This window comes from Callorhinchus milii, unplaced genomic scaffold (assembly GCF_018977255.1).
Source record: "Callorhinchus milii isolate IMCB2004 unplaced genomic scaffold, IMCB_Cmil_1.0 Scaffold2, whole genome shotgun sequence".
Classification (NCBI taxonomy): Eukaryota; Metazoa; Chordata; class Chondrichthyes; order Chimaeriformes; family Callorhinchidae; genus Callorhinchus; species Callorhinchus milii.
Window position 1 is genome coordinate 108686872 of NW_024704743.1, and position 144179 is coordinate 108831050.

The following is a 144179-nucleotide window of genomic DNA, read 5'->3' on the forward strand; positions in this document are numbered from 1 at the left end:
TTTGTATTGTATTGCACTGTGCTCAGCTCTGTCTCACATAGTGGAAAATTAACTACATGCAACTTTTGTTAACCAGTGGGGATCCCCTGCACATCAGATACTTGAGGTCCCACTGTATTGTTCTATACATCTTTTAGTCAATGTCGTACTGTATTGCTCTATACATCTTTAACTCAGATTTTCTTTGGTAATGAAATCATGTTTTTGTATGCTGATGAATAAATGTCCAGATGACCTTAAAATCTGTTATAGCAAGTTTACTGAATCAACTGATTCTTCCTTCCTCTAAATGAAGGACACAAAGGGTGTTTCAAATTTACTGACCTTCAGTGCATCACCCTTCGCGTCACCCCTCAGCTGTTGTTGTTTCACCTCCACCTTCATCAGGCATTACCAAGTGAAGATGTTACCTACGTCTTTCATGTTCAATATAAAGGTTTCATTTGTTTCCCCTGCACAGCTTCAAAATCCATCAACTGTGCACCCTAGTACATAGAAGAATTGTCATTTCTGGTTGCATTTATATTCTACTGGGAAAGGCATCACACCAGGTCTACTAGGCATTATATCTTTAAGGCATTATGTAGTTCTTACCCAGTTTAATTGGTCACTAAAGGTAGCCCTGCATGTAGTGGTAGAGAGCATTGGGCCATCAAACAGAACAGATTGTGCCAGATGTAACTCAATGGCTTGATAATAATGCTCAGCATACTGGGAATATAGAGCTTGGGATGTCAACAAGCAGCTGAAAGTGCCAGCAAACCCGCAACCAAGAGTGTCCACAAGGAAGACAAAGACAACTAAAAAGCAGGTTGCAAGAGAATGAAAAACGATTTGCTGCTTGGTCAGTTGAAAATACCAAGAAGGTCATTTTAAAAATAGGAACAGACCAAAAGGCAAAGGGGGAATCTTTACCGATTTCTCTGAGTGGGATTGGCAATAGTCAACAGTAAATCTGCTGCAATTAGAGAAAAGCCTGATCTGATGGCTGAGAATGGAGAATATAAAGTCACATTGGGAAGAAAATTGAATCGCTTTCAGGAGCTGGTAATAGCTCAAATCACAGATAATAGAGGGGAGTGAAAATAGTTACAAGAGACTCCAGAAAGGGAACAGAAAGCTGATACAACAGAAACAGGAATTGAGGAGCTTTGTGAGGCAGTGTTCACAAGCAGTTGTAATCAAGTGAGTCTGGATATACCTGGGGAGTTAAAAGATATAATTTAGTCATTGGGACATTGATGTGCGCAAGATGGCTGCCACGTTAGCTCATAATATACACAGACGTTGCACTTTACAGTATATCCTACTAAGTGCTTTGAGACATCCTCTGCATTATATTAAATGTAAGAATTATTATTATTATTTTATTTATTAAGGGTTACAGTGGGAAGGTGGGACAAGGAAAGGGTTGTGGTACATGAGCTATGGAACAGTCTGTGGCAGAGTGGGCATGATGGGCTGAAGGTAATTCCTTCCTATGTAGGTCCATGGAAGATGGTGTGAACAATAGTGGAGAATAAAATGGTAGAATATGGTACACAATGTGTGACAGTGAACCTCTCAATGCTAGATAGCAATTCGTGTTGTTAGTTGGTTAGTAAAGGAATATGAACCTCCAGCACATATTTGGGACCATTTAAAGTAAATTCTGGTTATATTGAAAAATGCAGGATTAAAGTAATCTTTCAATAAAATGGTTGATTTAAAATGCATTTGTGGAATGAATGAATTTGTAGCTGATTTATATTGATCTTATACTAAAAATGATATAGAAAATTAGGTTGATTGATTTGTACTTGTAGCTGGACAAGTCCAGGCATAGTTTGTGGACTGATTATTTGTTGTCAGATCCACAGAATCTCCTCTGATAGGAAGGGCTAGACATGAGAAAAGACATGTTTCTGTTGTTTGGGTGAACCATAATGTTACTTCCATCTTGGTTTTGTTTTACGCATATGTTTGCAGAGGAAGTTGTTCAGTCATTTTCTCCAAGTCTTCACTATTGCAATTCTATTTTTTTGAACAGTGTCGTTCAGTCAGGAGATGCCAGACTAAAGATTTTATTTGTAGCATCATTTAACACAATGCAGCATTTGATATATTTTAAACTGACGACTCCCTTATATGACCATTATTGTTAAGCTAATCATTACTGTCCTGGTAACCACAGCATGCTTAAGAATTTCACGGTGCTGTCAAGTTCTGTGCATATGCATCAGGGATTAGGTTAACATGAGCATAGATCAGTTAGCTGTCCGTAGGCAGCAAAATGCCATCGGAATACAGAAGAACTTCAAATGGATACAATAACTAGCTTAAATTCATGGTGGTTTGACAATTCACTTAATATCTATTACAGTATAGGTTTTTCAATGAGATGGTTTGAAGTTAGTCAAGTCTCTATTAATACGCAGCAAGGCCAATGGAAACAAAGACAGACAGGCAGGAATACTAAGAGTGAGAGCAATAGCACAGCAGCAGTCATGGTGGAAAGGAGAGGAGTTATTTGCATGAAGTGACTAAATGGAGCCAAATTCAGGACGACACGTCTTGGGGTTCAGATGACAACGGCAACTTCTGTTATTTTAGCAATTAGATTGAAGAATTTAATACCTTCACCCTGTCATTACAATTGCTCTAAAAATGCAGCAGTAATAGAATAATTTCCCTGGGTTCATATGATGTTCATTATTCTGTAACTTAGCAGAAATTTGATGATATATTTTCTGACCGAATGCACATTAGATATAGTAATTCCACAATTAGTTGTGGGCAAAAGAAACATGCAGTTAATGTTAGATTTTATCACATCGGAAAATAAACTAATGTTAATAGTTTCATTTAAGTAGCCAAAGAATTAAGTGAATTGTCAGTGAGTATCATTCCTAAACATTATGCAAAAATTGCAGTAGTGATAATAGAAGTCAAGAGAACCAGCAAAAAATTGACAAGAGAAGGGAGTTTCTCCCAATGTCTTGGCCAACAATCCCTCAGATAAAATTACTCATTCACATAATTACTGTTTGTAGGATATTGTTGTGAGTAGATTGGCTGCTATGATTACTGATAAATACAACAACAACTTGCTCTTATATAGCCCAATCGTCTTTCCCAGTAACCCAGTCCAGTGTTTAATTACTCTGTGTAAAGAATTGCTTCTTGGTGTCTGTCCATAAATTACTCTTTACAACCCCCCCCCCCATCTTGTCCTGCTGCTATGCAAGCGGGAACAATGGCTGATTTTCCTCTCCCTAACCTAGGGCACTGGGACAATTCAATTGCTGCCCTTGTGATGTTTGCTTTGAGATGGTCCTCAGCTAACCTGACGCAGCCTGCAATTCACATCTGTACACCCCACTTGGACTACCATTGCACCAGGTTTTACCCACTAGCTACGTCCACAAACATAATAGAATTTTTGTCAGCAGGTTAATTCCCCCTTTAATTTCCAACTCCTCCGTCCATCCAGATCATCCAGAACTCTGCAGCCCATGTCCTCTCCTGTTCCAGGCTCCGTGACCCTGTTATCCCCAACCTCGCTCGACTCCACTGGCTTTCCATCACACAGATATAGTTCAAGAGCTTCAAAGCCCTCCATGGCCTTGCTCCCCCCTACCTCTGCAACCTACTAACCCCCTACCAACCTGTCTGCTCTCTCTACTCAGCGGGCTCCAGCTTGCTTCACGTCCCCAGCCTATTCAGCCCCACCAGCAGGCGGGCCTTCAGTCACTCTGCCCCACCCCCTGGAACTCAGCCTCACCCCCTCCCTTGCCTCCTTCAAGACCCATACAAAGACCCTCCTCTTCAACCATGCCTTCAGTCACCCTCCTTGCCCTCATGCCCTCCACCATCCCTGATCTTGACTCTCAGCTCGGGTCCAAAACACTGATTGTCCAGCGACTTGGGACGTCCTTCTGACCCGAAACATGCTATACAAATGTGATTTTGTTGTTTTTGTTGTTTTAAAAGTGATTTGAAATTCAAATGATAATCTGATAATCATCCCTCTACCTTGCGTATTTTGTCAACCCTAAATGTAGTGTAAATGTTTTTTTTGTCTACGTTAAGCATAGTATTTTGTTAACGCAAACGTTTCAAATTTTTCTTCCCTGGCGAAGTCTATAGCGGAAACAGACTTCAGAGTTTGGGTGTAAAATGCCAAGGCCTGCACGGTTAATATCCTGTTTGATTAGCTTTTCTTCTTTGACAATTTCTATGTCAAAGATACCCAGGATTAAAGTGATAAATATTTTTATCTCATTGATTGCAAAATATCTCCCGGGACACATGCTGGATCCAGAACCAAAGGGCATCAAATAATAACGAAGCTTCTTGTCTCCTTTGTAAAAAGTGGTCTTCTCTTTCCCATTCTCCATAAACCGGTCAAATTTATACACCTAGAAACAAGTAAAATAGAAATGCAATCAGTTATACAGCAAGAAATTCATGGCCAGAGAGTGAATTATAATTACAAATGAAGATAAAAAATTTGCATTTATATAGCACCCTTCACATAGGGCAACATCTCAAAGCACTATACAAGGACAGAGTTAGACACCAAGCAAGGGTCAGGAGCAAATGGGGGAGAGGGGAGGAGGCCATCTCTGAGATAAGGTACCTGAGGAATCTAGATATTGTCTTGTATTTGTTGGTAACAAAAAAGATTTGAACATGTATTCATCCACTGCACTCTTTTTCATGGATAGAATTAATTATTTATCTTTATTGGTGCTGCAAATAACTCTTTATTTACATCAAATGGGAAGGTACAAATCATGTTGTAATAATAATAATCCTTGCATTGGACACCTTTCACGTCAGAAAAAGTTCTCAAAGTACTTCACAGGATTTACTGTTAAATGTAGTAACTTTTGTATGTTGCTATTGAATGTATATAGTGCAGATAACAGATGGTAGGCAGTTAACAAGCAGTGCCCACTGTACTCCACTAATATTGTATCGTACCAGAGACACCAATTACTCTCTGCTGTGAAAAAACGATGCACAGCATTGAATGAAAAAATAGGTTATTGTTCCCATTGATAATGGAAAGATGGCAACATTACTATAGAGCAATGAAGGCATTATTTCTCCATTGATTGCCTGAAATGGAATATTACTGTATCCAATAATTTCTAAACCTGATGCCAATATTCATCCTTTGATACCTGGCCCAGGCATCCAATCCTTCTATGAAAGGAATACTGACAGCACTTCAGATTCCTGAAAGACAGTCCATTTTCATATTGTGTTGACTCACATCAGGCTTGACTTCTGCGTGTTCCGGTGCTAATGCTACTTTTGATGTTTAAAAGCAGCCATTGCAACATGCGAATCAGCTTGCTGAACTAAAGCCCAGCTGGGAGTATTCTGGTTGCCAGGTGGTAGTTAGTGCTGGTGGGAGGTTTGTGAAGAAGAGAAATAGAATCTCTAACTAAATAAATGCACTTGATTTAAATAGAAATACTCAACTCTTTCCCCTGATCCTTTTTTTATTACAGTAAAAACAGGAGGAGCAATTATATTCAGGAAATAATGTTTATGCGGGTAGAGATTTTAGACTTTATTCTGCCTCAGCTCTGGGTCCCACTGAGTCATACATTGGAAAGTGATCTGTAGACAAACTACTGCTAGTGCCACTGAGCAAACTGACTGATGGGATGTGCAGTGGAGTCGCCAAGGATGGCCTGCCTGCAGATTCTCACTCCCTTCCTACACAGGGACCCTAGCCTCGATTTTCTGCCTCCCTTTGATGAGCTGAAATTGGGAACTTACCCTGCATTCCTGCACTCATTGCTAGTGGATATTGGTATGCCAGAATGGGACACTATCTCTGGTGTGACAGAGGGCTTCTCCAATGACTCTGAGGCCTGGTGAGCCATACAGACCTGCCTGCTTTCAGATTTCTTCTCTGCTCTGAGTTAACCTGATCTCATGCACAGCAGCAATAATGGCACTATTGACCTCAATGTCCCTCCACCTATTCACCATCCAATGACACTAGTTGTAACATGCACGTGTGGAGATATGGAGATATCAGATAAATAAAATATTGGGCCTGACAGTGCCACTCCACGATAGAATAGCTTGTCGAGACTCATTTAGAATAATTACCAATTGTGTAAGGTACCCAAAATGACAAAGAGATGGAAAATGGAAGAGTTTTTATTATTATTATTAGCAGTTGATAATTCTCTCAGCTTTGAGTCAGGTTGTGGGTTGTAGGTTTAAATGATGCATTATTTTTGTGTGTATGTATATATATAGTCAGTCTATAATATGTTCCACAAACAGCAATGAAATGAATGACCAATTTTATCTGGAAAATTATTGGCCAGGACATCAGGAGAAACTGTCTTCTCTTTAAATCGTGCCAAGCGATCTTTAACATTCACCTGAACAGGCAGATAGGACCTTGTTTTAACATCTCATTCAGTGTATTCTGTGAAGCGCTTTGGGATGTCCTCCTGACATGAAAAGCGCTATATCAAATGCAAGGATTATTATTATTATTATAATGGACAGAACCTCCAACGATACCGCGCATTCCCAGTACTTCATCAGGGTGTCCTCTTAAGACTACAAGTTCAGAGTCGTAACGTGGAGTTTAAATCTACAATCCACAACCCGACTCAAACATGAGAGTATTATCAACTGACACTTAACTATTTCCTGTCCCCCACCTTTTGAATAACACTGTACTGTAAAAGAATGAACAAGTAATGGGAAAAAGCCCTTATTTATTGCTCAGTTTACACATCAATCTGACAAGCTTCACAGAAACATCTTCACAAATTCACTCATTGATGATATCTGTCAAAAATAATATTCTATTAATAAATAATAATCCTCGCATTTGATATAGTGCTTTACACGTTGGGAGGATGTTTTAAACATTACTGTGCACAAATTGGATTACACTTTATAGGATTTGCATATTTTGCAGGTAAATGCAGTAGCCAATTTGTGCAAAACAACATCGCACAAACTACAAGAAGCGAATGATCAATTTTATTTGAGGAATTGCTGGCCAGTGCACTGAAATAAACACTCATTTGGCCAGGAATCTAATTATTTTTTGTAACCATTTCAGAAATCCAATCCTATTAAATAGCATGTCTGCAGACTCTAATTATGGAGGACAAAGTGGTGATGTATGACTTGTGTAACAATTCAGCAATCAACGTGTTAATGCCTCTTCCATGACCCCAGAATACAATATGAACACAGGCCTTGGTTTGTTCTGAAATTAAATGTACTATAACAGTGTACACGAGGTCCTTGAGAAAGTTTTGAATAAAATTGCTTCACAAGTAAAATGAGTATATGAGTTTGAATATCTATGTTTTCAACAATAATTTTCTTCCCGCCATTACCACTGTCCTAGAACAGTGTCAAAATTAGCTTCAGTAGCTGGGGTAATGTTATTTCAATCCTTAGTCATTTTTAAGCCATTAATATGTACGATATGCATTATTACAATTCTATAAATTGATGGGAAAAAATTAGCAAGACTACATTGCAGCACTTGATGATTGGTGGCAGTATTCTCCAGTTGAAATATCATAATGATATTACAGTATGACCTACTGCTGCCATTTCACGAGGACTCGATGATATCAGCATCAGATCAAGTAGATTACACAATTAGTATTTACTGTTGCCAGACACTTTTTTTTGAAAAAACATAATACAGGAGACTTTTGGAAGGTGAATAAGGATTTGTTTAGACACCAGAGCATGGTTTCGGCCTAGCTAAGTTGGTAGCACTTTAATTTCTGAGTCAGAAGTTGTGGTTCAAGCCTCACTTGGGGGCTTTGAACTCATGTAGTCTGGGCTGACACTCCAGTACAGCAATGCGAGAAGTGCTGTATTGTTGGAGGTGCCGTACTATGGATGAGACGTTAAACCCAGATCCCATCTGCCTGTTCAGGTGGATGTTAAAGATTCCATGACACTTTTCATAGAGCAAAGGGAGGTTGTCTTGATATCACAGTGAATGCCCTGATGTGCTTTGAGACATCTCGATGACATGATGAGGTGCTATATAATAATAATGATAATCCCTTCATTTGATATAGCGCTTTATCACGTCTTCTAGACTCACAGAATATACTGTAAAGGGAATTGACTATATGTTTTGTGGGCGAAACGCGACAGCCAATTGTGCACATCAGTGTCTCACAAACAGTTGTGCAAGGATCAAATGCAAGGATTATAATAATAATATCATGTAATCCCATCAGGTTTCCTATCTGCCATACATGGAGTATGGAACTTATTCCTTGTATGTGAAATAATAATCTGACTGGAATGATTGGCAGCTTGAAAACCAACTAAATAGTTGTGCACTCACCCTCAGTTGTGGGGCAGTGTCTACTGTAACCATAACAACCTTCTCATCAGTACCAACCCCAAGGAGCTCTGTGCAACAACAATACAAACGAACGCTAGTAACAAACAACTGAGACACCAAACAGTTATAGAAAGAAGAACAAGTCTGCACAAAAGTTGCTTCAGTAAAGGAGAACCAAAGTATCTTCCCCAGCAAGACCTTGTTCTACTTATTGGAATGTACAATAAGCTTAGTCATCAAAACTAAGCAGTAGCACAAAGCACCACAAGTCTGCCTCATTATTTCAGGCCAAGTGGAGTCCTGTAGCTCAGTGGTTAGAGCACTCGCTTTGCAAGCGAGACACCTGGGTTCAATTCCAGGCAGGGCGAAACCTTGGGCAAGTTTCCTTACTCCACACACCTAATAATAATCCCTCCAAAACAAAACAATTAATAAATTGGTCATTTTCAATCCACAACTGTTTGTGGGACACTGCTGTGCGCAATTGGCTGCCGCGTTTCGCCCACAAATATACGGTCAATTCACTTTACAGTCTATTCTGTGAAGCGCTTTGAGACGTCGAGAAGACATGAAAGCGCTATATCAAATGAAAGGATTATTATTATTATAAAACAACTGGCATTTGGTTTTAAGTAAAAGTTAAGCACACTGATCATACATATTTATAGATGTGATGTTACATATTCAGTTTATTGGCTGCCGCGTTCGCCCACAAATGTACAGTCAATTCACTTTACAGTGTGTTCTGTGAAGCGCTTTGGGACGTCCTCCCGACGTGAAAAGCGCTATATCAAATGCAAGGATTATTATTATTATTATTATTATTTCTTTTGTGAAATAGATATTTTAATTTGCTCCTTACTTTCCCAATCCTGAGATTCCTCGTTATCTTCACAGGTGTAATAAAGAAGGTGGTCAACAAGCCCTTATTGGAATCCTGCACATAATTCACCCTAGCATTCGAATGATATTCATAACCTGAGAGTGTTAGCAGCTCCATCACAATCTCCTCAAATAAACAGGCTTACATTCCGCGGTTTTGATTTTCTAGCTATATAATTGCAAATTGTTGTGCTCCCCATCACACCCCGGCCCCTACCCATCCCTCCCTCCACACCTTCAAACCTGTCTCCCAAAAATCTCTCATCACCACCATAACCTACATGAAACCGACCACCTGCTGCCTTGACCCCATCGCTATCCCTTTCTTCACCTTCTAGCTCCACCTCCTTGCCCCCTACGCACCGATATCATAAACCTCTCCCTGTCCACTGGCTCCATTCCCACCCCTCTAAAAATATCCGTCATCACTACTATCCTTAAAAAACCCTCCCTGGGCCCATCCGTGCTCTCAAACTACCGTCCCATCTCCAACCTCCCTTTCCTTTCCAAGGACCTGGAATGAGTTGTTACTTTGTTGCGTCCTTCCTCTCCCCCCACTCCCTTCACGAACCACTCCAATCGGATTTCTGTGTCACTCACAGCACAGAAACAGCTTTGGTCAAAGTGAGAAATTATATTTTGTCCATCTGCGACCAGGGCTCCCTCTGCCTCCTCGTCCTCTTTGACCTCTCTGCTGCCTTCGACACCGTTGACCACTCTATTCTCATTCACCGCCTCTCCTCTCACCTCAACCTTCATAGCTCTGTCCATGAATGGTTTAGACCCTACCTCTCACACCGTCTCCACTTTATGCCTACAAATGGCTTCTCCTCTAGCCCCCACACCGTCTCGTGCGGAGTTCCTCAGGGCTTTGTCCTTGATCCAATCCTTTTCAATAGCTATATGCTCCCTTTCGGTGACATCATCCACAGACATGGGGTCAACTTCCACATGTATGTGGATGATACCCAACTCTATCTCTCTGCCTCCACCCTTGACTTCAGGACCACTGCTGTCCTGACAGAATGTCTGTCAGACATCAAGTCCTGGATGAGAGCTAACTTTCTACAGTTGAATGTCAACAGGACTGAGGATCTCCTGATTGGCTCCCGTCAGCGCCTCCACACCTCAGGCACTGACGGCATCATCACCCAAGGATGCACACTCCACCTTACTAAGCCAGTCTGGAACTTGACGTCTTGTTTGACCCTCAACTATCCTTTCTGCCCCATGTCTGTGCCATGTCCCACTCTGCCTTCCCCCACCTCTGTAACATCGCCTGGGTCTGCCACTGTCTCACACCGCAGGCCACCAAGCCCCTCATACACGCATTCATAACAGCCAGGCTTGTCTACGCAAACTCCCTGCTTGTCAGCCTCCCCAACTCCTCCCTCCATAGGCTGCAGATAATCCAGAACTCTGTAGCCCGCATCCTCTCCCGCACCAGGCTCCACGACCCTATCACCCCCATCCTCCCCCAACTCCACTGGCTTCCCATCACACAGAGGATCCAGTTCAAGATCCTTGTCCTCATCTTCAAAGCCCTCCACGGCCTTGCTCCCCACTACCTCTGCGACCTTCTAACCATATACCAACCTGCCCGCTCCCTCCGCTCAGCAGCCTCTGGCCTGCTTCACTTTCCCCACCTTGCCCTCCCCACCATTGGCAGATGGGCCTTCTGCCACTTTGCCCCCACCCTCTGGAACTCCTTCCCGTAGTCCTTCCACCTCGCCCCCTCCCTAGTCTCCTTCAAGATTCGTCTCAACACGCTCCTCTTTGACCATGCCTTCGATCACCCTCATTCCCCCCCTGCTCTCCACCCTCCCCAATCCTGACCCCCTGCTCAGGTACGAAACATTGATTGTCCAGCATCTTGGGACGTCATGCCGACATGAAAGGTGCTATACAAATGTAATTTTGTTGTTGTACTGACTTCCCTTGTACCTGGATTGAGTTTTAAGACCGTTGTCTTAAAATATATGGAGCCTTTCAAGTAGCAAGAATGTCTCAAAAGCTTTACAATTTGAGAGCTCAATCTAGGAGGAAGAGGTAGAACGGAGCCTAGGAAAAGATACGGCTGTACAACCTGGATAATGTGGAGCTTGTGGAGGGTGGAGTTGTGGAGGTGGGCAAGCAGAGTGTTGGAGAATTCAAGTTTGGAGATGGAAGATGCCAGACTTGGTGACCGAGCCCATAAGAAAGGATTGAAGGAGGGATCTCACTTCAGCTTCCAAATTAAGACTTGATTTAAGAATCTTCCAAAATTCTGTACGATCTTAAATTTTAAGGTAAAGAGTCATCAACGCCAAGAGGCATTTTGAGCCTTAATACTGAGGCTGATTTGATTTGGCTCCGAAGCAATCATACTTCAAGTCTTCAGCTACTGAGTGAGTTTCCAGAGTGATGTCATTTTTGGGTAAAGATGATGTCATGAACAGCTAGCGCAAAACTAGAGTGTTAACAGCCACTGGGCAGGCCCAGAGATTGGATTCAAACCCTTATCTCAGACTCGGTTGTCTTTGTTCTTATACATCTGTGTGATTTGGGTTGTTTTTCACTGAGAGTGAAATGGAGAACTTTGAGTTCAATTCAGGGTTTCTTCTATATGCTCATTGTCTACACAGAACACCTCAGTCAACACACACACATGCACACCTGGCAACAGAATCCGGGTTCTTGAGGCATTACAAGATTCACCAAATCGTATTAATGCCTCGTGACATCAACTAAAGCTTATTAACTAGCTGTATCGGGTAGTAGTTGACCAAGATTTAGCGTGCTCAGTACATGATGTAGCAAATTGAATGCTAACCAGATGTGTCACAAAGCACATTTTGTGGAGGCGAGATCAAAACTTTTGTCCTGAAGAAATATATAGACTGTCAATTAATACAACTGACTGAATTTAAGGTATTCATATATATGTGTACATGGGGAAGGTCATGAGCAGAGAGAGAAAAAAAGGCAGCGGTCGTAGCTGCTGCTAAAATGCTCATTCCCCCCTTTCCAACTTCAGCTCATAATTTAGTGTTAATGCTGGTGCCAGCAACAATTCACTAAATGCAGTGCAGAATCTGATTGCATTTCATTTGCATGCAGGTGGCGAACCTCTGAAGCCGCATTAAGGCTGAGCCAGGGTGGATTAATTTGCAGTCTTTGATATTCATTAACTCTGGCTTCAGAAAAAATACAACGAGATGACACAATTACCCTCAGAGCGTCAGTGCAGAGTAACAGCTTCACAATCTCAAGTTCACACCACTGTATCAATTGATCAAGAAAGGGGAGAATCCCTATGAAGTGATGTGAAGCAACATACGTCTGAAGCAGGGCAGAGCTATTACAAGAATTTTTGGAGTCAATGATGCCTTGGCAACATTACCTAAATGGTGCACCTTATTTGTTACTGAGGCAGTGCTTTATTCTTTTGGTTATCAAGTGATCCATTACCAGACAAAGCCTGGCTTCCTTGACTTCAAGCCAATCAATTCACAGTTTAATGTTAATCGTTTTCAAAGGAGCATCACTTAATCTCATTTCCATCTCCTCTATTGAGACACCACATTCAATGACCTGTAGACCCTTAGCCACACTCTATACAAAAAGCAGATTTTTTTGTGTGTGTGTGTGTGTGTACACGCACAGGAAAGTGCAACAGCAGCACTGGCACAAAAGGTCTGCTTGTAACCGAATCCCTGCAGGATTGAGCAAGTAGCGAATGCAACACAATACATACCTCAGGATGATTGTAAATCTCTGGGTCCATGTGTACTAATGGGGGATAAATGGCTACACAATCCCCTTTTCTCAATTGGATTCTCCTGTCCTCTTGAAACTTCAAAGTGAAATCCTCTTGACTTACTCGGATGTTCATAGAGGCACTGCAGAAGCGAAAGGTCTCATTTATGGCACTTCCTACAGGCATGCAGTAATAGGAATGGACAAAGAAAAAGAAGGTAGAGAGAGAGAGAGAAAACAAAAAGTTACAATGAAATTAAAAATGATCCTCTTTCAGACTGTCATTCGGTGTAAACATCTGTATAAATTATTCTAGAAACCCAAATTCCTGAAAAAGAAAACAAGTCTGATTCTGATCACATCATGATAATAAGAATAATCCTTGCATATTGAGAGGAGGGTTCAAAGCACTTTACAGGATTTAAGATGAAGTACAGTGACTGTATTTTGTAGACAAATGCGGTAGCCAATTTTCGTACAATAATGGCCACAAATAACCATGAAGTAAATGACCAACTGTATCTCTTTTTGAATAGTGCCAGGGTTGCATTGGAGCTCCACAAACTGTGTGAATTTGAAGTCTTGATGTGGATACTTGAATCCACAATTTTCTGATTCAGAGGAGAGCATGCTACCAACTGATCCAGGCTGATTCAGGACTGCAATTTTATGATTTCAACAGACAAAAAAAAGAGAGAATTGGTTCACAGATTTTCATATTCAGTTAAGAAACCTTTGCAACTGAAGGCGACACCCTATTCAAGAGGCTCCAGAAGCCCAACGTCCTTGCTATCCCAATGGCCTTCACCTTTTGTTCCCTGCTCGACAGATTTTATGGCTAATTTCCGGCAATTTATCCTGGCAGTTTGAGGAAGAATTCCTATGGGAATAATGTGCATAATTTGCATAAATCATTCTGATAGAATGCATATCAGCATGTAGCTCCTGTCTAGGGTTGCAGCGTTCACATTGTAATCAAAACTGACTTCTTTCCAGCATATCTGGACGCTGCATTTAGCAACTTGATTCTTTCTGATCATCAAAGTTGAAGCCAGAAAATAGGGATTTCTCCCACCAGATGATATGGAATTATGGTGCTCATCTGCATTAAGGGGAGTTGGGTGCTGGGATGGCAATAAGCGAGGCCCACTCGCTAACCGAGTGGCACCATCATATTGCTAAAACAAAAAAGCTGAAAAAATTGAAAGTGCTAATCCGAAGTAAACAGCAACTGTTCTTTCAGTAAACATTAAATCTGCTGCAGTGTGCATAGAAAATAAAGTGGCATAGGATGCATTCTCGCAGGAGGTTTTTCCTTAAGCGTGCATTTGTCTAAAGAAATGAGGCTATGGTCAGCTTTGTGTGGTCAGCGCTGTGATTCAATGTGACGTACAGTGAGTCTGTGCATATTCTTTTGGACTGCCTTCGTTACTATAATCAGGGAGAGTCAAATCGGTTTGTTGGTGACGAAGCCAGAAAGAACTGCGGTTCCAGAATCCAGCCTGGATTGCGGATTGCCACAAGGCACCTGACACGATAGATTCTAACTGGCAGTGAAACTTTGCAGCGTACGAAAAAATGTCTACACCCTATCCTCATGCTGTGTGCAGCCACGAGAAAGACACTGCGTATAAACCATTTTATATATGTGGTTTTGAAATGATAGATGACATGTGAAACATTACTGTTTGCCCAAGAAATCAGACGAAACAAATAAAGATCTCGGGACTGCAGGACACCACTGTGAAATGGTAGTGTTGTAGTTATACTAGGAGCAACATGGTCACATGCCATTGGTTGACATTCTCCCTGGCAGCATGGCAGTCAGTGCCTGATGCAGTATCACAAATGACAATTGGGCAAGCATATCTGAGGCAGGAGTTAATCACGATAATGGAGCACAAAGTGTGCCTTGGTGGTCAGATCTTAAATGACAAATCTGTTTTACCTTACAGTACCAGCTACATGTGGGAGGTGAGAGGCTGGCTTCGGCTTTGAGCAATCATGATGATAATTATGAAATGACAAAAGTAATGAGTCAGATTACGATCAGCTTGGGAGATGCTGGGGCCTATGGGGTTTTAACTGACAAAAATAACACATACACACACTTCTATACAATACTGAAAGCCTGTTACAGAGTCGCAAAAAAATGTAAAATAATCTCATCAACCTAAACAATTTGCTTACAATTTCTTGCACGCACTTAACATACGTCAAACACAGTCATCCAATGCCACAGACAGATCAGCTGGGTGGCTTGGGAGGTCTTCCATTCTGGACTAAGAGGTACGGTAAATTATCCAGTGTAGTAGAGCAACATCTGTTTGTGCGCTAGTACAGAACAAACAAGGCAATTTAAAGCCTATCATGGAAACACAAACCTTAGTTTCCTCTTTCTCACACATGTTGAGGGTTAACTGAGGCTTCATTTTGTGGTTGGAAGAGGTGTTTCCATTCCCCCTAATATGACACTCTATTTCCAAAGACAGTAAAAGGCTGCCTATTGTTCCCCATATATTAGGTTTCCCAAGCAACCACATGCCTCCAAATTTACCAATGTACACTACTGATGCAAGCAATTCATAACAATGACTTGATGCATTCGCTTAATTCTATATTTTTTTCCTTTATTTTATAAAACCACTCTTCAGTGCAAGTCTGCTTCGATAAGCACTTTGATATGTTCTCCTAACGCGAAAGGCGCTGTATAAATGTAAATTGTACATGTAACTTGCTCTGTTCACCATACAGCTAAAGTAGGAGTCAACTGTAATTAAACATTTGTTTTCCTTCTATGACAGTAGAATTTGCGGTAAACAAGTCTTTAAAGATTTGTCATCTAATGATCATGTAATACATTCCTTTCCTGAAATGCTGAGAAGTGGAACAAGGCTGCTGAGGTGAAGCTGTCTGATGCGACTGTCGTCCCAACAGCCTTTTGATTGGCAGGCAAACAGAGTTAAAACGAAGTTCCCTGCTGAAAAACAATGTGGGGAGGGAGGGTGGGGGGGATGGAGTGGTGGGAGGAGGAGGAAGAAACTCAATCTGGGTCTACATTTGATCTCTTGACTTAGTATTTCAGAGCATCCAAAATTTGGCACATTGATTAATTCAGTCTCAGCTGAGAAGCCAATTTTGTATGGTATCTTAATACAAATTTACAGAAAGATGGCTTCAAAATTACACAGTATTTAGAATTTATCAAATTCTGCACAGTCTGAGATGCTGGCATTAGAACAAATCCAAGAGCAGTGGAATTTCTAATGCACAATGATGAGATATCAAGCTGTCAATCAAATATCACAATCAAAACCTCAAGGTCAGTTTTGACTGTTTGTATATTTTACCTAATCCCAAAAGTTCTAGAAAGGACAGCTGGAATGGCCAATGTAACTCAAGAATAAATGATCAATAGCCAATTTAGAAATCAATGTTTTCTCTTTGTGACTACTTTCAATCTACCAATCAACAGAAGCGCAATGAAAAATAAGTGACAATAACTAGGGGACAGGGAAGACAAAGATATTATCTAAGATAATAATAATTATTATTATAATAAATTATTCCTGAGAGAAAAAATTCAAAAGCAATCTGTTGCGCAATAAACCACAATCGACAGACGTCCATCAGTATCCTCGGTGTAAAAACTGCGCAGAGATTTTGATTTTGCTACTCATTCAGACAATGCTGGTGGACTGGCTCCCTGAAAGGGCTCAGGATTGTCAGGTAAAATGGGGGCGTTTAAAAACTTTGTCAGGGCTTAAATATATCTAGGCTGCATGAGGTGGCAAATATCGGGAACTAATCACGAGAACGCTTGGGAATCATTCACTTGGACACTTGGGAAATTTCCCAAATTCCCATGTAGCCAGTCTGCCCCTGGCTGGTACTAACTGTGGCTAAGACATTTAAAGGAGCCGAATATTACATTATACTGGGTTTGATAACTTTGCATTAAAGGATTAACATTCCACAACAATACTGATACATTATCAAGTAACTAATCCTGAACACTGAAAAGAATTGACCTTTTATTTAAAAAAAGGTGTCAGTGAAACAGGGGAGTGAGGGAAATCTATTGCAGGAGTATTTCAATGGAAGGTCTGCCTTTACACTGATGCATTTCATGCTTAGAAAATGCCACAAATAGCAGCAAAGTATGAAGTAGCCAGCTACCAAAGTGATGATAGAACATCTAAGGAAATGTGCCTTTTATGCAGGTCTTCCATTTCAGCCTTATGTTTAAGAAATACCCAAATACCTTAGACTAGTGATATTGTACTTGCTTTGAAATGCAAACAAACCATGGTAATGTGGGTATTTTTGTATTGGTTCTCGATTCATAAGTAATCATAAGTGAATATCTTATATCAGAGGCAGTGGAAGGGTGTAAAGGGTTCAATGGCTGACTGCAATAATCATACCCCGACCCCAACATTATCTTCCCCCTGACTTACCTTGCTCCCAACTCTATCCAAGGTAGTAGAAGTAATAATAATACTTACATTTGATTTGGCATATTTTATATTGGGAGGACGTCTCAAAACGCTTCACAGGATACACTGTAAAGTGCAGCGATTGTGTACAACAACAACAAAATTACGTGTGTATAGCACCTTTCGCATTGGGAGGAGGTCCAAAGGCACTGTGCAGTCAGTGTTTCGGACCCATGTATTTTGTAGGCAAACAAAGGAGCTAGTTGTGCATAGCAATGTCTCACGACCATCCAAAAAGTGAATGATCAATTTTATTTGGGGCTGATTGGCCAGATTCCAGTTTCCTCTCTTAAGTGGCCATTTCTTCATGAGCAAGTCTGGTCGGTGAGTGTCATTAGGCAAAATTGATCAAGAGCCTCAGCTCAGGCCCAGCCAAGCCTCATCATGTCCTCATCCTTTGTTCACATGTGCAGGTCTCATTTGACACATCAGGAGGAGAATCAACATGCAAGGTTTCCTCTTCTCTGTGCAGCATCTTGCTGGCCCCGTACCTCAATAGCTGAGATCATCTAATTAAGCTGAGACTGGAATACAAACCTGGGACATTTCCGATTTTTACAGCTCTGTTTGGCACTGGGCAGCAGCTGTATCTATTTAGCCATTCTCAGTACTTTATCTTCGCTTTAAGTGCCAAACTCCTCTGCAAAAGTTTAATCTCCTCGGATTAATTATTCTAAAGCACCAGCATTTGAGGAACACCAAAGTATTTGTAAATAGTGGGTCGCTTGTCAATCACAGTGATTTCAAACGATGCACTGATGTCACTGTGGAGAATGTTAATACAGCAGCTCCCTAAATGGTGGCTGACAGATTGGCACTGTGATTGACAGGAGATACCCAGTACTTACAAATGTTTTTTGGCGTCTGTCAAAAAATCCGACCGCTGTTACTTTGGTTAAAAATTTCTAAATGATGGGGTTTTAAAAGGCACAGTTGTTTTCATGGAGAAACATTCTTGTGGGTGTGTAAATCGGGCATTAAAAATGTTTTAGGACGCTGCTGCTTTTTCAGAAGGGAATCAGTGCTCATTACAGTAGCTGATCCAGAACAGTGTCTCCAGGGGCCATACAGAGAGGTTTCTTTGCATTAAACAACATTTTACAGAGGCCGTTTCACATAGTCTCCGAGTTACTGACAGAGCCTTTGCCAACATGTTAATATCAGAGGCGGAGGTACATCAGAGAGTGTTATATTGATAGGTTACTGCACTTACTGAACTCTGCTATGCCATCATTTTTAGTAGCCAGCCTCTCATCTCCTATCATGGGCCGTTGAGCTTCCCAATCCTGAAATGTTGGGACGTGTGGGAATATATTGAGTTCAGAAGAAAGTCAAGAGGGAATTTCAGTTGAGATGTGACTGCTGATTGTAAACGGGACTGTGCATTTTCTCAGAGGATTTTCTTCCTCCTTTTTTTTGCTGACTCTCAAGATTAAAGCAATCGTATGTCTTCATTTCTGATTCTAAATGGTGTCAAATCCAATATACACATATTTTAATACAATGTGCACCTTTTAGTTGAGGCCGAATCACGGCACATGGACTCAAAACTTTCATTCAAGGAATCACAATCACCTATCTCTTAAAGGTGAGCAATTTTCCAAAAGTTAGCAGAGACATTCTTTAAATAATAAAAATGGTCTTTGCATTCAATATATAGCGCCGTTCACGTCAGGAGGACGTTTCAAAGTGCTTCACAGGAATTACTGTAAAGTTTATAGATTGTATATTTTTGTAGGTGAATACAGCAGCCAATTTGCACACAGCAATGTCCTACAATCAACCATGAACAATTGAAGGATCAATTTGTCGAGGAGGTGGGGGGGGGGGACAATTTTGTCCTGGTTGGCCAGCATACTGGGAGGAACTCCATCCTCTTTCTGAATAGTGCCATGGAATCTTTCACATCTACCTGACCAGGCAAGCAGGACCTTGGTTTAACATCTCATCCGAAGTACGGGACTTCCAATAAAGCTACTCACCGCCAGCATTTGTATTGGAGTGTCAACCTAGACTATGAGTTCAAAGTCCTGACTTGGGACTTGAACCCATAACCTTCTAACACAGAGATAAGACACCCAAATCTGTTTCTGTTGAAACATTTGTAATAATAATAATAATAATAATAATCCTTGCATTTGATATAGCGCTTTTCACGTCAGGAGGACGTCCCAAAGCGCTTCACAGAACACACTGTAAAGTGAATTGACTGTATATTTGTGGGCGAACGCGGCAGCCAATTGCGCACAGCAATGTCCCACAAACAGTCATGCATTGAAAATGATCAATTTATTATTGTTTGGGGTTTTGGAGGGATTATTATTAGGCGTGTGGAGTAAGGAAACTTGCCCAAGGTTTCGCCCTGCCTGGAATTGAACTCAGGTCTCTCACTTGCAAAGCGAGTGCTCTAACCACTGAGCTACAGAACTCCACGATGTAGTGAGACTATTCTTTAAGTCCATTTGTCTGTTTCACGAATGACATGAACTTATTTTCACTATAAATTTAGTTATGAGTTTTAAGCTTAAAATCACAATTTTATCAAACATCATAGAGCAGTGGGTAGAGAGCGTATTTAGTTCCTAAATAATTTTACCCAATAAACACAGAAACTGGAATATACCACAGCAGTATTAACATCAACAAGAGCAGCCAGTTTATTGCGTGTCTGGCATACTGAGACCCTCTGTTTACAAATACTTTTTATGTTCATCAGGTGCTGGTTCTTTAATAGTTTCTTTAGAATAAGTAAGATATTTAATAACAAATTAAGCAATAATAATAAAGCATTAACGAATTTAAGAGGAAACTTGATGCCTACATTAGGGAAGAAGGGAATAGAGTGGCATGAGAGAGGGGTGAGGAAGACCGGTGGTCGGTGTGGAATATAGATACAAGTATATATTAGTTGAGCAGAATGGCCTGTTTCTGTGTTGTTCAATGTAATTAATCCAAGGAGATTTAGATTGCTGATGTGCTCTTTCAGACTATCTATAAAGTAAGGAATATTTTTTTAAAAAGCACACAAAAGTTCTTATTCACGAGCTAGTTTTGGTTACTTCGCCCAGTTTTTGCTTCCCTTTGAAAAAATGTAGCCAAAAGTAACACAGAAACGTGAATCATCTATTATTGATGAAACTGCAGCAATTGAACAGATGTGATCCGCACATCTACCTCCCAGAAAACGGAACGACTCGCTGAATGCTGACGACCATACATTCCCCTCCCCAACTGTCTAAGTAAAATAGATTACCTAGGTTGATCAAGCTGTCTAAATCTTCTTTGCTGAGCCTGATGTTGAATACAGGTGCCAGCCCCTGATCCTTCGACTGCAGCACATGGTCAATTTCGTCACGCACGGCTGTAAAGGCTTCTGGGTGCTTCATCAGATAATACATAGCCCAGAATGTAGCCGGAACCGTGTTTCCGACAGCAGCCCAAAATAAGGCAAAATGATGGGCTGTGAAAAATAAGTGAAAAGGAAGATTAATAGCATTTATTACACTGATTAGATTTGCAGAGCGCTAATTAAAAGATGTTAGGACACAGACCCAGCCAAGGATCAGTGAATGCTAATGAGAACCAATAGGCTTCTGAAGTCTAATTTTCTGCTTAATGAGGACGATTTCAAAGTAATGTTACATGGGGAGGGGAATAAATGCAGCTCTGTTAAATCTGTCTCATTATCAGCAATAAGTGCCTTGTTTTACCACATCAGCAAAAAAACTTGAATTCGATTAACTGAAAGGGCTTCAGCAGGGGCAAAAATATTGCTTTATCTGTTACTGCCGAAGATTATGAAACCTTCAAGGTCACTCTTCACTCTGTCGCCTTCTCTTAATCTCGACAGAGGCTTCAGGTCTACCCATGATGAATTTTAACAAAAAAATACTGTTGACCAGAATAAGTAGCCAACTCTGCAAATTTCTTGTTTCTCCCAGTGTCCGGGCCGAAAATCACCCTAAATAAAAATTGATCACTTTTTGTGATCAATTGCTGTGCACAAATTAGCTGCTGCTTCGACTAACAAAATACATAGTCACACCACTTTACAACATATTCTGTGAAATACTATGAGACATTTTGATTACGTGAGAAGGCGCTTTAACAAATGCAAGGATTAGTATTATTATACAAGGGGAAATTCAAAACTGAAATAAGTTAAAAGTTGCAGAAAACTGCATTACTGATAAAAAAATCACATTGTTACATTTTTTAGATTTTTAAAAAAACCTTTCTGTTAGACACTGCCTAAAAACCATTTGGGATTGCTGAAGGGGTGAATGTTACAGCAATCAGGTTGCAATTAGTTTGCAAGATAATAATAATAAAAAATAATAATAATAAACCTTGCATTCGATTTAGAGAACAGCTCCTTTACATTATCCCAGCAATTAGGGCAAAAATTCCACTTGGCTCTAGTTTTAATTTTGGCATATTGCTGAATTCAGGTTTAATTATGAAACACTTTTTCTGTAGCTTCTCAAAAAACACTTACAGAAAACCCACTTCGAGTTCAAGGCTGTTTTAAGAATTTGCCAAATACAGGATGCTCCAAAATTCTAAGTCAATAGAATAAATCTAGATCCAGGTGGAATTTCTCCCCAAATGTGCTTTAACCCCAACTGCAACCTCAACCTCCGGCTCCTGCTGGTTTCTATTCTCAGGAGGACACCCCCTACTGCATGAGTGGCATTTTGATTTCCCACACCAGCTCTACTTATTGTCTCTCTGAGCAAGATTGTCAATTAGTGCTGAATTATGGGATGTTTTGTGCTGTGCTGTGTAGTGCATGAGGGACTCATTTCAATCAGAAACAGTAATATCCATTAGAGAGGTGACGTTCATCCCATTAGTCTGTAAGGGATTCAAAGCCAAGTCCCAAAGCTGAAAGGGTAGTTTTCAAACTCACTGCAACACCCAATATAACACAATGTGGACCTTTCAATCTTACCATGTGGGTAAGATAGCCCACTAGTGGATCCAAAAGGGAGCTTAGAGGAACGTCTTAAGTAGAGGATGGTGAGAATGTAGAACTCCTTTCCAGGTACTGGAGAGGTGAATAGGAGGGGTGGGGGTCATGTAGAATACAAACACTGGCACGACTAGTTTGGTTGAATGGCCTGTTTTTATGCTATAACAGATTGTGTATTTTTATGTAACAATATTTCAATGTAGGCTGAGTTGTCTGGCTGAATTAGTTGCATTTCTTTTGCATTTGCTCCTAACGTAGTGACGGTCTTGTTGTGATCACTTCCACATGCACTGGCTTTCATTCTTACCTGCTATATCGTGGTCCTGAAGGTATTTGTGCTGCTCCAGAAATTCCTTCCTTTTTTCGATAACAAACGCCATGTTCAATCTCCCATCAAGTTCCCTGGATATGAAATAATTAATCAGATCTTCACGGATCCTTTTGGTGTTCCAGAGAAGTTTGATTGGGATCTTTGCAACCAAATAGGGAAACATTTTGTCAAACTTCCTAAATTTCTGCATCAGCTCAGATATTTGTTTCTGCTCATCACAGGGAGACGTTCCATAAAGAGATGCAAAACTGACTTCAATCATTGTGCGATAACAGAAATCCAATAGTTTGTCTGTTTTCCATTCTGTTGACTTTAACTGTTCCAAATTCAATCTATGGTTCAAGTTCCTCATCACACTTTCAATCAGATTGTTCAGCTCTTTACCCTGAAGGTAGTTGTACAACTTGTGCAACTGCTCATTAGACACTGGTATTTTGGGGTCGTTCAAATGCGGATGGCCAAAGACTTTTGATGACAAGTCCATGGCAAATTCTTGGAAGTCCAACTGCTTGTTCTTCTGAATCACAAACTGGTACAGGAAAGGATCTAGGATAAAGGTAACGTATTTGCCTACAGAAAAAACAAAACAAAAAGGAGAGACGGATATATATATAGATAGATAGATAGATAGATAGATAGATAGATAGATAGATAGATAGATAGATAGATAGATAGATAGATAGATAGATAGATAGATAGATAGATAGATAGATAGATAGATAGATAGATAGATAGATAGATAGATAGATAGATAGATAGATAGATAGATAGATAGATAGATAGATAGATAGATAGATAGATAGATAGATAGATAGATAGATAGATAGATAGATAGATAAACTTTGGTAAATTTCAGGGTTATTCGGGAGCTGGGGAGGGGAGGAATATACCACAACAACAACAACAAAATTACATTTGTATAGCACCTTTCACGTCGTGAGGATGTCCCAAGGCATTGGACAGTCAGAGCTTCAGGCCCGAGCTGGGGGTCGGGACTGGGGAGGGTGGAGGGCAGGGGTGGAAGCAAGGTGATCGATAGCACTGTCAAAGAGGAGGATCTTGAGATGGGTCTTGAAGGAGACAAGGGAGGAGTGAGGCGAAGGGACTGTGGGATGGAGTTCCAGAGGGTGGGGGCAGAGTGACAGAGGGTCCACCCGCCAATGGTTGGGTGGGCGAGGTGGAGGACGTGAAGCAGGTCGGAGCCCGCCGAGCGGAGGGAGCGAGCAGGATGGTAGGGGGTTAGGAGGTTTCAGAGGGAGGGGGAGCAAGACCATGGAGGGCTTTGAAGGTGAGGACCAGGATCTTGAACTGTTGGGCGAGGATGGGGGTAATAGGGTCACAGAGCCTAGTGCAGGAGAGGACACGGCCTGCAGAGTTCTGGATGATCTACAGCCTACGGAGGGAGGAGTTGGGGAGGCCGACAAGCAAGGTGTTTGCATAGTCAAGCTTTGACCTACAAGGCCATTCACGGCCTTGCTCCCTCCTACCTCTCTTACCTACTATCCCCCTACCTACCTGCCCGTACCCTCCATTTCTCTGGTTCCGGTCTGCTCCACATCCCCCGCCCCAACCGCCCTACCATCGGTGGCCGGGCCTTCAGCCTCTCAGCCCCTAGGCTCTGGAATTCCATGCCCCAGTGCCTTCGCCTTGCTTCCTCCCTTTCCCCCTTCAAGGCCGGTCTCAAGACCTTTCTCTTTGACCATGCCTTCATCTCCCCTCTCGACTCTCTACCCGCTCCTCGCTCCCTCCCTTCCCTCCCCTCACCCTGACCATTTCCCCCCTGCTCGGGTCCTGACCCAACTGTCCAGCGCCTTGGGACGTCCTTCTGACGTGAAAGGCGCTCTATAAATGGAATCTTGTTGTTGTTGTTGTTGTTGTTGATATAATGAATGAGGATATGAGAGTTTTGGTGGTCTGCGGTGTGAGACAGTGGCGGAGCCGGGCGATGTTGCAGAGGTGGGGAAAGGCAGAGCGGGTCATGGCACGGATGTGGGATAGAAAGGGCAGTTGAGGGTCAACAAGAAGCCAAGTTTCCGGACTGGCTTAGTAAGGTGGAGTGTACAACCATGGATGGTGATGCTGTTAGCGCCTGAGATGTGGAGTGCTGATGGGTGCCAATCAGGAGAACTTCAATCTTCTTGATGTTCAACTGAAGAAAGTTAGCTCTCATCCAGGACTTGATGTCTGACAGACATTCTGTCAGGACAACACTGGTGCTGGAGTCAAGGGTGGAGGCAGAGAGGTACAGTTGGGTGTCATCTGGATATATGTGAAAGTTGACCCCATGTCTGCGGATGATGAAGAGAATCCGTTTGTGGAGATGAAGTGGAGGCGATGTAAGACGTACGATCTGAACCAGTCAAGGTCAGGGCCGTGAAGGTTGAAGTTAGAGGAGAGGCAGTGGATAAGGATAGAATGGTCGACAGTGTCAAAGGCAGCAGAGAGATCAAGGAGGCAGAGGGAACCCTGGTCGCAGATGGACAGCATGCCATTTGTCACTTTGACCAGGGCTGTTTCTGTGTTGTGGGCGGCACAAAAACCTGATTGGAGGAGTTTGTGAAGGGAGTGGCGGGAGAGGAAGAAGCGAAGCCGGAAAGCAACAACTCGTTCCAGGACCTTGGAGAGGAAAGGGAGGTTAGAGATGGGGCAATAGCTTGAGATCACAGATGGGTCCAGGGAGGGTTTTTTGAGGATAAGAGTGATGACAGCCGTTTTTAATGGGGTGGCAACAGTATTAGTGGACAGGGAGAGGGTGATGATGTCTCTGAGTAGAGGGGCAAGGAGGTGGAGCTGGGAGGTAAGGAAAGGGGTAGGGATGGGATCGAGGCAGCAGGTGGTCGGTTTCAGGTGTGTTATAGTGGTGGTGAGAGAGGAGTGGGAGACAGGTTCGAAGGTGTGGAGGGAGAGATTGGTAGGGGCCAGGGTGGGAGGGGGAGATGGGGAGGGTGTAGAAGACACAAGGGCAGAGGTAGTTGAGTGGATCCCCTCATCTTTGGATTCAAGGAAGTCCAGCATCGCCTCACAGTTGGCATTGGAGGTGAGGATGGGCGAGGCGTGAGAGGTGGGCAGAGGAGCTGGTTGGTGATGGAGAAGAGGAGCCTGGGGTTGTCCTTAGCCTCCAAGATTATCTTGGAGTAGAACGACGATTTAGCGGAGGCAAGGGCGGAGCGGTAGGATTTGAAAAGGTCCGGCCAGATCTGCTGATGAACCGTTAAGTTTGATTTAAGCCAGGTGCGTTCAGTGTCATGCACCTGTGCTTTCAGGGAATGGAGGTGGCTGGTGTACCATGCTGACTTATGTGAATAGAAGATGGTTTGGGATGACAGAGGAGCAAGGGATGGAGAATGGAGGAGAGGGAGCTGTGGAGAAGAGTGACCGAGGAGGGAAGGTCATTGCAGGAGGAAGCCCAGAGAGGAAGGAGTTCAAATGACTTCAAAGCAGCTGCAAGGGGCGGGAGATTTGTTTCCAGGGGCGGTAGGAGATGGAGGTGGGTTGGGTGGTGGTGGGGAGAGGGTTTGAGGGAGATGAAGTGATAGTCCGAGATTGATTTGTCGATGATGGTGAGGTCCGAGTCGGTGAGGCCCCGAATGATCACCAGATCGAGGGGGTGACCACAGACATGGGTGGCGGAGTGGATGTGGAGGGAGAGGTTGAGAGAGGAAATAAGGGAGGAGAAGTCAGCAGAGGTACAGCAGGAGAGGGTGCAGTTGCCTAGCATGAGGAGGCATTCAGAGCAGAGGGAGAGGGAAGATAGGAGGTTGGAGATGTTGGGGATGAAGGTGGGGGAGGGCTGGGTGGGGGCGGTAGATAAGGAGAATTTTGAGAGAAAGGTTGGAGGGGTGATAAAGGGTAAGGTGCTCAAAGGAGGGGAAGGTTCCGGAACAGTAAGTGGATAGGCCGAGCGGGGACCAGGAGATGAGAGCCACCCCGCCACCATGGTGGTTAGGTCGAGGGGAATGATGGAAGGTGTAGCCGGGTGGTGTGGTCTTTATCAGGGGTAAGGTGCCGCTTGGAGTGAACCAGGTTTCAGTGAGGCCAAGAATGTCGATGTTTTTATCGACAATGAGGTCTTGGATGGTGAGTGTTTTGTTGGAGAGGGAGCGGACATTTTGTAGACCGATGTGGAGGGACAGTTGGTGGTGAAATGTGGGGGGCCGTGGGAGGACTGACAAGGAGGATGGGGATGTGGATGAGGGAGGAGAGGTTGTTCCCCTTGGCCAGGGACTGGTGGGCCTTGCGGCGAGAATGGGTGATAGGGCAGTCAGAGTGGCTGCTGTTGGACAGCCAGCAGCAACTGCCGCTGTGGACCAATGGAGGATTCGCAGGCTGGAGCAGAGGGAGGCTGTAGGATGGTCGAGCAGGGATAGGAGTCGGGGAGGGTGGTGGGAGAGGAGGACTGAGCGGGAGTAATGGAGGATAGAGGACAGGGGTGGGAGCATTTTGGGAAAGCAGCTCAGGTCGGTAGCAGCAGCCAAAATGCGCACGCCGAGGCTAAAAGCGAACGGCAAGGTGGGGGGGGGCAGCGGGGGTCAGCTAGGCATGGTTAACCCGCTGGCGTGGATCATCATGGGGAGAGGGAACACTCTTATAGTCCCATATAAATCGTTACATGCAACCATCCGGTGTCTGCGTGGAGCAATGTTTGTTTTCAGTCTCGTCTACATTGATTCACGTTGGATCATCAACAACACCACCATGATTAATACAGTACCATAGTGTTTGCTTCTTATACCATATGAACTAATACCATACACTATAATGGGTAGGGGAGCGGGGAGGGGAGAGCTCCGAAGAAGCTTGTGCACGCGATTTATAGAAATGCATTCATCCACAAACTCATAAACCAACTTCTTGACCTTTAGTGTTAAAGGGTTATATGGGTCCTGATGCCATTTTTGTTGTCATCAACTTCTGTCCTCTGTGTGGTTTATCTTAATCTATTACCTTAACACCCTTTGGGTATTCATTGCAACTAGTCCAGTTGCTACGTGGTGCAAATGAGTTCCAATTTGTTGGATTTGAGGAATAATATTTCACATTATATGAAATTGGAAGTACAACCCTTCCTCATTTTACTTTGACGACAGGATTAGGATACAATTGCAAATCTGACTGGCAACAAAGCAGTAGGCACGATTCAAATAGCTGCATGTTACATTTTTGTAAGTATGAAAAGAGGCTTCCTTTAAATACTGATAGGACAATGCTCCACCACAAATATCTACTGTATTAGCACCGACTGCTGTAGTGTGACGGTTACGGTTGGCCTGGTAAACTAATTAGTCGTGGTGTTTAATCAAAAAGTGAACAATGTCATACAGACAGTCTAAGACAAGAGAAGAGCCCAGTCCATGATCTGCAGACATATTATCCGCTGAAGTCAAAATAGCGATTTGCACATTACATCCACGGGTTGAAAGGAATCTCGATTAAAATCATTGTCAAGATTTTTTAGCGGGTTGTGCCAATATCTAAATAAGAAAAAAAATCCAGCCCTAAGTCAATTACCGTGCTGTCATCTATTGAATCTGTGAATGCATTTTGTATGCGTCAAATGAAAATAGTTCATCTTTTCTGGCGTTTATACCTCATTTCTGGTGGTACTTGGGGAAAAAAAAGGGAAAATATCGCCCATTTCTGGGAGATGAATCCAACAAAGTAGGGTTCTTTTTGAAGAACACAGCATTTACGTAATCTTTCTCTTATTAGGAAGATTTTGCTGAACTGTTGACAATGATGTACAGTATGGCTTCGCTGGAATGACGTTTAGGGAAACGATTCTGCTGCACCACCACACAATACCAATTAGAGAACTATTTTCTGCGACAGGTCAGAAATTTACATTGTTTCTCACAGAAAGATGTGCCTTTTAATTTCTTTATTAAGATGACATCCATGTCCCATGCAACTTTTCAGCACGACAATCATTTGCTCGTCATGTCGGTAAACCACAATCAGCGGAATCGTGTTACAAAACACAGCCTTTGCCAAGCTTCGCGTCGCGTTTTCCAAATGAACTGCTTCAGGAAGTAGTAATTATAAAAATGCATGTATTTTCTAAGTGCTTTGACAAGTTCTGCACCCGCTTGCTAAAAACCCAAACAAATTGTATGGTGGAAGCAGCACAGCTCCCCTCAGCCCGAGCTGGAAGAGGTTTCAAGTCGAATTCCCTGAGCTAATCGTCATGTCATTTCTTGAGATTCAGCGTGGAGGTCAATGCAACTGGGAGGTAATTCTGAAGCCCAAGATTTCACACACAGCCTAAAAACACACACATATATATATTATATATAAAACTGTTGTTTCCTCAAACATTGTGTTTGCTACAAAATGGTCAGGCTGTGATACAAAAGGAATCCAGAAGAATTTACAGACCGCTTTGACAGTCACAACTGTGGCTGGCCTCAGTTTGAAACTAACCTGCGAGATAGACTGTAAAGATGTCTCCGTTTTTCTGTTGACAAGACAAGAGGAATGCTTGAGGGTCTCGAGTGAACTCTAAAGCCAGACCCAAATATGGTATCCAGCCTTGTTCGAGTGGCGGTTCTCCATCTCTATTTTCAAAGAAAAATATAGTGCGTTAAAAGCAGTCTGAAAGAGAAGGAATTTAAACACACGGTTTACTCTGAGGACTGAAGCTGTATTTCCACATCACAAAGAAAATATAACCAGGTTTTAATTTTCTTTTTTTCCCATATTAGTAGCGACATTTTTGGTTTTATCATCACTGATAAAGTGATTTATTAAAACAAATCCTGTTTATTGCAGAAAATCATTTTGTACATTCTTTGTTTCTCTTTTTTATGATATTGGGAGTTTGTTTATTTTCGTTGCTGAAACAAAGAAGATTAAGTAGAGACCTTATATTGAAAATACATAATGGTATTTTGATGCAGTAAATTTAAGGTTACTGCTACTGATTTGAGTCAAGTCAGCAACAAAAGTGTATACATTAAGAATTATCACCAAAAGAAAAAAAGGGTGAGTTTAGAAGAAATGTCGTTACATGGGGGATTGTTAGAGTGTGAAATATGTTACAGTAAAAGGCTGTTGTCCAAAACAATATTTAAAAGGGAATTGGATAAATATCTGAGGAAAAGCAATATGAAAGAGGTTTTGGGGGACAAATGCAAAAGAATAGGATTGGAGGAGATGCAAACTGCCTGAACTTTGTATTGCAATTGGTCAGAGTATAGAATTATTGTGAAGATTTCCATTGATGAAAGCAAAGTGTGTATTTCACAATCTACCACTGAAAGCAAACTCTTCAAAGAGCTGCAAATGTTTCCAGCAATAACAATTGCAGGTCTGAAATTCCACCTAGCCTTAGTCTGTTATGACCATTTTGCCTTAAAATTTACGATTGCGCAGAATTGTGGAAAGTTCTTAATTTCAGCGATTGATTTGGAAGCCTGCTTTTGGCAGTTCTTAAAAAGAATGTGAAAATGTTCCATGTAATTTTAAAATTTACAATGAAATAGTCTTAACAAGCTACAACTGGGTGGAATTTCAGCCCTCAAATGTTTATTCCAGCTCTTAAAGTGTGAAAGATAACCAGCTTCAGCATGGCGTCTGTTAAAATGCTGCACAACTCAATGATTGGATTTTTAAAATGCAATTCATAACTTCCCGCTCACCAAAATATTGCAAATGTGTTTCACTTCAACCCAGCTTTGTCACTAAAAATGGCACTGAATTCTGCTCATTGAAATTTGGTAACAAAATCAGTTTAAAGAATTTGTTGCAGTATTTACCCCAAACATTTTCTTGAAAAATAATTTAAAGATATAGGACAAAACAATTTCACCCTCATCATTTAGTATATTCAGCAGCAGGTTTAAAATCGAGACAGTAAGTTAATATTCTGCCCTTCCACACATAGTGTAATGCACTAAGAACACATACAATAATATCGGTTTGTAAAATAACCTAATGTACATTATTAGTATTGGACAGTCAGATTTTAGTGTAATGGTTATGAATTTATAAGGCATGACTGGTGAAAATTCAGAAGCAGATTTGGCATTCAATATACAGTATGTCTAATATTGCAAAAATATGCTTTTGATCTACATCTAAGGTTAAATTTGCACCAATTTATTAATCTAGAGATTTGCAAAGACCTAAACCATTAAACATAAAGTAGTTACCACACATGATTATCAATGAGTTTTAATGGGCATTCATAAGGATCTGTAGGATTGTTCAGTTTTAAGAGGTTACTGCTGATCTTTTCCACCACTGCCTAACTGTTCATGATTAGCTTTACTGCAATATATAGCAACATAAGGACTTGACAGTTTTACATTTCATGAAGCTGGTCACGAAAATATAGAGATTTATCTTTTTTTTAAAAAAATTCGTAATTCTGAAAGAGTTTGTATTAAAAGAAAACATTTTGTAGGCACAGGTTAGTCTAACACTGATTCTGCGCAGAAATGAATTACAGGGTATTTCAGTCAAAAATTATGTCTTTTCACTCCCCCAATCAATACTGCCTAAATACCTCTTTTACAGGACATTCTCTAGATTATAATTTGCATTTTTTTTATAAACAAACCAAATATAATCCCGTGAAGTTTTCTTTCTAACAGACAAGAAAAAAGATGATCTTTGTTGAATTCCTTTGAAGCTAATTTTATGGAATCATGCAAAATAATTAAATGAAAAGTGGAACAAAAAATTACAAGTGGATAAATTCATTACTGAAGCTTAGAAAGTTAATACATGTTTGGATTTTGTGTCAACCGTGAAGTTAAACAGTAAAATCAATATTTGAAAGCAATTCTTAAAATTGAATTTAGTTTATGAAGATACTGCTAACAGGCAAGTAAATGTCTAGATTACAACAAATGCTTGATGCCAAGATCTACAAGAAAACAGGTGTGCTTTTCTGTTTCATCGATCCCCACTCTAATGACCAACGCTCTTGAAAGGATTACAATCCGGCACGTTAATAACACGGAATTCTCTTATTATTTTGTCTTCAATCTGTCTTTGAATCAAATCATTTTTGCCGTTAGAAAATCACCATATTTTTGTAAGTGGCTTTCAGCCACTACGCCCCAAAACTTTGGAACTCTCTCCCTCAATTACTCTGTCTTGCTGCCTTCTTCCCCTTTTCCAGATCATGCCTAAAGCCCTTCCTCTTCGACCACACTTAAAATCAGCTTGTGCCTTCCCACTGGCTTGGCGTCAGGCTCAGCCACTGCTAAGTGTTGCGAGATGCTATCTCATTTGCAGGGCTCTATATAAATGCAAGTTGTTGTTAACAATTATAAACATGAACATTAAAGCAAAACACTGCATTAAAAATAGAATTTACACCCAGGTCCTTACAAAGCTCAAAAAATGGATTTATAGGCATGTTACCATGTGGCAATTTACGTCTTGTAAAATAAAGCTGCATAATATCACCATTGTCATTTATAAATTTATTGTCTTGACTCGTGCCATTAATGAGCTTACATAAAATCTTAATTATAATAGTATAATATATCAAAATGCAAGGATTATTATGAATATAATTGTTTCCTTTCAGACTTATAAGACTTTTAATGAGATTGAGAAAGTAAATCCAATACAATATTTTCAGATGTGACAGGGCATCAGAACAAGAGGACAAAGGTTCAGCTTAGCAAAGGGCGGTTTCGGGATAGACACCAGGAAGTATTTATTTACCTAGAGGGCAATTAGCGATTGGGATGGGATACTGAGAACAGTGGTTTAAGGACATTTAAGCTAGATGCTGCGATGCAAGCATGGTAGGGTGGGTATTCAGGAAAGATGAGATCAAATGGGCCGAAGGGACTTCTTCATCAAAACCTCCTTTATGTACAATGTTTTATCCATAGCTAATGCCCTACATGTGCCACAAGGCTAGTGGCAAGTCAGCTCCACTGCGATTCCAGAACCAATGGCATTACACTGAGTAGAGTGGAGTCCTGCATGATATTGCAAACTCTTACAATTGTGTTGTCCAACAGCAGAATCAAATACCTGGCAAATAAGTCGATGGGGAATGCTGGTTTGCAGTCTATAGTTATGCTTCCAGGATGCTCTTCCTGCTTGCCACACAATCTGCCCTCTCGACAATAATCAACGTGAATTTTGGGACCTACCATGGATTATTTCACGATTCGCAACAGGAACAAATATGGAAAATTAGGAACGTCCACACCCTTAGAAACAAATGATAGTGTGTTATGCAGAGCACTCTTCTAACATAGACTAATGAAGTTCAAAAATTTCAAAAAAAAGGAATGATGTGCCATATAGGTGATCTTTGCCGTATATTGCCTTACAGCTTTCTTGGTTTAAGACTGAAAGCATAGCATTTGGTTATTTCTATGTAATGATTCATTGTTCTATTGTCCTACATTATGTTGCTTTTTTGCTATGGTTCCAGTTTCAAGGCGGGTCACTTTGTCCGTGCTTTCAGTCATCTTCCCCATTTGTGCATTTTACAGCTAAAAGTGTCAAGCTTGATAAATATCTACCTAAAGTATGCTGGGTGGGGTCGCATGCATACGACTTGGATCAATACCTCTGTGAAGCAAACCTTCCCCACACCCTTCCTGAAACATGTGTCTTCTGAATGTACACACTCCACAGCTGGACTGGGAAAAATGCTGCACAGATACAGCTGGAACTCAATAGGATCCAGAAAATCCATGCACATCGTGCACATTCCAGGGCCCTGGAAAGAGACAATGTGCTAGAGGGTCCAAAAAAGAATCTATTTGGTTAGAGTTAAGGAGCAGAAAAGGAACTGTTACTCTGGTAGGTGTATACTATAGACCACCAAATAGTGGGAAAGAGACAGATGAGCAAATCTGCAAGCAGATTTCAGAAAGATGCAAAACCAATAGAGCAGTGATAATGGGGGACTTCAATTATCCTAACATAGACTGGCAAAATAACAGTGTAAAGGGCAAGGAGGGGGAAGAATTCCTGAAATGTGTGCAGGATAACTTTCTGGATCGTATGTTTCCAGCCCAATGAGGAAGGAAGCAGTGCTGGATCTAGTTCTGGGGAATTAACTGGGGCAAGTGGAGCAGGTTTCAGCAGGAGAGTATCTGGACAACAGTGGTCACAACATCATTAGGTTTAGAGTACTTATGGAAAGGGACAAGGAGCAATGAAAGGTGAAGATACTCAACTGGAAGTGGGGTAATTTCAGTGAGTAAAAAAGGGGCCTAGCCAAGGTGAACTGGAAAGAAAGTTTGGTAGGTAAAACAGCTAACAAGCAATGGGAAGCCTTCAAGGAAGAGACAGTTCAGGGACAGAACAAATACATTCCCACAAAGGGGAAAGGTAGGCCATCAAAACCTCCCTGGATGAATAAGGAAATTGGGATTAAAATAAAACAGAAAAAGGAGGCTTACGATAAATGTCAGGTCTGAAATACAGAATATAATCAAACAGAATATAGAAAGTACAGAGGAGAACTGAAAAAGGAAATAAGAGGGGCAAAGAGATTGTATGAGAAAAGATTAACATAAAAGGTAACCCGAAGATATTTTATAAGCATATAAAGAATAAAAGGTTTGTCAAAGGTAGGATGGGTCCAATTAGGAACAAAAGAAGAAATGTGGAGGCAGAGGGCTTGGCTGATGTACTGAATGAGTACTTTGCACCTGTCTTCACAAAAGAAGAGGATGCAGCCAATGCCACAGCATCGGAGGAGAGGGTAGAGAAATTGAATAAGAATAAACCGAAAGGAGTTACTTAAAAGGTTGTCAGTGCTCAAGGTAGATAAGTCACCCTGTCCGGAAAGGATGCATCCTAGGTTACTGAGAGAAGTAACGGTGGAAATAATGGAGGCTCTAGCCACAACCTTTCAATCCTTCTTGGGTGGTGCCAGAGGACTGGAGGGTTGCAAATATTGGTCCCCTGTACAAAAATGGGCAGAAAGATAAACCCGGGAACTACAAGCCAGTCAGCCTAACATCAGTATTGGGGAAACTTCTAGAGTCTATAATCCGGAACAAAATTAATTTTCACTTAGAAAAATATGGGTTAATAAAGGACATCCAACATGGATTTGTTAAAGGCAAATCATGTTAAACAAACCTATAGAGTTTTTTGATAAAGTAACGGAGAGGGTGGATGAAGGTAGTGCAGTTGATGTAGTTTATATGGATTTTCAAAAGGCGTTTGATAAAGTGTCACACAGGAGACTTGTAAGCAAAACAGAAGCCCAAGATATTAAAGGGACAGTGGCAGCATGGATACAGAACTGACTGGGAGACAGAAAGCAGAGAGTGGTGGTGAGCTGTGTTTTTCTGACTGGAGGGAAGTGTGCAGTGGTGTCCCCAAGAGGTCAGTATTGGGACCACTGCTGTTTTGGATCTATACAAATGACCTGGACTTGGGTATAGGGAGTACAATTTCCAAGTTTGCAGTTCATATTAAGCTAGAAAAAGTAGTAAACAGTGAGGAGGATAGTAGTAAACTGCAAATGGACATAGCCAGACTGGTAAAATGGGCAGACACATGGCAGATGAAGTTTAATGTGGAGAAATGCAAAGTGATGCATTTTGGGATGAAGGATGAGGAGAGGCAATATAAACTGATGGTACAATCTTAAAGGGGGTGAAGGAACAGAAAGGCCTGTGGGTTCATATAAGTAAATCTTTGAAGGTGGCAGGAAAGGTAAACAAAGCTGTTAAAACAGCATACAGGATGCTTGGCTTTATAAATAGGGGCATAGAATACAAAAGCCAGGAAGTTATGATGAACCTTTATAAAAACTGGTTCGGCCTCAGCTAGAATACTGTGTTCAGTTCTGGGCACCACACTTTAGGAAGGATATCAAAGCATTGGAGAGGGTGGAAAGGAGATTTGCCAGGATGATATCAGGAATGAGGGACTTAAATTATCAGGAGAGGCTAGAGAAGCTAGGATTATTCTCCTTGGAGCAGAGAAGGTTAAGAGGAGACTTAATAGAAGTTTTAAAAATTATGAGGGGATTTGATAGGGTGAACAAGGAGAATCCATTTCCACTGGCAAGTGGGTTGGTAACCCGAGGACACCAATTTAAAATAGTTGTTAAAAGAAACAGAGGGGAGGTGAGGAAAAAATTTTCACACAGCAAGTTGTTCGGATCTGGAATGCATTGCCTGAAAGATTGATGGAAGCCGATTCAATAACAACTTTTAAGAGAGTAGATAATTATTTAGGAAGGACAAGTTTGCAGGGCTATGGGGAGACAGCGGGGGAGGGGGATTGAATCAGATAGCTCTTTTCAAAGAGCCAGCACAGACATGAAGAACCGAATGGCTTCCGTCTATGCTGTATAATTCTACGATTCTATCATCTCCACTATTCAAACGCTGCCTTTTTCTACATTGCAATATTCCAGCCTCAGCATTTTCACTGCATTGCTCGCACTATTTGCTCTCCTCCGACAGCTCCTATCCCTGAATGCTCCCGTAAGGTTCCCAAGGATTAATTCATACAACGAGCAGTTAGGAGTCTGTTCCCTCTATCCATGTAAGTCCGGCTCAATTGCCAGTACTCTTGCCACTGAGTCAGTGGGATGTGGAGCTAGGTCTCTGAACTCATATTTTCTAGACTGATATTCCAATGCATTGTTGGGGAAGCATTACTGGAAGTGCTGTCCTTCAGTTGAGACATTAAACTGAGGTCCCGACTATCAGCCTAGTCAGATGGATGTTAAAGATGAAGAGAAAAGAGTAATTTCTCTCGGTGTCCCAGTTAAATTGTTCATTCACTTCATGGTTGTCTGTGAAACATTGGTGTTTGCCTAAAAAATACAATCACTACACTTTGCAGTAAAATCTCTTAAGGGCTTTGAGATTTCCTCTAGACCTGGAAGGCATTATATCAAATGTAAGGATTATTTATTGTTATTAAATGTAATTACTGTCACTACTCGCATACAATAATTCAAATAGAATTTTTATTCGCACACAAAACAAATTTACTTTTGCTTTTCTGTTAATTCCCCTTTGGTTAACATTTCCATACCTGGAAGGTTCACGTGTGCTTTTATTTGACCTGTTTAAAATGTCATCAACTAATTCAACAGCTCGACTGGCCCCCTCTCCTTCCCCCACACCCATCATCCTCTCATTTACCCATAAAATATGTTGACACAAATTGACTCTTTACATTTTTCCAGCGCATACGCAGGGCATGTGGTGCTTCGGTGAAATACGGCTTTCCTGTCACTCTTAAAAAAAACACTGCTAAGGTTCTACCCGGGTGCGCAGAAGGAAAATAGTGCCCATTTAGGACTCCGAGACCTTATAAAGAAAAAGAAATTGTCTTCAGTCAAAGCATTAGCAAATTACCCAACCTCTGCCCTTAGCATAAATGTGAAAACCTGGGCAAAAGTCACAACCATGACTTTTGCCCCAGTCAGCCAAGTGGCAAATCATCAATTGCAGCTCCCTAGGTTCACAGGACACAAAAGCCTGTGCAACCAAGCAACTCAGCCGCTGAATTTTAAGGTAATTAAACGAACATTTCTTGAACAGAACATTGTGCTGTATACTTTGGTGGAATAATCTGCACAGTGTATGCGATGTTTAGACAGACTGAACGTTGTAATTGGAGTTTATACACAGTTTATGCAGCACTGTACTGTTCTCCACTCAATGAGGGAGTTGGGGGAGGGGGTCTTCGCTTCACTTAATGGTCCACTGGTTTAAACAATGTAATACCAAATAACTCATTCCTCTTGCCAATCTATTTCAGACACAGAAATAGATGGCAGGAGATGAAATAATTTCAACAAACAATACAGACGTTTATATCCCATCTGTGAAGGTGACTTATACAACATGCAGAACAACCCATTTTGATTAATCACAAGATATTTACTGGCTCAAATCTAATCAAAGATCATGGGATCATAGGGCTTTACTACTATACATTGCAAGGGAATTTCTGTAGCTGTTATTAACCCAGTAAATGCTGGGTTTATTCAACCCACTTACAGTTTTACTAAAAACGTTTGGGGTAAATTTCCACCTGATCTAGGTTTACTCTATTTACTAAAACATTGCAGAGAATGCGGATTTAGTTAATTGTTGAAATCAAAATTAACTTTGAATTTGGTTTTCTGTAGTTCTTTAAAAGTAATCTCTTTGACCGTGCCTTCAGCTCCCCTCTCGACTCTCTACCCCCTCCTCGCTCCCTCCCTTCCCTCCCCTCACCCTGACCATTTCCCCCCTGCTCGGGTCCTGACCCAACTGTACAGCGCCTTGGGACGTCCTCCCGACGTGAAAGGCGCTCAATAAATGGAATCTTGTTGTTGTTGTTGTAATCTACAGAAAATCAGTATAAAATTTATTTAAGAATTTGGATACTCCAAATTTCATTCTTTCTATATAGAGATTTTCAGCTCTTTGTGAACTGCATGTCAGTCACTGACTGAGAATATAGGCAATCGTCCCGCTTCCGAGCTCCAATGAGGATATTAAAAATAAAAATACGGTCGCTTGATCCACGACTGTTTGTGGGACACTGCTGTGTGCAATTAGACGTTTCGTCCACAAAATATACAGTCAATTCACTTTACTGTGAAACACTTTGAGATGTCTCAAAGATGTGATAAGATGCTAGATACAAGGATTATTATTATTATTAATTGAAAGTTGCACCACATAGGTCGATTTTTAAGTAGCAAGCACAGGCACAAGCCCATATATTGCAACTCCAGGTCACAGCCCACAAGACCACTTGGTTGAGGTTTTTACAAATGCAAAACCACAACAATTGTATTGGATCAACCCAGCCCTGCTCCAATAATGAGACATTTAATTCCAAGCAATCAATTCTCATACTGCCCCACCAACCAAACTACAGCAGTTCTGAGCTTGGGATTGTCATGCTGGAGATAAGCACAGAATGGGGTTCTCTTCTTTTCTCCTCAAAATGTCAAAAGGGCACTCAGGACGCAGTAAGAGTGTGTGTGGATAAGTGGGAGTATGTGTGTATTTTATTTGTTCTACTGGACATTGCAATTGGTTAATGTTTTGAACTTGTGAAGTAGCAATACACGCCTACAAAATCAAAGGGTTAATTCTGTGGGGAATGGAAATGAAGCAAAGACTAATCCCAGATTATAAAATTAATCATCAAATTTTAACCTATAACAAGTTACACCATGTCCTCAATTATCCCTTCAAAGCTGATAAAGAATCATGAAAACTCACCTATTATTCAGTAAATTAAGTGCCTGTTGTAGTTTCCTTTTACTTTACGAACCAGACATTACATTCTATAGGTAACATTGTGACAAATATTTAGATAGGCTTTTTGTCATATTCTAATTTAGTGCATCTAATTTTACCCTGCACGTTCTGTCATTCGGTCAAAACCGGTATTCTTCACAGTATTTCCGCGGGGTAAAAAGGACGCAACTCAGAAATCCAGGGGAAAATTAACTTAATGCTGCAGGTCCATGAATTCACATCAGAGAGACGTTTCGCTATCATGCAGACGCGATGGTGATCGTTTACTTCAGACATGTTTAGATCAGCATCAATAAGCTTAACACTATTAAACACCATGTCAAAGAACGTGTGTACCAAAGGAGAAAATCTAACGCTAATTCAACTTACGATGCTCACTTAGGAAGGAAAATGCGGCTCAATTTTCAACTCTTTTATTATATACAGAGATCACTCTGATGCCAACTAAGTGTCAAGAAACACAAAGCGACATGCTCATGTCTCAAAAATATCCCAGAATCTCCCAAACAAACTGCCACTTCTCATGTAGGTTATATCCCCCTCCCAAAAGGACTGAATCTTGTGGGTCCAAACCATAAATCCTAGTTTTGTCTTTAAAACACATGCATACATACTACACACAATTATTTCTGTGCTTCACACAGGTCGCATTTGACCCCCAAAATACAGTAAGCTACAATTTACATTGTATCCTACAAAGTGCTTTGAGATATTCTCCCAACATGAAAGGCGTTATATCAAATATAAGGATTATTACTATTATTATTTTTTGTGCGATTAAATAGGTAGCAATTCACACACACAAAAAAAATAAGCTTGGCGATAAAACATCTCATCTTGCTCCCAAACTAGCAGACCTTTATCCAGATCTGTCTTTTAATATTGTACATTTTATCACCTTGAAGTAACCTGTCTTCTATCTTGTGTGCATAACCTTCACATCACCCCCCCCACCCTTCCGCCCCGTCCAATAATCTTACCTACCCAGTAGCGTTTTGTGAGTGGCATCCGCTGTTGAGACCACCCTCGTAGTCTGTAAGAAGTGGCTAACAGAGGCACATTCTCTGGCCTCGCATGAAAATGTCACTCCACAGGACACTGGTGATTCAGCTGCACACTGTTCATTTCCTCCACAGAGCACAGAGCCACCTACTGCAGAGGCCTCAAAGCATGGCTGGTAACAGAGAGCTAACTCTTCCTCCATGGCAATCTCCCACCCCTAACATGTACAGTTACTGACATTACTGTTAGTCGCTTGGCAGATTACTTTTCCAGGGATAATAATTCCTTNAAAAAAATGTGGTCACTCAATCTTCGTCTGTTTGTGGGACACTGCTGCGCACAATTGGTTGCCACGTTTCACCCACAAAATATACAGTCAATTCATTTTATAGCATATTCTGTGAAGCGCTTTGAGATAGCTTAAAGACATGATAAGGCGCTATATGAAATGCAAGGATTATTATTATCATTTCAATTATATAGAAACTAAAGCCAACACATGCTTCCAGACGCATTTTAGTCTTTTCAAACTCTCTTACTGCACCCTTCAAAAGTTGAATCTTTGGACTTCTGATTTTCAATTTTAAGATGGAACAGAACGGTAAACATGCAGACAGGATCTCAGGATAAGACTCCATCTGCTTGTTCAGGTGGATGTTAAAAGATCCCATGGTATTATTCGAAAAGAGAGTTTCTCCCAGTGTCCTGGCAAACAATTCCCCCAGATAATATTGGTCATTCATTCATTTTATGGAGTCCTGTAGCTCAGTGGTTAGAGCACTCGCTTTGCAAGTGAGAGACCTGAGTTCAATTCCAGGCAGGGCGAAACCTTGGGCAAGTTTCCTTACTCCACACGCCTAATAATAATCCCTCCAAAACCAAAAACAATAATAAATTGGTCATTTTTAATCTACGACTGTTTGTGGGACATTGCTGTGCGCAATTGGCTGCCGCGTTCGCCCACAAATATACAGTCAATTCACTTTACAGTGTGTTCTGTGAAGCGCTTTGGGACGTCCTCCTGACGTGAAAAGTGCTATATCAAATGCAAGGATTATTATTATTATTATTTATATTTATGGCTGTTGGTGGAATGGGACATTACTGTGCACAATTCGGCTGCCGCATTCATCTATAAAACACACAGTAACGAAACTGTACTCAAATTCTGTGAAGTGGTTTGAAATGTCTCAATAATGTGATGTTTATCACATTATTGCTGTTATCAAGTACAAGGATTATTAATCTGTAGGTTATTCATGAACGAGGGATTATCACGAGTCAAGTGTCAGCTACTTTTCTCCGTAATAAAGAGTTCTAATGAAAAAGCAGACCTCAGCACGCTACTGTCAGGCAGAAGAGTTAAGGCTTGTGTCTTATCCACAAATGAGGGGGACAGACGTACTCCGATCACCTTCCTCCGTTAGCAGAATAATAACATTACAGTGGTATATTTGTAATTGTCTAGATCTAAGGCGATGCTCAGATCACAGTGCGTAAACTCTCAGTCACACAACTGCCAACCTTCTGTTGCACTATGGTGACATTTTCCATTTTTCAGCTATCCTTCCCCAGTGAGATTGTCATTTTAAATGACAAATTAATGGCTGTTTTTGGCTCTGTGATCTAACGCCCACAAGGAGCTGAGATAATAAAAACTTCCCTAATTCATTTCTGATGAGGGCCTTACCACTAATGGTCAGAGGAGGCTTTCATTCTATCAGCCTGAGCTGCATTTGAAAAGTCAGTGTACTGAAACTCTGCTTTACCTGCTCCCCAAGGCAGGCTTTTAAAGGGGTGTGGGAGGGGGGAGGGGTCTACTTGTTCCAAAACGTGGGGGGAAGAATGGACAAATCAGCCATATAAATCCCCTAAAATCTAACCATATATTTTACTTAGAGTGGGGGAGAGAATGCCTCCTCTAAACTCCCAGCCTCAACTTAAGGCTTTTAAATTTAAATTATTAACCAATGCCATCTTGACTCTGTGCACACATTCCAAGTCAAACAGCCTCCAAGGATTACACCATCCATACTTCACTTCTTTCAAATGGACTTAAAAATTCCAGTTTATCTTCTGGTACCCACTTAGTTCTCCTCAAGCCTGGGAACATTTTCCCTAGGTTCAGCTGTTGCTTTCCTAAAGAGATGTACCTGTTATTATGTGTAACAATTCTCAATCCATTAATCATAACCACATCAATTTGTCCACCTCCCAGTCTCCTTTTGTACTTCCTGTCTTTATCTCATTGCCTCTTTCTTAATTGCCTTTCACTTCTTAAAGGAATATCCTACAGTCTGTATTAATAATAATAATCCTTGCATTTCATATTGGGCTTTTCACGTCTTCTAGACATCTCAAAGCGCTTCACAGAATATGCTGTAAAGTGAAATGACTGTATATTTGTAGGTGAATCAATGTCTCTATCCTTTAATGTAAACTTTAGCTACACAATGATTATTACAAGCCCAAGTGTTCACCCACTTCCAAGTTCCCGATCACTGGTAGACTGTTAAATACTAAATCTAATACAATATCTGCTCCAGTACCCTGCTTCACATGTTGTTAAGCTGCTTAAACCCACTATTAACTTATCATGTGAAAAAGCAGAAAATAGCACTGTTAGGCAGTAAGTGCAGCTAATTACTGTACGGTTACTGCCAAAATAGATTTTAATGGCATAAATAGGACAATCCTGCCCCATATCTTTATCCGGAGTGATTAACCATGAGCTATTGAATATTAAAAATTTATAATTGTATTTGGTATAGTGCCTTTCAAGTTAAGAGGGAGAATGTCTCAAAGTGCCTTCACACACTTCAAAGTGTAGTGACTGTGTGTTTTGTAGGTGAACACAGCAGTCCATTTTACATGCAGCATTGTCCCACAATCAGCCACGTGAAGTGAATGATCAATTTTATTTGAAGGAATGTTGGGCAGGACACTCCCTTCTCTTTTCGAATAGTACCAGGGGATTTTTAAAGTCCATCTGAACAGGCAGAGGGTACTTTAGTTTAACATCTTATCCGAAGAATGGCACCGCCAACACTGCAACACCCTCCAGTCCCACCCCTATACAATGTGAGTTCAATGTCCCAACTTGGAGTTTGCACCATAACCTTCTGACTCAGAGGCAATAACACTACCAGCTTAGCCAGGCTGACAGAAGTCACAACAGCAAGAGAAGCAATGCAACCCCAAACTAGACATTTGGAACCGGAACTGACTGACTAAAGGGGTGCAGGTTAACCAATACTGTAATGACGGAGTCAAGCAAGGACAACATGCACTGTAATTACATTTGCTTCTCAAAACAACAACAACTTGCATTTATGTAGTGGACTTCCATGCAGAGCGGCGTCTCAGAGCGCTTAACAATGGTGGAGACCGAGGGGAAAGGTGACTGAGGTGGTAGGTGCAGTCGAAGGAGGAAAGTCTTCAGGCGCAACCTGAAGATGGGGAAGTAACACATTACTTTCAACAGGACAGCTGGAAAGGCTCACAGTACATTGTGATCTTGGACAGAGCTGAGTGTATGGTTAATGGTGACATTGATACTTTTTGGCAATTTATGTGAAAAGGATACAAATGCAAACAGTACCTTTTGACTAATACTGCTCCATCTACACTAAAAGTATACAATGTGACCAGACCATCAATTTCTAGTCATTTAAGTAATTCTGTTTATACATCACCAGTTTTCACAACCACCTAAATGACAGCAGTATTTCACATGAACACTATAGTGCTTGTGAAAGTAGACTAGCCTATCCTACATTAAGGACTTTTTTTTTAAAAAGGAGTCTAGTACAAACTGAATTCTGGAATTTCAAGAGATCAGAAAATCATGGTACAATAATTCATTTTATTCATTCACTCTCTTCTCTGGGTCAGAAAGTAGTGTGTGTTCAAGCTTAGCATCAGACTTTTTTAATAATAATAATCCTTGCATTTGATATAGCGCTTTTCACGTCGGGAGGACGTCCCAAAGCGCTTTTTGCAGACTGTTGCCAATTTGTGCCTCATACTCTCCAGAATTAGGTAAACAGGATGCACCTCTTTAGATGACAAGAGTGCACATTTCATTCCAGACACGGGAATTTATAACAATCTTTACATTTGTTAATGTCGTTCACATCAGAACACCTCAAAACTTTTCACAGGATATAATAATAATAATAATAAACTTTGCATTTGATATAGCGCTTTTCCGTCCGCTGGACGTCTCAAAGAGCTTCACAGAATATGCTGCAAAGTCAATCGACTGTATATTTGTGGGCAACTTGTGGGGGATATACTCCTCAGGTTAGATGTCCTCCCGACATGAAAGGCGCTATATAAATGTAATTTGTTGTTCTCTTGTATACTGTGAAGTGCAGTGACTGTCCGTTTTGTGGGCGAACACAGCAGTCAATTTTCGTACATGTCGTTTTCCATGAATTTCCATAAGTACGTGACATGCTCTTACGCATGGTGATAGATTTCCACATGTGTTAGACACCCAGCTAACCAAAACAATAAAGAAAACTACAGGGATCCAACTCTCTATTGGTATGTGGAAGAACAGCCAATGCATCTGCATGCAACTGGATTGTCCAACTTGCCTATACAGTTCACACCAAAGCTGTGGAATGGAACATTCCTCCACTTATGGGCAATTTACCAGAAACAAGAGTTCCCAATTCTCTCCACTCTACTGGATGTTAGGTCGAACCCAAACATCAAAAGAGCTTCTCCTTATCACCATTTCCCACATTAGCAGTTATTTGATAATGCAGTAAGGAGAAGAGTTCTGGGAAAAATGATAAAGAAATGCAAGGAATAGTCCTGGGACGGGATATCTGCAGTGGCTGCTGAAGAGGGGATGGAGGACATCAGTGAGGAGAAACTGGAGTTTAAGGGGATAAGTAGTGCTCCCAGCAAAGAAAGGGAATTAACAGTGGTAGATGGTTTGATGATTTTCAATACCAGGTTCAAAGAGATAAAGGTGGAAGGGGCAAATAGTTCACAGAGCAGATGAGAAGATATGTGAGAAACAATCAGAGGTGCTCAAAAATCAGGATTGAGCATCTTGTCTAAAAATTTAAATTAAAAAAGATGTGAAAGCTGTTTTTTCTGGATTATCATCATCAGTCCGTGGTAGAAAGTTCATGACAAGGTACCATAAGGTGTATCCAGTTGGTTTAAATGCTATTTAAACATGAATGGACTTATGGTAACAAAGATCATTTAGCAAGTCAAAGGGCCATAAACCCCTATAAAACAAATGAACAACTTTATTTGGGAGATTATTGGCTAGGACATAGGAGAAACTCCCTTCTCTTTTCGAATACCAAAGTCCAATTTTCTCGGTTTGTTTATTTAAACTTAACTTTATTTAAAATTACCTGTAATAATAATGATAATAATCCTTGCATTTGATATAGCGCCTTGTCAAATCTTCGAGACGTTTCAAAGCGCTTCACATAATATACTGTAAAGTGAATTGACTGTATATTTTGTGGCGAAATGTAATCAATTAACCACTTCTATTATATTATATTGAAGATTAAATCAGATAAAATTGGTCATTAACTTTAGTGGCTTTTATGGGACATTGGTATATGGCTACCTAAAAAACCCAAGCCCCTAAACTACATAGTAAACTCCTTAGAAGAAATGTGAAATTTCTTGATTATGTGGTAAGGCACTATATCAAGTCCAAGAGTTATTATTATTTCAGAACTTGCTAGTATAAACCCAAGGTAAGTAACTCTTACATCTTACGTCGTTTTTCAATTCTGTTGAAATTGGTGAGAAAAAGATCTGAAGTACATTACCAGAAGTTTTTTTTAGATTGTACATTTGAACATATGTGCTCAAATTCACTATCAGTTGCAATACAATAATAATAATAATAATCCTTGCATTTAATTGCGCCTCATCACGTTGTCAAGATGCCTCAAAATGCTTTCATTCTGAAAAATGGACTGACCATGTAATTTGTGGCCAAACAAAGCAGCAATTTGCACACAGCAATGTTCCACAAACAGCCATGAGGTGAGTGACCAATGTTTTTTTTAAGGGGATTTATTAGCCAGGACACTGGGAGAAACTCCCTTTTCTTTTCAAATAGTACTATGAGATGTTTAATGTGAAGTCCTGTAGCTTAGTGGTAAGAGCACTCGCCTTGCAAGCAAGAGGACCTGGGTTTGATTCCCTGGCAGGGCGAAACATTGGCATGTTTCTTTACGCCACACACCTGTGTTTACCAAGCAGTAAGTAGGAACCCGGTTGTTAGTCGATTTACGGATCGCTTTTATGGGGGTAATAAACCCTTCACAAATTTTTTTTAAAAAAGTGGTCACTTAATTCACGACTGTTTGTGGGACACAGCTGTGCGCAATTGGCTGCCGTGTTTCACCCACAAAACATACAGTCAATTCACTCTACAGTACATTCTGTGAAGCACGTTGAAACGTCTAGAAGACGTGATAAGGCGCGATATAATATGCAAGGATTATTACAACAACAACAAAATTACATTTACAGAGCACCTTTCACGTCGGGAGGACATCCCAAAGCACTGAACAGTCAAGTGTCGGAGCACAAGCATGGAGGAGGGGTGGTGTAGGAATGAGGGAAGGCAGAGAGGTGGGAGGGAGACCAAAGGCACGGTCGAAGAGAAGGGTCTTGAGACCGGCCTTGAAGGAGGTAAGGGAGGAAGCGAGGCGAAGGGATCGTGGGATGGAGTTCCAGAGTGTGGGGGCAGAGAGGCTGAAAGGCCGGCCACCGATGGCAGGCAGGAGACATGGAGCAGGCCGGAGCCCGCTGAGCGGAGGGAGAGGGCAGGTTGGTAGGGAGTCAGTAGGTCAGAGAGGTAGGAGGGGGCAAGGCCATGGATGGCCTTAAAGGTGAGGACGAAGATCTTGAACTCGATCCTCTGAGGGATGGGGAGCCAGTGAAGTCAGGCGAGGGTGGGAGTGATGGGGTCACGGAGCCTGGTGCGTGAGAGGACACGAGCTGTAGAGTTTTGGATGATCTGCAGCTTGTGAAGGGAAAAGTTGGGAAGACCGATGAGGAGGGAGTTCCCGTAATCGAGTCTTAAGGTGATGAATGCGTGGGTGACGGTTTTGGCAGCCTGAGGGGTGAGGTAGTGGCGGAGTTTGGCAATGTTGCGGAAGGGTGGTAGGCAGTGCTGGTCATGGCGCAGATGTGGGGGAGAAAGGATAGTTCAGGGTCAAACAAAACACCTAGGTTCCTGACTGGCTTAAGTTGAGCGTGCAGCCGTGGAGGCTGGTGCTGCCAGCGCCTGAGATGCGGAGGTGCTGCGAGCCATTCAGGAGGACCTTGGACTTGCTGACGTTGTGTTGGAGAAAGTTGGCCCTCGTCCAGGACTTGATGTCAGACAGACAGTCGGTCAGGACGCCAGTAGTCCTGGAGTTCAGGATGGAGGCAGAGAGGTAGAGTTGGGTGTCATCCACATACATGTGGAAATTTACCCCATATCTGCGGATGGCATGATATTCATTAAGGTTAACCTGAATTGGTAAACAGGACTTTGGTTTTATCATCTCATCCGAACGTTAGCACGTCAGACAATGTAATACCTGCCTAGCACTGCATTGGAGTGTCAGCTTTGACTATGTGAGTCCAAATGCCGACGTGGATTTTGAACCCACAATCTTGGACTCAGAGGCGAGAGTGCTACTACTGAGCCAACCTGATACAAAATTCTTAAGAAGCTTAAGTATTGCTGCTGCCAGATGTTCACTAACTCAACAAACTCCACAGCAAATCCATCACTCTACCAACCCGACTTTGAATTAACTTTGATTCTGTTAACGAAAGACATGAAGTGCTTGGGAGCATTCACTCTAACACTAGCTCAATCCAAGCACCATCAGATTGTCTGATGATACTGGTGCTTTTAGGAACTAAATACATAATCACTAGTTTTTACAGTGAATCCCAAGAAGCACTTCTCACATTATAGACACGTAGAAGTTCCGTTGGTGGAACTCTCACTCATGTCTAAGCTGACTCCAATACTGTGCTGGGGGTCCATTCACTGTTAGAGGCGTCATCCTTTGAACAAGAACAAATTCCACCTGAGGCATTCCATCATTTCGCCCACAAATATACAGTCAATTCACTTTACAGCATATTCTGTGAAGCGCTTTGAGACGTCTAGACGACGTGAAAAGCGCAATATCAAATGCAAGGATTATTAGTATTTTCATTTGTACATACAAGTACCTTAACCAGTATTTGGAATTGCTTTTGCTTATAACAAACCAAGTCAGTTCCGCATTAAATATCATGAGAACTGTAGTGACTCAGGATTGCTACAGTGAAGAATCCAGCACTAGCATAGGCTTGATAGTCTGAATGGCCTCCATCTGTGATGTAAAATCTATCATTTTGTTCATAGTGCATAAAAACAATTAACTTAATTCCTTAAAAATCTGTAGTTTCATAAAAAAGTATTTTCATTGACAAAAGTTTTGGTTTATAATGGGACACGGCAGTGTATGTTTTACACACAAAACACACACACGCACCACCAGATTAATTTACATTGACTAAATTAATGCATGACTCTTTTGTGTCAACGAGTTGCAATTCAAGTTTGTTGTCAGTATCCCTTCAAACATTCGTATGATTTGGGGGAAAGTGCTGAGCACCTTCTTCTTGTTTCTAAAACTTCATTCTGTGGAAGGGCTGAGCGTGTTTGGAGTTCATTAACCCTTTCCCGTCTCTCAGCTAGGGTCCATTAACCGGTTGTTTCCTGCAGTATGAAAATTGTTGTACTTGTCCCTTGTCTTCATCACAAATGTACTCCAAGGTCTGACTGTTAACATGTCACGTGTAATAGAAGCTTCTTTTTGCTGTCAAAGTGATCAAAGGGAGGTTGGAAACGGGATCTATAAACAGATGCTGCCCAATCACAAACCTTAAAGGACAAGACAGTGTGTCCAGATGTTGGAATGACCTTCGGACCAAGGCACATGCTGACATGGCATTGATTTAGATAGTTGTTGGCAGGGGATTTTATTCCAGTAGCATGAAAAGCAGAAGGTAGAGAAAAAACCCTGCCTAGCATCCCCTTCAAACAAAATCTAGAAGTACTGTTTGGCTGGGCTGATGTCTGTCAAAGATGCAGAACTCACCATGAAACCTTGCCACTAGGTATCACATCAAAAAGGGTTACTTGAACGAGCACAAACATCTTGCGGCTGTGCCACTCTGCATGCCCCTCAACTTTGCAACAGCTTTTTAAAAAGAAACAAGTAACAGGGAGCCTGGCTTTGTATTTTGAGACGCGTCACTGACAAGTGCTTGTTTGCACACAGCGATTCGTCACTCTTCAGTGTTGAACAGTTATTTGTTGGAACTGAGCAACTTCAATTAAATGGCACAGAAGATGAAATTGCCTGACAATGTCTGACAATACAGCTGTAAAGAATTGTGAAGTGCTGAGATAGCACAAAAGACAAGTATCCCAACAACATTTTCTATACATAACTATCATAGGATCATAGAAATTTACAGCACAGAAGACGATCAATCGGCCATTCACGTCTGCTAGCTCTTTAAAGAGCAATCCTTTCAGTCCCATTTACTTGCCATTGCCCCCAATATCCTCGTAACTTATTCCTTTTTACTCAAAAACTCTTGTAGCTTACTCAATACCTCTGTAGTTTACTCCTCCTTATTTTTTTCTCAAGTGCTATGGGATACTACCCTGCATGAGACGTGCTATATAAATGTAAGTCGTTGTTCTTTTTAGATATACTAGTACAAAAATATAAGATCCCACCCATTCCTGACAAGCTTTTTGTTTAACAAATGACAAATAATTCTACCTCACAAACCCGCAAGAATAGTGTGATGATATTTACACAAGTAAACCACACCCAGACTCTATCAATGACCAACATGCAGGTAGTACAGTACATGAGCTGCATACTACTGCTGAGCTTTCGCACGTGTAAACTATCCCAACAGTTAGTGAGTGGTATTATCAGCTCTATCAACTGACGTATGAAAACTATGCATTGACTTTCATAGCTGGTGCTTTGGAAAATGATGCAGGTAAAGCACAGTATATTGATGCCTTTATGTGGGAAGAAATTCCACATGGGTCTAAAGATTTACTCAATTTATGTAGCATTTTTGAGTGTCTAGAATTTGATAAATTCTCAAATATAGTCTTAGTTTGCTATCTTCATTTTTGTAAGTTTCTTACAAGGAATTACAAAAAAGACCTTCAAAGTTAAGACTGAATTCAACCATTTGCTAAATTCTAGACACTCTAAAACACAACAGAAATACAGTAAATCTCGACCCGGGTGAAACTGCTTCCCAACTGTAGGAAGAATTGTAAACTGTAATGCATTCCCCTCATTTTGAGGCCATTAATTTAAGTGAAAAAATGTTCTTCACTTCCTCAAGGTCATGAAAACAAACATAAAGAAACTGAATTGCACAAAGCATGCAAATTGGTGCTTTCCACTGCTGAGACATGCAATGTAGGAGCAGATCGTACACTACTCCCAACATTGCATTATAGTCAATAATACACCTTAGTTTAAAACAAACAAAAATAAGAGAGCTTGCTTTTTCCAAAAATATAATTTATTTTATCTGGTTACATTTATCTGATAATTCAAGACTACAAAACCTGAACTTAGTAACGGAGTTAGTAAATTGAGTGGCTTTAAACATTCAGACACTTTGTCACTTTACCTGGAGAAATAAAAAAAACTGTCTACACTGAAACACGGCTGATGCCCAGCACTTGTCAAAACAAGTATCTGTCAAGAATGTCACAGACTGTCGCAAAATGACAGTTCAGGATGTTCAAATAGATGGAGCCTCAGGAAAAAAAAAGCAGAATAGATAGGAAATGTGTGGTTCTAAAATACATCAAAGCGACTTCTGTCAACATCATGTCAACATGGGGAAAAAAAGAATTGTTCTTTTTTTACAGTTCAGTGTGCACTGTCTAGGTGACAAGAGCCCAAATAATGAGTATAATATGCAAAAATATTCTAGCACTAGATCACTTGGGAATCTTATGGCCACTTTCTCAAAAAATCAGGTATTGCAGTATTCATATCGTACTTCTCATGGTGCAAATCGCTGCAAAAAACCCATCGGTATGAACTGGTGCTGAGCCAGGCTTGTATCCCACCCACACCAATCAGAAGGGCAATGCCAAGCATGAGCCAGCTTCAAACACAAGCAATGCCATGGTTTAACAGTCCCGGAGATTGGAGTGGGGTCACATCTGCAGCTAATCTTTAGTTATGGACTATCTTCCTCTGTCAACTGATTGTATTGACTGCATCCATCAAGAATGTGGTAAGTAATGAGTTAATTGACACATCAAAGGCTGTAAATTTCATCCCCGTGTTATTTCTAGAGCAGTGAAGAATGCCATGTTCATTTCAGAAATTAAAGAGATGCACTGTCCACAATCTGTATCAGTCCAAAGCTGTGCAGGAATACAAGTGTTAGTCTTCTACTTGTGAAGCACTCAAGCGCTCTGGGACACTACATATAAATGCAAGCTCTTCTTGTTATTAGTGCTGTTGTTTGGAATTCTGTGCATTATATCAGGGGAAAATCTGTCACATTCCTATAGTTGAATGTGAACAAGACTGAGGCCCTCCTGATTGGCTCACACCAGTGCCTCTGCACCTCAGGCTCTGGCAGCATCAACCTCCATGGTTGCACACTTCAACTCACCAAGCCAGTCAGGAACCTTGGTGTCTTGTTCGACCCTCAACTTTCTTTTCTTCTCCACATCCATGCCATGACCCGCTCTGCCTTCCCTCACCTCCGTAACATCGCCTGACCCGCCACTACCCCACCCCTCAGGCCGTTGAACCTCCAGGCTCGACTATGCAAACGCCCTGCTTGTCGGCCTTCCCAACTCCTCCCTCCACAGGCTGCAGATAATCCAGAACTCTGCAGCCCGTGTCCTCTCCCGCACCAAACTCCGTGACCCCATCTCTCCCATTCTCACCCGACTCCATTGGCTCCCTATCCTTCAGAGGATCCAGTTCAAGATCCTGATCCTCACATACAAAGCCCTACATGGCCTCGCCCCTCCCTACCTCTGTGACTTCCTAACCCCCTACCAACCCGCCCGCTCACTCCGTTCAGCCGGCTCCGGCCTGCTCCACGTCCCCCGACCCACCCGCCCCACCATTGGTGGGAGAGCCTTCAGCCACTCTGCCCCCAACCTCTTGAATTCCATCCCCCAATCACTCTGCCTCACCCCCTCCTTAGCCTCCTTCAAGTCCCACCTCAAAACCCTCCTCTTCGACCATGCCATCGGCCACCCCCCTTCCCCTCCCTTCTCCCCCCTGACCCCAGCTCAGGTCTAAAATGCTGTACACTGTCCAGCGCCTTGGGACATCCTCCCAACGTAAAAGGCGCTATACAAATGTAATCTTGTTGTTATTCTTGTTGTTGTTGTTGTGGTACCTCAATACAATACCTTCAGGTTGTGGGTTCAAGGTCCACGCTAGTTTAGGCTAAGAAAGAAGTTTCTCCTGGTACCCTTGGCCAACAATCGTCCAGATAAAATTGATCACTCACTTCATGGCCATTTGTGGGACATTGCCCTGACTGTTCGGCGCTTTGGGACATCCTCCTGACGTAAAAGGAGCTATACAAATGTACGTTGTTTTTATTGTTGCTTCGCGTAAATTGATTGCAAAGTTCACCCAGCAATACACAGTCACTACACTTTACAAAAAAATGAGTTAAAGGCTTTGAGACAGTGATTTAATATGGCACAAAACCAAATGCAATTACTTTTATTTGATTGTCAAATGAACTTGAAGAAGAAATGTAAAGAATGCTGAAGTTGCCATAATTCTAACTAATGACCATAACTACAACATCAGAAACTTGAAACTGAGCTCCATGTTCCTTTGCCTCCCACATAGGATAAGAAGTTTGATGTATGAAGAGTTAGCCGCAGTGCTACAACAGCCTCACAATCTCGGCCTGCCCACCTGCCTGCACTGCCTGCCTGTACGCACGCACATAAGAGCAGGTCAAATAAGTATACATCTCAATCTCAATCAAAAATGCAAATTCATCTACTTCATCCCGTAGAAATGGCTCAAAGGCATATCATCAAAGTACACTATTCTGGACCGAACATCCGGCCAGTCCGGAACCTTGGCATCTTGTTTGACCATCAACTATCCGTTCTACCCCACATCCGTGCCATGACTTGCTCTGCCTTCCCACACCTCCACAACATCGCTCAGCTCCGCCAATGTCTCACACCCCCATACACGCATTCATAACATCCAGGTTTGACCATGAAAACTCCCTGCTTGTTGGCCTCGCTAACTCCTCCCTCCATAGGCTGCAGATCATCCAGAACTCTACAGCCTGTGTCCTCTCTCTCACCAGGTTCTGTGACCCTATCACCCCAATCCTTGCCTGACTCCACTGGCTTCCCATCACACAGGTGGTACAGTTCAAGATACTGTTTTTCACCTTCAAAGCCCTCCACGACCTTACTCCGCACTACCTCTGCGACCTCCTAACCCCCTATCAACCTGTGCGCTCCCTCCGCTCAGCGGACTCCGGCCTGCTTCACGTCCTCCACCTCGCCCACCCCACTATTGGCGGACAGGCCTTCAGCCACTCTGCCCCCACCCCTTGGAACTCCATCCCACAGTCCCTCTGCCTCGCCCCCTCCGTTGCCTCCTTCAAGACCCATCTCAAGATCCTCCTCTTTGATCATGCCTTTGATTACCTTCCTTCCCCCCTGGCCTTCACCCTCCCCAATCTGCAGCTCAGATCCGAAATACTGATTGTCCAGTGCCTTGGGACGTCCTCCCGACGTGAAAGGCGCTATAGAAATGTAATTTTGTTGCTGTTGTTGTTAACCCTGCAAGCGAAAGCCCTAATGAGTAAGGTGATCCTTATTGGACAAGCAAGCGGGAAGTTTACTTTACAGTGGTTTCAATGACATGCTATGTGGTTTTATTTGGTTAAAATCCAGCATTATCCCAACACACATGTAGTAAACACAATTAAGTACTGGAGTACTGTTGGCATTTAAACAGCTAAAGCAGCACAGTTTATAATCGAGAATTCTGGCAAGCTTTCCACTTCTTATCAGACTAGGACCACTTTACCTGTTAGTATTTTAGTTAGCAGGATTAACAGGAGATGAGGGAGAAGAATCCCAGTTATCAGTAATTGATCTGCCCCCCTCGAAGTACCATAAATGAGCCAGGCCAGCTGGCCTGTCAAAACAATTCATTAGAGTACTGCAACCCCACTTGGCTCAGAAACCAGACGAGTGAGACCACCACCGAGGATTGACTTGATTCTAATCCTCCATTTCCAGGTTTCTTTTATTGGAACCAATTCAGGCCCAAAGATATCTCTCCCAAAGAGGATAGTCATTAGTTGGTCATCAGACATCCAACAAGTTTTGAGCTCTTAACATTTGGGTATCAGGCACCATGAACTCTCTGTGAGTCACATGGTGAGAAGCACAACACAGCATAAAATGTGTGAGAGCTTTGCCACCGTTCTCTTGCCCATAGACCTGACATGCACCCCAACCCATTGAGCAATGGTTCCACTAGTTGAAGGTATGGAGCTTCAGCGGCAACCATTTATCTCTCCACATACCAATCAAGGCGGATAACAAGTCCTGATTATATGAATGTGTGTTGATGAGCAACTAATATGGCCCAAAATTTTAAAACATCCAACAGTTGTACGCATTATCTATATGCATGGGTGTTCATCTTTCAATGTACAGTCACTACACTTTACAGTAAATCTTAGAAGCACTTTGAGATGCTTTGACAATGTGCTAAATTGCTATATCAAATATAAGTATGATTATTATTATAGTAATAATACTCCAAAATTAGTTATCTGTAAGCAATTTGCTAATGGGTGAAGATGTTAAAAATATCACCCACATTGTGCTTCAAATTGATACGAAACAGAATATAACACTGAAATATAACCCACAGACATTATTATGTTCAAAGTTTACATGGGAGAGACTTACACCCTCTTCAAACAAACTAAGACCTTCCTCCCCTCCTGGTTAGATATAATAATACCCACTTGCACTACATTGAGGAACATTGAAAGGTGGAAAGACTCAGGGCATCACATAGGGTCAATATCCAATGTAGAGCAATGTAGAGGAATGCTTAATGACAATGGCAACATCTGGACTGAAGCAATCACTCCAGCTCTGGTCAAGGTTGCCATCAATCTGTCACAGGGTTTTCACTGGTGCTTGCATAAATTTAGCATGAAAATCTTTAGAGCAACCAAATTGCTCATCAACTTGGCTGGATGTCATGAAAATGTGTCAGACACATTCTGCATCACATTGGACCTCTAAGTTGAGAGACATCTGGTGTTCCCAATATTTAAACATTACAATTTAAATGCAATATTCAGTTCGAATATTTAGAAAACATTGTAAGCAACAGCAACCAAGATGATTAGAAAATTTGCAGATACTGTAAAATTTACGCCAACATTCCTTCAATGGATCACACTGTGCCTGGATTACAGGGAACTGAATGTCTTCCTATCCTGACAAACGTATTGAAAATCCAACAAGCAGAGCTGATGGCTTAAGATCTTATCTTAAGTTCTGGTATTTGCACAATAGTTGAATACAATATTAACACTATTGGTAAGACTTATGCTGACTAAATTATATTTCTGCATCTTCCTTTAAATCATTATAAGTGTTTGCCAAAAATACACAGCCACTATGCAACACAGTAAAATTCTGTGAAATGCTTTGAGACATCTCAACCATGCAACTCAATGCTCCGAGATGCTACCCCATGTGAAGTTGTTGTTAAGAAGCTATATCAAATGCAAGGATCATTATTATTACTTATCACAAGAGAAGTTTGGATACACATGTATTTTAAAAACCCATCTAATCTCATCCTTCCAGAATGCCATCCCAAGGCACTGTACAGTCTAAAGTTTGCACCTGAGTTAGGGGTGGGGAAGGAGGAGAGAAAGATGGCTGAAAGCATGGTCAATGGGGAAAATCTTGAGGCAGACTAGGCAAGGGGCGAATTGAAGGGACTCTGAGATGGAATTCCAGAGCTTGGGGCCAGAAAGGCTGAAAACTCACCTGCGAATGGTGGAGCAGGTGGGGCAACAACAACTTGCATCTCTAAAGCGCCCCTCACACAGGGCAGCGTCCCAGAAACTAGGGCAGAGGACATGAAGCAGGTTGGTGTCTGCTGAGCAGAGGGATAGACTTGAATTTGATCCGCTGGGGAATTAGTGCGAGAAAAGATACAAGCTGCAGAGTTCTGGATAGTGTGAAGCTTGTGAAGGGAAGAAACAGGTAATCCGGCGATCAGAGAGTTAGTGTAATCTAGCCTGGACATGATGAAAGCATGGAATAAGGTGTGATCTCTTACTCTGCTCTCTTGGTGTATCTGAAAAAGTATATGCATTAACATCTACAAAAGACTTGCCCAGAAAAAAAATTAAAATGGAGCCGAGAACAACAAAGAGCATATCTTGTCTTTTTGAAGCTATAATAATAATCGTTACATTTGGTATAGCGCCTTTCATGTCAGGAGAACATCCCAAAACATTATAATTTGGGCACCATCATTGCCTTCAGCTGTGCTGAGCAACAGGACCCACAGCAACAGGCTCCATGTCTAGACTGGGCATCTTCAAAATGTGAGTGATACAATCTCCCTCAGTAAAATGTAGGAATTAAATTATTTTTTGAAGATTTTAGCTTCATTATGCTCCAATTATACGATATATCAAAAGGGGAAAAGTTAGGTAAGCTGAGGAAAGACTGATCAAAGTTTGGAGTGAGCCAAATTAAAAAAAAAGGATACAATTAGACACACAGCATTGGGTAGAAATTCTACCAGGGTCTAGATTTACTATATTCATGGAGTCCTGTAGCTCAGTGGTTAGAGCACTCGCTTTGCAAGTTTCCTTACTCCACACGCCTAATAATAATCCCTCCAAAAAAACAAAACAATAATAAATTGGTCATTTTCAATCTACGACTGTTTGTGGGACATTGATGTGCGCAATTGGCTGCCGCGTTCGTCCACAAATATACAGTCAATTCACTTTACAGTGTGTTCTGTGAAGCGCTTTGGGACGTCCTCCCGACGTGAAAAGCGCTATATCAAATGCAAGGATTATTATTATTATTAAGTCTGAAGTCAGTTTTCTATCGTACTTAAAACATAGAAAATTGGATTTAAAATTATAGAATTATAGAATCATAGAATGTTACGGCACAGAAGGAGGCCATTCGGCCCATCGAGACTGTGCCGGCTCTTTGACAGAGCAACTGACTTTTATTAACCCCACTCACCAGCTTTCTCCCCATAACACTGCAAACCTGTCTTCTCCAGATAGCTATCCAGTTCTCTCTTAAAAGCTGTTATCGAATCGGACTTCACTGCCCTTTCAGGCAGATCATTCCAAATTCTAATAACTCGCTGAGTGAAAAAAATTCTTCTAACCTCCCCTCTGCTTATTTTGGTAGATATCTTAAGACTGTAACCATGAGTCACAGACACACCTACCAGCGGAACAGCTTTTCGTGGAGTCCTGTAGCTCAGTGGTTAGAGCACTCGCTTTGCAAACGAGAGACCTGAGTTCAATTCCAGGCAGGGCCAAACCTTGGGCAAGTTTCCTTACTCTACACGCCTAATAATAATCCCTCCAAAAACAATAATAAATTGGTCATTTTCAATCTACGACTGTTTGTGGGACATTGCTGTGCACAATTGGCTGCCGCGTTCGCCCACAAATATACAGTCAATTCACTTTACAGTGTGTTCTGTGAAGCGCTTTGGGACGTCCTCCCGACGTGAAAAGCGCTACATCAAATGCAAGGATTATTATTATTATTATTATTTTCCCTATCTAACCTGTCGAAACCTTTCATGATTTTGAAGACCTCTATCAGGTCCTCGCATAAGCTTCTCTGCTCTAATGGGAAAAGTCCTAACTTTTCCAGCCTGTCCTCATAGCTAAGCTTCCCCATTCCTGGTATCATTCTCGTGAATCTCCTCTGCACCCTTTCCAGTGCCTCAATATCCTTCCTGAGGTAAGGTGCTCAGAACTGGACGCAGTACTCCAGCTGAGGCCTAACCAGTATTTTGTACAGATTAGGCATAACCTGCCTACTCTTATACTCTATGCCCCTACTAATGAAGCTCAGTACACCAAATGCCCTTTTTACTGCCCTATCTACCTGCTCTGCCACCTTCAATGAATCGCTTACTTGAACGCCCAGATCTCTCTGTATGTTCACCCCCCTTAAGATTGAGCTACCAAGCCTATATTGCCTCCTATCATTTTTCCTACCTAAGTGTATCACCTCGCACTTATCTACATTGAAATCCATCTGCCACATGTCAGCCCATTCCACCATTCTGTGTATGTCTGCCTGCAGTCCGTCACAATCTTCTTCACTATTTACTACCCTACCTAACTTGGTATCATCTGCAAACTTGGAAATAGTGCTCCCTATGCCCAAGTCCAGATCATTAATATATATTAGAAAGAGCAGTGGTCCCAATACCGATCCCTGGGGGACACCGCTGCACACCTCCTTCCATTGCGAGAAACACCCATTAACCACCACCCTCTGCATTCTGTCACTCAGCCAGTTCCTAATCCAAACGGCTACTGTCCCCTTAATACCGTGGGCCTCCAGTTTTTTTATTAACCTCTTATGCGGTACTGTGTCAAAAGCCTTTTTAAAATCCATGTAAATAATGTCCACCGCATTTCCCTCATCAACCCTCGCAGTCACCTCTTCAAAAAATTCTATTAGATTTGTTAGGCAAGATTTGCCTTTAACAAATCCATGTTGGCTGTCTCTAATTACCTCGTGTTCCTCTAAGTAGAGATTTATTTTGTCCCGGATTACGGTCTCCAGTAGCTTTCCTATTACCGAAGTTAGGCTGACTGGCCTGTAATTTCCGGGCTTGTCTTTCTGCCCCTTTTTGTAGAGTGGGGTAACATTAGCCACTCTCCAGTCTCTTGGCACCACTCCTGTGTCCAATGATGATTGAAATATAATGGCCAAAGCCTCCGCTATTTGAACCCGTATCTCCCACAGCAACCTTGGGTGAAACCCATCTGGTCCTGGTGACTTATCAATTTTGAGCCCAGTCAATCTTTTCAGAACTTCCTCTCTGTCTATAGTAATCTGATCTATGTCCTCTACCCTGTCATCCAATACTGTGTCATTTGGGGCATCCGTTTCCGTTGTGAAGACAGATACAAAGTACTCGTTTAATACATCAGCCATGCCCTCTGCCTCCACAACAAGATTGCCGTCACTGTCTTTGATTGGCCCCACCCTACCTTTAACTAATCTTTTTTCCTTTATGTGCTTATAAAATATTTTAGGATTCCCCTTTATGTTACCCGCTAACCTCTTCTCATGCGATCTTTTAGCCTGTCTTATTGCTCTTTTAAGATCACTCCTGCATTCTCTATAATGCGCTTTGCTATCCTCAGTGTCTTGCATCCGCCAATTGTTGTACGCCATCTTCTTCTTTTTCATCCTAGACAGAATATCCCTGGTCATCCAAGCAGGCTTGGTTCTCGCACATTTCCCTTTTGTGGGAATATATCTATTTAGACCCTGAGCTATCGTATCTTTGAAGATTTCCCATTGCTCATGAGTCGTTTTACCTGCCATTCTTACTTGCCAGTCCACCAACTCTAGGTCCCTCTTTAGCCCATCAAAATTAGCTCTTTTCCAGTCAAGCATTTTCACCCTTGACTGTACTTTGTCCTTGTTCATGAGTAATCTAAATCTAATAATATTATGGTCACTGTTACCTAGATGCTCCCCTACCGAAACTTGTTCAACCTGACCTACTTCATTTCCTAGGACAAGATCCAGCAAAGCTTCCTTCCTTGTAGGACTGGAGACATACTGTTCAAGAAAATTTTCCTGTACACAGTTGATGAATCTTTCTCCTGCCTTGCCCTTAACGCTGCTATTTTGCCAATCTACGCCTGTGTTAAAAATTTATCAAGTTCTGGAAACTCTAAAATGCAACTTAACTTTTTGCCCAGGTGGAATGTCTCCTCAGTTGGGCAGCAGGAATTTGTAGCCTCAATGAAAAAACAAGAAAAAGAACACTTTAGAATCCAAAGGGCAGCAAGTTTACGCAGACAGAAATGCAAAGCCTACACCAGCATGGAAGCACTATAACTTGATTACACTGAGGTTACACATATACTGTTCGGGGGAATAGTAGCCAAACATCACTGTCCATCAACACATTCTAATAATAATAATCCTTTGCATATATTGTAATGTAGATTGACTGTGTATTTTTTGGCGAACAGAGGCAACCAATTGCGCACAGCAGTGTCCCACAAACAGCCGTGGACTGAGTGCTCAATTTTATTTTTGAGGGATTATACACTGGACAGTGATCCGCCAATCGACTAACAACCAGATTTCTACTTACTGCTAGGTAAACAGAAGTGTGGGAGTAAGGGCTTAAGGTTTTACCCCACCCTGGAATCAAACCCAGGTCCTCTCGTTTGCGCGGTAAGAGTGCTAACCACCATGCTACTGGACTCTACATGGGTTTAAGGCCTAATTAAGCTTTAGTGCAATGCCAGTCAATTTCAATGAACTCTGCAAACTTACTTTAGAAGAACTCATGCACAAATGAGACAGATGTGTTAATGCTTTAAACACACTGATCTATACAACAACAATACTGTTGCTCAGTGACTGTGGACTATTCCTGATCTTGATTCCACATCAATGTCTACTGTAAGGTCATTAAAATCGTTGCAAAGAACTGAATGAGAATTTTGACATGAGGAAGATTTACACAATAGGAAGATGTTGGAAAGTCCGAGCTGATAGGTACTCCTTGTGTTCATATTGTTTTGTTTCCCCTGAACTGTAGTTGTTTATTCTGTCAGTATTAATCATCTGACCTCTGTTTTTGCAGTGAGAAGATTTTCAAGTCTCTCAGTGACAGTCTGCAGTGAAGAAAAAGTATGCATGTCAGAATCATTTCTGGTCAAAAATGTGAATGTAATGCTGAGATCTGTGATGTGTCTGTGTCAATCCTGCCTCTGGTGTTGACTCACAACAGCACTTTCACATTTCACACAGTTCATTCTGTCTCTGTAATAACAGTACCCGTTAGGTTCCTTCAACTGTCGCTGACGGAGACGATTCGACAGGCTGCTGTTGTACTGCTGTCCATGTGTATGCAATTCTGCAGGGAGTTGCTGAGCATATGTACATGGCAAAGACGGAGAGGGAAGAGAGCCTTTGCCAACGCAGCCAAAATACATCCATAACCCGTACCACATCTGGCAACCTTCACTGTCTCAGTGCCTGTGTTGAAAAGTCCAGTTACGGCGACACTCCACATTATGCAGATGAACGCATCCATCCAGCCTCAAATAAAAGCATCTCTGACAATAATGATTTTGTATTTGGTGACTGAAGCAAACAAACACAGAATTTGTTCAGCAATAGAGTCACTTGCATCTCTTTAGCAGCGAAAGGCAGTGTTCCTGTGCCACCTTAGGTTCTTCAATGGAAATACCTACATTAATCCCATTTCCTTGCTCTTTCCCTAAACTCTTGTCTTTATCTTTCAAGTGTTTTGTGAAATTATGTAATTTATTTGGCTTCAGTAGTCACTTGAGAATACACATTCCACACTGTTCATGTGTGTGTGTAAAAAGATTCAACACTTGGGGTCGTTATCCTAGATGAAGGCGTTATATAAATGCAAGAAGTCAATGCTGTTCTAAACTTTTTTTCTGCTTCTAGTAATATTTTAGAGTTTATATCTCCATTTTGATGATTGATGAACTGGTGGAAATAGGCTCATTTTTTACTAACCATCTTAAATCCTTTCATAATTTTGAACTCTTTTCAATTAGATAAGAACATAAGAAATGCTAGATGAAAAAAGATGAAGGTCCATCTAGTTCGCCATCCACCTTCATGGCGATTGCATGCTACACATGTCCCAAACTACCTATGTACTAGATCTCTGCATCATCTAATTTGCTCCAAAGTGTCTGGTTACAGACAATGTGACTGGTTACAGACAATTTGGGTTTAAACAGAATCCTCCCGATATGAAAGGTGCTACATAAATGTAAATTTGTATTGTATTGTAATATAATACAAAGCAACATAGGAATGGATGGGAATCCAGAGGAACAGTGCAGACTATGTAAGTAAACTAAAGTAAAAATCCACAGACCATTCTGTGTCTCACACTACTCAAATCAATTTGTTCACCAAACAGCTTTCTAACTCCCTCTTAGATTGTCTGACACAATCAGCTTGCATCATCTCCCTAGAAAGCCTATTCCACATATTAAACGCTTTCTGTGTAAACTAACTTAATCTGATCTGTCTGTTCACCCTCCCTCAACTGAGCTTCAGTCTGTGCCCCCTGTTCTGGATTCTTTGGCATGTTTAAACATTACAGCAATGCAGTTTAGTTTATCGATACCGGTTACTCCTTAAATAGGGTATTCCCTAAGCTTTTTCTTTTGTGGTGTGTACATTCTCACCTTCTTCAGCGGCTTCTCAAAACTCAGGGGCCTAATTCCATTTGTTGTCTTTCGCTGGATCGCCTCGATGTGAAGGTGCCCTTACTGTAAAGTGGCAATCATAATTATCCCCAGAAATCCAGTGCGGTGGTGAATGGTTTCGCATCACGATCAAGAATCTCAGACCTCTTTTTTTAAAAGTCAGCCAGGTATCTGACGCATGTGGAATCCCAATCTCAAGTTTAAGAATAACCAATCCAAAATGAGTTTCCTGCATCCCACCAACACATGAAAATTGGTGTGTTTGGAATGGAATTCACACTTTCCCTAGAGGGTCGCAACCTGCAATAGATCCTTTGTAGTCACTGCACTGCTTGCAAATGGCCATTGAGGAGGCCATGCATTCATCAAGAGTTCAGTGGATCCCAACAAAGGATGTGTGCACGTTGTGTTACTTCCATTTCCATCATAGCTGCTGGCACTGGACATGTAGTCCTGTAGCTCAGTGGTTAGAGCACTCGCCCTGCAAGCGAGAGACCTGAGTTCAATTCCAGGCAGGGCGAAACCTTGGGCAAGTTTCCTTACTCCACACGCCTAATAATAATCCCTCCAAAAACAAAAACAATAATAAAATTGGTCATTTTCAATCTACGACTGTTTGTGGGACATTGCTGTGCGCAATTGGCTGCCGCGATCGCCCAAAAATATACAGTCAATTCACTTTACAGTGTGTTCTGTGAAGTGCTTTGGGACGTCCTCCCAACGTGAAAAGCGCAATATCAAATGCAAGGATTATTATTATTATTATTATGTAGAACCTCAAATACAAACCACTAACATTTTCTGAGTTGTAGACAGTGATGAATGATAAATTTGTGTAAGATTCCTTATAATAGGATCCTATATCAGATCACTCGTATTGTTTTGTGTCTAAATCAACTCCATAAGGTAAATTTCCACAGACACTTAGCAATGATACACGTATATTCCGATCAAAAGTCAAGTGCTCTGAACTATATCATTAATGAATTGTGCTAAAGTTGTAGAAGGCTAAGAAAATAATTCAGACTTTTAGCCCTTTGGCAAAGGTATGAGTTTACTTTTAACTAAGCTTGGTTATGGAAGTCATTCTGACACAAGCTATCATATTGAGATGATTGTAGTGTCATTATTGACTTGGAACCACTTGACAGCAAGGATGTGTTGACTGCGTAACTGAGGTAATTATGTACTTTAGCTTTGGAATTGGACTAATGCGGAAAGGAAAGATAAAAACGACAGGTTTACAGTGCATCTGCTAACTCAGGCTTACTCCCCTGCTCTTCTGCGCCATTATCAGCAAGCGAGCTTTCAGCTAACACACCCCTAAACTCTGGAACTCCCATCTCATTCTGCCTTTAATTCTCACTTTAAAACTTATCTCTTTGACAACAATGGCCCTTTACCTTCCCCACTTGCTCTGCATCCAAACCCATCATTGTCAACCACTCCCAAGATATTTTCCTACATAAATGCAAGATTTCAGCCTAGCTCAGCTGGTAGCACTTTTACCTCTGGGTCAGAAGCTTGTGGGTTCAAGCCTCATGTTGGGACTTTGAACTCACAGCTTCGGCTGACTCCAGTGCAGTGTTATAAGATGTATCAACCTTCAGATGAGACATTAAACCAAGATCCTGTCGGCCTAGTCAGGTAAACGTTAAAGATCCCACAACAAGATCCCACGACATTACTCAAAAACAGAAGGAGTTTCCCCAAAATTCTAGACCAACAATTCCCCAGAATAAAATTGGTAATTCACTTCATGGATGTTTGTGGGACATTGCTCATGCAAATTGGCTGCTATGTTCCCCTACAAAATAGTAATTACTCTTTACAATAAAATCCTGTGAAGCATTTGAGACATTTTGAGGATGTGATAAATCAAATGCAAGGATTGTTATTACATACAAATTGTCATTGATGTTACAATAGGAATGTAAAGGGGTAATGGATATATTTCTGCCAACTAATATTGCCTTACAAAGAGAATCTAGAGCAATGTTTCATGCTTGTCCATAAATTCTGGATTTACATTTGAATTGAACACTTTAAAAGCTGTAATGGAAAGATGGAAGGGTGGATATTTTAAAAGAATGAAATCAAATGGGTGAAGCGTGTTCTTCATTCTTACTTCTCTTGTGATGTGATCTCGTGGGGCCTGTTGTCAATATATTCACATGTGACAGATTCTCCAGATAGCTGGTTTGCTTCATTCTCAACAGTCCACATCCATCCATCCCCAATCCCCAAGCAGAGCACTGATCTAACATAGTAAACACACACCATACTGGGTTTGTGGCACAATGTCCAGTCCACCCCAACATGTAGTATCAGAATGATGCAAGCACTTGTTTTGGCACACACCTTCCAACAGGTATTAAACATAATTTCAATTGCTTTGGCTTTAATCTACTGCTATAGATTAAGGTCGGATCAGAGAATAAATTATTTCTGCAGTAAAGTATGCCATGTAGTTCCTCAGAATTTGCAATGTTACTGGAGCAAATTGGATTTGCCCTTCAATAATTTGATGCTTTCTGTCCACCTGCATAAAAGATTTACCGCCGCATTAAGCTTATTCATAGCTTGACATAATTACAACCCAAATATGACTTAATGCCTACTCTGCCAATACACTTATCAAGTATCGTAGATTGTCTCGGATGACCAGATTCCACTTCTTTCGTTTGTACAGATTGCACCAGTATTTCCTGGTTGCTGTCTCTTTGTCTGCAGCCAAGAGGAATTGCAAAAGTGAAGCACTTCGATCTTTTGATGACATATATTAAAAGCAAAGGCTATTATTATTATAAATATTATTAAAACGGGAGGCTCTATCATTTGAATAAAGCAGTTTAATTTATGGCTTTGGAAGCTGTGATATTCTCATCTCCATAGCATTCTCCTCCTTAACCTCAATGGATAACAAGTCAAAAAGCAAACATCGGTACTATCCATTCCTTTAAAGAAAACAGGGCAGAGAAGAGACAGATAATAAAGATGAAGTGAAGAAATATGAGCAGAAGAGTACAATCAATCCCACTTTATTAATAATAGTATTTTTAATTTTTTATGTAGTACCATTCATGTCAGGAAGACCTCTCATAGTGCTGCACAGGATATATTGTAAAGTGCAATGACAGCATTTTGTAATACTAGCCAAAAATGTGCAGTGTCTTCAGCAAAGAAAAGGGGAAACAAAAGTTTTATGTTGACAGCATTTTATACAAACTACTTTTATCGTACAGCCACTGCTAACCATCCTTATCAAAACAGGACTGCTCGTCCAAATTGCTTCTACAGCAAGGTATGTGTATGTGTGATCTGGTTACACAACACATTAAGTGTTAGATCTGTGCTAATGCATAAAAGCCAAACGTTTAATATAAAAGCACCATGAGTACTTTGAAAATCAGATTATCACTTAAATAAGCAGGAGTGAGGTAACTATCACATTTAATACAGAAAATTGGTGCTCGAAACAGGTTTACAGATGGTAGGTATGAGTCAAAAACAAGTGCTCTAATTATGGTCATTTGTACCCGACTGACTGGTTCAGAGAGTATTATTCCTTTTGCTGAAAGATGCTAAGTCAGTGTAGAAGACAACTAGAACATCACCCAAAAGCCTTTACTTCTCTTGTTCTGGAGGGACAAGGATAATGATACTGCAGCGGGGGAGAGAACAATTCAGTTAGATCATTTCTACCATTGGAATACAGCCACCTTTATTCCCCCCTGGAATCCTCTGACATGTCCGACCTTAAAGTATCAACATTATTCCCTTTAGCTGTTCAAGCTAGTACTTTTTAGTATTAATAGTACAATTGGCTATTGTTATTATTATTATTATTACTTTGTGCAGCTGAAAATTGAGCAGCTGGTTTTCACATCCATATTCTGTAGGGTGCATGACTAATTTCACTTCCTTCCTATAGAATATTTTAAGCCCACTGAGATGCTACCCTACGTGGAGAGGTATATAAGTACATTGTTAGAGAGATAGAGAGACAAAAATCAGACAGCAATTTAATGTAAATAAGCATGGAAAGGAAGCTCTCTACTTGCAAATCTCTGATCTCTGAACAGATGAGCTGTTAATCTGAGATCTGACTGCCCATTTGGGTGAATATTAAAGATCTCATGGCACTTGTCGAAAAGAGAACGGAGTTTCTCCCGGTATCCTGGCCAATAATGCCCCAGATAAAATTGGTCATTCATTTCATGGCTGTTTGTGAGACATTATTGTGTGCAAATTCGCTGTTGCATTCACCCACAAAATACATAGTCACTGCACTTCATAGCGAATCATGTGAAGCACTTTGAAACATCCTTCCTGACGTGAAAATCCTTATATTCATACCGCAGGCCGCCAAAATCATCATACATGCATTCATAACATGGAGGCTTGACTACGCTAACTCCTTGCTTTTTTGTCCTCTCAGCCCTTGTCCTCTACTGCACTAGGTTCCGTAACCCTATCACCCCCAACCTCGCCCAACTCCACTGGCTTCCCATCACACAGAGGCTACAGTTCAAGATCCTGGTCCTCACCTTCAAAGCCCTCCATGGCCTTGCTCCCTGCTACCTCTGCGACCTCCTAGCCCCCTATCATCCTGGTCACCCTCCCTTGCCTCCTTCAAGACCCATCTCAAGACCCTCCTCTTTGACCATGCTTTTAATCATTAATAATTTTAATTAAAATGTAATTTTGTTGATATCAAATGCAAAGATTATTATTAAGTGCTAAAAGAACAGCAAACAACCAACATCATTTCCATAACCCCAAATCCTCATGTGCAGGTAACAGACAATACATTTCAACCCAGTCACTATATCATGCACCAGCAAACAAATTAAATGGGGTTTCCCCAATTTTTGTATACTAATAATCCTTATATTTGATATAGCACCTTTCAAGTCTCATAGCTCTTTACAGGATTCACTGTAAATTGCAGTGATTATGTATTTTGTAGGTAAGAAAGGCAGCCACTGTGACTGTATTTTGTTTTCAAATATTTCCACAGATACAGTGCAACTGATGTTAGGCAGTTATGCTCTGCTGGTATCAAATGTAGGAAGCCGACCATTCCAGACACACTATTTACTCTCTTTTATAAGAAACTATATAAAATATTGAATAAAAAATATTGGTCGTCATTCCCATTAGGAATGAGAAGATGGGAACATCACTATTATGAAGCGGTGAAAGCTGCAGCCATTTTGCGCACAGCAATGTACCACAGCAATATACAACTTCAGCCATGAAGCGAACGTAAATAACTAGTGGTATCTGAGGAGTGATCGGCCAGCCAACTTCACTTTAATGTCCCATCCAAAGATAGGCTCCTTCAATGATGCAGTGCTTACCCCAACACTGTTTTGGGGTGTAAGTTTAGACTGTGAGTTCAAAGTTACATGGTGCCTGAACCCACAACCTTCTAACTCGAGGCAAGAAAGCTACCACTGAGCTGATACAACGAAGCCCATATATCCTCTCAAGCCTCTATCTTTCATATAACTGTGGGTTTCTCTTCCATCTTGAAACTCACAATTGACTCTGCCTCTACCACCTCACCAGGCAGGACATTCCAACAACTCTGTGTGAACAAATCCCTTAAGCTCTTCTTTTGCCCTTCTTGTGATATCTTGTATCTACATCCTCCAGTCAATGACTCCTCCACCAGCGGAATGATACTAACAACTACTACAGCTGTTAATGATACATTTCAAACTCTTTCAAGGTTTTCCATTTTTAATACCCAAAACCTGTCCCATCAGTTTGAAGAGACCATGAGCATACAGCTCTTCAACTCCATACTACTACTAATAATAATAATCCTTGCATTTAATATAGCGCTTTTCACGTCTTCTAGACGTCTCAAAGTGCTTCACAGAATAGACTGTAAAGTGAATTGACCGTATATTTGTGGGCAAAACGCGACAGCCAATTGCGCACAGCAGTGTCCCACAAACAGTTGTGGATTGAAAATGACCAATTTATTATTGTTTTGTTTTGGAGGGAGTATTATGAGGCTTGTGGAGTAAGGAAACTTGCCCAAGGTTTCGCCCTGCCTGGAATTGAACTCAGGTCTCTCGCTTGCAAGGCAAGTGCTCTAACCACTGAGCTACAGGACTCTACAGTAGTAGTACAGAGAGAAAGCTTGAATCTAAAACCACTAAAGGGCTTCATTAAAAGAGCAGAACTGGTAACAAATCAACTTTATTTATTCCAGTTAGACTGTGCGCCAGTTTTTTGAAGCACCCATTTCGTTTCATGCTTCGTGGACAACAAAGTATTTGTCTATGGGCTGTCAGTAGGTGGTTAATGAAAGCTTTGCTACCATAAGCTAATGCATAATCATGCCAGGGAACACCTGCTCTCGGTTCCACGATAGAAACACCTGTTCTCGGTTTGCAGACAAAAAAATCAGATTTCCTGACAAAAAAGATCTCGATTTGGTTGTCCGACTGCAAGAACCTGTAGCCATTTGGTGCTCAAAGGGATATTTAATCATTTTGCAGGAATGATAGGGGAGAAATTTAATGGTGTTAACTCACTGCTGGTATGATCCTAAGAGTAATGAAAACTTCACACATGCATGAAGCTCCAATAATTATTTTAAACAGCCTTCTGCTGTTCCCCAAGGACCTCTGTGGTATTTGTTTGATGCAGTTTAATTAGTGTCAGGGTAATTAATGCTATGCCATGTAGAGGAAATAACAGCAATAATTTTCCTATGTTAAAACAGTTCAAAAAGTACAGCATAACCTCACTTTGTAAACACCTCAGTAATCTGAGCGTCTCTCTACAGAATTCAAGCTACTTTATGGAGTCCTGTAGCTTAATGATTAGAGCACTCGCCTCACAAGCAAGAGGGCTTGGGTTTGATTCCTGGCTAGGGCGAAACGCCACTCGCCTCTGTTTACCTAGAAGTAAGTAGGAATCCGGTTGTTAGTCGATTGGTGGATCGCTCTACAGAGGTAATAATCCCTTCAAAAAATAATAATAATAATTTGGTCACTCAATCCACGACTCTTTGTGGGACACTGCTGTGCACAATTGGCTGCCACTTTTCGTCCACAAAATATAATCAATTCACTTTACATATATTCTGTGAAGCTCTTTGAGACATCTTTAAGATGTGATAAAATGTAAGAATTATTATTACTTTTTCAGGTCCTTTTATTTTTCTGTTTGCAATAAACAGTGACCATAAACTCCAAATTCAATATTCAAATAATCCTCACATATGTGATTTAATGGCTTATCATGTCAAAACATCTCCAAGAGCTTCATAGTTTTCTGTGAAGTGCAGTGACTGCATTTTGTAGGAAAATGCAATGCCCCAGAAACCACTAATGATAATAATAATAATAATCCTTGCATTTGATATAGCGCTTTTCACGTCGGGAGGACGTCCCAAAGCTCTTCACAGAATATACTGTAAAGTGAATTGACTGTATATTTGTGGGCGAACGCGGCAGCCAATTGCGCACAGCAATGTCCCACAAACAGTCGTAGATTGAAAATGACCAATTTATTATTGGTTTTGGTTTTGGAGGGATTATTATTAGGCGTGTGGAGTTAGGAAACTTGCCCAAGATTTCGCCCTCTGCCTGGAATTGAACTCAGGTCTCTCACTTGCAAAGTGAGTGCTCTAACCACTGAGCTACAGGACTCCACACTACATTCATTAAGAAGTGAATGACCAACTTTGACACCAAAACTCCCTTTTCTTTTCAGGGGATCTTTAATATCCACTTGAAAAGGCAGACTGGACCTTGGTTTAATATCTCATTCAAAGTTGGCACTTCCAACAATGCAACGTTCCCCCAAGAAATGTATTGGAATGTGACAGTTCAGTCTAACCTGTTTTGATGTGGGGTTTGAATCCAGAACCTTCTGACTCAGAAGCGAGAGTGTCTCTAAGTGAGTCAGGAAGACACCTAAAGAGGGCAACTCGGTTATATAGGCATAAATAGATCTGGGGTTTGATTCAATAATAGAAATACTATATAAATGTTTTAAAACCGTAGTGGAACATGGTTTAAAATAAAGTGGACAGATGCTCAGTACCAAATGTCTAGTGAACATTACAGGCTTGTGATCCACATGAGCAGAGGAAATCGCCCATGCACTTCATCTGGTGCAAGAGCTTTGCAGTCAAACCTGATCGGCAGAAAGATCAATGCTAATGTCAGTAATGAACAGCGGGTGAGACCAGAAACACCAGCTATCCAGCGATGAATGTGGATCACTGTCATCACCCTTTGAGCTGACTTTAAACAATACTGTTAGGGAACAAACTCCAAGGAGAAAACATAAAACTGCAGGTCTCAAAAAATATTTCCAGTGAATTTAAAATAGCTGCAACTATTGCACTCAATTTAAAACATTTAGATTCCATTTCCAAAATGGCATTTGTTGTGAAAATCTATCAGAATTTCACGCTCAGAGACCAGAATTTCTCTTAAAAGCAATTAACAGCAAATAATTGCAATTCAAAGGTAAATTGCACTTAATCCATTTATTAATTTGATAACCTGAAAAATGTCATTTAAGGGCCTGAGCAATCCTATCTAGATAGTTGTCAGGTAAAGTTACGACATCAGAGAAAGGCCCTAAAATAACAACAACTTGCATTTATATAGTACTTTTCATGTAGGATAACGCCTCGGAGAACGTTACAGTTGTGGAGTTGGTCGCGAGCAAGGAGGATGTATATGTAACCAATGGCACAAACAAAGAGGTAGGTTTTAAAGTGGGATGAACAACAGCAACTTTCACTTATATAGCATCCACCACCAGTGGCGGATTAACAGTGGCGCTTAACAGTGACGGAGCCTGACTCCGAGCCGGTGGGATGAGGAGGCAATCGTAAGCACGGTCGAAAAGGAAGGTTTTCAGGCGGGACTTGAAAAAGGGGAGAGAGAGGGCAAGGCGGAGGGATTGAGGGAGAGTGTTCCAGAGGTTGGGGTTAATAATGACTCAAGGATCAGCCACCCATGGTGGAGGGGGTGGGGGACGTTCAACAGAGTGGAAGGGGTGACAGAGGAGGGTGGCTTGAAAAGCCATATAATAATCATAGGGGCATTTTGAGTTACAGGATTGAAGTATATTCAGACACACCTTTGCTATTGGACTACTGATTGTTAATCTAGAATGACCATCATAAATGGCGTACGTGGTAACCTTTGTACCAAATCAAATTTTAACTAAGAAATATATATTTATTAAAATTTCACACAGATAATGACAAATATTAAATTCAAGGATTATTATTAATATAGTGGGATAAAAACCAGGAGGAGGTGGAGGGTGGAGAAAGGAAGTATACAGGGGTTAAACTTGTTCTATTCGGAACAACTTGAAGATTGCTTTCAGAACTAAAACTACATGTTGAAATGCAATTCAACAATTATTCAGTGCAATTGATCTGCATGTTACTGTACCTGCAGTCTCTCTCTCTCCAACACACAACACACACACAGCCTCTCTTCAGCTATCTAGTTTAATAATTAAAGTGATAAATAGTAATGGCTATGATCTTTGATCACAGTGGCAAGGCACATTATAGGACCATAACCTCCAGAAGCCTGAGACAACAATTGTAAGCAAAGTTCAACAACTGTGAAAGAACTATTAAAGGAGGACACACAAATGTGTGACCTTGACTGACAAGCACACTTCATTTCAGTAATAAACAGCAGTCTGCTGATAAGTGTTCATTGGCGCAGAGAGTAATTACCTATCTGTCAGCCTTGCTGGTGTGTGCGAAGTAGTATAAATGAAACATACATAATGTACAGCAATAATACTGCACATGCAGAACCTAATGTATTATCTCAGGCTCCAGTTTATGCTGCTGTTGCCACTGAGTAAATGCCTTCAAGCCATGATAATTTCATTCTAATCTCTGTTCCATATTATAATTTTCATAGCGGGCCGATACTGGAAAGCAATACGTTTCAATCAAGGACTAAATGGAACACATCCTGTAACTGGATATTTCATACACCTATATTTTTTTCCTTTCTAAAAGGAGTTGATGAGAAGTCGAGAATAAGCTGTAAATTCATGGATGACAAACTCTGTCTGTACCAATGTCACAGAAGCTGAAGACAAGTGGCACATACCCTGTAGAAGGGATTCTACCCTTGTCTAATAGGCACCCCATAATAGAACTTATACCCTCCAGCAGTTACTGTTCAATCCTGTTTCTCATTTGACAGATTTCCATACAATGCTTCTAACCTCTGAAACAGAAAAAGGATCAGAGGGCAGGTTTCTAATTCATTAAAGCGAGAGAGAAAAAAAATGCACATCAGGAAAAATAGCAGAAGTAAAAATATTAAAATAACTGATTGCAGAAAACACCAGCACCGACAATTAAGTTTTAGACACACTGGGTGGCATGATTGCTGGGTCAGCCATATGGAACCGGCAGTGAGATACAAAGGGTCCTCAAATACAGACACGACAGTCTCCTCAGCAGAGGTCAGATGCAACGTGGCAGGTTGGTGTCAGTCAGGACTGACAGCCTGGAGAAATATAATGTCAGATAAGTCACACAGAGAAATGAAGACAACTCCAAATAAGAGCCAAATAAGGTCTGGGCACTGGGAGAAAATAGCAAAATATCAAGTTCGGGCGAGGAGTAAAGGACTGCAGCCGAGTTTTCTCAAAACAGATGCAAAGTTCATTGTGTAGTTAACAGAAATATCAAAAGAAACCTTTCTTTGCAAAAATTTCCTCATTACACAAACATCATACAATCTGACAAAGGCCATCACTAAAAGTAAGACAACAACAACAAAATTATATTTGTATAGCATCTTTCAATTCGGGAGGACGTCCCTGCAGTTTACAAGTAAACTTGTGCCAGTTTCATTTCCTTCTACAACAGTTTTATAATTCTCAGCGGTCGCATATTCCCTTGCGGAATAAGAGTACCACAGGGAAAGCAATTCATCCGTTGCTAACTAGAGCACTTAGGGAAAGCATTGAATTAAAAGAAAAGGCTTATAAAACTGCCAAGAAAAGCAGCAAATCTGAAGATTGGGAGAGTTTTAGAAACCAACAAAAAAAACTAAAAAACTCATTAAGAGCGAGAAAAAGGAGTATGAGGGTAAGCTAGCTAGGAACATTAAGTCTGATTGTAAAAGTTTTTACAAATATATTAAGAGGAATACGCTAGTGAGGGTAAATGTAGGTCCACTTCAGTCAGAGACGGGAGAAGTTGTAATGGGGGATAAGGACATGGCAGAGTCCCTAAATGGATGCTTTGCATCTGTCTTCACCCTAGAACACACAACAAGTCTGCCAACAATAGAGATGCACCAAGGGGATAAGGACAGGGAGCAACTTAGGGAAATTTTCATTAGTAGAGAATTGGTGCTAGGGAAACTGTTAGCACTAAAAAGTGACAAATCCCAAAGGAAAAGATGGGGAACTATAGGCCAGTTAGTCTCACATCAGCGATAGGAAAAATTTTAGAATCGTTGATTAAGGATGTGGGAGTGCGGTATTTAGAAGAGCACAATATAATTAGGCCAAGTGAACATGGCTTTACAAAAGGGAATCATGTTTGACAAATCTCATAGAATTTTTTGAGGATATTCGAGTAAACTAGGTGCCGCATAAAAGGTTAGTCCAAAAGATAGGAGCCCACGGAATTGGGGCGAGCATATTAATGTGGATTGGGGAATGGTTAACGGTAGGAAACAAAGAGTAGGGATAAACGGGTCCTTTTCAGATTGGCGGGATGTGACTAGTGGCATGCCACAAGGATCAGTCCTTGGGCCTCAGCTATTTACCATCTACATCAATGATCTAGATGAGGACATCAAAGTTAATATATCTAAATTCGCGGATGACACAAAACTAGGAGGAAGTGTCAACACAGAGGATGACATTAAAAAAAATGCAGTGCGACATAGATAGGTTAGATGATTTGGCAGGTAGTTGGCAGATGAACTATAATGTAGAGAAGTGCGAAATCATCCACCTAGGTAGCAAAACAGTAGAGCAGGTTATTTTTTAGAAGGGGAGAGTTTGGAATGTGTTAGCGTCCAGAGGGACTTGGGTGTCCTTGTACACCAATCACAGAAAGTTAGTCTGCAGGTGCAGCAAACAATTAGGAAGGCGAACGGTATGTTAGCATTCAATATGAAAGGAATAGAGTAAGAGTAGGGAAGTCTTGCTGCAACTGTATAGGGCCCTGGTGAGACCTCACCTGGAATACTGTGTGCAGTTTTGGTCTCTTTATTTAAGGAAGGATGTACTTGCCTTGGATGTAGCGTAGATTTACTAGGTTAGTACCAGGGATGAAGGGGATGAGTTACGAGGATATGCTGACCAATTTGGGCCTATATTCTCTAGAATATGGAAGAATTAGAGGGGATCTTATAGAAACTTATAAGACCATCAAAGGGCATGATAGAGTAGATTGTGGGAGATTGTTTCCCCTGGTTGGAGAAACTAAAACCAGGGGTCACAACCTTAAAATCAGAGGCCAGCCCTTTTGCACTGAGTTGAGGAAGAACTTTGTCACTCAAAGAGTGGTGAATGTATGCAACTCACTACCCCCAAAGGGCTGTTGACGCTCAGTCCTTAAACATATTCAAGACTGAGATAGATACATTTCTTATTGCAAAAGGGATTAAGGGATATGGGGATAAGGCAGGGTCAGGTTATTAGCTGGAGTTAGATTAGAAGATCAGCCATGATTGAATGGCGGGGTAAGCTCGAAGGGCCGAATGGTCTACTCCTGCTCCTACATGTTATGTTTCCCTAATTATACAGTATGAATACAACTGTAATCTATTGGTGTGAGTTTGAGTCTCACATCGCGACTTTGATTTCACATAGTCTAGGCTGACACCTCAATTCAGTGCTGGAGGAGTGCTGCATTGTTGGAGGTGCCGTCTTTCAGGTGAGATGTTAAACAGGTGGACAAAAGTTCAAGTGAACGTTAAAGATTCCATGGCACTACTTGAAAGAAGAGTTTCTCTCAGTGCCCTGGTCAACAATCCCCCAAGTAAAACATGGGTTATTTACTTCATGGCTATTTGTAGCAAGGCAATGATTTTTATTTAAATAATCAAATTATGAATTTCCCCTGGTTCTGTCTCACCAATGCTCCTTAACCCCCAACCATTGTAGCAGTGCAATGCATCTCTTTCTCAAACCTATCATTGCCTTAGTCTCTGCGAGCCAGACTAATAATTAACGTGAAATTAGTAATCAGTTTTGTCCTGCAGATCCATACTTAATAGGAGTTGGATTGAGACCCTTAAAGCTACCAGGAAGAGGAAGGTTTCATCCCATCTCAGAGTTGAATGTGATCCCAGATCAGAGATTCACATGGCTAGCATGGCTTCATACAATAGTATAAACCACAACATCAAATTCAGGTTTGCTCAGCCTAGGTGGACTGTGACTATAGTTTGTTCTGCAAAACCTTTGAGTACATACAATAACCTCTCCATTAAGCAACTTCTGTGATGTGTCACCTGTACTTCATCGTTACTCGCACTCTGTAGAACTTCATCCTGGAGTCCCTCTGACTCGTCACCTCCCTCTTCTCCTATTTTCCAAGCCCCTTCAAGACTCACATCTTTTACCGTGCTTTCAGCCATCTTTCCCCTCCCCACCCTCTTTGGCTCCCACTCCGCGGCCCGGTTGCCCAGTTTGCATTGTAAAAAGTTATGAGGCATTCTCCCAACATGAAAAACACTATATAAAAGTAAATTGTATTGTATTTGCCCCTTCATGTTGCTGTCAATATCTATAACTGGTCACTGAGAGTGCCAGGGCGTAGTCCGTTGAAGATGGGCATTTCACCTAACTGTAATAAGGAAAGATTAGTATTAAGAGTCAGAATCAGATCTACAGTTAATATGACCTCCATATATAAAAAGTTATAAACCTCAGGCCTTTATTTCTACATTCTTAAACAGAACTTTGGTTCAGAATTGAAATGAAAGGAAACACGGTTACAGGGAGCGAGGGTTACAGCACGTACCTCAACATCCAACAGTTCTGTACAATTGGCTTTGAACAGTTAAATGTGCTGTAGTATTTATAGTACATACTGCACAGAGATTATATTTTGATTTAAGTGCAAACACAGTTTTAGAAAATTGACTGGTCTTTCCAATTATTATTAATTATAAAGGGAATTGGACAGGTAGTTGAAGAGGAAAAATTTGCAAGGATATGGGGAAAGAGCGGTGGGAGTGGGACTGATTGGGCAGTTCTTCCAAAGAGTCGGCACAGGCACGATAAGCCGAATGGCCTCCTTCTAGGCTGTAATATTCTATGATAGATTACGGATAAAATAATAATGCTTGAAAGTGTACAGTGTCGAAACATTTCAAAGCGCTTCACAGGATATATAAGAATTAGAAATTAAAGTGGCCCTGACCCACCACTTACTATGAAAGATTCATGGCCTTACCCAATACCCAGTGCACATTCTTCCACAATCACTGCTTTTGTGCCCAAACAGCAGAGAGCCTCACTGCCACAGGGAAAATGGACAAACGTCAGTTTTTCATCCCTCTAAGGTGAGAAACTCTACTTCCACGAAGTGCCCCTTTCAGTCACCCAGCCAAGTACTGACAGACTTCATTACATGTGGCTGGTGGATTTCAGAGTCAGGCAGTGCCTGAGGCTTAGCCCTGTGAGCAAAAGGATATGAAGCAAAAAATGCAACCTTCTCATTCGCAAAACATGCAACTTTCAGATTCACTGTGTGTCAAGGTATTCTACCTGGATGTACAGCATGTAATCCTGACAATAAAAAGTTGTGGTTTAAAACACAATGTAATAGTTTGCTTTAACACTACATGGTCAATCACTTTATTAAAGAAAAATAACTACACTTTTCTTTATTTGGCAGTTTTTTGGGGACATTAAAGATTCCTGCAAAAAACAGTGGAACGTCTTTGCTTCTTAGCCTAAAGAATCAAGAGAAAATGTTTGTCAAATCAATGTCCACAGGGGGTGTTTGAAAGCCACACTTCCGAACATGAGTGAAGATGCATGACTGTCAGGCAATCAATACTGAGACGGGCAAGGAAAGAAAAGGAAAAACTGGGATCAAAGCAGTCACCCATTCACTTTCACTATTAACTCTCTGAATGCTGAACTTGTCACTTCCTATCCCATAACTCAAAATCAACTTTGAACCCAGAACACTAAAATTGCCACTCACTAAAAATAGAAGATGTTTTGGAGAAGTCAAAGAATTGCTTGTTGTCTAGAAAGAACACAAGGGCATTTCTCTATTTGGCACTTTTAAACTTCGAAAACTACAAAGAATATTAATTTTGACAGTCTGATCGAATTTGACCAGGAAGGAATGTTTTTTTCAAAATTAAGTGTGAAAAATATGACCACTGTAATCATCAATATACTTTTTGTTACCATTTTATATTCTTGCTCAATACATTTAAGCAAATAATAATAATTCTTGCATCTGATATAACACCTTTCCAGCCAGGAGAATGTCTTGAGTACTTCACAGGATTTAGTGCGACTGTAAATGCAAGTGCAGTGATTGGGTAATTGTAGGCAAACAGAGCAGTCAATTTGTGCCGAGCAACATCCCACAAACAGTTATGAAGTGAACGACCAATTTTATCTGGAGGATTTTTTGGGAGAAACTCCACTCTCTTTTCAAACAATGCCATGAGATCTTTAACATCTACCTGAACGGGCAGAAGGAACCTCAGTTTAATGTCTCAGCTGAAGGACGATACCTTCAATAAGATCGCGCTCATTCAGCACTATATTGGACTGTCAGGCTAGAATATGGTTAAAAGTCCCAATGTGGGGCTTGATCCTCAGTCTTCTGACTCAGGGGCCAGAGTGCTACCAACTGAATCCGATTGACAACTGGATTATTGCTACCAATTCAACTGTGAGATAGTTTTCATTTTCCCAGTCCCACAATGTATCAATGACTTACAGAAATCATGTGTTCTTTACTGCACTTTCATGGAAAGTGTTCTACATGATCATTTAATTTTAAACAAACATATTTTGTTTTATTTTGAAGGTAAATATCAGATTATTCACTTTTCATTCTGCTCATTAGAGACTATAAACCATGTGTATGTTTTCTGAAACTGTAATAAAAATGTAAACTTATATGGTTGAAGCAGAAAGCATCAACATATGGATGTAAGAGGAAACCTGATTATGTATGATGGAGATGAGAATAGACGGGTATAAGAAAGGGGATTAAGAGGAATGAAAGCATATGTGGAGCATATACCAGCATGGACAAATTACAACAATACAATACAAATTTACATTTTTATAGCACCTTTCATATTGGGAGGATGTCCCAACACTTTGAGTATCTAGGGTTTCCTGGGGATGAGGAGGAAAGATAACTGAAGGTGGGCAAAAGAAGAAGGTGGAGGCGGACCTTGAAGGAGGCAGGGGACGGGGTGAGTCTGGGATGGAGTTCCATAGATACGCTGAAAGCCCGATTAGTGATGGTGGGGCGGGGGACGTGATGTAGGCAGTCTGCTGAGCCAAGGGAGCAGCCAGGTTGGTGGGGTAGAGTTGTGCCGAATGGCCCACTTCACTGCTGTAACAGCCTATGTAATGCAGTCTGTGTAATTTAAAAAAAACTTAATACTACCATGTGAATTGTGTGAGATAGCAGGTCATGACTTCATTTATAACTCATAAGCTCTATCTGGTTATGAACTTAATAACAGTGGATTGTTCTGCATTTCAGGCATCAAGTTGCAGATGATAATGATGATAATAAAATGGTGGAATAGGCTAGACAGACTGAATGGTCTACTCCTGTTCCCATCTTCTTATAATAATAATCCTCGCATTTGATATATCGCCTTATCACGTCTTTGAGACGTCTCAAAGCGCTTCACAGAATATACCGTAAAGTGAATTGACTGTATTTTGTTGGCAAAACACAGCAGCCAATTGGGCACAGCTGTGTTCCACAAACAGTAGTGGATTGAGTAACCAATTTATTATTTTTTTAAGGAATTATTACTCCTGGAAAAGTAATCGACTAATTGACTAACAACCAGGTTCCAACTTACTGCTAGGTAAACAGAGGTATGTGGAGTAAGGAAACTTGCCCAACGTTTCGCCCTGCCGGGAATCGAATCCAGGTCTCTCTCTTGCAAGGTGAGTGCTCTAACCACTGAGCTACAGGTATGTCCTTATCTTTGGGTTGAAAAAAAAACAGATCAAGTTTATGTTAAAAACTTAACTTGAGAGATGCATTATGCATGAGGGAGAAGAGAATAGACGGGCATAGGAAAGGGGATTAAGAGGGATGGAGGCATATACAACAACAACAACTTGGATTTATATAGCGCCCTCCACGCTGGACGGCGTCTCAGACCGCTTCACAGTAACGGATCCCGGGGCCGAGCCAGGGGGAGAGGAGGAAGGTGGCCAAAGGAGCAATCGAAAAGAAAGATCTTCAGCCAAGACCTGAAAGTGGGAAGAGAGGGGGCGAGGCGAAGGGAGTGAGGAAACTTGCCCAACGTTTGCCCTGCTGGGAATCAAATCCAGGTCTCTTACTTGCCAGGTGAGTGCTCCAACCACTGAGCTACAGGTATGTTCTTATCTTCGGGTTAAAAAAAGAGATCAGGCATACGTTAAAAAATTAAAGCATATGTGGAGAATACGCCGGCAAGGTTTATCACATCGCGCTTGGATTACTCAAACGCACTACTTGCCGGTCTCCCCAGCTCCATCATTCAAAAGATCCAGCTCATTCAGAACTCTGCTGCCTGCAAATTGACCCAGACCAAACTCCGTACCCACATCTCACTAGTTCTGGCCAGGCTCCACTGGTTCCCCATCGTCAAACGGATCGACTTCAAGATCCTCACACTCGTGTTCAAATTCATTCACTCCACGACACCTTCCTATTTTTCCGAACTCCTCCCTCCCCAATCTGCCACCTTGGGCCTCTGCTCGACTGGCACCGGCCTCCTGCTCGTTCCTCACACCCTCCACCCCACCATTGGAGGTCGCAGTTCCAGCCACTATGCCCTAAAATTCTGGAACACTCTCCCTCAATCCCTCCGCATTGCCCACTCTCTCCCCTTTTTCAAGTCCCGCCTTCCTCTTCGACCGTGCTTACGGCCACCTCCCCCCACCCAACCCCCCCGGCTCAGAGTCAGGCTCCACCACCGTTAAGTGCTCTGAGATGCTACGCCGCATGGAGGGCTATATATAAGTGTAAGTTGTTTTTGTTGTATGTATGAACTTATTAAACACTGGGGACAGTTGAGCTACTATACGTAATGCTAATTCAGTCATTGGGATCTATTTTGCAAGTTGTGTCAATCAGTGCAGAGGAAAATCATAATTTATTAATTATGTCACTTATAACCATTCAATCTAATCCTTTTCATTGGTTGTTAATGCCGTGTGTTTGCATGGTTTATTGTAACAATGTTTACACAACTTGTATAGTACAAGTCGCTCATGTAAGAAGCTCAAACAAGGACACTGCTGTTCACTGCAATCATACTAGGGGGAGTTTAATTTGTAAACTGGTATAAGAGCACTAAGCATAAACTGCTAGATTCATCAAGAGCTTGGAATTTGACAATATTTTAACTGAACTGCAATTCTGAATAAGAAAAATTTGGAGTCATTCAGATGTCTAACACACATGGAAATCTACCATCAGGTTAAGAGTTCAATTGGGTGTTGCCTACACAGGGAAGGAAATTCTAGTGTTAAAGGGAATGCGCACTCTTTCCCCTCCCCACTCTCAGAGGCAATCGTCCTGCTCATCTAATCCCAGAGAGTGTTAGACCCCTCCCAAGTATTATTCCTATTAAAGGAATGTAAATCTCTACAAGCTTTTTTAAAATATCTTTTTACAATAGAGTTCCCTTCTTCTTCCCACAATGTCCAGCACTATCTGATGCAGATACTGATACAAATGACTGGAGTACAGCAGCAAAGACTGTTCTGGATTGAGTTTAATTGGGAACATGGAAACAATAATCTTTGCATTTGATGTAGACTCTTTCACATTGGGAGGATGCACTGGGGCTCTGGGGTATCAGCCTGGCTCAGTTGATAGCACTCTTACCTCGGATTCAAAATTATGCATGTCCCACATTGGGATTTAGAACTGTCAGTCTTGGCAGGTTTTCCCGTCCAGTGCAGGGGGAGTACCTCGGTGACGTCCTTTGGATGTCACTTTTACCCAAGGTCCTGTCTGCCTGTTCAGGTGAATGTCAAAGATCCCAACACACTATTCAAAAAGGAGAAGACAGTTTTTCCTGGTTTCTTGGCCAAAGATCCCACAGATAAAACTGTTCATTCACTTCACAGTTGTTCAAGGGACATTGCTGTGCACAAATTAGCTGCCGTGTTCACCTACAAAATGTACAGTCACCAGATTTTACATAAATTCTGTGAAGAGCTTTGAGACATCCTCCCAATGTGAAAGAGTCTACATCAAATGCAAAGATTATTATTTCCCTTCAAAGACTCCTTGACCACCACAGTGACTCACATGAACGCACATGCATGCACCCACAGATGATGGTGGATGGGGTGGGAGGGAGAAGACGACAGAATTACATAGTACTTTACAGAAGGGAAAACAGGCCATTCAGCAAAATCAGTTTGTGCCAGTGTTAAAGTTCCACACGAGCGTCCGACATTACATAGGGCTCAGCTCGAGCTACTGGTACAGGGAAGATCTATGTAAGTAGGAACCCGGTTGTTAATCAATTGGCGGATTGCTTTTCTGGGGATAATAATCCTTCAAAAAAAAAGAATTTGGTCACTCAATCCACGACTGTTGTGGGACACTGCTGAGCGAAATTGGTTGCCATGTTTCACCACAAATATACAGTCGATTCACTTTACTGTATATTATGTGAAGTACTTTGAGACGTCCCAATGATGCAAGAAGGTGCTATATTAAATGCAAAGGTTATCATTAATATTATTTTTATTGATGTCAGGCTAATTTTTTTCAAAGGGAACTACCAGTTTCTAACCAGTGGACAGCAACTTAATTTAGATACGCCTCACTTCTTCAGGAGTGAAGTAAAAGAAAGAAAATAAAAGATTTCACATGCAAGGTGATGTAGATTTCTTCAAGAGGAATTCAAAAAAGGTGATTCATATTTCTCTGAAAGAGGGAGGGGGAAGTAAATTACCCATCTTTTCATTGCAAACACTGTTACAATCAATGGGATATTTACTTTGTAATCTGCAGTGCAAATGAAGGTCTGTGAGCTGAAAACACATGGACTGTGCTTGCCCTTTTTCATGTTTCCACTGCACCTCAAAAAAAATTGTCAGTGGCTTGTCAGAATCAATCAAAGAAGCCAGTTCTGCATGCGTGCAATCCATAAGTTCAGACAGAATCATATTAAATCTCTGGTGCTGCACGTCAAGAGCCATACGTGAACAGATGTCTTTATTACAAAGGTACTGAGGATTGGGACAACTTTTTTAAAAAAAGTGAAATGGCTGAAAATATTATTGAAAAAAAGCAGAATTTTATTGCACAAAAATAGGGTCATTTTTAGGAGGCCTCAACTGTTCAATGCAACTTCAGGAAAGTTAATTTCACATCACAGGGAAGAGCAAAACCTTCATACAATTAAGGAAAAATATCTACACAACAACTGTTTCAGAGTTAGAAATAAAATGGTCTGACGGCACATTGAAGTACAACAAATAGAAAACCGTTCGCACTTGATGAGTTGGATGTGTATGTGTGTGTGGGGGGGGGGGAGGGGTGACAGATCTTATTGCAAAGATCCAAAATGTAATTTATCCAAGTGACAAAAGTTGTTTTCATTAGATGGGACAGATTGCTGCATGTCTGACTATCTGTTTCATCACCCTTGTGGAGTGATTGAGCAATGATCATCTTTTAGGTTCACAAGGCTTCAAACTGCCTAAGATCCATGCTAATAAAAAGTCTTTCACCAACAGAGGCCAAACAATTGAATTAAAGCTTTATTTATTGGCGCTAAATATCTTGCTCAGTTTTCAACCATACGGTCCATTTCACTTCATCAGCTCATCACAATGGCTGTGAGGCTGGACAATCTGTCTTGTGTCTGTACTGGGTAAAGCTCCAACTGACCAGCATCAATTAAAGAACAAAAACGCACAAAAAACACCCAAACTCATTAAAATAAACTTTTAATGGGAAGACTTCACAATTGCAATTGAATTGAGGTGCTTTCTCTTCTTTTTTGCCAGCGTAAAGTGCATAATCAAGCCATACATTCATTTGCTTTTTACCTTGTGCCTTCATGTGAATTTTAAACCTTAGGTTCCTCCCCACAGCCCTTTTAAACAATTGAAAAAGAACCACAAAAGAAATGTTGCATTTTTATTGAGCAGGATTATCAGTCCATTACTCCAGTTTTAAAGTGCGCTTCTGTGATCTTCCTGGCAACCAGATGTCCAAGCTCACTTCTACATGGTCAACTTGTCACCACAAAGAAAGTGACTCACACAGCCCAGCCATCAACATATGGCACGGGCATCAAATGGAGCGGCTGCAGGAAAAAAAATGCTGCTTCTACAATATAAAACCAAGCCATCTACTGCTCCAGTATTACTCTGGATCTCGGGATGGCAGTCCATCTGCATAGGTCAGAACAATATCCCGAGCAGTGTAAAGACAATTCTTCACTAATATAAAAAATCTTTTTTTTAAAAAAGTCAATCTGGGGAATTTTTCATGTCAAGGGTACTAGCATCAAATGTTGTCCTGCACTTGTGAAAAAAAATGTTCAAGGGACACCACCCTCACCATCTAGAATCAAATGTTCGACGGATCGTTTCCCATTGCTTGCAAACCCATCATCATCTCACTTGCAAGTTGATGATTTTACAATGATATAAAGCGACCCGGCTATTTACTCAGTTCTCCATCCCCAAGTAGCACAAGTTAAAGAGCACTTTTTCATGATGACAGAACACCTTTAACAAGGTGATTATTGCCCCACAAATAAGGAAGTTCTAATTTAGTGACACAATGTCACTTCACAGATACATTTTTCAACTGATGTACTGTGTAAAGTGACCAGAATGTATTTCCGGCTATAGCCTTTTATCGTCAAAAGGTATTGTCCTGCCAGCTCTCCACAGGCAATGAACTGATGTTGAGGCACTGGCCTGAACGAAGAGTGCCCCTTCTGGTGAAGTGGTGGACAAAGAGAGGTGAACTGTGATAACGATTTATAATCTCCAGGGAAGATTTTTGCAAGGAAAGCTGCTTGAAAATGCAAGTGAACAGAGGATTTAAATGGAAAGTTGTCATTTTAAAGAGAAGTTCAAAACCAGCAGTCCATTAACCCAGGGGACTGCTGGAGTATTTTTCACTAAAATAAATCAATATAATTTGAGAATTGCACTGAACTAAATGTCAAGCATTAGAAATTGACTGTTGTACAATACGTGGGACTATTGTTCTGCTTCTTTTATACTATCTATTTACACTTGTACATCTCATACTCCATCAAAAAGAAGATTCTGACGGCCTACAAGTACATGTTGTGTTGGATCTGTTCTAACACCTGGAGCCAAACATATAAGTTGTCACCTTAAGAATATGACAACCCACCCACTCCATCTCCTAGAGATGAGTAATGTGCAGATATTAAAACAAACAGAACGCAACAGGATTCATTCATTCCCACAAAGACAGGATACGGTCGTCTGAAACCCCCACACACACACCTTCCGCATGGCACAGCAGCACAGAAATCATTGTATACCACAAATAATTTGTTCAGTCTGTATTCATCCCTGCCCCCCACGGCGTGATATTCCACATGATGACATTGGGGTACCATAGAAAGGCAAATGGGACTGAAAACATTGCTCTTAAAGGATCAGACACAGACACAATGAGATTTCTTCTGTGCTGTAAATTTCTACAGTTCTATGATTCAGGTTTAATGTCCAATGTCTGTTAACAATTGTTGTCGCTGTCTAGGCTCCTAGGATAGGAATAGTGACCTGTGTAAGACACCGAAGGGATAGTGGCACCCACCAGGACTGGTTGGAGAGAGGCAGAGGAGAAAAATAGAGGAAACTCAAATACTTTGGTCATCTTGCATTATATTACCATATGGCCATCACCAGCTGGCTGTTAAATCAAATGAAAAAAGTTGCAAATTTTGAACAATCTCACACATACGGGTTTGTAATTGTCGTTTAAAATTATCATTTTTGAATTGTGTCGTAAACACCGCTTTCCAAAAACCTTCACAGTTGCCAAAAGTGCTTCACATAAAAACATATAAATAGTAATAATCCTTGCATTTGGCCCAGTGCCTTTCATGTCAGGAGGATGTCTCAAAGTGCTTCACCAGGATTCACCTTAAAGAGAAGTGACTGTATTTTGTAGGGGGACGTGGCAGCCAACTTGCACACAACAAGCTTACCATAAACGCTTTCATGTCATGACATTCAGGCCCTTGGAATCTATCCCAATCAGTTAAAAAGGAGAACAAATTTCTCCACAAACTAGGGTTCCTCCATTTATGCAATATTTCATAACACCCAAAATTTGGCAAATTCTTAAATACGATGTAAATTGTGAAGCTGGTTTTCTATAAGTTTGGTTTAACAGGCTTCAGAGTTGAGACTGAATTCTGCCAAGTTCTGGATGCTCTGAAATGCTAAGAAAACAGATTAAATCTCAAACTCTGCCAATGTTCAGCGCAATGAACTCCCACCCCCTCCCTCCCTCCCCCACCCTCCTGCCCCCCCGCGTGAAAGGCACTGCATGAATCAAATTGTTGAAAATCTAGGGTAGAATTTCTCCCCCTGTATGTTCCGATGCACGATTTGCTGATGGGTCTGCTCATAACAATAGTGTTGAGCTTGAGAAAACTGCATAGTTTTATTGCTTTGGCCAGTGTGATGGCTAACAGCAGCAGACCCAGTGATTACATCACCACATCAGGTGAACTGCAGACCGCGAGTTTCACCACCGCTGCCAATGTAGTACACAATGTACTTTACTTAGTGTAAGAGGGTAATCCAATCAAAGGGGTTCACAAAAACAAAGCCTCTTTTTGTTTTATGATGTGATCATCTGAACCTCAAAGATGGATTACAGCCATGTAATTTACTGAGGCTTATTGGATATTGTGTACGACACGTAGGATAAGATAAGTTGCTTTACCTTTTCATCGCATGCCTTTTTTGCATTCCCCTTAAACAGACTTTATCACAGTATTTTAAGTGATATCATTTACACGCCATTTAATCCAAGACTAATAGGAATAGCAGCAGTGATAACAGCAGCAAACAGAGGCAGCAAACAATGAGCAATGCCAATCAATATACATTGAAGGTTCAAAATCTTCAAATCGTCACACTAAAAATATCCCTTTCTGTGTATCTGTGGAACATTGTTATGTGCAAATTGGCTGCCACATTCACCCACGAAATACACAGTCACAGCACTCTACAGTATATCCCGTGAGGCACTTTGAGATGTCTTGACAGGGTGCTGTATCAAATGGAAGGATTACTATTATTGACTTCTACATTTACATGTACTTTCTGAAGGTTAGTATATGACATGCTTATTAATTTTGTCAGTTAATACTAAACCTTTATTAAACTGCACCAGATCTTCCCATTAGATCCCCATTTTGTTTTATTGCTGCTTTGATATATTTAAAGATTACAACTATCTAAGGTGCTGAACCAGAATGCTAAAAGGGTTACAAAGTAGAGCCAACAATGGTCAGACTTTAAGGATTATTATGTAAACCTGCAGATAATTATTTCTTAATGCCTAAACATTAAATTGTTATTCTAAATACTGTATGTACTAGAAATCTTGGTGTTCTCTAGCTGAAGTTAATGTAATGTTTTATTCATTTAAAATATTAATTCTGTGAAAATATCAAGTATTTTAATACTAGAATTTTGCTATAAATGTCCTAGGTTGGAAATGTTGGTTTATTACTGACTCCAGTTGAGCTCTGGTGTAATATTATTATCTGGTGTATAACTTATGTTTGGCTTGTACAACTGAACTCTAAAAAGTATATTTTGGAGAAAGGGACTGGTTTAATATCCAGGAGAGGAGAAAGAATCATTATCAAATTGATGACAAAAAGTCTCCTGACTAGTTGACTCTTGGGCATCTACAGAACCAGTCATGAATACTCAAACCATCTGTTTTGCTGGAAGTTTGTCAGCATGAACGTGGTCGGGCAGCTGCTTCAATGGGGAAGTCCTGAATGATGGACTAGCTCTTTGTCTTCGAGCGTTTTTCTTGTATTCACGAATGCTGCCCCAGCACATTGTAGTGCAATGAAAATCAAACTATTGTTTGCACCAATGTTATCAGTTTGAAAAGTGCAGGGTGACTTTATTGTCAACGCAAATGGATTTAGAACAGCTGTGAGCTGGCCAATAGGTAACACATTATGACTCGTTTGGAAGCCAGAGGGCTCTCTAAACTGTGTTGGATTTGAAATAGCTTACTGCAGACCATAGTCTGGTTTTAAAATAAGAACTCAAAATGATCTTTGAAATAAAGTAGAACTATAGGCAGTGAATCACACAAATAAAATACACATTGCTATTCGTTAATTTTTCCTTGAACGCCGTCTAACAGGGTCTCTAGCTTGTCAGAAGATTTATCTTTTTGATATTGTCCCTAACCAGGGATTTTTCAACAGAAATTTGTGGGTTCTTTGAACATACCTAATCCTGTTCACGTTAGCCCAGCAACAATTTACGTATATCTATGCGCTGAATAATTTTCCAACTGCTTCTCAAGTGGGAGCCTCCCTGGTTGACAACTAGAGTTCTCGCTGAGTGTATTACTCAGCGCTTCATGAGATGCATTCTAATATTATCATACTGCATATAATTACTAGGAAAAATCGTGAGATCAGTATGCTGGGGATGGTATCCATTAAACAATTACTCTGAATATTTAGCCTGTTGATAGGAACTCAGAAAGCATATGTACTAAATGTGTAGTGCTTCTCCTCCCCCACCCCACCCCACACAGAACAAATGGACTATTGATAGATAAAGACAGATAAAGACAGTTTCAGAATACAACTGTGAAAGAATTATGAATTGTTTTCTTTGTTAGTTTGGGAGGTAATGGACTACATATAAATATAGATTATTTTTGAGAATATATATATTGCATATATATGTATATATATAGTTTTAAGCCTACACATGAAATCAGTTTCATAGCCTTGCATCTCGCACTCCATTAATTAATAACACTCTCATTGCACAACCTTACAGTTCACTAGCTTCTGTTCCGATCTTCCTCGGTGCACATGCATAAGCATGAACAAGAATACTTAATGGACTTAAACTGATGTTGAGACTCTTCTTGTTTGTATTAACTGTTCTGAGAAAAACGCCTTCGTGTGTGAAAAAAAAGAACAAAAACTAAGTATTGTAAATGGGGCAATTATTCTTGATTAATGATGTAGAAAACAGTCAGCTAAGAAATTAAGATTTTAGGTAAGTGACTAGAAAAATGAAACTCTAACAATTGTATCACGCCTGCTGATTAGACTGTAGTTGAAAATCTTTCTTGCTAAATATTTTCATTTTGATCACAACCCAAATTCCATACAATCCTCCTGTATTGTGAGCAGTAGCGTTAGAGTCATACCCTACCCTCTTTCAAGACCCATCTCAAGACATACCTCTTCGACCATACATTTGGTCATTTTTCCCCTTCCCAACCTCTTTAGCGCTCATTCCCAGCATGGGTTCCCAGCCCAGCCAGTAGTCTCAAACGCTTTGAGATATTCCCTCGATGTGAAAGCCACTATATAAATATAAATTGTGTTGCACTGTTTGCATTTCATGGAATTACAAAGTAATACAGCACTGACACCAGCTATTCAGCCCAACAAGTCAATGCCAGTATGCCAGTCCGTGCCGTATTCAACACAACTCCCCACTACTCCTATGTCCTGCACCTATAACCTTTATTCCCTTCTTCATCATGTTTGCCCAAGTTTGCTCCATTTCAATGTTAATCTATATTCCCCCTCCCCTTCTAACCAAATTTTGTGAAGCAATTCAAAGTAGTATTAATAATAACAATCCTTGTATATGAAACAACACCTTATCACAGTTCGAGTCTTCTCAAAGGACTTCACAAGATTTACTGCCTGCTTTTTTTGTCGGCAAACATTGCAGCCTATTTGCACGCAGCAATATCCCATGATGTGATGACCAATTTTATCCTACCTGAAGGTCACTATATAAAGGCAAGTTGTTGTTGTCATTAAGAGAGGGAGGGGGGTGGTATTTGTCATTCAAGGGAAAGTACATTGAAAACTCGGTGATAAATTTTCACTAATGTAATTTTGCTCTTAGTGCTGTGCACATTAACATATTGAACATTGCACGTGTCAGAAATCATTGGTTATTCTTTAGGAGTAATTGGTTTTTGGCATTTTGGATAATTAAATCTGGATTTACATTGAGTAAGACAGATAGACAGCCAAAATGTGTCCCTCTTCCTTACCTTAACCTCTCCCCAACTATACTACTTGGGAGAAATTACTTTCTGGAATTAGGGAAGCAGAGTGCATCCCTCCAGGGACAGAGTGCGCATTCCATTCCAGACACATGGCAATTTCCATGTGTAGGCGGCATACATGGGGTCATTTCATTGCCATTTGTGGAACATTGCTGGGTGTAAATTGGATGCCACATTTGCCTACAGAATCCAGAGTATTATGAATTCTGTATACGTGTATATCTTTGAGATATCTTCCTAACATGGAAGATGCTATATAATAATAATAATCCTTGCATTTGATACAGAGCATTATCACATCTTCAAAGTATCTTGAAGCACATCACAGAATATACTGTAAAGTGAATTGACTGTATATTTTGTTGGGGAAACTCAGCAACCAATTGAGCACAGCAGTGACGCACAAACAGTCGTGGATTGAAGTTACCAATTCATTATTTTTTCGGAAGGAATTATTATCCCCAGAAAAGTGATCCACCTATCAACTAACAATTGGGTTCCTACTAATTGCTAGGTAAACAGAGGCATGTGAAGTAAGCAAAGTTACCTAACGTTTCTCCCTGCGGGAATCAAAGCTTGTTCTCTCACTTGTAAGGTGAGTGCTGTAGCCACTGAGATACAGGATGCCACATATCAAATGCAAGGATCATTAATAATTATTATTATTTTTAGAACTGTCTAGTTTTGATACTCGTAATCATAGTGATGGGTTATCACATGGTTAAGATCCACAACGTATCTAAAAAATTCAGGAGAATTTGACAAGTTGCTAAATTCAGTCTTAATTTTGAACTTGGTTTTCTGCAGTTCTAAAAAGAACTCACAATAAACAAGCTTGTGAGTTTATTAAGGCTGTTTTAAGAATTTGCCAAATTCTGGATGCTCTGAAAAGCTACATAACAGGAGTAAATCTCCTTTACCATGGGTATTTCTTTACGGATTTTTTCCCCATATGCTCACACAGCTTCTAACATAATAGAATGTTATCATACTGTGGCAATGAAAAGCTGGGTTTTTTTCAATTTATCAGGTCTTTCACACATCTAACTAACAGCTGCTACCTCTTACCTTATATTGGTTGTTTGTGCACTTTGCTGTGCGTAAATCAGATGCCACATTCACCTACAAATGTACAGTCACTACATCTTACAGCACAATCCTGTGAAGCACTTTGAGACATCTCAAAGACATGATAAGGCACTATTTCAAATGCAAGGATTATTCTTATTATTATATGGTTTCACTCTTGGTCTCTCCTCCAACCTCAAATGGTACACTCACATATCCGACATTACCAAAGCTGCGTCCTAAAAGCTTTGTTTCCCTTCTAAATACTTAGAACAATAGAAAACTACAGCACAGAAGAAGGCCACTTGGCTAATCAGGTCTGTGATGGCTCTTTGAAAGAGCTACCTATTCAGTCCCATTTACCTCCCCTTTTCCTCCCATATCCAACCACTGCAGCAGCAGCAAAAAAAAAGGTGCCCAAATGGTCTGAGTGCTCCTGAGCTCAGGAAAAGATGAACCAGCCTGCTTCCAGGTACTACCCACTGAACTCTGACATTCCAGATACAATCGCAAGCTCGAGTTAGCGAGAGATTCTGCTGAGAATCTCAAGATCTTACAAAAACATTCCGACAATATCAAAGACAAACAAATCAATTCACATTATGGGTTGGAGGAAAAAGATTTCATAGTGAAATTCAGAGAGTGGGACGGACCACATTGCTCTGGCTCTGTTTTGCAGAACAGGCATAACATACCATAAATTTCAAGATCACACAAATAATTTACGCTCCCTAGCAAAGAGCCCGATTTGCATCCTCTGTCCAACACCACCATATTTGCTTTTTTCCCCTACCCCACCCCACCGCCCAGATTTTGGATCTTTGTGTAGATTTTTTATTTAATCCTCTCCATTTGATATGAGTTGTTCGGACTCTCCAACTCTTATTCACAATCCTTTGACGTCCAGGCTCAAGCTTAATTTCCACAGCAGATTGATGTTGCTTGGCATCAAGGCTTCTTTCACTGCCACCACTTCCTGCAACAGCACCACTGACAGTTCTGACTCCACACACTCACTTCTCAGCAACAACCCTGGGGATACTGTCAGAGATGTAGATGCCACAGTCTGCGTCTTCTTTTCTTTGTTGTTTTCACTCATTTAGAATTTAACTCCACACGCTTCCAAGAGTTGAGTTGCAAATAGAAGCCGTTATCCTTACTCCGGTAAAATTTAGTGCCTTCCAGATTAAAACACAAAGATCAAACATTTTCTGGAGGTTGGAAAAATCGCCACAAAAGCTTGACAAGCCTAACAAGGAAGATACCACTGAAGTGGGTTTATGACAGAAGCAACTCCACATCAAAGGTTAAGCAATCACTGCTCACCAATGTTATCTTTTTACACCATTAAATGCCTCAAATGCTTAATTTATTCTTTTGTATCCCAATCGGTCTCCAGTACAATCAATACTTGAGGAGATTTCCATTATTTAAAAGTTTAGTTTAATATTTTTGTTGCATTCACCTACAAAATAGTCACTCTATAGTAAAATCCTGTGAAGCGCTTAGAGACGTCCTCTTGAAGTGAAAGATGCTATCTCAAATGCAAGGATTAATATTATTATTTGTATTGCAGCTTTCTCTGCATGATGGACAATTGAAATGGGAACTGATCCAAAAACACTTGGGTACCATCATTGTGGACCACGAGAGGTTAGCCGGACAGTCAGATTGGCAACATTCACAAATTGGTTACATCATTTATCCAAAGTCCACTAAGAAAATATGTAATCAGATAATCACCACAGTTTTTTGAGTCATCTGGTGTCTTGCACTTGTGGAAACCTATCACCATGTTTTAGACTATTCAAATCAGCCAAAGTTGCACATACGTATATTGCACTTACAGACTGAAATTTCTCTTTGCCTGGAAAGGAATGCGCATTCTCTCCACAGTAGGATACATCCTGCTTACCCAATTCCAGAGTGTGTTAGGCCCAGGTTGTCGAGAGCCAAAGCTTGGAGCTGCCAGTTGAGGTACTGCTGGAATTTAACCAGCGAAAACCACTGAGTACTGTCTGAACTAGGACCACCCTCCTGCTTGGGCTTTGGCTTCCAGTGTTAACAGGAGCTGAGCGGGAAGAATTCCCCACCCCCCCCCACCCGCCGTATTTTACTACCTATGCTATCCCATTGTTTTACAAGTACCAGACAGGGTTAAACCACATCTAAAGTAAAATCTGCACACTGGAAGACAGATTTTCATTAAAATCAATTAAGCAGTAATTAATACAATATAAAATACTAGCCTGCATCACTGGGCACGAGTGCATTGCCTGGTTCTAATTTTTTGGCAGCTGAGGGTTTCTATTAGTTAAAATAAATCCCCAAAAATGAAGTTGAATGCAAACTAAAAGACAAAGTGAAGCAAACACTTTGAAAAGAGAGGAAGGACTAGCACCATTTCAAATACATCCATCCCTGAAGCTCGATCACCCATTAATATTCAACTAATAAAAAGGGCATAATGTATTCAAATCCATGTCACAAGTCAAAACAAGAGCATCCTCATTCATTTAACACAAGAAAAATGCTAATGGATTACTCTTTGGAATTCGCAATGCCCAAGTGTCTGTTGGCCATTTTGATTTGCAAAGGCCCACTCTCTCTCCCCACCCCCATTATCTTTCCTTTCCCCCCTCTCTCCCTCCTTCCCCTTCCCCCCTCTCCCTCCCACCACCATCCTTCCCTCTCTCCCCTGCCAACATTTTAATATCTCCCAATTGACACTGTAGCACAGGAACCCAGAGATGCTGCAGCTCTCTGCGATAGGTGAATCGGGTTTAAAAGCAAGGTTGTCATTTTAATGAAAAATTAACAACCAATAACTCGCCGCATGCAAATTACAAATAAAAATGCAAAGCCAAAGTAATGAGGAGGTAGTAAAGCTGGTTCAAGCTGCATTAAACTTATTGGTCAATTTTGATGTATGTCCACATTATTTAACCAGTAATCCATTAGTGTCAGCTGCCCGTGGACAGTAGGCAAGCCTTAATTTCACGGACTTATACATGATTAAATACAACCACACCTGCACAATTCAAGGGCTTGACTGCACCATGTGATTTTCTGTGTTATCGCAGGAGTGGACACTAAGGATAACCAAAATGTATAACATTTTTCACTATTAGGACAGAGTCAACAAAGAAAAAAAATGGGAATAGAATCTAGCACTAAATTTACCTAAGCATCCCACAAATAAATGTTTGGAAGTCACTGTTAACGTATGGTCCATAATGGTTAAAACCTCTCTGTCTGTCTGTCTTTCTCACTCTCTCCCTCGCTCTCTCTTTCCCCCCACTTCCCTGCACCTCCACCCTCTTTTCTCTGAATGTTGTTTAAATATTTCACAAGATGCAATCCAGGAACACCATCACAGTTCAGATGGATTGAACAAATCTTGGCCACAGCTATTTGCAGTATAATCCAATTCCAAGAACAATCACAGTTATTTGTGGCCATACTCCAAGCCATCTGGACACACATAGATCAGTTGTGAAATTCTCCCCCGAGAGTTACTGAAATGACCAGAGATACTGTATTTTTAGATTTACTAATGCATTTCATATACATGATACGTCAAATGGTCATTGTCAAAGGTAGATGCTTACATACCCTTCAAAGATACTTCGAACAGTTCACAGAGTGTTAATATGAAGTAGAGGTTGATTTAAATGAACAGTGCTTATATATACTATATGTGGGGTGGCAATTAGCCTTAACACATCAATGGGGAGCAATGCTCAAAACCTTGCTACCAGAAAACTGGAGACTTTATGTCTTCTACAAAAGACTGCCAGCACTAAAGTATAGCAACACACTGTACTGAGTACCTTTAAGCATCCACCCTTACCGACCACAGAACAACAACTTGCATTTATATAGCACACTTCAAATCAATTGGGATAGCGTCTCAGAGCGCTTAACAGATGCAGAAACTCACGTCGTGCTGGGGGGGGTGGAGGAAGAAGTGATTGTAAGCACAGACAAAGAGAAAGGTCTTCAGGCGTGATCTGAAAAGGGAAAGTAGGGGGCAAGGTGGAGAGGTTGAGGGAGAAAGTTCCAAGTTTCATAACTGCGGTTTTAATGTTTCATACATGAAATGATAGTGGAATGAATGTGATCCCATTATGAACAGACAATAGTCAATCAGTGAAGTGTGCTTGAGGGTAATACAAGTATAGATCCAAGCGATATTTACATTTCATTAAGGTAACTAGAGAAAAACTTCACACTGTGAGCAAGCATGCTTCAGTACATTCACAGATAAGTCATCGAAAACAACAACTTGCATTTCAGAGCGCTTAACCAGCACCCTGTCTGCATGACCTCAGGTGGCACGGTTTGGAAAAGGAGGAGAAGGAGCTTCCCTGTGTCTGGGACAATAACAATTCTCAAAATGACTGGTCATTCACCTCGAGGCTGGTTTGCTTCTCAATCCCTCTGCATTGCCACTTCTTTGCCATCTTGGGATCACACCTGAAAACTTTCCTCCGATCAACAGTCATTTCCCCTTTCTGCCCAGCTCAGCGTCAAACTATACCCTATTGAGTGCTCCAAGGCACTCCTTGCATGCGAGTTGTTGCATTATTATTGTCACATGGAAACATGGATTGAGGCCCCAATGTGTTAACAGAGCATCGTAGGTGAAACCACCAAATCAGCCACCACAAGAAAGGGCACCCCTAAGGTTCAAAAAAGTAGATGAAGTAAGACAAGCAGGCTTCGATTTTACAAAGCTCGTCATTTGAAGTCAGACAAAAAGAATGAGAGGCAAGGGGTTAATTTAAAAAGTCAGTGAGCTTCCAATCCAAACATTTTGTCACTTTCCCATAAACGTTTTCTGTATATTGTTTTTAAATTAAAACTTCTCTCTTTCTCTCTCTCTCTCTTTGACCATGGTGATTTTTTCTTCACATTTCATCAAGAAGTTGCACATAATCTCCAACTTGGCAATGCAGTCGAGATATGGCAGTCACACAGCCTCTCAAATCATCTATACCATATGGTCTTGTTTTATCCTTTGGGTCCTGACTTCATTTATATATTTATGCAGCATGTGGTTTGGATAATTTCAGAAATACATGATAAATAAATAAATAATACTAAAAATTTCACAACCACACAATCAAAAAATACTTAACTACATGCAGTGATTCAACATGACTCACATGATTCAAAATATATATTCCAAGAATACTAGACTCAGTGATTCAGCACGATAAGTAATTCTGATCGAGAAGAGGAGAAATTGCATTGTACATTGTACTGTACTGGTTCAGAGTCAGAATACTGCTGAGACGTGCATGTGTGTGGATATCATGCATTCGCCTGCCTCAGTTGGTAGCACTCTCACCTCCAGAAGAATTAGAGGGGATCTTATAGAAACGTATAAGATCATCAAAGGGCATGATAGAGTAGATAGTGGGAGATTGTTTCCCTGGTTAGAGAAACTAAAACCAGGGGTCACAACCTTAAAATCAGAGGCCAGCCCTTTCACACTGAGTTGAGGAAGAACATCTTCACTCAAAAAGTGGTGACTGTATGGAACTCACTACCCCAAAAGGCTGTTGATGCTCAGTCCTTGAACATATTCAAGACTGAGATAGATAGATTTCTTATTGCAAAAGGGATTAAGGGATATGGTGATAAGGCAGGGTCAGGTTATTAGCTGGAGTTAGATTAGAAAATCAGCCATGATTGAATGGCGGGCGAGGCTCGAAGGGCCGAATGGTCTACTCCTGCTCCTACATGTTAGTTAGTTAGTTAGTTAGTTAAGCACTCTGAGACGTTACCCTGTGAGAAGAGCATTGTATAATTACAAGGAAATACAAGCTGTTGTTGTTTGGAGAAACTTTCTGTTCTTTGAATCACTCCCTAATTCCAAGCAGCCCTAATTGCTTGATTCACTCCATTTGCTCTTCTCTAAATGTTCTCCAACACATTTCAAAGCGCTTTCAAAATTGGAATGCTCATAATTCCATACAGCATTCAAGCATGATCCCACAAATCCCAAGAGAGGTTCTCACTTCCTTCTTTTTTCCATTGCAGCATCATTAGAATCAAGCTAGGTCTTTAGGACAAAATCAGTTTTGAAGAAGAAGCCTATCTGATCTCATCCATCAAGAATACCCACCCTACTCTTCCCCCATCACCATCACAGAATCAAGCTGCTTTTTAAATGTCCAGTGTCCTGATCTCAGCCACCCTTCCTGGCAACCTGTTCCAGTTAATAACCCGCTGAGTAAAGAAAACCTTCCTGGTGTCTGTTCTAAAATCGCCCTTTTACAACTCTAAACTTATGTCCTTATGTCCTACTGTGGTGTGCATCATCCTTAATAATAACCAGTTCTTGTCTTGGTACCTTGGCGGATCTGAAGGCATTTTGATCTACATAAGATTAGTTTTATTTCAATCTTATACCCTCCCAAAGCTTAACATTACAAGTCACACATTGATTAAAAAAAGTTATTTTGTGTTTATAAAACTCTACTTGGAGTCACATTAACAAATACATTACCCAGATTTCAAGGCTACTGAATATCACTGCAGTCAAATACTCTGAGTGATGCATCTCCATCAGGAGTGCTGTGACTATGAGAATTACCAGCAATTACAACAATAACAACAACAACAACAAGATTTCATTTATAGAGCGCCTTTTACGTCGGGAGGACGTCCCAAGGCGCTGGACAGTTGGGTCAGGATCCGAGCAGGGGGGAAATGGTCAGGGTGAGGGGAGGGAAGGGAGGGAGCGAGGAGGGGGTAGAGAGTCGAGAGGGGAGCTGAAGGCACGGTCAACGAGAAAGGTCTTGAGACCGGCCTTGAAGGAGGAAAGGGAGGAGGCGGCGAAGGCACTGGGGGATAGAGTTCCAGAGCCTAGGGGCTGAGAGGCTGAAGGCCCGACCACCGATGGTAGGGCGGTTAGGGCAGGGGATGTGGAGCAGACCGGAGCCAGAGGAACGGAGGGTACGGGCAGGTAAGTAGGGAGATAGGTCGGAGAGGTAGGAGGGAGCAAGGCCGTGAATGGCCTTGTAGGTGAGGATGAGGATCTTGAATTCGATCCTCTGGGGGATGGGGAGCCAGTGGAGGCGAGCGAGGGTGGGAGTGATGTGATCGCGAAGCCTGGTGCGGGACAGTACACGAGCTCCAGCGTTCTGAATGACCTGCAGCTTGTGGAGGGAGGTGCCGGGAAGGCCGGCGAGGAGAGAGTTCCCATAGTCCAGCCTTGAGGTGATAAAGGCGTGGACCAGAGTTTCAGCAGCGTGAGAGGTGAGGTAGTGCCGTAGTCTGGCGATGTTCCGGAGGTGATGGAAGGCGGTGCCAGTTGTGGCGCGGATATGAGGAAGAAAGGACAGCTCAGGGTCGAACAGAACCCCGAGGTTCCTGACTGGCTTTGAGAGGTGGAGAGTGCAGCCTTGGATGCTGAGGCTGTCATCGCCTGAGGTGTGGAGGCGCTGACGTGAGCCAATCAGGAGGGCCTCAGTTTTGCGCACGTTGAGCTGAAGAAAGTTGTGGAGTTGAGGGTAGAGGAGGAAAGGTAGAGTTGGGTGTCATCCGCATACATGTGGAAGTTAACCCCATGTCTGCGGATGATGTCACCAAGGGGGAGCATATAGAGGGTGAAGAGGAGGGGACCGAGGACAGAGCCCTGAGGGACACCGCACGAGACAGTGCGGGTGCTGGAGGAAAAGCCGTTTGTGGAAACAAAATGAAGACGGTGGGAGAGGTACGACCTAAACCACTCAAGGACAGGGCCTTGAAGGTTGAGGTGGGAGGACAAGCGGTGGTGGAGGATAGCGTGGTCGACCGTATGGAATGCGGCCGATAGATCGAGGAGGACAAGGAGGCAGAGGGAGCCCGGGTCGCAGATGGTCAAGATGTCATTGGTGACCTTGACCAGGGCGGTTTCTGTACTATGGACAGCATGGAAACCCGACTGAAGGGGTTCGAATAATGAATGGGTGGAGAGGAAAGAGCGCAGCTGGGAGGCGACAACTCTTTCAAGGACCTTGGACAGGAAGGGGAGGTTGAAGGTGGGCCGGTAGCTTGATAGCTGTGACGCATCAAGGGAGGGTTTTTTCAAAGTGGGAGTGATGGTGGCAGTTTTTAGGGGAATGGGAACAGAGCCAGAGGAGAGGGACAGGTTGATGATGTCTGTGAGAAGTGGGGCAAGGAGGTGGAGCTGAGAGATAAGAAGTGGAGTGGGGATGGGGTCAAGGGAGCAGGTGGTGGGTTTCAGGGACAGGATGAGTTTGGTGACAGAGGGTGGGGAAACGGGTTCGAAGGTGTGTAGGGGAGGATGGGTAGGAGTCGGAGTGTGGCTGGATTCCCTTGATTTTGGATTCAAGGAAATCCAGCATCTCCTCGCAGTGAAGGTTGGAGGAGATGACCTGCGCGGGGTGGCGGGGGGCACGGAGGAGTTGGGATGTGGTAGTGAACAGAAGCCTGGGGTTGTTCTTCGCCTCCAGGATTATCCTGGAGTAGAAGGACGACTTGGCCGAGGCTAGAGTGGAGCGGTAGATTTTGAGGAGGTCCAGCCAGATTTGTCGGTGGACCTTTAGACCAGATTTGAGGCAGGTGCGTTCAGACGCGGAGTGATTGGGGGATGGAATTCCAGAGGTTGGGGGCAGAGTGGCTGAAGGCTCTCCCGCCAAGGTGGGGCGGGTGGGTCGGGGTACGTGGAGCAGGCCGGTGCCGGCTGAGCGGAGGGAGTGGGCGGGTTGGTAGGGGTTTAGGAGGTCACAGAGGTAGGGTGGGGCGAGACCATGGAAGGCTTTGTGGGTAAGGACCAGGATCTTGAACTGGATCCTCTGAAGGTTAGGGAGCCAATGGAGTCGGGTGAGAATAATAATAATAATAATAATCCTTGCATTTGATATAGCGCTTTTCACGTTGGGAGGACGTCCCAAAGCGCTTCACAGAACACACTAAAGTGAATTGACTGTATATTTGTGGGCAAACGCGGCAGCTAATTGCGCACAGCAATGTCCCACAAACAGTCGTAGATTGCAAATGACCAATTTATTATTGTTTTTGGTTTTGGATGGATTATTATTAGGCTCTGTGTGGAGTAAGGAAACTTGCCCAAGGTTTCGCCCTGCCTGGAATTGAACTCAGGTCTCTCGCTTGCAAAGCGAGTGCTCTAACCACTGAGCTACAGGACTCCACTGAGATGGGGGGAAATGGAGTCGCGGAGTTTGGTGTGGGAGAGGACATGGGCTGCAGAGTTCTGGATTATCTGCAGCCTGTGGAGAGAGGAGTTGGGAAGGCCGACAACCAGGGCGTTTGCATAGTCAAGCCTGGAAGTGATGAAGGTATGAACAAGAGTTTCAGCGGCCTGAGGGGAGAGGTAGTGGCGGAGTCGGGCGATGTTACGGAGGTGAGGGAAGGCAGAGCGGGTCATGGCTTGGATGTGGGGAAGACAGTTGAAGGTCGAACAAGACACCGAGGTTCCTGACTGGCTTGGTGAGTTCTAGTGTGCAACCATGGAGGTTGATGCTGCCAGAGCCTGAGGTGCAGAGGCGCTGCCGCGAGGCAATCAGGAGGGCCTCAGTCTTGTTCACATTCAACTGTAGGAAGTTTACCCTCATCCAGGACTTGATGTCCGACAGGCAGTCTGTCGGACAGCAGTGGTCCTGGAGTTGAGGATGGAGGCAGAAAGACAGATTTGGGTGTCAACCGCATACATGTGGAAGTTGATCCCACGTCTGCGGATGATGTCACCAAGGGGGAGCGTGTAGATATTAAAGAGGAGAGGGCAAGGACAGAGCCCTGGGGGCCGCAGAATGTGACAGTGTGGGGGCTGGAGGAGAAACTGTTAGAGACAACAAAGTGGAAACGATGAGAGAGATAGGATTCGATCCAGGCAAGGGCAGATCCACGGAGATTAAGTAAATAGGAGAGGCGGTGTAGGATGATGGAGTGGTCGACAGTGTCGAAGGCGGATGAGAGGTCGAGGAGGACAAGGAGGCAGAGGGAGCCCTGATCACAGATGTTCAGAATATCGTTAGTGACTTTGACCAGGGCTGTTTCCGTGCTATGAGCAGCGCAGAAGCCGGATTGGAAGAGTTCAAAGAGGGAATGGCGGGAGAGAAAGAAGCGGAGCTGGGATGCGACGACTCATTCCAGGACCTTGGAGAGGATTGGGAGGTTAGAGATGGGGCGGTAGCTGGAGAGGAGGGATGGATCCAGGGAAGGTTTTTTCAGGACGGGGCTGATGACGGCTGTTTTTAGGGGGTTGGGAACTGAACCGGTGGACAAGGAGAGGTTGATGACGTTGGACAGGAGAGGGGCCAGAAGGTGGAGCTGGGAGTTGAGGAAAGAGGTGGGGATGGGATCGAGGGAGCAGGTGATGGGTTTAAGTTTGCAAACGATGGCGGTGAGGGAGGATGGAGAGATAGGGTCGAAGGAGTATAGGGGGGGAATGGGTGGGGAGTGGGTCACGAGGGAGAAGTGATGTGGGGGTGGCGCTGGACGGGGCAGAGGTGGCTGAACATATCCAGCATCTTCTCAGAGTTGGAGTTTGAGGAAAAGATGGGCAAGGCGTGGGAAGGTGGACGGAGGAGACGGTTTGTGGTGGGAAAGAGAAGCCTGGGGTTGTCCTTTGCCTCCAAGATAACCTTGGAGTAGAAGGAGAATTTGACGGAGGCAAGAGCGCAGCGGTAGGTCTTGGTGTGATGCAGGCAAATCTGCCGATGGACCGTTAGTTTGTATTTGGTCCAGGTGCGCTCGGCAGCTCACACTTGTGCCTTGAAGGAACGGAGATGGCTGGTGTACCAGGGGGATTTACGGGAGTTTGAGGCAGTTCGGGAGGTGAGGGGGACAAGGGAGTCGAGAATGGAGGTGAGGGAGATGTGGAGAAAAAAAAGTACAGAGCTTAAATCAGTACACAAGCAGAAAACAAGTTTACAAACTGGATTTTCCCCATAGCACTGTTGCACCCAGATCAGAGTACTCGACAAAGGATATTTTTAAAAATGTCATATTTTTCAATCAGTTGATTTTGGAAAATTTCCAGGCAGGCCGATCGCTACAATTACTTCTGTGTTGGGGAAAGTTTGCTTGTTGTAATATCACTGACCTGATGTTTCAACACTTACAATGTAGTGCACTGCATCGTTAGACATGCTGTCCTTCAGATGACAGTAAATTGAGTTTTGAGCTGGAAGTTAAAGATCCCATAGCACTATTTGAAAAGAGAAGGGAGTTTTCTCCTGGTGTCCTGGCCAATAATTCACCCAGATTAAAAAAAATCATTCACTTCATGGCAGTTTGTGGGACAATGGCTGCCGGGTTTGCCTACAAGATACCAAATTAATACACGTTACAGAAATCAGTGAAGCACTTTGAGACGTTTCAATATGATAAAGGGCTATGTAAAATATTAGGATTATAAGTGTAGAGAGGAAGTTTCTACTTCTCTCCTGATAAGTTTCTTTTCATTCCAGTAAAATTCCACAGGCATTGAGCACTTTCTCGGTTAATGATTGTTTGTGTCAATTGTCAAACTGTAAGCCAATTTTTTTTGATAGCAAACTTAGTAAAAAAAATGACTTAACTGCACCATTACTCTCTTCTCTTTTGCACAATGTTCTGTATCGTTACTTTAAATGACCTTCCGTGTAGAAAAATAATAATAATCCATGCATTTGATATAGCGCTTTTCACGTCGGGAGGAAGTCCCAAAGCACTTCACAGAACACACTGTAAAGTGAATTGACTGCATATTTGTGGGCGAACGCGGTAGCCAATTACGCACAGCAATGTCCCACAAACAGTCGAAGATTGAAAATGACCAATTTATTATTGTTTTTGGGGGGATTATTATTAGGCGTGTGGAGTAAGGAAATTTGCCCAAGGTTTCGCCCTGCCTGGAATTGAACTCAGGTCTCTCGCTTGCAAAGCGAGTGCTCTAACCACTGAGCTACAGGACTCCACGACTCAATTACAAGATGTAATTGTACTTTTGTTTTACAGACCCCCCACACCGTTCTTCTCATGGTATTTGAAGATGTTCTTCAAATTTTCCAAGTCTTCAATCTGGGCATCAAATTCTTGCAGAAAAGTAGATATGAACATTTCTGAGGTCACACTCTGCAGAGTCTCCTGAAGAAGTGGAATCTTCACTGACAGTACTGCAAGCAGCACAATACCGATTAGGGTCCATTGGGAGGGTCGGTGAAGGATATTTGTGTTTGTTAGCCTGAATGTTTTTACAAGTCTGTTTAGCTCAGGAGAAATGTCACACATTGTAAGTCGAAGAGGCCCCAATATGTCAGGTAAAGCTTTTTAAGTTTTTCCACAACAATTTGTCTTCTGATCTGGTGCTGGGCATTGGAATCCACCAATGGAAGAACCAGGCTTTCTTTTCTGTGTTTATAATTTATGGATTCCAAATGTTCTTCAGTATTGCCATCAATGTCTTCAGATAAAACATACCGCCCCTTATAAAATTCTCTGATTTCAGGTGAAGGCATTCAGATTCCGGCTTCAGTCGTTCCATATCTGGGAGTGGTCCAACATTAGTCGCTGACCCTTGGGATGGAGGACATTGTCTCAAACTATTATCATTTCTGGAATTCTGATTAGTATCTCCAATTTCAATTGCCTCTAGATTGTCCAAGTCATCTTCATCAAGTTCTTGCTTACTCACACAAGTCACTTGGCTTGACTCGTTAGATTCTAGTGTTTTGTACTTGAAATTAGAACTGTAAAGAAATATTAATGTTTCTTCTGTATTCCAGAATAATGGGCAACAAACACTGCTCACTCAATTTAATTGCCCCTAGGCTCTGGAACTCCATCCCCCAGTGCCTTCACCTTGCTTCCTCCCTTTCCTCCTTCAAGGCCGGTCTCAAGACCTTTCTCTTCAACCGTGCCTTCAGCTCCCCTCTCGACTCTCTATCCCCTCCTCGCTCCCTCCCTTCCCTCCCCTCACCCTGACCAGATCCCCCTGCTCGGGTCCCGACCCAACTGTCCAGCCCCTTGGGACGTCCTCCAGACATGAAAGGCGCTCTTTAAATGCAATCTTGTTGTTGTTATTGTTAATTATCCATTACATTGATGCAGACCCACTGGAGTTAGTTCTGCTGAGCTGAATACCCTCACTACCAGATGTTAAGAACAACCTAGTTGTAGATCGGCACACATACGTTTTGTACAAAAGCAAGTAATTTGAATCAAGAAGTTCACATATTCCGTTCACATGCATTTAATTGGCAGCTGGTCTGAAACTAGAAGGACAAAGTGGTCATTTTTGTTACAGTAGAAGCAAAGTAAACATATTTACACAGTGCAATTTGTTTCTAAACAGCTGTAAATCCTGCAAAACAACCAACATCTGCTATGTAAATAGAATATTTGTGAAGTTCACATGATTCATCACCCATAGGACATCACCGAAAAGCAGCATCTGTTTTTCATGGGAAAGAAGTAAGAAATGCCAAAGTATTCTTTAAAACAGAGAAGTTTTAAAGAAATGAATATTTCTGACGCATACATTAAAGAACAGAAAATATAATTATTAGACAGACAGATTATGTAAAAGGGGGTGACCTTGACAAAACATAGAATACAGTAGTTATGCTTTTTATGAACTGAACATTGCACTGTATGTCTTTAAACAAACACCAAATGCTTTTTGATCAGCCAGGTGTCTTGACACATATGGGAACAGTCACCTTAGTTATCCAAACCAGATAGATCCCTACACTTGGAAATTTCCCTGGGGGACACTCTGGTCTTATCTAATTCGGAGAGTATTAGTTGCAGGTTAGTAAGAATCAAGGCGGGGGACCCTAAAGTGTGTGTTGGGGCACTTCTGGATGTAATCAGATAAATCCTCATGACTTGTCATTGAGAGCAATGTTTGGCAAGTTTCCTGCTGCTTGTCCAGCTAGAACCACCCTACACAACAGGGCTTTGGCTTGTAGGGTTAAGAGGAGCTGAATAGGAAGAAAACCTGCGGCAAATCTATCAGTTCAAGTCCCAAGTAAAGTGTTACTTGGAACACTTTACGTGGAAAAAAACCTGCAGCTAATTTGTTCCAACATTTCATGAAACATGATAGAGATGAGTAACATAATCCCTGTATTTGCAGTAATCAATTAGCCTGAATTATTTAGGGAAATTTGGATGCTATGAGCCACGACATCCAGAAGAAACTATGAAACTACAGGTATGTCTCAAGCTGCAATGCTATAACATATAGTAAATACATTTGCATGTGACAGAGACGTGGATTGACATCGAACATCTGAAAGTGCCAAAACAAAAGGCAAATGAACAATACTGTGAAATTGCCACGTGTGCAGAGCTCCTGTCACATTATCCTGTCCATCTGTGAGTAGTAAGAAAAGTGAACTCAAATGAGAAAAAAAAGACAGCAGACATTTCTAAGCCACCTGGAATCTGTTGCATTCCCCCAGGATACCAGAGCATAAAACAGAAATATAATATTGGTTTGTTTAAGGAATACTGATTTAATTTACATCATGCATCGGTCTAATGGGAGGATGTAAGTTTTTTTAACAGGATGTTGGTGGACCAATGTGAATCTTGGTTAAATCGAGCTGAAAATGGTAGAAGCTCTAGTTTACTGTTATCATGTGCAAGAAATCCATAACTCACTGCAAAAGGAATCTATCGGAGCAATTCAATGGCCCGATTGTTAGTTTCCGTCCTGTAACATTTCACTATGTTAAAGCGCTCTGGGACGCTACCCTGCATGAGGGGCGCTATATAAATGCAAGTTGTTATTGTAACATACGATGATTACATTGGATTTCCTGCCCCAGACAAATAGAAGTGGTGTTAGCTGATGGTAAAAGAGAAAATGTGTGGATATTTTAGATCACAAATTGATTTGGTCGATGTTGGATGATCAGATGTAAAGCACTCAGTGTAGGTGTTCACAGCGTAAATATTGCTCTGTAGTAGCAACCTCAAGAGTGTTCATGAAACAGAATAAGTAAGCATAATTAAACTGCTTCAATAGGCTCATATAGATGTAGAAACAGGTCGATACATCTAGAATCACTGTCATTGTATAAAAGTGCTTGCCAGCTTCATTAAGATGGAGAAGGGCCCAGTATAGCCTTGGGTTATTTTTGTGATGTTACGACAAAAGATGATGGTGAGGCACCTGACCAGGCGAGGAAGCACACCAAAGGTGCTGAAGACAACAGGTCCATGATCCAAACCTCAATGCATGTTGCCAAACTACATAGGATTTAACCAGAATCTCTCATATGTAAGGTGTTGTACAGAATCTCTGTACAACACCTACAATTCAGAAAGCCAAGACTGACATGGAGGACGTGGCCTCAGAAAGCCAAGACTTGGCCAAGATTTTTTTACATAGTAATTTGATGAATGTTATTCTTCTCGCCCTCAATTCCTACAATGTAGCCTTTTCACTCCCCTGGTTATATTTCCTGGAAGTTTCTACTTTATGCACTGCTTTTTATCTGATGTTGGACTTTGGATATTTTGTGGAACATTGCTTTGTGTAAATTGGCTGCCGCGTCCGTCTACTCGTATACAAAGTGCTAACATTAGAAATTAGAAACTGGAAGAAAGGAGAAAAAAGCAAATTTAAAGCTTCAATTTAGAATATATTTTAGTGGTTAACGGGGCAAGAGCAAACAATGCACAAAACAGGAGGCCAAGAGACATGAATCTTTATTGGCAACCTAAGACTCTATTGATTGGAGGTAACTTAAGCTGTCCCTGTTGAAACATTATATTTTCTTCACAAAAATATGAATATGCAAACATTGCACAATTCATAAACACAATACACAAAATACTAATTAGATTCCTAATACATTTTTGAATCAAGGCAGAACACTAAATACGTTTATAATCCATTTTGGTCCAAACAAGGTGGGCAATACCATTAGTCTCAATCAACTACAAAGATCCATTAAACCTGCCCACAGTAATAAACGTTTGTCAGAAAGGAACTTGAAATCTTATAATGTATGGGATTTGAAATAGCAAGTTAACTATTTGGGTGCTCACTGGATAAATTTAAACAGCAATCGGAGGAAAAACGTATCACTATGTTAAATTCCACACAGGGTTATATTTGACAGCATTGCACAAAATTATGTATCTGTCTCGACACACACAGGTAACAGAAATGGTTGATTCAAAAATTTCGCCCACAAATATACAGTCAATTCACTTTACAGCATATGCTGTGAAGTGCTTTGAGACGTCTAGAAGACGTGAAAAACCTATATCAAATGCAAGAATTCTTATTATTATTATATTGTCTCTATTAAATATAGCCTTTCAGAACATACAGAATTTGGCAAGTTGTTGAATTCAGTCCTAAAGTTGAAGCCATTTTACTCTAGTTCTTAAAAGAAATGTACAGGAAACCAGCTTCAAATTGAAGGCTGAATTTAAGAATTTGCCTGATTCTTGAATAAATAACAATAATTCTTATCAAATTTGATACAGCATGATTCACATTGAGAGGACATCTCAGGATTTTCTGTAACGTAATGACTTGTATTTTTGCAAGCTGATGCAACAGCCAGTTTATACACAGCACTGTTCTGCAAAACAATCATCAAGTGAAATGCTACATCAAAGAGCAAATCTAATTCCAGATAGAATTTTTAATAATAATAATCCTTGCATTTGGTATAGTGCCTTATCACATCATCGAGACATCTCAAAACACTTCACTGTAAAGTGGTGTGATGGAATTTTGTGGGCGAAATATAGATCTACCTAGGAAGAAAAATTAATGTGGCATTGAGCCAGGGACTTAATCAACATTACAACATGGGATTTGGGGAAATGGGAACCACCCATCGCTTCCTGTAATTATATTACGCCTAGTGGATATGCACTCCTATGTATTATTGGTGGGTGGACCTTCAGCCACTCTGCCCCCACCCTCTGGAACTCCACCCTGCAGTCCCTACACCTCGCCTCCTCCCTTGCCTCCTTCAAGACCCATCTCAAGACCCTCCTCTTCAACCGTGCCTTCAGTCCTCCTCCAGCCCCACCTGCCCTCTTATTCCCTGATCCCGACCCCCAGTTTGGGTCTGAAACATTGACTGTCCAGTGCCTTTGGCCATCCTCCCGACGTGAAAGACGCAATTCAAATGTAATTTTGTTGTTGGGTATAAAACTTTATACCATGGAAACAGATCATTCGGTCCCACTAGTCAGTGTCAGTGTTTACATTCCACTGCTCCTTATCCTCTTTCCCACAACTTTCTGCCTCATTCACCTCATTCACACCCTTGCAGTCTCCCTCATGTATGTACACAACATATCCTTTCACATGCATGATCTAGGGCACATAGAAATCCAGCTATCCCACAGTAATTCTATGATTGCCTCCTCAGTGATGAATAATTATATGGTTAAAACAAGGTCCCATCTCCCTTCTTTGGTGCACGTCAATGATCCCACCATTTGAAAAGAGAAAGTTATCCAAACTTTTAGAATTGATTTATGTAACCAGTCAGCCTGGCTGAGTTGATAGCATTTTTGATGGATAAAAAGGCACAAATTATAACCTTTAGTAAACCCTGCAATGAGAAGCTTGGCAGACTGTGTTATCTGATCTTAGAAACGTGCAGCTCAACTTCATGGAACCAGTTACGACTGATTCCATGAAGGAAGTAAGCCCGAATCAATAGATGTATGCGCAGACTGGTTCCATGAAGGAAATAAGCCCGAATCAACAGATCTATGCGCAGACTGGTTCCATGAAGGAAATAAGCCCGAATCAACAGATCTATGCGCAGACTGGTTCCATGAAGGAAATAAGCCCGAATCAACAGATCTATGCGCAGACTAACTGCAGCCTTGGAGTATGAGACAATGGATAGTGCCCAATATACATCCTATGTCTCGACCACATTGTCACCTATGACCAAATCTAACGATTGGAGGAGAAGGATCCTCCCCATACTTGTATAAATGCCATTGTTGAATCCCACAACGGGGTCGTCAGCTTGGTGAAGCTACGACCCTAACTCTGTACCAGACTGAACTGACTGGTCCTGAGTTAGTTGAATAAATGTACTCTTAGTGATTGAACTGTGTGACTGTGTTTATTGCTTGAATGAACTAACATCCAATTGCAGAAGTATACAAAGAAGGTAGAAACGGAAAATTATCCAACATTGGGGGCTCGTCCGGGATCTCAATATCTTACGCCTTCGGGTGAGTATAGTCAGGTCCGGAGGAATCGGACACCAGGGATCGAAGAGGATCTAGAGGCTGGTACGTAGAGGTCGAGACTGACTCACCTAGGAAAGGGTAAGTGACGAGATCATTTTAAATTCTGCAAGAATGGGGTGTGTAGGCAGTAAAGGGGACTGTCGCAGCAGTTGTTGTAAGAAAGAAACCCGAGAATTAGTGAGTCGAAATGCGAAGGTTATGAATAAGGTAGTAGAAGGAAGTGGTGATTGGGAAACAATGTGGAAACGTAAATTTGGATTTGATGGGCGATTAAAACCTGAGAGTACACAAGAATTATTGAATAAAATAAAAGAGAAAAGTGGAGATGATAAGAAAAAACAATTGAAATATCATTATGGGGAAGCACAAGTATGGCATATGAAAGCCACGGAATATCGACGGCTGGGTGAATTGACAGAAACCAAAACAAAACTATTGGCTTACACAGGGAAGGAGGATTTAGAGACTCCAGCCTCTCAACGCCCGGAAAATGGGCATGGTGCTCCACCAGCGTATGGGTCAGAACAGCCCACGGCACCTTTAAACCGAGCATATAATCCGAGGACGCCAAACAATGCTGACCCATATGTCAGATGGCTCCATGATAATTATCAAAACAAATCCGCACTCCCGAGCTCCCCTTCAAACCCACCTATGCAGGTAAATGTAGGAACAGCAGGGAATTTCCCAATGATACAAGTGGCAGACGGACAGGGGAACACCCAGTACGTGTATAGGGCATGGGGAATGGAGGATGTTAAGAGGGCAATGATCGCCTGTCCCCATCCCAATCAAGGGGGAACCGAATTTCGAGATTTTATGTATCAAACCATGGCAAGTTACAGGCTAAATAGTTTAGAAACCGAGCAGTGCATAAGAGAGGTGTTGCGTCAGGAATGGTGTCAGGTCGGGGGAGATTGGACAGCATTAGACAATGAGGGAGCACCAAGAATGTATGACCGTCCACCGGTAGCAGCAAACCGCTCCCAGCATGATTATTGGGGACCCTTCGACCAATTAATGGGGAGAATAGTTACATTTTATAGAGCCAGATGTAACTATTCGGCGATAACGGATTGTATTCAGGGAAAAGACGAAACGTGTATGCAATACTATACGCGATTGCGCAAGGTGTTTAATTCCAATAGTGGAATCGAACCACCACATCCACATGATGATACTGGAGTTTGGGCACAACAAATTAAGAATGCATTTCTGGCGGGAATGGTGCCCCATATTTCAAAATTGGTAAAACAACATCTAATAACATGGAGTACAGGGGCACTCCAGCCAGTATTAGATCATGCCATCCATTTTGAACGAATAACAAGGGAAGAGAAGAGGAATAATAGGCATAATGAGGGATTTATATCACAAGAAGTTAATAAACAACCATGGCAGAATAGAAAGAGGAAGCAAAAGAACAATAATGGGGGAGAATGTTATGTTTGTGGGAAAATGGGACACTGGGAAAGGGATTGTCCGAACCGGTGGAAGTCCCAAAAGCCCGAAGAAGAAGGAGAGGAGGAGAGAGGGGAGACTGAACGTATATTGGCGTTAATACAGTCTCCTGGGAGTGCTTGGTTGACATTAAGAGTGAATGGAATTGACATACCGTTTTTATGCGATTCAGGAGCATGTAGAACGGTTATTACGATGAGAGACGCAACTTTTCCTTATAAAAAGAGTCAGGAAAAAATTGATATTCGGTCAGCGTCCGGAGACTTAGAAACACAATGCGTCACGGAACCTCTTGAATTCTGTTACAAGAATAAAGAGACTGTAGAAGCACAAGTGGTTATATCAATGACATGCCCGGTTAATTTACTAGGGAGAGATGTGTTAACTAAACTCAAGTTAGGAGTGATACCTATGGGTGACGACCGATGGGAAGCAGTTAAGGTTACGTACAAAAAAAAGATTGAAGATACCCTAATTATCCAAGAAAGGGGGGAACCACAATACTATTATGCCCTACAGTTAAAGGAAGGGCCAGGACAATTCCAACAGGAACTGCTTAGATTGGCACACCAGCGGGTCATGGAACAAAGTGACTTCCACCTGCCTGAGGATCTGCACTGTACCATGTGGTACCGTGAAAAAGGGGAAGTTCGTTGCCATATGAGAGACATTTCAAATTGGGAAGTTCCACACGATTAACGATTCAATGTATATATTGGAATGCAACTGATATGGGAGGGAAAGTTTTACTCCAACCGTTAGATGATCAGCTATACCAGGGAGAAGGGAACCCCCATGTATCAATTGCAAAGAGATGCAAAAAGTCATGGCAACAAGTGGGTAACCTGGTAGATTGTGGGATAAAAGCACAGGATTGGGAAGAGACTCAGGATGCAGGAATATGGTATTCCCCGAGGACAGGTCTCTACTCACAATGTTTGAATTGGGTGTATCAATGTGAAAGAGTTAGGAAGATGCACTCAGGGAAGATGGTTCCCTGACTGTTAGGAGTGGAAATAGAACAGGAGGCGGAGTTGAATGCTCTGCCTGATGCTCTATGGTCCAAAGGATCAGCTGACGTAGGACTAATAAAAGGGATTGAACCTATTAAAATCATACCAAAAGGAACACACCGCCCATACCAACGGCAGTATCCTATGAAACCAGAGGCCATTGAAGGAATTGAACCCATAATTAAGGAACTTAAGGAGAAGGGCATCATAGTGGATTGCCCTGACTCTCCATGTAACACCCCCCTGTTCCCAGTAAAAAAGGTAGCGCCATCACAAGGGTGGCGATTGGTTCAGGATTTACAGGCTGTAAATAAGGCAGTGATTCCCCGGACCCCAGGTGTACCCGACCCCAATACCTTGCTGAACAATTTGCGACCTGATACAGCTTGGTTTACAGTATTGAATCCGGCAACCTTGCTGCCGGTACCCTCCGAGGGTAGCCCGCACGACTGTTTGGAAGAAACCTCACAGTCAGTGGCGACGCGAGTGGATTTGGCGGATACAAGGTTTGAGAATGCAGAGGTGACATACTTTGTGGACGGTTCATGCAAAAAGGATACGGGGGGCCGTTCCCAAAGCAGTTACGCTGTATGCACTCAGGACACAGTAATAGAAGCAGCCAGACTCCCAGCAGGATATTCGGCACAAATGGCTGAACTTGTGGCGCTTACCCGAGCTTGCGTACTGGGGAAGGGAAAAGTTGTTAATATCTATACAGACTCACAATATGCCCATTCCACTTGCCACATATTTGCTGGACAGTGGCGAAATCGGGGTATGGTTACCTCCACAGGGAAACCAATTTCCCATGCTGATTTAATATTGAACCTAATTGATGCATTACAACTCCCAAAACAATTAGCGATACTTAAGTGTGTTGCCCACACTTCTGCGAAGGACCTGGTGTCAAAGGGAAATGCCTTTGCAGATAAAACTGCCCAGGTAGTGCCCCTCGCAGAAGTATTCGTGTCACAAACACCACCCTCGATTGACATGGCATTGATTAAAGCAATGCAATCAGAGGCAGGCACCCTTGAGAAGCGAGGATGGAAAAACATGGGATGCAAACTAAACACATTCGGCATATGGGTTGGAAACACTGGACTGCCAGTTTTACCACGATCATTGTTTCCCATTGCAGCAGGATTGAGCCATGGCAAATGCCATGTCTCAAAAGGAGGGATGAGGACAATGATAGACCAACATTATACGACATTCGGACTAACCACTTATTTACAAAATTTTTGTCAACAATGTATAACATGTTTACGCAATAACCCACAAGGACAACTAAAATGTAAACAAGGCAAGATTCCATTGGATATGCCTCAGCTGGGAGAACGTACAGAATTGGAGGAGGCCGGACTTGCAGGATACATGAAAAAAATGTTTCAGAATAAAATGACTATGAGAAACGTATTACCTCCCCAGGAACTGAATGAGAACACCGAGCCATGCCCACTGCAGCCAGGAGATTGGACACTGATTAAAGACATCAAAAGGAAGCATTGGCATCAACCAAAGTGGACAGGACCATATCAGCTGCTACTAACCACACCAACAGCAGTACGGATTGCAGAACGAAACACCTGGGTCCACGTTAGCCACTGCAAGAAGACATCACCACTGTAAGGAGCAACTAGCAAGATGGCATGGCTACGGATTCTCAGTTTTGGACTATGGTTTGGACTGGTAACAAGTCTGGGGAGGAATACATATCTCTTAGCTGCACATAAGGCAGCAAAGGCGTCAAATGTGACAGGGTGTTGGGTGTGCACTGAGAATATCACAAATATTGTCCAGCATATGCGAGATCAGGTAAAAAGCTTACAGGAACCAAGTGGAATATCTAATTGGTGGGCGTCCTTATTTGAAGGATGGAGAGCCTGGGTTCTTAAAGCAGGGGTTGTGTTACTGGTATTATTACTGGGGATTTGTGTCCTTATTCACCTTGTTAAAGTGTGCGTCACTAAGTGTGTGGGGGTAACACCATCACTTACGATGGCGGTGGTGTCAGACGATAATCTGTCAGACGATGATGATATGGAGGATTACTATTCTGACCCATGAAAGCAAGGTACGATTGATCCCATCTATGACGATGCATCTTTAAATTGTCACAAGGCAACAAGAGGCATCCGAGAAAATAAATTGGGGACTGTACCGGCACATGGCAATGTTAATAAAGATTATAAAAGGAGGGAATGATGGATAAAAAGGCACAAATTATAACCTTTAGTAAACCCTGCAATGAGAAGCTTGGCAGACTGTGTTATCTGATCTTAGAAACGTGCAGCTCAACTGCATGGAACCAGTTACGACTGATTCCATGAAGGAAGTAAGCCCGAATCAACAGATGTATGCGCAGACTGGTTCCATGAAGGAAATAAGCCCGAATCAACAGATCTATGCGCAGACTGGTTCCATTAAGGAAATAAGCCCGAATCAACAGATCTATGCGCAGACTGGTTCCATGAAGGAAATAAGCCCGAATCAACAGATCTATGCGCAGACTAACTGCAGCCTTGGAGTATGAGACAATGGATAGTGCCCAATATACATCCTATGTCTCGACCACATTGTCACCTATGACCAAATCTAACGATTGGAGGAGAAGGATCCTCCCCATACTTGTATAAATGCCATTGTTGAATCCCACAACGGGGTCGTCAGCTTGGTGAAGCTACGACCCTAACTCTGTACCAGACTGAACTGACTGGTCCTGAGTTAGTTGAATAAATGTACTCTTAGTGATTGAACTGTGTGACTGTGTTTATTGCTTGAATGAACTAACATCCAATTGCAGAAGTATACAAAGAAGGTAGAAACGGAAAATTATCCAACAATTTTCACCTCTGAGACAAAATGTTGTGGGTTCAAGCTCCACTTTGGGATTTGGATTCACACAGTCTATGCTGACACTTCAATGCAGTGCTGGTGGGGGGCCGGGGGGTTGCATTTTCAGATGTGCTCTCCTTCAGATGAGACATTAAACCGAGGTCCTATCTGACTGTTCAGGTGGATGTTAAAGATCTCATGGCCCTATTCGACAAGTGAAGGAAGTTTCCCCTGATGTTCTGGCCAACAATCCCCCAAATAAAATTGGTCACTCCCTCTATGGTTGTTTGTAGGGAATTTCTGTGTGCAACCTGACCGCCGCATTTTGCCCACAAATACACAGTCAATACAATATATCACGTGAAGCACTTTGAGATATCTCCATGACTTGACAAGGTACTATATCAAACGCAAGGATTGTTATTGTTATAATTTTGTTAAAACACAAAATTGAAAAGATGTGAAACTTGCACAAAACTTGCAATAAGATATCTAGTTCAGTTAGATTAGAATGCAAGTGTCTATAAGGAGTCAGGAGCTCTGTAGCTCTGTGGTTAGAGCACTCGCCTCGCAAGCGAGAGACTGGGTTTGACTCCCAGCAGCGTGAAACCTTGGGCAAGTTTTCCTATTCCACACGCCTGATAATAAACCCTCAAGAAAAAAAATATAATAACAATCATTTTGACACTCAGTCCACGGCTGTTTGTGGGACTCTGCTGTGTGCAATTGGCTGCCGCGTTTCGCCCACAAAAACGCACAGCCAATTCACTATGCAGTATGTTCTGCCGAGCGCTTTGAGACGTCTCGAAGGCGTGAAAAGCGGCGCATCGAACGCGAGGAATATTATTTCGCTCTTGCAAGCTGGAACTGCTGAGGGCTCGACCGGTAGGTAAAGCGACAGTTGGCATATGGGTTAAGGTCAGTCAGTGTGTGGGAACAGCCTGTGATGTGTTAGATTCCTGGTGGGGGCAGATGCAGCTTCAATCTCCGCCCTTCAAAGTAGTTTTGCTTTTACTTTAACTTAATAATAATAATCCTTGCATTTGATATAGCGCTTTTCACGTCGGGAGGACGTCCCAAAGCGCTTCACAGAATAGACTGTAAAGTGAATTGACTGTATATTTGTGGGCGAACGCGGCAGCCAATTGCGCACAGCAATGTCCCACAAACAGTCGTAGATTGAAAATGACCAATTTATTATTGTTTTGGTTTTGGAGGGATTATTATTAGGCTTTGTGTGGAGTAAGGAAACTTGCCCAAGGTTTCGCCCTCTGCCTGGAATTGAACTCAGGTCTCTCACTTGCAAAGCGAGTGCTCTAACCACTGAGCTACAGGACTCCACAACTTGCAAAGAAAGTCGTCCATCTCTTCCCACCCCACACTTCTACACCCCACCCCCCCCCCCCCCCCCAACTCCCCTCCCCTCCCCCCAACCCCGGAAAAGCTGCCCCACAGGAGGAGCGCCTTCCAGCGCCTTACCTCCTGCGCCTCCTTCCCAGCACAACGCAGACCAGCAGAGCAACAGCCCCGAGCAGCAGAGAGACGGTCAGGGTCAGGGCCATGTCTATCAGCTGCTGAGGGGTTGTGCAACTCTCCTCTCCTCCTTCCTCTTCTTCTTTTCCTCCTTCTCTTTCTTTCTCTCTCTCTCTCTCTCTCACACACACTGTCACTCCCTTCCACCAACCTCACCCCCAGCAGCGCACCGCGCATGCTCCCGGTCACATCCTCCCCTCCCGGTCCACCCACAGGCAATGGGAGATTTTGGCAGAAAGTTGTTATTTGGGAGTTTTCTCTTCCCCTCCACACACCCACACACACACACACACACACACACAAAAAAAACACTGAACTGCCTTAGTTTAAGGAGCTTGAAGCACCGACCTGCAGCTTGAACCCCCCCCACCACCTCACTCACTCTCTCTCTCACACACTCCCCTCTTTCTCTCACTCTCTCTCACACACTCCCCCTCTTTCTCTCACTCTCTCTCTCACTCGCTCTCTCACTCTCTCTCTCTTTCTTTCTCACTCCCTCTCTCTCACTCTCTCTCTCTCTCACATACACTCCTCTTTCTCTCACTCTCTCTCACTCTCTCTCTCACTCACTCCCTCTCTCTCACTCACTCACACTCCCCCTCACTCTCTCTCACTCCCTCACTCTCTCTCACTCTCTAAATCACTCCCTCACTCTCTCACTCACTCACTCACTCACTCACTCCCTCTCTCACACTCCCCCTCTCTCTCACTCACTCCCTCTCTCTCACACTCTCTCTCTCTCTCACTCACTCCCTCTATCACACTCCCCCTCTCTCTCTCACTCTCTCACTCACTCCCTCTCTCACACTCCCCCTCTCTCTCTCACTCACTCCCTCTCTCTCACACTCACTCCCTCTCTCTCTCACACACAACAACAACAACAACAAGATTCCATTTATTGAGCGCCATTCACGTCGGGAGGACGTCCCAAGGCGCTGTACAGTTGGGTCAGGACCCAAGCAGGGGGGAAATGGTCAGGGTGAGGGGAGGGAGGGAGCGAGGAGAGGGTAGAGTCGAGAGGGGAGCTGAAGGCTCGGTCAACGAGAAAGGTCTTGAGACCGGCCTTGAAGGAGGAAAGGGAGGAGGCGGCGAAGGCACTGGGGGATGGAGTTCCAGAGCCTCGGGGCTGAGAGGCTGAAGGCCCGACCACCGATGGTAGGGCGGTTGGGGCGGGGGATGTGGAGCAGACCGGAGCCAGAGTAACGGAGGGTACGGGCAGGTAGGTAGGGGGATAGTAGGTCAGAGAGGTAGGAGGGTGCAAGGCCATGAATGGCCTTGTAGGTGAGGATGAGGATCTTGAATTCGATCCTCTGGGGATGGGGAGCCAGTGGAGGCGAGCGAGGGTGGGAGTGATGTGGTCCCGAAGCCTGGTGCGGGACAGTACACGAGCTGCAGAGTTCTGAATGACCTGCAGCTTGTGGAGGGAGGTGGCGGGAAGGCCGGCGAGGAGAGAAGTCCCATAGTCCAGCCTTGAGGTGATAAAGGCGTGGACCAGAGTTTCAGCAGCGTGAGGGGTGAGGTAGTGCCATAGTCTGGCGATGTTCCGGAGGTGATGGAAGGCGGTGCCAGTTGTGGTGCGGATATGAGGAAAAAAGGACAGCTCAGGGTCGAACAGAACCCCGAGGTTCCTGACTGACTTTGAGAGGTGGAGAGTGCAGCCTTGGATGCTGCTGCTGTCAGCGCCTGAGGTGCGGAGGCGCGGACGCGAGCCAATCAGGAGGGCCTCAGTTTTGCGCACGTTCAGCTGAAGAAAGTTGTCTCTCACCCTCTCTCTCTCTCTCACTCCCTCACTCTCTCTCACTCACTCTCTCTCACTCACTCCCTCTCTCACACTCCCCCCCTCTCTCTCACTCTCTCTTTCACTCACTCCCTCTCTCACACTCCCCTCTCTCTCTCTCTCTCTCACACTCTCTCTCACTCCCTCCCTCTCTCACACTCCCCCTGTCTCACTCTCTCCCTCTCTCTCTCTCTCCCTCCCTCTCTCTCTCACTCACTCTCTCACACTCCCCTCTCTCACTCTCACACTCCCCCCCCCCCCCCCCCCCTCACTCTTTTGTCATCTCAGTCAGCAATTGGTGAGGCTCAGAGATCACCCACCAGACCAAAAGACTTAAAAAGAGTCCGTTTCAGGCTCGCGGAAAATACAGCCGGGATGAACTTTTCTCAAATAAAACTGATTTGCCGCGAATCGTATCGTGTGCGATGCTCGTTACATCGTACACCAGAATCAATTCATGGCGCAGTCCTATAGCTCAGTGGTTAGAACGCTCGCCTCGCAAGCGAGAAACCTGGGTTTGGTTCCCGGTAGGGTGAAACCTTGGGCAAGTTTCCTTACTCCACACGCCTGATAATAATCCTTCAAGAGTGAAAAAAACAATAGAATTGGTCACTTCAATCCACGACTGTTTGTGGGACGCCGCTGTGTGCAATTGGCTGCCGCGTTTCGCCCACAAATATACAGTCAATTCACTTTACAGTCTATTCTGTGAAGCGCTTTGAGATGTTTAGAAGTTGTGAAAAGTGCTATATCAAATGCAAAGATAATTATATATTATGTTGATTTGAAAGAACACGCCACCAGTTGCATTTCCAGCTTTGCTTGTAGTTAGACAAACAGTGACATTTAAAGTTGTTTTTTTCTACCTCAAAGTCTTGATGGATGGATGTCACCCCTGAATTTAATTTAACCACTTTGAGACATTGTCCCAACATGGAAGGTGCTATATAAATCTAGAGCTATTGAGCTTGGAAATAAAATAATAATATAATAATCCTTACACCTATACTGTGGCATTGGTTGCCTGCTGGAAAAAAAGCCCTGGCGCATGAAATACACTCAAAAGATAAGATTTCTCTAATGACAGCGATGTACTTACTTTTGTTACAAAACAAAGTTACAAAAATGTAATGAGGAAGTAATGTGCTTATTTACATCGCAGGCCGCTGAGACCCTCATACATGCATTCATAACATCCAGGCTCGACTACACATACTCCCTGCTTATCCGCCTCTCAACTACTCCCTCCATAGACTGAGGATCGTCCAGAACTCTGTAGCCTGTGTCCTCTCCTGCACCAAGCTACCGACCCCCAGCTCAGCGCCTTGGGACGTCCTCCCGACTTGAAAGGCGCGATACAAATGTAATTTTGTTGTTGTTACATCAAGTTGACTTCTAAATGGTTCAGTTAGTGCTTCAGCCAATGTAAATTCATGAACAGAAAATGTGAACAATGGAAATCTTTGAAAACCATAGGATGTGGTAATTACCATAAACCACCACACTGGGTGTTACATGGGCTTTGACCTTAACTCAAAAAGGAAAAAAACAGTACGTTTGCTCTCCAAGCAGTAAAATAATAAATATTCTACAAAAACAAGAAATTCAAATGTCATGTAAATTAGGTACTGCTGAGTGGTTTGGCTTGGCCCTGTGGAGGCTTGTCACAAGACAAGCATGATACGATTATGAGAGCTAATGAATTAAATGTTTTGATCAATACTTTCATTTTTTGGTGTCCTCCCAAGTTGGGAAAGATAAATGCATTCTTACTAGATTCTAAGAAAAGAAAAATAATCTTTGATATTGTAATAAAAATAATATAGGAGAACTCCCTCTATACAAAGTACCCTCGATCTTTTTAAAAGAACTTTCAAGATGCTATGAAACTGCATACCATTTCTTCAACAGCAACAATTCTGTCATGGTGCCAGGGCATAAGTACAGTGATCACTTTCACCTGGAAGTGGGTTCCACTACTTAAGTCGCTTAACTTAAATCGTCAAGGTCTGCCACTGTCAAGTGCTCTGAGATGCTACCTGTGTGAAAGGCACCATATAAATACAAGTTATTTTATTAAATTCTAGCGATATTGTAAATCTCTCACACTTTTCAACGTCAGTGAGAATATAATCCTTGCATTTGAAATAGCGCTTTTCACGTCTTCTCGACATCTCAAAGCACTTCACAGAATAGACTGTAAAGTGAATTGACTGTATATTTGTGGGCGAAACGTGGCAGCCAATTGCGTACAGCAGTGTCCCACAAATAGTGTGGATTGAAAATAACCAACTTATTATTGCTTTGTTTTGGAACGATTATTATTATTAGGCGTGTGGAGTTAGGAAACTTGCCCAAGGTTTCGCCCTGCCTGGAATTGAACCCAGGTGTCTCGCTTGCAAGGTGAGTACGCTAACCATTGAGCTACAGGACTCCACAAGTCTGGAACTTGCTTATAACTCTGCTGGTTATTTTCTTTCCTCCTGAACAGGAAGTGTTTGTCTGCATAGCATTACTGTTAAGGCTGATAAAGTTAGTTTTTGCTGATAGTTCTTCAGCCAATAACTGACATAGATAAGTGAGAAAGTTCGGATGTGATGTTACACAGCATTGTATTACTGGAACAGTACTCACACCTGCTTGTGGTTTTACAGATATGAAGGCTGTAGATTTATATTGATTTCCCCAAGTCAGTGTCAGCGCAGTGTCATTGCTATGTAAACTCTGTATTAGCTGCATGTGTGTTAAACATAGGCCTATCATTTACTACCTCTTATTTTGAACTTATTTTGAACCGCCACCTGAGAGATCAAGGAACTGACACCTCATCCAATGGCCTTCTTGGGCAATGTGGAAGTATGGCAGTTCTCAATGTAAATATAATTTACTTTAGATAGTTATTTACTCCCATCATCACCACCCACAAAATGTTCTCCCCTATTTGTTCCTCTACTCCTGAAGAACATGATTGATGGAGGGTTGCAGCTCAGCACGTGTCAGTGGTTCCCTTATTAAATTACGAATCAGTCAAGAAGTATCCTCAGGCTCCTAATTCAGGGGAGGCTTCATAGATGAGCCTTCAGTGTCCATGTCCATACATACATGTACACACACATATATGGGATGATATGTCAATGCAGTGTTGGGGAAGCACAGTCCTTTGAATGAGATGGTAAATCGAGGTCCCATCACTCTGTTTGGACATTTAACATCTCCGGCACTACTACTAATAATAATAATCCTTGCATTTGATATAGCGCCTTATCATGTCTTCTAAGCATCTCAAAGCGCTTCACAGAATATACTGTAAAGTGAATTGACTATAGGTTTTGTGGGCAAAACACGGCAGCCAATTGTGCACAGCAGTGTCCCACAAACAGTCGTGGATTTAAGAGACAAAATTTTTTTTTAAGGGATTATTATCCCCGGAAAAACAATCCACCAATTGACTTACAACCAGGTTCCTATTTACTGCAAGGTAAACAGAGGCGTGTGGAGTAAGGAAACATGCCCAGTGTTGACTGTTTGCAGGTGAACACAGTAGCCAATTTGTGAATAGCAATGGCTAACAACCAACCAGGAGATGAATGGCCAATTCAGTTGGAGGATAGTTGGCCAGGAAGAAGAGAATATGAGTACTTGAATTTTTAATGAGCTTGGATCAATTTCAATCACTCCGGCCTTTGGATAATAAGGTTGTATCCTCAGCTTTCATATTTTATAATACATTCTCCACCATTTAAAGATAAAATATTAAAATGCAAATGCAAGGATTAAAAATATTGAACAGTGCTGATCTCCAATCATTTGAAAAAGCAATGACACTTTGTTATATTCAATTCACATTTCTTTGTATTTGAACTTGGAGTTGTTCTAATGCATTTGTAGAGAAACAATGGGCTCCCTTGTCCTGCTTGAAACCAGAATGCTGTTACTATGGCAAAAGTTAAGACTCATTTCAGATTTTTTAATTTGTTAACTTCGTGCAGCTACTTCACTTCCCTTGTGACAACTTGCTCCTTACAAGCTACAGGATATCCAGAAATGTAAACACTGTCTGTAATTCACTTATCTCCTTTGACAAGCTTCATTATCTTTTACTATATTTTGTGGGTGAAACACAGCAGCCAATTGCAAATAACAGTGTCCCACAAACAGTCATGGATTGAGTGACCAAATTATCATTTTTTTAAGGGATTATTACTCTTTGAAAATGAAACACTTATTATTATCAACAAGAAAACATTGTAAATTTTGTGGGCAAAACGCGGCAGCCAATTGCACACAGCACTTTTGATCCTATCTTTATCTTACATCGACACCCATGAATTTTACAGCAAAGGTCACTGAGTAGCAATATGGTACAGGAACTCCAGCTGATTTTTGCCAATCAGCTAATGTGAATAGTGGCGCCCTTATCACTGCTCTGGCAGAGATTTAGTCCCTGGACCAAATCTGGAAAGTTACAAGCCTGAATAGCCCAGTTACACAACGGACAATAATTACCAATTGATCCATCATTGTCCCCACTTCAGTTCATACATTTAACAGTAGCTCAAGCCGGTCCTTCTAGATATTTTTAATGACTTTGAAATAAAAGAAATGTACAGACTGACATAATGTCACTGCACACTGCTGCACTTATCTAATATGTTGTTAAGTGACCGTTCATTTTGTATGAGCTTCAGTCAAGTAGAAATCTTAACAGCTGTGTGGAGCAGGTTTATTCTGCAGCAGGAAAGAAGTACTGTATAGTTCAACTTTCTCATAAATGCAGTGCCCTGGTAGTGGACTGAAACAGTAAAGATGTGGTTGCTTTCAAATGCAGAAGTTGGAAAGTGCAATTTATCCTAACATGTTCATAACAAGTTACTAAGTGCCTAAAAAGAGCCAATAATTCAATTACTTTCCTGGTGATGAGAATCAACTTTAAGGAGTGTCTATGCAAAAGCTATTTAATCTAATCTAATCTATCTGCTCATTCTACATAACCTTAAATAACTTTATTCTTGTACACGTTATATTCAACACAAAACATGGAAACAAAGTGATCTTTGCTACAATAATTCCCTTGAATGTCAAGTTCCAAATTAGCAATGGCACTTAATGAAATCCATGGCCAGGAGTTGCCAGTCATGATTTGGATATCTGCAGGTTCCTGTCAGTAAACTAGGAACACGATTCATGACTGGATTCTTTTATGGTACTTACAATCCACGATTCATCCTATTTGCCACTTCACTCACTTAGAATACTATTGTCTAATTTCCATTATTTCTTTTAGATTACTTTAAGAATGTGTAATTTGGCAAAACGTGTTGCAAAATACATGGTCTAGCAATTCAAGAATACATTTTTTTATATTTTAGAAAATCAATATTTACATATTTCTTTAAAGAAAAATTAAGAATTGTAGAATAGGCCCTGTCGTGTGCAGCTAACCAAATACACATGTGCATAATACATTAGAATGTACAGCACAGAAACAGGCCGTTCAGCCCAACTGGTCTATGCCGGTGTTTATGCTCCACATGCGCCTCCTCCTTAGAATAATGTTTAATTCTAAGCACAAATACTATTCAAAGTCATTGAACTGAACATTGATGTAAATGGGGCCACCTCTCTTGTGTCGGCATTGCAAACATTGGGATGTGTTGGATTTGGCTCTCTGTGTAAGTGTGCTATTAAAGGCCTGTGCCTTTTCCAAAAAAGTGTTTGCCAAATTGTAGGTTTGAACATATGATCCTATGATGGAAAATGCATTCAAAATGTCTTACTGTATCACTTGAGCATGATGCCATTGTTACAAATATGATCCATAGTTTCTTTGTTTTATTCCCGGCTGCTCCCTTCGCTCAGGAGGCACCTTCCCGCTTCATGTCCATCTGCGGGCGGGCCTTCAACCTTTCTGGCCCCATTTTCTGGACCTCCATCCTTGAGCCCATCCGATTCACTCCCTCCCTTACCTCGTTCAAGGACCATCAAAAGATCGATCTTTTCAACCGTGATTTTGGTTATCTTTCTCCTCCCCACACTCACATGAAGTGAATTGTGCTATTTAAATTTGTACTGTACTGTATACAAGAGAAGAGTTGCAAAAGACATTTCCATTAAGCAACTTCTCCTTTTAAGCACTAATCAACATTTGTTCATCATCAGTTTTTTTCTGAATTGGTGTGATAGAGGAAGTGGAACATTTCAGACAATTACAAATCTCTGTCTGCAGCCTGATTCAATTCGCAGACTTGTGATATGTAATATTCTGGACTTTGAACTCACATTGTGTAGGTTGACATTTGTTGGAGATGACAACAACAACAACAAAATTACATTTACAGAGCGTCCTACACATCGGGAGGACGTCCCAAGGCGCTGGACAGTCAGGGGACAGGACCTGAGCATGGGGGAGGGGTGGGGAAAGGGTGAGGGAATGCAGAAAGGTGGGAGGGCGGGAAGGCACGATCGAAGAGGAGGGTCTTGAAACTGGTCTGGAAGGAGGCAAGGGAGGCGAAGGGAATGTGGGATGGAATTCCAGAGTATGGGGGCAGAGAGGCTGAAGACTCTCCCGCCAATGGTGGGGCGGGTAGGTCGGGGAATATGGAGCAGGCTGGAGCCGGCTGAGCGGAGGGAGCGGGCGGGTTGGTAGGGGGTTAGGAGGTCGCAGAGGTAGGGTGGGGCGAGGCCATGGAGAGCTTTGTAGGTGAGGACCAGGATCTTGAACTGGATTCTCTGAAGGATAGGGAGCCAATGAAGTCGAGCAAGAATGGGGGAGATGGGGTCACTGAGTTTGGTGTGGGAGAGGACATGGGTGGAGAGTTCTGGATTATCTGCAGTCTGTGGAGGGAGGAGCTGGGAAGGCCGACAAGCAGGGCGTTTGCATAGTCGAGCATGGAGGTGATGAAAGCATGAACAAGAGTTTCAGCTGCGTGAGGAAGTGGCGGAGTCGGGCGATGTTACGGAGGTGAGGGAAGGCAGAGCGGATCATGGCTTGGATGTGGGGAAGAAAAGACAGAGGAGACAGAGGGAACCCTGGTTACAGATGGACAGAATGTCATTTGTCATCTTGACCAGGGCTGTTTCTGTGCTGTGGGCAGCAAGGAAACCCAAATGGAGGGATTTGTAAAGGGAGTGCCATGAGAGTGAAGCTAGGAAGCAACAACTCTTTCAAGGACCTGGGAAAGGAAAGGGAGGTTGGAGATGGGATGGCCTACAAGGCCATTCACGGCCTTGCTCCCTCCTACCTCTCCGACCTACTATCCCCCTACCTCCCTGCCCGTACCCTCCGTTCCTCTGGCTCCGGTCTGCTCTACATCCCCCGCCCCAACCGCCCTACCATCGGTGGCCAGGCCTTCAGCTTCTCAACCCCTAGGCTCTGGAACTCTATCCCCCAGTGCCTTCACCTTGCTCCTCCCTTTCTTCCTTCAAGGCCGGTCTCAAGACCTTTCTCTTTGACCGTGCCTTCAGCTCCCCTTTCGACTCTCTACCCCCTCCTCACTCCCTCCCTTCCCTCCCCATTTCCCCCTTGCTCGGGTCCTGACCCAACTGTACAGCGCCTTGGGACGTCCTCCCGACGTGAAAGGCGCTCTATAAATGGAATCTTGTTGTTGTTGTAGTTAGTAAACAGGGGTGAGTCCATGGAAGGTTTTTTTAGGATAGGGGTGATGACGGCTGTTTTTAGTGTGGTGGGAAGGTGCCAGTTAACAGAGAGAGGTTGACGAGGTATGAAAGTAAATGGGTGAGGAGGTGGAGCTGGGAGGTAAGGAGAGGTTAGGGATGGAGTCGAGGGAGGTAGGTGGTGGGCTTCATGCCGATTATAGTGTTGGTGAGAGAGGAGGGGAAGACAGGTTCAAAGGTGTGGAGGGAGGGATGGGTATGGGCCGGAGTATGAGAAAGAGATGGGGAGGCGGTTGGGAGGGAGGAGGTGGCTGAAAGGATCCCCTCGATTCTGGTCTCGAGGAAATCCAACATCTCCTCACAGTTGTAGTTGGAAGAGAAGATGAGCGAGGCGTGAGAAGGTGGATGGCAGAGCCAGTTGGTAGTAGAGAAGGGGTTGTCCTTGGCCTCCAAGATTAGCTTCGAATAGAAAGACGATTTAACTGAGGCGAGGGTGGCCCAGTAAGTTTTTAATGTGGTGTAGTAACAAACCATTCTCAGGCTCTGCTGTTGCAATGTTAGATGCACATTAAATGAGCAACTGTTTGGGAATAATGGGGAAATCTGTAAAGCACAGGAAAGGTGAAAAGTCTAGGTTCATTCTAAACGTGTCATGAACGTGATGTACATCTGAGCTATGCTTGGAACAGAGTGTTCAGGTTTTGTGCAGACACATAAATTTAAGCCAGTGAAAAAGGGGATCATCAGTGCCCTCCACATCCTTGATGCATGACATTCACATAGCAGGAATTAATGATTATTATATCATTACTGCAGCTTTATTGAGAAATAATCTACTGTTGATGACTGGGAAATTCTGCGTCCAGTATCATAAAATAACACTTGTGACTGAATCTTTTGTTCAATAAATAAGAGAGGTGATGTAACAATCATCAGGATGGCTGTGTGTTCAGTAAGGTCATTGTGTGGTCTGGATTAAATGTGTATCCAATGTAGCGGCAACAACTTTCATTTATGTAGTGCCCTTCACGTAATGCAATGGTAGCCGACATATGGCCCTCAGGCCAGAAGTGGCCCACGGTGCCGTCACAGTACGAACCCCACCCCTACACTGAATATTTGCACGCGTTAGGTAAGTCCACGTTCGATCGTTCGTGTATTTTCAGTTTGTTCGTGATTGAACATTTCTTGATTTATGGCATAAATTCTCGTTCTCATAGATCATTCCGCGAAGGGTATGGGGAGGAGAGGGTAGCAAGGTCTAAGAGATTCAGTCTTCTTGACAAAACCTACACTAATAAGGAAGCGTCGTGCTGGTGAAACTGCTGAGGAGATTCATAGAAAAATAATAAATGTTAATTAATACTGGAAGAGGGTGGAAGCTAAAATTAGACTAGCTTGTACAAATGTTCCTGTAAAATTTATATTAAACTTCCAAAAATAGTGGAAGTGAACTTTAGGGCATTTCATAAGCTGAACTTTATCCCGTAGTTACACAGAAGTTCAAATATTTGGGATTTTTTTCATGACAAATAGTTTCTGCATTTTTTGGGACTTTCCAGAGGAAAGGGGAGTCATAGACTAGAAAACTTACAAGGAATATGAAGCATTCCATTGAAATACTGCAGTGCTGTGATACAACTCTTTCTGTGAAAAAGCTGTTGTTGACTACTTTTTCCAGTCGACAATTTGTTCATGATTCACAAAAGCAGGTTTGTTGCATTAGCTCCAGCATCTGGTTTGAATTTGACAGGTTATAAAAATGATTGATGCAAATCATTTGATAAAAATTCCAGTTTGCAATCGCTACTAGTAGTTTGTTTTCTGACCGCCAGCAAAAGGTCCCACAAGAGGCAGTTTAAAAGGATGAAATTAGTTTACTCGGGTTTTAAGCTCTTTCCTGGAATCTCAAAATCGTGAATCACAAACTGCAAATCGCGGTTTAAGCTTTTTCCTGGAAGCTCAAAATCATGAATCACAAACTGCAAGTCGTAATTAAAAACAAAGTTGCAATCCGCGTCCTGATCAACTGTCCTCTGGATAAAATTGGTTACTCTCTTCACGGCTGTTTGTCTGACATTTCCGTGCACAAATTGGCTGGCACGTTCATCTACAAAATGCATAGTCACTAAACTTTACAGTAAATTCCTATGGAATGCTTTAAGAAATTCTCCTGACATGAAAAACGCAATAGCAGATGCGAGGATTTTAAAAGAAATATACAAGTACCTACATGTATACAATTGCCTACATGGTACTTCACAGGAAATCATGCAAAGCACTTTGAGACATATCATCGACTTGATAAGCCACTATATCAAATGCACATTTTAGTAGTGCTTAATAAAATTCTTGACTCATTTATTCTGAATTCATTTGAATAGCTTCCATCCTACAGCCCAACTTTTGTGTGCAGTAGCTTAACATTAATGTATATGAGTGAATAGATCACTGAAACTACCAGCAGCACAGTATGCAGTAGCAAGGAAGAAAGCAGTCAAGTGGCAGGAAAGAGAGCATAAATCGTAGGGCTGAATTTGTGCGGGGTATCGATCTGATCCCACAGGAACACAGAGTACAATTCTGGTCACAGTGCCAGCTCTTTGAAAAGAGCTATCCGATTCAATCCCACTCCCCCGTGCTCTCCCCATAGCCCTGCAAGTTTGCCCTCCCCAAATAATTATCTACTTCTCTCTTAAAAGTTGTTATCAAATTGGCTTCTACCACCCTTTCAAGCAATGTATTCCAGATCCCAACAACTCGCTGTGTGAAAAAATTTCTCCTTACCTCCCCTCTATTTCTTTTAACAACTATTTTAAATCGGTGTCCTCGGGTTACGGACCCACCCGCCAGTGGAAATAGTTTAATAATAATAATAATCCTTGCATTTGATATAGGGCTTTTCACGTCTTCTAGGCGTCTCAAAGCGCTTCACAGAACATGCTGTAAAGTGAATTGATTGTATATTTGTGGGTGAAACGGTTGTGGGTTTCTCCTTGTTCACCCTATTGAATCCCTCATAATTTTGAAAACTTCTATTAAGTCTCCTCTTAACCTTCTCTGCTTCATGGAGAATAATCTTAGCTTCTCTAGCCTTTCCTGATAATTGAAGTCCCTCATTCCTGGTACTGTCCTGGTAAATCTCCTTTCCACCCTCTCCAATGCCTTGACATCCTTCCTAAAGTGTAGTGCCCAGAACTGAACACAGCATTCTAGCTGAGGCTTAACCAGTGTTTTATAAAGGATTATCATAACTTTCTGACTTTTGTATTCTATGCCTCTATTTATAAAACCTAGTATCACATGCTTTTTTTTTAAACAGCTTTATCTACCTGTCCTGCCACCTTGAAAGATTTACTTATATGAACCCCAAGGTCTCTCAGTTCCTTCACCCCTTTTAAGATTGTACCATTAGTTTATATTGCCTCTCCTCATTCTTTCTCATTCTAAGTGACTGGTTATTTCTTGTCAATACTTTCTCCATTCTACATTTGCTTAATGTTCATTATTATTAAACTATAATTTCTATAATCTAACACAGCTGACAGAACACCGGGAGACTGGGGGTCGCAAAGTGAGATGGAAAAATAGAGTTGGGTGTCATCCGCATACATGTGGAAGTGTACCCCAGATCTGCGGATGACATCCCCAAGATGGAGCATATAGATTAGGAAGAGGAGGGGGCCAAGGATGGATCCTTGGGGTGCCCCACAGGTAACCAGGTGAGAGCGGGAGGAGAAGACATTTGTGCAAATGTACTGCTGGCGGTTCGTGAGGTAGGACTTGAACCAGGCGAGTGCGGTCCCACTGAAGTGGATGACAGAGGAAAGGCGGTGGAAGAGGATGGCGTGATCGACTGTGTTGAAAGTGGCGGAGAGGTCCAGGAGGGCAAGGAGGCAGAGGGAGCACTGGTCACAGATAGAGAGGATGTCATTTGAGACTTTCACAAGCACAGTGTGCAGGGCGGAAGCCGGACAGGAGGGGTTTGAAGAGGGAGTGGGAAGAGAGGTGTGCACGGAGTTGATTGGCAACACGCGTTCTAGGACTTTGGTGAGGAAGGACAAGTTTGAAATAGGTTGGTAGTGGCTAGGGTTTGAGGGAACTAGGGAAGGTTTTTTGAGGAGGGGTGTGATGACCGCTGTTTTGAGGGGGGTAGGGACTGATCCAGAGGAGAGGGATTGGTTGATGACATCAGCCAGTAGTGGACAGAGGAGGGGGAGCTGAGTGACCAGCAAGTTGGTGGGGAGGGGGTCGAGGCAGCAGATGGTGGCTTTCATTGAAGTGATGGTGGGTGAGAGGGAGGAAGGAGAGATGGGAAGGAAGGGTCGTGGTAGGAGCTGATGATGGGGAGGGTGAGGGGATGAAGAGGGGGTGGTGGTGGGTGACAAGAGGCAGGAGGATGAGGCTGCCTGGCTGATGTTATGTATTTTGGATGAAAAGAAGTCCATGACCTCCTCGCACATGGCATTAGATGTGAAGATTGAGGAGGCGCACGGAGGAGGTAGTGGCTGGTGGAAAAGAGGACTTTGGGATTGTTTTTTGCCTCCAAAATGAAGTTGGAGTTGAAGGCCGTTTTCACTCGGGTCAAAAAACGGCGGGTTCCTACTTACTGCTTGCTGCTACGTCAACAGGGGTGTGTGGAGTAAGGGAATTGAACTAGGGTTGTCTGCTTGCAAGGCAAGTGATCTAAACAATACACCATAGGACTCCACATTTAAAATTTTAAACTTAAATTTGACTTATTGGCCCTCACGACACAGAATATTTGGATCGGTTTCAAAGTGCACAAAAACAATAATGCCACAAATCCACAAACAGTAAATTGCCATTTTCCTTTGAAAATGTTGACCATTAATGTATGTTGAACAAACAAATTTCATGTGTAAATATCATTTAATACTTGGTTGCACACGTTGTAATCTTGCAGCATAAACTATCAATAAGAAAGAATTTACATTTCTGTAGTGCCTTATACAAATATTTTACAGTGTTTATTGTCAAGTGCAGTGAATGTTTTTTTTATAGGCAGTCGTGCTAGACAGCTTGCACCACATGAACAGCCATGAGGTGAATGATGAATTAATCTGGGACTAGTAACAGGATGAATCTTTCTTCTTTTTTCAAATAGAGTCATAGAATCATGGAAATTTACAGTGCAGAAGGAAGCTATTCAGCCCATGGAGTTCTCAGAGCAAAGTGTTCATTCATTCCCACTGCCCCTGTCTTGTCTCCATACTTCTTGGGATCCTTAACATCCACTTGAAGACAGGCGGTCAGGACCTCTAATTAACATTTCAAACGAAAGACGCACCAATGACAATGCAGTGTTCTCTCAGTGCTCCACTGGAGCACTAAGTTTGCCTGCAAGCTAAGACCACAACCATCTGACCCACAGGGGACAGTGCTATCACTTCAGCCAAGGTGACACCTCGAACAGAAAAATGAGTGAACACTGCTTGTGAATAATGTGTGCAATGAATTCTAATCATACGCACACGCCTTGATGTAGCACATGCGTGCAGTGGACCAGCACACTATTTGATGTGACACAGATAGAACAATGGCACAATAGCACTTTACTACCAAATGTTAGCAATGTATGTAAGTTCTGCTCATGTAAACTGATACCAAATAAAGAGAACACCAATTCAGAGTGTGCCAGTGGCTGAGACACGACTTACAAATCATGTATTGGCTGGCACTAATTGCAGTATATGTTGAATTCGCAATCAGATGTTCGCAAAGATAATTACTAAAATAAATATCAGTACACTTTATGAACCAGTTAAAAATGCTTACCCGATAATTGCAGACGTCCTGTGGGCTTATTATTTCTTATTGGAGTCATTTGAAACTACCAATTAAGAGGAAGAGTGGTTCTGTACAGAAACAAAAAAAGAATTGATTTTTAGTTGTCTAAATCATATGGCCTACAGCAGTGAACAAATGAACCAATAAAGCAAAAAAAAGCCTAATGGATTACATGGATGTCTAAAGTAGCCACTTACACAGTCATACAGAAGCAATTGGAATTGGAGTTGTTTATTTTTCTTTACTTTGACTGATTCATTTTTATCTTAAAATGTTTTTTTCCCCCTCTCCTTTGTTGCAACCGAAGAGGAACGAATAAGATATGTTCAAGGCCCATACAGCTGCTATTTGAATGTTATCTGTTATTGTTTCACCTGTGATGTTTCCTTTACAAGAGCAGGTTTGGCTTGTTAAAATATGTCCCAGAGCTGTAAAAATGGGAGAGTGGGATGGAAGCTTTGTTCTGGGCTTTCACTGTTAATGGAGTCACTTAGCCCTCAGCAAACCTCTGGGCAGTGTAAAGTGAACCATGCAAAACATGAGGGACTTTTTATTTCATAGGCAAAACACAATGAGCTTTATCTATTCAGTAACCAAATGACTGCTGCTCAGTTAGCGGTACACCTTAGTTTAGGACCTTTAGCCCTATTACTCAATTCATTAGCATCTTATGCAAGTACTGAGCTGAAACACTGCAGGCATATTCCAGTTTCACTTCTTAATTGGGCTTAAATGGGTTAATTGCATTTCACAAGAACACGATCCTTGCTATTATCAGTGGGAATGGAATCAATTGCTCCCAGGTATTAATAGTTTATAAAAACACGGCAATTTCATATAAGGAAATCAATTCATTTAGTTAAGGAGCTTGTTTGTTTTACCTCTCCAGCCCTCGCATAAACACCGACACCCACATATATACATTGGGATCCTAGCCAATGAAAATCCCTAAAATTAATTATTTTATAAATATTTAGTGAAACAAAGGCACAGCATTGTTGGACACATCAACCTTCAGACAGGATGCTATTCTGAAGTCCCGTCAGCCTGATTCTTAGGTGGACTTAAAGATCCCATATCATTATTTTTAAGCACTCTGAGACGCTACCATATATGAAAGTTGTTGTCTTTATAGAATTTATAATAAGCCTTGCTCTTGACATAGTGTTTTCAAATCAGGAGGATGTCCCAAAGTGCTTCACTGGATTTATAACAACAAACACTTGCATTTATATAGATCTTTCACACAGGGTAGCCTCTCAGCAAACTGGTAATGTTTTGGAAAGCTGCAAGATGTAGTGTGTGTGCTGCCACATCTGCCTACAAAATACACAGTCACTACAGTAAAACTCAGTGAACCATTGTGAGGCATCCTTCTGACGTGAAAGAGACTATATCAAATGTAAGGATATGAGAATTATTATTATCGTTTATTATAATTACTCACTGCCACTGGCTTTCTTGCAATATTCCATATGTGGCTTTTAGTAAGAGGAGTGGTGGTTATGTGAACAAGATATTAGCACAGGTATTGCAACAAATAACTGTAAATGGATAATTTCTGGAAATTAAATGAACTTTGGATCGTTAGAATGAAGAAGTAGATGTTTTGAAACAATTTGGGGGAACTTTAGAAAGGAAGAAGCAATGATCTACTCCTGTCGAGAACTATTTCTACATGAGGGGAAGATCCGAGATGCTATCCTGTTTGAAGGGCGCTATATAAATGCAAGTTCTTATTGAAATGCGCCGTATAGTGTTCTGGTTATCCCTTAAAACCTATGTTTAATTCGCCTCCAAAATACACAGTCACTACACTTCATAGCAAGCGACAGACCTGGGTTCTATTCCCGGCAGGGTGAAATGTTGGCCAAGTTTCCTTACTCCACACGCCTCTGTTTACCTAGCAGTAAGTAGGAATCCGGTTGTTAGTCGATTGGCGGATCGCTTTCCTGGGGATAATAATCCTTNAAAAAATATTTGGTCACTCAATCAATGACTGTGGGAAACTGCTGTGCACAATTGGCTGCCATGTTTTGCCCACAAATATAGAGTATAGTCTGTGAAGTGCTTTGAGACATCTCAAAGATGTCAAAGAAAAGCGCTATAACAAATGCATGGATTATTATTATAGTAAATGTTTGTAATTTGCTACGAGATGTACTTCCAATGTAAAAGTTACTATGTCAAATGCAAAGATTATTAGGATTATTATTATTAGGATTATTAAGAACTGGTTAGGTATTGAACATCACAAAAATGGTTTGGTTCAGAATTCACAGAGGAATCTCCATTGCACCCATTTCTCCCTCCTAACTCTCAACCATAATCACCCGCATGAAATTCACCACCTGCTGCCTTGACACCCTCCCCACCCAATTGCTGGTCACCCAACTCCCCCTCCTCTCCCCTCTGCTGGATGACATGGTCAACCAGTCTCTCTCCTTTTGGCTCTGTTCCATTCCCCCTGAAAACTGCTACTATCACACCTTTCCTCAAAAATAACCATCCTCAATCCCTCTGAATCTGTCATACTACCATCCCACCTCCAACCTACCCTTACTGCTAAAGCCCTGGAACACATTGTTGCAGGTCAACTTTGGTCACACCTCTCCCTCCAATCCTTCCTCTAGCCCCTGCAGTCTGGTTTTCGCCCTGCCCACAGCACAGAAAAGCGTGTCAAAGTCGCAAATAACGTCCTCTCTATCTGTGACCAGTGTTCCCTCTGCCTCCTGGATCTCTGCCACTTTCGACACAGTTGACCACGCCAAATATACAGTCTATACACATTGGGCGAATGCGGCAGCCAATTGCGCACAGCAATGTCCCACAAACAGATTGTAGATCGTAGATTGAAAATGACCAATTTATTATTGTTTTTTTTGGAAGGATTATTATTAGGCTCTGTGTGGAGTAAGGAAACTTGCCCAAGGTTTGGCCCTCTGCCTGGAATTGAACCCAGGTCTCTCGCTTGCAAAGCGAGTGCTCTAACCACTGAGCTACAGGACTCACATAAAGCAATACTTGGAATTCGCTAGGGTATGGCCACTGGCCTTGATAAAGGTCAGCCTGTCACCAACAATGTTTCCAAGCCAAGGCACTGCTGCAGAAAAGGGCACCTGACGAAGCACACCGGGTCTGTCAGAGATCTCATCTGCAGGGCCCGTGGTGTTGCTCTAAGATGCGATGGATTACACTGAATTGCTGAAGATGTCTAGCAATTATAGGTGTACTGAAATTAACCGACAAGAGGATTGCTACTTAGACGTTGCGCCGAGGAAAATGAGAAGGACTCGGCAGAATCCTAGCAGCTAACATAGAAAATTCACCACTCTACATCAAAAAAAAGCATTGTATTGGGTTATTTTTCTATTATAAAGACACACTGCTGCAGCATTTAGTGAACGTACCTGCAATCCAGCGTAGTCCTGTAGCTCAGCGACTAGAGCATTCGCCTCGCAAGCAAGAGACCTTAGTTTGATTCCCAGCAGGGTGAAATACTGGGCAAGTTTCCTAACTAGACTCTGCACTTTCCTAGCAATAAACAGGAACCTGGTTGTTAGTCGATTGGCGGATGGCTTTTCCAGGCGTAATAATCCCTTCAAAAAAAAATAATGAATTGGTTACTTCAATCCATGACTGTTTGTAGACCACTGTTGTGCGCAATTGGCTGCCACGTTTCGCCCACAAAATATAGTCAATTCACCTGAGAGTATGTTCTGTGAAGTGCTTTGAGACGTCTAGAAGAAGTGATAAAGCGCTATATCAAATGCAAGGATTATATTTATTATTATTCACAAAACATATGAGCTAGAATTTTTTTTTGAAATACAACAAAACAATTGTTGAATTTGGGGGGATAGAGAATGGGGCATTATCACACAGCAAAAACAACAACAACAACTTGGGTTTATATAGCGCTCTCCACGCTGGACACAACATACTACATGTTTCCACCTTGAGATGTGACCCCCATAAGGGATTGTGTTAAAATTGAAACTACCAAACACAACAATGGAATTAATACTGCAAAGAAATACTTAAAATTGTTCACTTGTGTCATGGCTGTTTGTGGGACATTGTTGTTTGCAAATTGGCTCCCTTACTTGGCAACAAATAAACAGTAGGACACTTTACAGTAAATCACGTGAAGCACTTTGAGATGGCCTCCTGATGTGAAAGGCACTATATCAAAGCAAAGATTATTATTATTTATTATGATCAGTGGTGTAATTTTGAAGTCTGGGTTGCTGAATGCCCACATCCGCGGAGAGGGTCCAGATGGAAGGTTGGAAATGGGAACATTCACCAGTGGGAAGGAATGCCCAAGATAATAAGAGACCAAGTGACTTCAGGAGAGAGGTGACAAGTTTAAATATGTTCTCTGCTGTCCCTGAGATGTGATTACTTGTCATTTATTTTGTGCGATCTAAAACAAGAAGAAATTGGTAAGTATCAGGCCATGTTTGTTTTCACGTGTCCCATCAGATAGAATAATGAGAGAACACTTGGGTGCTTTAACACCACAGGGCTGTCTGCTATGAGACTGATTAAGGATCTTAGTACCAAACCATGTTATAATTCATAGCTCGGCTTGTCTGTTGTCAACAGCAACAGCACAGAGATTGCTAGAATTAAGTGAAAGAAATAAAGGCACCGTGGTTGGCCTATTTAATGTGCACATGCCCATTGGGATACAATATCAACTCTGGGAGCAAGAGCCAGGGGACAGAGCAAGGTTTTATTAGCCTCTTACAGCGCTGGGAGAAGAGTGGAAGATCTTAGATCAGGGGTCATTTGCACACCCATCAGAGTCCAATTGCAGAGGCTGAATTCTTGTGATCTCACATCCCGTGGAGTGCACCATAGGGGAGATTTATTTTGCCCATCTGGCGCCAGCTGCAGTTATCCTGCAACCAGCAGTGCAGCAACCATCTCTTCCAGGTGGTCTGCCTGCCGAGACCATTTTTCAAATGGCTAAGAAATTAGCAGCACGTTTCATCGTGAGCACTGGTGCTAAGGACAGCATGGCACCATCGCTAAACATGCACTGTAACAATACCATTATACTGGTGGCACTGGGTGCCTGACTGATTGATGATCCCATCAAACCACATCTTCACAATTAGTCACGTCCTCGTTAGTACATATCAATCCAATATTTAACTGTGGGCCACTGGTTCAAAGAGCACTTTTAATCCACTCCTAAATACTCACAATTAGAGGGAAATGTGGAAAATTGATATAGAAATATAGGAAAATGTAAAGATATACATAACAATTCTTTTATATAAAATAATAAATCTTTGCATTTTATATTGTACCTTATCATGTCAGTGAAACTCCTCAAAGGGTTTTATTGTGAATTATTTGTAGACAAATGTAGCAGCCAATTTCCATACAGCAATGTCCCACAAACAGGCATGAAGTCAATGGCCAACCTATATCTGGGGAATTGTTGGCCAGGGCACCAGAGAAATTCCCTTCTCTTTTCAAATAGTGCCATGGGATCTTTAATGTTCACCTAATGTTCAATGTTAAACCAGAGAAGCCTTGGTATAACCTCAATTAACCAATGGATATTGTCAAGACAAAGTTCCTAACAGTGCTCTCTACTGGCTGTAAGTGTGTGTGTGTGTGGCAGTGGGTCAGAAGAGGTCAGGCTCCTCTACATCAACAACTTGGATTTATATAGCGCCCACCACGCCGGACGGCGTCTCAGAGCGCTTCACAGTAATGGATCCCGGGGCCGAGCCAGGGGGAGGGGGAGGAAGGTAACCAAAGGCGCGGTTGAAAAGAAAGGTCTTCAGCAGAGACCTGAAAATAGGACAGTCCAGTGACCCGCTGATACTCACTACCAAAGCTGAGAGATGAACTACAAGCACTTGGGTAGGGTACCTGAGAGCAGCCTGTGTCTGTGGAACCATACCCCACGAAGAGGAGGAGCAGAGAGGCACATACCATTTGGGGAGGAAATTAGAAAAATAATTGAATGAGCTTAAAAATAAAAGTTTTCCTAACCTGACACGTAGTGCTATTCTTTGGGTGAGGTATTGGATGGCTCCCAGGATCTGTGGAACCTGGTGCTAGAATGAATCACTGCCTTCCGGGAGTGGGGAGAAACAATTTAGGAAGAAAAGTGCTGAAATTTTCTCAAGCCTGTTTTCATTCATGAGCGAAACTTTCAGAGGGACTTAACTTGCTTGATCGGCCTGTATGTGTGAACGTGGATACATATCAGGGAGTGCTTTGCATTATCTATCAGTTTGGATCTATCGGGGATGTACTGTGTGGAGTACTAAACTCCTATTATCAGATAAAGAACCATTTAATTGTGTTTTTCATACCCAAATAGACTTTGGGATGATCCAATTGGTTTCAGTACTTTGGGATGAGAAGTGGGGGGATTCCGTGGTATTAGGAAAGATTCAAATCACCCGGTGACCCCTGCTGGAAAGTACCTCAGGGCGTGGATGTCACGTGTATCAGGCTCCATTGCGATGCTTCCCATAGCTGAATAGCCCGCAGTACACTCACAGCCGATGCTCACACACGAAGAATGGCCCTTTGGGTGAGGTATTGGATGGCTCCCAGTATCTGTGGAACCTGGTGCCAGGAAAAGTCATTGTCTTCCGGGAGAGAAGAGGAGAAACAATTTAGGAAGAAAAGCACTGAAATTTTCTCAAGCTTGTTTTCATTTATGAGTGAAACTTTCAAAGGGACTTAATTTGTTTGATCAGCCTGTATGTGCAAATTTGGATGCATATTAGGGAATGCTTTGTATTATCTATCAGTTTGGATCTATCGGGGATGTAATGCATGGAGTACATAAACTTCTAATTTGGTAATTTAGGCTTTCATTCCAGCTATTCCAGGTCACAAAAGATCAAACTGAATCGGGAGTCAGGGCACATAAATATTTGAGTAAGATTTCACTGAAAGGCTGTTCTGGAGAGTTCATAAGCCATATGTTTTGGAGGAAATGCTGTTATAATCCACAGCAGTAGCCAGACACATGCGAAGAATCCTGCTCTTCCGAGCAGCAAGTGCTTGTAACAGCTTGACTGTAAAAGCTCTTAAAAACGCACCTCGAAATCCACTCCATTTAAGACAAAGTTCAATGACTGAACTTAATTTAAAGGTGTGATGCTTTTTGCCCCCTCTCTCACTGTTATCTTGTACACATCATGTGAAGAGCTCTTATCGGGCATGTGTGTCACTCCAGGGAGCGTGTGTATTCCTTTCCAAATACAGGGAAATTTCCATATGTAAGTGGCATACATACGTGGTACTCTCAGTCTGCTTTGGATATTCTGAAGCATGGTGATAGGTTTCTGCATGCGTCAGACACTTGTCTGCCCAAAAAATAAATGAAAAGGACAGACACAAGATCTACTCGCAAGTCTCTGTTAATCCTCCTCTGTGATAGATAGGACATGAACAGTGAGAGTTGAAATCAATCTGTTCAGTAATAGGGAGCCAGTGGAGCCTGGCAAGGTTTTGTGTGTGTGAGAATCCAGGTGGCGGAGTTCTGAATTAGTTGTATTTTGTATATTTGTGGAGCTGGGGAGACCAGCGAGGAGGGATTTGGAATAGTCCAGCCAGGAAGCGACAAAGGCGTGGACGGAGTTTCAGCTGCTTTTGTTGTGAGGTACGGACGGAGACGGGCAATGTGACAGAGGTGGAAAAAAGCTATCCTGATCAGGGAAAAGTTCCTTTGCTCAGGTTAACAGGACAAGGTTGCCCTTGTTCATCAATTTCTACTGAGAGTACACAATAGCCCATTAATATATCCCGTAAACCTACAACTTTCCCCATCTATATGGCAAAATACCACCACATACAGAAGATTTACATTCCACACAATTTATATATTTTTAGCACCTATAAAAATGGAAGGATATCTTGAAGCACTGACATTGCTGGCTGGGCACCCTGGGGGAGGTGGGGGGGGAGGGGAGAGAAAGAGGGTGAAGAGGGAATTAAAATCAATATATCAGAAGCAGCAATTTTATTTTTATATTCTGTCCAAATTCTCCAATACAAAAGACTTTATTGAGGGTCAAGTTCAAGAAATAACTGCAATCCTGATAAAGGAACTGAAACAATTTGCTTCTTGCACCAATCATACTTAAACAGCACCTCCACTGCAGCATTTGGGCAGATATTAATAGATTCTAAACTTTATCGCCATTTGAAGTATGACAGTATTAATGTCAAAGTACATCAATGTATAAGCAACCTACCATACTCTGAAGTAGAATTACGAAGCCTCAGTTCTCCCACAACATCAATAATACTTCAAAATTTGCTTTGCAGAGAGGAAACATTAATGCACAATGATATGTTGTAAATAGCCTGACGTTGATGTCTGTCAAAAGTTGTTTGAGAATTCATTGCTTCGAAATAGTACATCCCTGAAACAGTTTCCCTTTGGCACATATTATCAGATGAGGGCATCAGGTAGGCAATGTTGTCCTTTCCTCGCTAGCCCGACCAGACTGCTTTACATGACATAGTTATACAAGGTAACACATATCAAAACAACGGGTGAAATGTGTTCAAAAAATCTAGATCTTCAGATGTTGAGGACAATACACAAATGCTTTGGCATGCTTCTACGTATTGTGCTGGGACTTGAATATATATTCTTGACAGAAGGGAAGTGCCGTTTGACTTTAGAAAATGTTACTGTCCATCACATAGAGGGGAATGCTGTTTTACATTTATCGATGTGAGCAGTGAATTTTTTTAGCAGACCTTGCAATGCTTTTTACATTATTTCTCATTATAACAACATGTCAGAGAATTTCAATAAAAAGTATTTTTCTACAGTCTTCACCGTAGAAGACACTGGAAACATACCAAAAATAGAGGACCAAGAAGACAATGTTAGCGAGCAACTTAGGGAGATTAACATTAGTAAAGAGATGGTTCTAGGTAAATTGTCGGGTCTTAAAACCGATAAATCCCCTGGACCGGATGGCCTGCATCCGAGAGTTTTAAAGGAGGTGGCTACTGAGATAGTGGATGGCATGTCTATAATCTTCCAAAAGTCTGTGGATATTGGAAAAGTTCCCATTGATTGGAAGATTGCAAACGTAACTCCACTATTTAAGAAGGGTGGGAGAGAAAATAGGGAAAACTATAGACCAGTTAGTTTGCCGTCAGTTGTAGGGAAAATTCTTGAGTCCTTAATAAAAGACGTAGTTATGGGATACCTGTTAGACCATAAAAAGATTAGGCAGAGTCAACATGGCTTTACAAAAGGGAAGTCATGCTTGACTAACCTTTTAGAATTTTTTGAGGATGTGTCCAGCAGGTTGGATAAGGGGGAACCAGTAGATGTGGTATATTTGGATTTTAGGAAGGCATTTGACAAGGTGCCACACAAAAGGCTGTTACTCAAGATCAAGGCCCACGGGATTAATGGGAAAATATTAACATGGATAGAAGAGTGGCTATCGGGTAGAAAGCAGAGAGTAGTGATAAACGGATCATTCTCGAATTGGCAGGATGTAACTAGTGGAGTGCCACAAGGATCAGTGCTTGGGCCTCAGCTATTTACCATTTACATCAATGATCTGGACGAGGACATTGAATGTAATGTGTCTAAATTCGCGGATGATACTAAACTAGGTAGCAGAGTGAGCTCTCAGGATGATGCAAAAAGATTGCAACAAGATATAGATAGGCTAGGGGAGTGGGCAAGTAGGTGGCAGATGGAATTCAATGTTAGCAAGTGTGAAATTATTCACCTTGGTAGCAAGAATAAAAGAACAGATTATTTTCTGGAAGGGGAGAAGTTAGATAGTGTTAGTATTCAAAGAGATTTGGGTGTCCTTGTACACCAGTCCCAAAAAGTTAGTTTGCAGGTGCAGCAAGCAACTAAAAAGGCGAACGGCATGTTAGCGTTCATTTCGAAAGGTTTAGAATATAAGAGTAGGGAAGTCTTGCTGCAACTGTATAGGGCTTTGGTGAGACCGCACCTAGAGTATTGTGTGCAGTTTTGGTCTCCTTATTTAAAAAAGGACATACTTGCCCTAGAGGGGGTGCAGCGTAGATTCACTCGGTTAGTTCCTGGGATGAGGGGACTGACCTATGAGGATAGGCTGAATAAACTAGGGCTGTATTCTCTAGGGTACAGAAGAATTAGGGGGGATCTTATTGAAACTTATAAGATTCTTAAAAGGGCTGGATAAAGTAGACACTGAGGGTCTGTTTCCCCTGGTAGGAGAATCTATAACCAGGGGTCACAGTCTTAAAATTAAGGGTCAGCCTCTTAGAACAGAGTTGAGGAAACATTTCTTCACTCAGAGGGTAGTGAATTTATGGAATTCACTACCCCAGAAGGCTGTAGATGCTCAGTCCTTGAACATTTTCAAGGCTGAGACTGATACTGTTATTTTAAAATATTTTTAGTATGAGTTAATTAAATGTTAACAAATCTTAGCATCCCATGGCACTACTCGAAAAGAGAAGGGAGTTTTTCCTGGTGTCCCCGTTCTTAAATGGATGCCCTCTAGTTACTGATGGTATGGTAGAACCTGATTCTGTAAAACAAATAGAAAACAGGAGCCACTATTGACTCCAGAGGATGTGTGCTAATGCCACATGTGACATGAAGCAAAACAAACATTCCTGACCATGAAAAATAAAGGGCAGTATCTTAATGGTTTGAAAAGGGATGCAAGAGACAAGATACCTCACAGCAGTGACTGACATGCAAATACACACTAAAGTGATAAAACATAAGAACACGGAAGCCCAGTAAATGTACAGAACAAAAAAGACAAAAAAGATGACTGCGGTTCCTTCTGGCCGGTAACAGTGAACATATTCTGCATCTACGAAAAAAGCAGATGGCCTTAATCCTCAAAATATAGATAAAGGAGGAGACCACATGCTTTGAGTCTGGGGACATTAAATGGATCTGCAGATAACTTTAAGTATTCAACGTGTTGGCACTTCTTAACAATTACCATTGCAAAAGTATGAAGTGGAAAGTATGACATCTGCAAGAGGCTACTGTATATCTGTGGATGGTGGATTCCTTTTTGTTTGAAAACCTGTCAGATTGAGTTGTGTCGGTGTAAGTTTATGGTGTGCAATAACTTTAAGCATGCCAATAACAATAATGCTTCCTGGCACTGGAGATGGCTTAGAAATCATAAAATGCCTTATTCACTGCCTGAATAACATTTGCAACAATTTCATATATATTAAAAAAAACACAACTCAGGTAAATACAGCTTCTGCTGCACGAAAGTCTTATCTGGGTTCATGTTTACCATCGAGCAGAGGTACTCAACCCCACTTTAGGAATCCGTAAACAACTCTCGTAGTTAATGTTCAATCTAATGATGGAAAAATCAGAGCTGAGCAGTTTTCAAAGGATTCTACCCTTATGTTAGTGGTTTAATTGCTTCTTAACTGCTTTGGCAAAACACATTATCACTGAGCACTGAAGCCCAGAGCAAAGTAGATATAGCTGGTAGTTCTGCCCAAACCTCATTTACTGATGAAGTGCTACTAAGTGCTCCAAGACTCTACCCCAGGTGAAGGGTGTATATAAATGCAATTTGTTGCTATTGCCTAAACTTTATGTTTATTATAGGTGATATGACTAAAAAGTGGGATAATCCAGGCTTTACTTTCTAGAAATCACTTGAATTAAAGAAACTGGACAGCACATATTAGAGTGAACATGTTACGAGACCCTATGGCTTGATATGCAGTGCTTATTCTCTAACTTAACCAGCTTCTGATACATCAATCTTTGCCCCCAGTGCAGGAGACAATAAAGGTTACGAATAAATGAAATACCCTGTTGGCATCTTCAAACATATGTTTACTGTATTGGGCTGCCTCCAGTGAATAGGAACTAATAAAATAAAACCGGGCACTGATTCTGAGTTTTCAAGTGAGGAAAAATCCCCAATAAGTATAATAAGTATAAGCGGGAAACGTTTTCCAAAACCAAATTTAATGGAGATTCACAGTGTGAACATGAAATTTAAAGTGTTTTTGTTATTAAAAAAAGGGAAAATAGCAATTTAACTTGATAAATTATTAAGAACCTTAGTAGTATTGTTGCTAGAAACTTGGCAGTGAAGAGAATAGATAAGTTGGCTGCTTCTACTTAGTTTGCAGAAACATCTGAAGCTACATAACAGCTAAATTCGGTTCCCTTTCTCCACTGTGACTATTCTAAAATGTGTTCCCAAAGCATGAACTAAGTGGTCTACTGGCATATGGTGAAACCTCCGTTTGAGCGCCAAAGTCTGGATGCTGTTTTGAAACAGCTGTTGTCTAGTTCTGCTCCATACAGCTGATTCCCTGCAACAGCTGGGAGTCCTCTGTGACCCATACAGAGAACACAGGGCCTGCTGGGAACAAATAGATGTGGAGGCAAAAATATTGGCAAGATGAAAAAGTGAGCTAATCAATAATTTAAAATCTTAATAACCATTTTGTCATCAAGGGCTTGAGTAATTAATAGTATTTACATAACGAACATCAAAATAAACAAAACATGGGGATCTCATACATTTTCCATAGAAGAATAAAACAATTTCTTGTCATTTCTCTTCGTCGTTTCCCGTTCTATCCTACTGTCTTACCCTG

General features: G+C 41.9%; 1 protein-coding gene across 2 annotated transcripts; it reads right to left on the bottom strand.

The window, feature by feature from the left end:
* Window positions 1–3925: 3925 nt before the first annotated feature.
* Window positions 3926–116722, bottom strand: LOC103180767 (cytochrome P450 7B1). Of its 2 annotated transcripts, XM_042332013.1 has the most exons (6): window positions 116297–116722; window positions 29205–29338; window positions 22761–23354; window positions 20732–20938; window positions 12978–13156; window positions 3926–4400 (listed from the first exon to the last, which is right to left on the bottom strand). In XM_042332013.1, exons 1-6 carry the CDS (start codon window positions 116377–116379, stop codon window positions 4098–4100), a joined length of 1500 nt encoding a protein of 499 aa, XP_042187947.1. In that variant the 5' UTR covers window positions 116380–116722; the 3' UTR covers window positions 3926–4097. The 2 variants fall into 2 exon arrangements, with proteins under 2 accessions (XP_042187947.1, XP_042187948.1); XM_042332014.1 differs by lacking the exon at window positions 20732–20938.
* Window positions 116723–144179: the final 27457 nt, after the last annotated feature.

Coding starts and splice junctions, on each gene's coding strand:
- LOC103180767 (XM_042332013.1), bottom strand. CDS start 116,379: ATGGCCCTGACCCTGACCGTCTCTCTGCTGCTCGGGGCTGTTGCTCTG. Junction 20,939..22,760: donor TCAGGACCACGATATAGCAG/GTAAGAATGAAA, acceptor TATTTTTCACAG/CCCATCATTTTGCCTTATTT. Junction 4,401..12,977: donor AGATTTACAATCATCCTGAG/GTATGTATTGTG, acceptor ACTTGTTTCTAG/GTGTATAAATTTGACCGGTT.